The sequence below is a fragment of the Marmota monax genome, unplaced genomic scaffold (genome assembly GCF_021218885.2).
Source record: "Marmota monax isolate L192 unplaced genomic scaffold, Marmota_monax_Labrador192_F-V1.1 WCK01_AAM20220418_F8-fsc00028, whole genome shotgun sequence".
In the NCBI taxonomy this organism is placed as follows: domain Eukaryota; kingdom Metazoa; phylum Chordata; class Mammalia; order Rodentia; family Sciuridae; genus Marmota; species Marmota monax.
In genome coordinates, this window is record NW_026694779.1 from 1183075 (window position 1) to 1304970 (window position 121896).

Here is a 121896-nt window from a genome sequence, read left to right on the forward strand (position 1 = left end):
GGGAGGCCATTCAAGGCAGTAAGATATTGGGCTGGGGATGCAGCTTAGTGGGAGAGCACTTGCCTAGCATCGTGAGGCCCTGAGTTGCACCCCAGCTCTGCAAAACCCCCAAACATTCCACCATAACCAAACAACAACAACAAAAAAAACTAAATGTAGAACTTTCTCCATTCTTCCATGATCTCTCTCTCTCTCAACCTGTAATTTGTGCTCGCTATTTTTTAATAATCAATCAATTTATTTATTTTAATTAGGTATATATGACAGCAGAATGCATTTCGATTCGTTGTGCACAATTGCAGCACAACTTTTCGTTTCTCTGGTTGTACACGATATAGTGTCACACCATATGTACAGTCATACATGTACCTAGGGTAATGATGTCCATCTCATTCCACCATCTTTCCTGGCCCCATGCACTCTCCCCTCAATAGCTCCCCTCTGCCCAGTCAAAATTCCTCCATTTTACCCAATGCTCCCCCAGTTATGGATCAGCATCCACTCATCAGAGAGAACATTTGGCCTTTGGTTTTTGGGGATTGGCTTACTTTGCTTAGCACAATATTCTCCAACTCCATCCATTTATCTGCAAACGCCATGATTTTGTTCTTTTTTTATCGCTGAGTAATATTCCATTGTGTATATATACCACAGTTTCTTGATCCATTCATCCACTGAAGGGCATCTAGATTGGCTCCACAGTTTAGCTATTGAATTGAACTGCTATAAACATGGATGTGGCTGTGTCTCTGTAGTATGCTGATTTTAAGTCCTTTGGGTATAGACTAAGGAGTGGGATAGCTGGGTCAAATGGTGGTTCCATTCCTAGCTTTCCAAGGAATCTCCATACTGCTTTCCAGATTGGCTGCACCAATTTGCAGTCCCACCAGCAATGTATGAGTGTGCCTTTTCCCCCACGTCCTCGCCAACACTTATTATTGTCTGTATTCTTGATAACTGCCATTCTGACTGGAGTGAGATGAAATCTTAGAGTAGTTTTGTCCTCCCCCCAGCAAGGGGGTACTCTCAGGCAGAGGGTAGACCCTGATGGGGGGTCTGTGTGCACCCAGCAGCTGGTTTCCCGTTTCCTCTCCCGACGGGAACACTATTCCAACTCACGGAGGAGAGTGACACTTGAGGAATTATGACCGTTAAGCAGGACTGCACCCTGTACCTGAGGTGGGGGAGAGCCAGGTAGGTGGGGTGAGGGTAGGGAAAAGTCTCAGAAAGAGGATTGGCAGCCACAGACTCCGGGGAGGTGAGGAAGAGGCTCATCAAGAATTTCAGGACAGAGGCAGGGAGCATTAAGTCTCAAAGGTGAGAGCCTTCAGGGGTGGGGGTGGGGAAGGTCCTGTGTGGCTAGCTGACCTCAGGCCCCTGAGACCACCCTGCCCCCCAGCAGCATATGATAAGATGCTTTCAATGGGAATTGAGGCCTCCCTGAGGCCCTGGGCATGGGCCTGTCCCCTGTCTCAGGAAACCTTCTCTGGCAGATGGATTCGCTGGTTGGCCTGGCCCAAGCACACAGAGAACCACATAAGGAGATGGAAATTCAAAGTCTGACTCCAAAGCTTTGTGATGTTTCTGCGACTTAAAGCGATGACAGGCCAGGAAAAAGCAGCGAACACAGAGTAGGTGCCAAGGAGAAGTTGTCCATAACCAGATTTAAAGGAGGGAAAAGCATTTCCTTCCGAGGGAACAGCACGAACGAAGTCACCGAGCAGCTCTGGGTTCCACTCTCTGTGAAGGCTTGATGGGAGGATTGCGAGATGGGAGAGAAGCACAGAGGCGGATTTCAACAGGAAGGGCCAAGTGCTGCCAAGGGCTTGGGAAACCCTCCTGGGGTGTGTCTGGGGACCACCAAGAGCAGTGTCCATTCTGGGAATGGCTGTGCAAGGCAGACGGTTGGGGGCTTTGAGGGGTTGGGGAAGAAGTTGATTCCAAGTCTGGATAATTTTTGGATGAATTTTGGCCCCAAAAGGCAAGAACCAGGGTAGAAAATGGAAAGGATTAAAGGTCACTTGAAAGTGCCCACATTTTTCTTCTTCTGATGTATTAGTCCATTTTCTGCTGCTACAACAAAATACCCGAAGCTGGATACTTTATAAAGAAAAGAGGTTCATTTTGATTACGGTTGTCAGCTTCTGCTCAGCTCTGGTGAGGGCCTTTAGGCAGGTGTCACATGAGTGATCAACGTGGCCAGACAAGAAATCAGAGAGATTCAGGGATCAGTTTAGTTCTTTTAATAACTTTTTTTTTTTTTTTCAGTACTGAGGATTGAACTCAGGAGTATTTTACCCCTGAGCTCTATCCCCAGCCCTTTTAACTGTATTTTGAGAGAAGTTCTCTCTAAATTGCTCAGGCTGGCCTTGAACTTGTGATCCTCCTGCCTCAGCCTCCCTAGTGATGGAGATTACAGGTGGGCGCCCCTACTCCTCACACAACCTGTTCTTGAAGGAACTAACCAGGGTCCCATGAGACCTAGATGAATCCCTTCTGAGGGTGTCACCTCCAGTGGCCTCATGACCTTTCACAAGGCCCCACATCTCGAGATTCCACCCCCACACCAGGGACCAAGTTTCAAACTCATGGGCCTGGAACCCTGGGCGGTGGGGGGGGGACACATTCAAAGAATATCCAGACCACAGCACCTGGTGATTTGTCCCTGTAAGGCGGAAAGCAGCAGGTGTGTGTGGGGGGGACATTATCCTGGGCACACTGTGGCCAGGGTCTGTGCTCTTCTGTTCCCAGTGGGGACAGAAGGCAACTGTCCCTCCTCCTGCTTCACCTGAGGGACAGGCTGAGAGTCATAAGGGTGAGGGGGGACTGGGATTTGGTCTCAAATCTGTCTGACTCCAGAGCTCAAGTTGGCTCCCCTGCACAAAGGAGAGGTTCATTAAATAAGAGCTGGTGACAGAGGACTGTGGTGGAGAGGGGACCCTGGGCCCCTTGATGAAGGTCTTTAGCCCTGAGGTGTTTGTATGTGGTGCTGAGGATCGAACCCGGGCTGCAAGCATGCCAGGCCAGCGCGCTACCGCTTGAGCCACATCCCCAGCCCCTAGCCCTGAGGTGTGTTGGATTGAACCCAGCCAGGCCCTTTTGGTTATTTTTCTAAAAAACTTTGAGATGGGATCTCACTATTGCCCGAGGCTGGCTTTGAACTTGTGATCCTCCTGCCTCAGCCTCCCAAGCTTCTGGGCTCACAGGCCACGGAGCCTGGCACGTTTCAAAGCTTTGGGTGGGTAATTCACTCACTCGCGTAGTTCAGAAATTAAAAATGACGGAGAGCTAGCTGGTGAAAACTGCCTTTTTCCCCTCTTGTACCTCATCTACCCAGTTCCCAGCCTCCCCCAGCCTGTGATCATTGTCTGTAGCATTTTAGGTGACCTCCAGACGTACTTGGGAAGCCTCTGCAAGCAAATGCTGTCCTCCCTTTTCGCAGAAAGGAGCACACTGTCTACATTTTTTTTTTTTTCATTCAACAGTATTTCTTGGACGTCTCTCCACTCCACGTCAGGACACAGTTCATTGTTCTAATTGTTTAGATCACAGGCAACGTGACAAGGAATAACCTGTTTATACATCATCTCCTTCACGTCCAAGTGCGTCTGTACGATAAATTCCCAGAGACAGAAATTTTTTGGACCAAAGAGAGGCATTTATCTCTTTAAAATTTTTCATTTATTTTTTGTTACCGGGGATTGAATCCAGGGGGGTGCTTTACCCCTGAGCCGTAACCTAAGGCTTTTTATTTTGGATTTTGAGACAGGGTCCTGCTAAATTGCTGAGGTTGGTCTTGAACTTGAGATCCTCCTGTCTCAGCCTCCCAAGCTGCTGGGATTACAGGTGTGTGATGACGCCTGGCTCCATGTGGTAATTTTTAACTGCTTCCCAAGAGGACTGATCCAGGCTGTCCTGCAGATGACATCACAGCTTGGGGGTGGCCAGCCCCTTACCCCATTGGGACATCATAAAGTGCCCCTTAGGGGGGTTGACCCTGGGCAAGAGACCTGCTCTTGCAGACCTGTCCTCCATTCCCTCTACACCCGCCTGTTCCAGGGACACAAACTCCAACCCCGCAGAACTGCCTGCTGTCCCACAAACATCTCTCTTCTGGTGCCGCCTCTGTCCTTGGCCCATCCAGACTCTTCCTGCCTCCTGCTCTGAGCTCCTCCTTCTCAAACAGGAAAATTCCGACTGATCCTTCAGCACTTGGCTTAAGACTGGTCTCTGCGGAGGCTTTCTGCTCAGCCATGCCAGGGCCGGTCACTCTCTTCCTCCGCTGGGTGCCCTCCCAGTCACCTGGAGGGCTGTTTATTTACATTTCTCTCTTTCCTAGCACCCATCCAGGGCCAGACCCACACTTCAAACTCATCTGTGACAAATTAAACTCACCAGAGAGGCAGGATGGCACGGAAAGGTCACAGGCAGGAGTGTCAGCCTGGCTATGACTCTAGCCTCTGTCCTTTTCTTACTCATCTCTTCCTGGCTCCCTAACTCCTTCCACACTGGTCTCCTGTCCCCCTTCATGGCCCTTGGCTCTAACTGCTTAGAACCACGCTCTCTTTTGTGTGCCTGGTCCTGGGGATTGGAACTCAGGATTCCATCACTGAGCTACGTCCCCAGTCCTTTTTATTTATTTTTTAAAATAGTTTTTTAGTTGTTGATCGATGTTTATTTATATGTGATGGTGAGAATTGAACCCAGTGCCTCACACATGCTAGGCAAGTGCTCTACCACTGAGCTTCAGCCCCAGCCCTTTATTTTTATTTTTATTTTTTTTTAAATTTTGAGACAGCATCTCAAAAGTTGCTGAGGCTGGCCTTGAACTTGAGATCCTCCTGCCTCAGCCTCCCAAGTTCAGTCACTGGGATTACAGGCCTGTAACCACCGTGCCTGTCTTTCTCATCCTTCGGTGTCCAGTTTAACCATCACATCACAGGGGGGGCTTCCTTGACTCCTGAAATCTAAAAGGCAACACCCTTTGCCCAATAATTCTGTCGTCACCCTCTTCAGTGATTTAGCACAGTCTTGATTGACTGTCATGGCGCTCTGTGTCTGTGTCTGCTGCTGATCTCCACTGCTAGACTTTAAAGCCCTGACGTGTTCACTGTCACACAGGGCCAGCGCTAACACACAGGGCCTGACATACAGGCTAGGCATTACCCGAATCTTATATTTTTTATTTTAATTTTATTTTTTTTTGCAGCCAGGGGGATTAAACCGGGAGCCTCGTGCATGCTAGGTAGGCGCTCTTTCACTGAGCTACGTGCCCAGCCCTTATTCGTTTACTACAAATTCTGAGACAGGGCCCCACATCTCGAGATTCCCGTGGATTCGCATTGCCCCCGCGTTTCTCAGATGAAAAGCACCTGGTGCTCAACACCTGGGACAGGCCTTTCTGCGCATGTGCGGACCTATTTCTCCAGCGCGGAGCCGCGGGCAGGGAGGGTACCGGCTCCCAAAATGTGCACCGAGGATGCCACATTGCCCCCCGGGTGTCCATTCCGGCCCGCGCAGGCTCCACGGTCCCCGAGACCACACTGGACGATCAGTTTTTAATTCTTTCCCCCCATGTGATGCGGGGGTCCTCTCCTTGATTGGCAGGTGAGGCAACTTTCCCACACAGCCCGCCCGAGGCGGAGCCGCGATCGGCCCGGAGAGGACGCGCCAAAGCTGGACACTGTGCTGTGTCCAGGGCAGGTGTGGCCACCCACCCGAGGGCCTTGAGATGCTGGCCGACGGGCCGTCCTCTTCCCCCTCTAGGCCTCAGGCCCCCTCCACCTGCTCTTGGCGATTACCGATCGCTTCTCCCGAGAGTCAGCCCCTCGGCACCGCCTCTCGGCCTCTTTAGTTTTGAAATGGCGGCCGCGAGGCCACGCCCCGGAGGCGGGGCCTGAGTTCAGGCCCGACCGGTGGATCCCCGAGCGAAGAGTGAAATCGACGGCCCGCCGGGGAGAGCTCGCGCAGAAGCGGAGAGCCGGTGGGCGCCGCAGGTCGGGAAGAAGAGCACCGAGCAGAGGGCTCGCTTGCCGGGGCCGCCCGAGAGTGTCTTCATCGCGGGCGTTCGGGCCGCCATCTTAGATGGCGGGAGTCAGAGAAGAACGAGCGTGAGGCGGGAAGGCCTTCTCGGTCGCTCTCTTTTGGGCCTCCAAAAAGGCCAGCTGACCGGGCTTTGGGGCGTGTGCCCTGAGGCCGCGGAGCGCAAGTGGGACGATGCGGGGTCTTCCCGGGGCCCCGTCCCCTGGGCTGGGGACGCGTCGAATGTGACCGCCTCCCGTTCCCTCAGCCGCCGCGGGGAGGAGGAGGAGCGGACCAGACGCCGCCGTCGCCGCCGCCCGGACGGCAGGTCGCCGGGGCGGCCTGGCTCCCTCAGGTGGGCTCCGAGGCTGGGTGGTGGGTGCGGCGGGAGGCCGGCGGCGGGCCCGGGGGGACGGGCCTGGGGCGGCGCTGACGGAGCGGCCCCCCGCGGCTGCCGGGCGGAGGGCCCGGGCCAGGCCGCTGTCACCCCGGGTGGCCCTGGGCGGGCGGGCGGGGGCCCCGGGGCCGGGTATCATGGCCGGCCAGCCTAGCCCCCACATCCCTCCTCAGGTTTCCTTGGGCGGGCGGAGACGTGCCAGCGCCGCCCCGGTGCCCAGTGCGCATTCCTCCTATTTTGGCAGCGGGAGACTCCGCCCGGAGCTGCCCCGTATCTTTGTTGTCACTCGGATGGGCTCAGGGAGCGGGGGGGACCTCGGCTGGCGCCTCCTCCCTGGGTTCCTGACCCGAGTGACACCTTTCGGGGGCGGACGCGAGGAGTCGGGGAAGGGAGGACGAAATGGGTCAGTGTCCCGCCACAAAGGCATCCGCGCCGCGCCCTGGGCTTCTGGGCTCTGCGGGTTTTGCTAATGAGAGGTTCGGGCCGCTTCCACCGGGGCCTGGCCTCGGGGTGCCCCGGCTCGGAGCGCCCGGGCTGCCCTTTGTGGGCCGCGAGAGCCGCCCCGGACGCCTCAGTCCCGCGGCCGCCCCGGGGCTCTGCAGAGCGCGTCGCGCTCGGACCCGGGGAGTCTGGGCACCGGGCGAGGCGGGGCGGCCGCGTTCATTCATTGTTCTCGGTCCAGGGCCTGGGTGCGCCTCTGGGACTGCTGAGGAATGGCGGGGACCTCGTCTGGCTCCATGATGAGCCGTGTCCGGGCGCTAGGGGGGTCACTGGGTGGAAGTGCGGGGGGATCGCCGCGCACGTCGGTTGAGCGGTGCTGTCCGCGGGGCCCTCGGGGGGCCGAGTCCACCCGCCCGCCCTGCGCTCCCAGGGCGTGGGAACAATGCGGCGCGATAAGGCTCGGTGGACCGAGTGTCCTGGGAACTCGGAGCAGCCAGTTTTGCTTGGGGGAGTTGAAAATCGGACAGCGGAGGAGGCTCGGGCGCCGGGAGGTTTTGTGCGGAGTTTGCAAGGACGGGCCGGTGCTGCCCAGGTGAGGCCGAGGGGGCGCCGCGTAAGCTGAAGGCTCGGCTGCCACCCAGGCAGAGCTTGCAGGAGTTGGGGATGAGTTCGGGGGGCGGCAGACAATCTGGGGTGCCAGAAGGAAATGGCGAGGCGTGAGGGTCTCAAAGTTGAGCGTGATGGTCGCTGTTGTAGATAGTGGTGACCTGGTTGATTGACTTCATGCTGTTCCAAAGGTATGTTCTCTTTTTTTTTTTTTGGGGGGGGGGCGGGCGGTGGGGTGCAGGGCCTCTCACCTTGGGCCTCTGGCATGCTAGGCTTTGTACCAATGAGCTTCCACCCCAGCCCGGTGTTGCTGATTCTTGACTCAGATGATAGCTACCCCCTACCGCCCCCGTGATGTTAAAGCTGATAGCTGTTGAAATGATTTACTTTGTTAAACTCAGTCAAGAACATTATGGGTTTTGTGCTGATAAAATGGAGAGTGGACTGAAATTGGCTGATAAAATGGAGAGTGGACTGAAATTCCTATTTCTAGAGATTCTTGCGAAAGATTCTTATAAAATTATACCTGGCTCCGAAAAATGTTGTTTTATAAACGTGGTACCCTCTGCTGATTCTGAACTTTGAATGACTGTTGACAGTATAAACTGTTTCTCACCCATAAGAAATTGGCAGATTATGTAAAACCTACATCTGAAAAAGTGTAGGAGGCAAGTTATTTTATTTTTTTAAATTAGTTGTAGATGGACACAATACCTTTATTTATTTATCTTTATGTGGTGCTGAGGATCTAAATCAGTGCCTTATGTATGCTAAGTAAGACTCTACCGCTGAGCCACAATCCTAACCTCTGGTATTTTGTATTGTAGACTGTTTCTTTGGATTGATTCTTCGGTTTTCAGGCCTGTTATAAAGTTAGCTCTATTAACAAGTCTTTATCTTTCTTAAACAGCTATTGTGATTAATGCTCATGCTAAAATAATTATTATGGAGTTAAAAGACTTCAGCTGGCAATTCCTAAATGTCTTTTGGGTTCTGTTGCTAGTGTATCACTGAAGAACATTAAGATTCTTTCCATTTGTTTTTACCCTTATCATTTCAAGGGATAAGCTGTTTAAATTCCAACAGAAACATTTGACCCAGTTGAACACTGGATACTTGGAAAAATAAACCTGTTACTGTTTTGTTCTAAAAGCTTATCTTTTAGGTATGTGGTGTTTGCAATGATAGGTTGTAGCAGGATTGCTTAGTTTTTGTTGTAGTCAGTAGTTGAAAAAACTTGTGCCTTTGAAGTGGAAGGCTTGAGTGAAATACATTTGAACATACTTTAAGGGATTTGGTTTAGTAGGAAAAAGAAGCATTAAGCTGGTCATTATCGACAAAAAGTGAAAACTGAAGAGTGTTTAAACATCTAGTATTATATTATAGTTGCTCTGCCACAAGTTGCTTTTAGCTTGAAGTATGATGATTGTTGACTATGAAGATTAAACAACATAACTTTTTGAAAGTTAAATTTGACATTTGTAGGAGCACTAGATTTATTTTTGAGTTGGGAAGTCTAATAACTTCAAATTCCTATTTCAAAAATTCTGTTAGCAAATTGTGATTCCTCTGTATTTAAATCTCAGATGAACAGTTTGTTAGTAACCCACTGCCTAAAAATAGAGAAATGTTACATGAGCCAGCACTTTTGTTTGCATGTTAGGAACATAATAGGCCATACCTAATAATCCGGGTCTTGGGAGGCGCTTGTTAACGTAACAGCAGGCCTTAATGTTGACTTGCAGGAGAGAATCTTAAATATTGCCTTTGAAAGGCAGTGAACTAATGTGACAGTTGAGGGGGTTTATGAAACCACAAACTCAAGATTCGACTTGCAAAGTTGTTGTTTTGTTTTCTAAGTTGTGCAGATCCTGGAAGTCATTTTTTTCAAAAACACATGACTGTAGTTGGAAAATTGCTCACCTTGACCAAATTAATTGGAAAATCAGGAACACCGGGCTCTTTTAAAATGTGGTTGTTTAGGTCTCTTATTTTTGGCATGTGCATTGAGGGGCAAATTTCCTGATTGCTCATCTAACTAGGTTCAAAATATAACACTAGATATGAGGATCATAGTTTAGTTGATACTTATGGCATAGGGTTGTCCTATTTTATCTGTCATCCTCCTGACAGGGGGTTTTGTTCTTGCCTGCAAAGTTGTGAGTTAAAAACTCCTTAATTACATATTAAAGTTTTCACCTTTAATTTTACAGTGTTTGAGTCATTCTCTTTCTCCTTTTATTCCCAAATTACTTGTAGCTCTCAGTGATTTTAGTAGTTAACTTCAGATCTGTTTGCCTTCTAAAATTACTCCTAGAATCTCCCTTTAACCAAGGAAAATGTCAAGTGGGTGTTGTTTCTTTGTTATTGGTTTTGGCTCAGGCTAGCTAAGTTTCTTTGGCAAATTACTCATGAAGTGTGTTAATTGGCATCACATTCCAATCAGTGTACATAGTATTTTTTTTTTTTTTTTTTTTTTTTTTTAGGAACACTTGACACATAGTTTTATTTTTAGACTAGATTCTAAAGGATTTTACTGGGTGGGGATTAACAATTCTAAAACTACTTTAGAATGTAAAAAGTCTTTGTGATTTAGAAATTGTTTACATTTTTGGTTACTGAATGGGAAAGAGCAGGCCCTGATAATATTTTAAGAAAACCCTTGTGGTCTGTGCAGTGGTATCTCCTCCTCTTTCTTCTACATATTGGATTTAATTTGCTATCATCCAGTAGCAGGAGTAAATATATCCTTACTGTTTTAGTCAAGATGTTCTATTTTTTACCAGCCTGCTGTGAAAGTAAACATTCTTTTTTTTTTTTTTTCCCCTGGTGATACTGGGGATTGGACTCCGGGGCACTCAACCACTGAGCAACATCCCCAGCCCTATTTTGTATTTTATTTAGAGACAGGGTCTCACTGAGTTGCTTAGTGCCTCACTTTTGCTGAGGCTGGCTTTGAACTCATGATCCTCCTGCCTCAGCCTCCAGAGCTGCTGGGATTACAGGCAGGGGGCCACTGCACCCAGCTCTCTCTTTTTTTTTATAAGCTCCATGACTAGGCATCATATTTAGACAGTGTTTTCCTTCATTCCTAGTTAGATTTCTGATGGAAGAGTAAGGGTAGTTGATAGTTAATTTGTATTTATAATTATGAGTGTTCTGCATAGTTTGGAGACTATTTAAATTTGAGGTTTTGCCTAAATTTGAGATAGGTGAAATCCTAGTTTTTTCCTGGAAGAATACAACTATTGACCTCCATGGCTTATCTAATTAGGAAGCTTAAAAGTTTCTGGGAGAGACATTTTCCTGGCTCCAAATGGATCATTAAAAAAAGAGCACCCACCACATTTAAGAAAGTTGATTAGCAATAAAAAAGACTGGAAATCATTCACATCTCCAAAAAGAAATGACTAAACTAAGGTATAGCCACCTGATATGGGACACTATTCTTTCCCTTAACATTTTATATGAAGCATTTATGACATGAAAAAATGCTGAAGGCAACATTATGTATCTGGAATGATTACAATTGGATTTAAAAAGTCAAAACAATGAAATGAAACATTTTTCAGTAATAAAAAAGTAATGTACTGATACATATATACAATGTGTATGGACTTTGAAAACATGCTAAGTGAAAGAAGCCAGACACAAAAGACCTCGTGTTATATGATTTTATTTCTGTGACATGTTCAGAATAAAATCTGTAGAGATAACAATTGGGGGTTAAGGGAAGTGGGACTAGACAGTGACTGACTATAATAGGAGGTTTCTTTTTGGGTGATGAAAATATTCTAAATTGATTATGGAGATGGAAGCACAACTCTGAATATAATAAAAGTCACTGAAATATATGCCTTAAATGAGTTGTAAAGAATGTAAATTACATCTTCAGCTAAAACAAACCAAGAACATACACATAGAAATACATGTAGATGTTACCAGTGGTTGTTAAGTGACAGACATAAGGATAATTTTCCTCTTAATATATTCTTCTGTACTTCCAAATTCTCTGAATACATTGCAGTGGTGGTGGGGCAGTTCTGGGAATTGAACCTAGGGCCTGGGCACCGAGCTATATTCCTTTTTAAATACTCTTTTTATTTTGAGGCCTGGTCTTGCTGTTAGTTGCCTAGATTGGTCCTGAATTTGTGATCCTCATGCCTCAGCCTCAGCAGTTGCTGGAATTACAGGCATGTGCCACCACGCCTGCCTCTTACATTGTTTTTATAATCAAAAAAAATTTATTAAAAAGTTAAATGAATTGGGCTGGGGTTGTGGCTCAGTGGTAGAGCGCTTGCTGAGTGTGTGTGTAAGGCACTGGGTTTGATCCCGATACCACATTTAAAAAAAATTAAGTTATTGTGTCCATCTACAACTAAATTTTTTTTTTTTTAAAGTAAAATGAATTAATTTTGTTCATTGCGTGGGTCCTTAACACCAGCCATTCAGTCACTTGTCAGATTGCGTTGACAGATGTGTTTTTGAGCTGCTTTCAGGTATACACCTGCCTCCAGATTAGTTCACACCTTTATTACTATTTGTTAGACCTTTGATCTAAACTCTATTTCTTCCCTTACCAGAGCCCTCTCCAAATTACTGCCAGATTCATTTTGTTAATGTGCAGACTCTTGCTGGGTGGGGTGGTGCAGGCCTTTAATCCCAGTGATTCTGGAGGCTAAGGCAGAAGGATACCAAGTTCAAGGCCAGCCTCAGCAATTTAGCCAGACCCTGTCTTGAAAGGAGTGGGAATGTAGTTCAGTGGTAAAGTGCCCCTGGGTTCAATCCCTAGAACACATTCCTATTCTCTAAAATAGTGCAGATTCTTACAAATTAAATTTTGTTTTTTGGAACATGCCACAAATTTCAAAGCGCACAGAAAATTATGTTGTGCAAAGTATTTCTGCCTTCTTTTTTGTTTTGCAGCTACTCGGCTTTCTTTGATGAAGAGAAATACATTATGGGGTTCCTATGCATTCTATTTCTGATGACCCAAGAAAAATAAGTGTTGGTGTGCTCACCTTACTTTCTTTCTGAAATCCTCAAGTCTTTATTGCCTACCAGACCAAGTATACATTTCTTTCTGGGTGTCTTGCTTACATGACTTCCTCATTTACTATGTTTTGTGCAATTCAAAAGCTTGGGGTTTTTATCTTTTTTTTTTTTTTTTGTGGGGGTAGGGGATTGAACCGTGGGACCCTTTACCACTGAGCTTTACCTTGAGACGGAGTCTTTCACCTTGCTGAGTTGCTGACGCTGGCTTCAAACTTGGATTCCTCCTGCATCAGTCTTCTGAAATGCTGGGATTTCAGGCACGTGCAACCCAATCTTGCTCAAAAGCTATTTTCAATTTTTTTCAGTACTGGGGATTGAACCCAGGGATACTTTACCACAGACCCACATCCCCAGCTCTTTTTCTTTTTTCTTTGAGACAGGATCTTCCTAAATTGCCCAGGGCCTCACTAAATTCCGGAGGCTGCCCTGGAACTTGAATTCCTCCTGCCTCAGCCTCCCAAGCCGCTAGAATTGTAGGCGTGCGATGCTGTGCCTACAGTTTTTTAAAGCACTTGGTAGGTGCAGGCTACTGTGCTTGGTGCAGGTAGAATAAGGCAAGTTCCTGCCTTCAAGGACCTTATCTAATGGAGAGAGCCTTACAGATTTCCTCACTTTTATCTGTTCCTCTTTTAAAAGCCATTTCAAACCCCATCTAAAAATCATTTCCTGGTCTTTTGCTCTCCTTTCCACTCTTTCCTGTCATTTTCTGTACTTAAACTTCTCCCGAAAACCCTTGCATTTGTTTTTCTTTTGCATTTGATTTTCTTATGGCCTTTATCATATAGTTGTTTGTGAACTTATCATCCCATTAGATTATAAATTCAAATTAATGCTTTTTACTAGATGTTTGTTTATTAATATTTTGTGGGAAAATTTCCACTCGAGAGGCAGAGACGAGGCCCCTGTTCTTGGTGTAAATGCTGAGTCTTAACTTCCAACACTTCATACTAAGTTTTACAAGTCCTCTTATTTAACCTTAAATAATTTTGTGCAAATGCTTTTTAGTACCCTGTACTTGTAGACTTGTATTTATTGTGAGGCCTATTAACTTCTTTACATTTTCTTCCTCTTTTTTTTTTTTTTTGGTAACTGGACTGAACTCGGGGACACTGGACCACTGAGCCATATCCCCAGCCCTATTTTGTACTTTATATTTAGAGACAGGGTCTCATTGAGTTGCTTAAAATCTCATAGTGGCTGAGGCTGGCTTTGAACTCGAAATCCTCCTGTCTCAACTGCTGGAGCTGCTGGGATTACAGGTGTGCACTGTGCCCAGCTATCTTTTTCCTCTTAGAGGACTTGAGTTTTAATCACTTTGTAATAATACTCAGGTTAACACAGTGCCTGGACCCCAGTTGCAGTGGAATTTGTTGGATATAAGCTGCTAAATAATGTTTGTTGTGTTGAATTTTGTCTTAAGTCTGACTAGGCTTAGCCTCCTTAAAGGTGGGGCATATTTTACTCTTCTTTATATATCTCTGGTTCTTTTTTTTTATGTTTTAGTTTTTTTTAGGTGGATACAATATATATATATATTTTTATTTCTATGTGGTGTTGAGGATCAAACCCAGCATCCTGCACATGCCAGGCGAGCGCGCCACCGTTTGAGCCATGTCCCCAGCCCTCTCTGGTTCTTAAAACCTTATTTTGCTTGTACAACATTAGTTGAAGGAGAGAGGTTCAGAGATTGATGACCTGTGGATTTCGTGTCTTACCCCTGCCACCACCACACCTGCACACTGCCCTCTCCCACTCCCCACACCCCTCACAATACAGAGAGTGCATACTTGATCTGTTTGCTGGGTGCTGTGACATGAGTGTGTGTTCCCTGCAATTTGGGAGACCCGAGGCAGGAGGATTGCAAGTTCGAGGCTAACCTGGGCAATTTATTGAGACCCTCAGCAACTTGGACTCTGTCTGAAAATAAAATATAAATTGGGCGCTGGAGTGCCTGTAATCCCAGCGGTTTGGAGGCAGAGACGGGAGGATTTCAAGGTCAAAGCCAGCCTCGGCAATTTCGGGAGACCCTGTTTCTAAATAAAATATAAGAAAGGGCTGGGAAGGTGACTCAGTGGTTAAGCACCCCTGGGGTTCAATCTCTAGTACATATAAATAAGACTAGGGGTGTACCTTAGTGGTGGAGCACCCTTGAGTTCAATCTCCAGTACCAAAAAAAAAAAAAAAAAAAAAGACGGGTGTGGTGGCATATGCCAGTATTTCCAGTGACTGGGCGGCTGAGGCAGGAGAATCTTTAAGTTCCAGGCCAGCCTCAGCAACTTGGTGAGGCCTTGTCTCAAAAGTTTAAGAGGGTGGGGGATGTAGCTCAGGGGTAAAGTGTCCCTGGGTTTAATCCTCAGTATCCCCCCAAACAAACATTTTCTCAGAATTTTGTAGTTGAGGAACTGTGATTGGTACCAGCTTGCTGACGCTCCTTCCTCTGTTGGGCACTGTCTGTCGTGTTCTGGGTTCTTCCTGTTGGTTCCTTGAGGACATTTGGCAGCTTTAGCAGCCCTCACCATGCTGGCTTCTCCAGCCTTGGTTTTTAGACTTCAAGAAAATTTTAACCAGAGGCAATGAAGAGAGAACTGATACTCTCCTGCCTGCCTTGACCTTAGTTTGGACTGGGATTACAGTATGATTGTGAGAGTAGACATAGTGACCTTTCTGACCAGTTCTAACTAGCTGTCTGACATTGCAAAATGGTCCCTTAAGCTGTGTGTGGATATGTGTGTTAAAATATAACATAAAATTTGCCATTTAAACCATTTTGGCGAGCAGTTCATTGACAGTGGTCTTTGTTTGTTTTGAACTGGGGCTGAACCCAGGGGCAGTTGACTGCTAAGCTACATCTTCAGCCCTTCAAATTGGCAGGGTCTTGCTGATTTGCTGTCTGGCCTCCAACTTTTGATCCTCCTATCTCAGTCTCTGCAGTAGCTGAAATTACAGCATTGCGTCACCACACCGGCCTACATTCACAGTGTCTTGTAATCATCACCACTATCCATTTCCAGAGCTTTTTCATCACCCTAAACAGAAACTCTACCCATTAAATAACAATTCCCTGCCCTCAGCAACTCGATTCTACTTTCTCTCTATGAATTTTCCTGTTCCTGATTCTAAATCTAAGGGGGACCATATAATATCTATCCTTTGGTGCCTGGCTGATTTCACCCAACATGTTTTCAAGGTATGTCCACTGGCAGCATGTATCAGTACTTCACTCTTTAGAGCTGAATAATATTTAATTATCTCAGGGGTGCTTTACCACAGAACTGCATCCTTAGTCCATTTTATTTTTTATTTTGCAACAGGGTCTCACTAGTTGCCCAGGTTGGCCTCCAACTTGTGATCCTTCTGCCTTTGCCTCCAGAGTTGCTGGGATGATGGGCAGTGCGTCACTGTGCCCAGCCTGTGTTTAAGTTTTTGAGGAACTGCCACACTGTTTTGCACAGTGACTCTGTCATTTTACGTTCCCCACTAGCAAAGTGCAAGGGTTCCAGTATCTTCACATCTTGGCCAACTCTTGTTATTTCCCTTTTTTTGTTTGTTTGTTTATTTTTTAAATAACAATAATTCTAACAAGTGTGAAGTAGCCCTTGGCTGCTTTCTTTTTTTCTTCTTGCTAAGTAGAGCTAATGGGTAAACCAGAACCATAGAAGTTGGCTATATTTCAACCTGATAGATTTCCCCCTCCCTTACAAATGCATTTGTATATAATACTCTTCAAACAGATAAATTTGATACACAATTAATGGCTTCTCTTTTTTTTCTGAAGAGTAAAGTTTACCTGTAAGCTGGTAAATGCAGTTGTTCTAGGTAACCTTCTTTATATGCTCAGACACTTTCTTTTAATTTTTTTTATTATTTAGAGAATACTTTTAGTTTCTGTAATCAAACCCACATAGATAAGACCTTACATGTTTAATACAGTGCGTTACCCCTGTACAAATGGGAAAAAAATTAAGTTTGACGTTTCTAGACCAATGTGGCTGTTAATTTCTGTACAATGCCAACTCAACACGGTAAACTGGGATACTTTTTCCAAAGTTGGCGGCACAGCTAAAGTTTCCAAAAATTCAGATTATCTTTAGATATGTGTGTGTGTGTGTGTGTATGGATCAATAATAGCAGTATGTTCTGCAGCAGCAACAGCGTTTCCAGGTCATCTGAACACGCAGTCATCTGAACAGAATCAGACACACCTAACACACTCCATTTTTAAAAAGGGGGGAAAGTAAAAAAACAAGACCTGAGTCAGACGCTTTCTTTTAAAATATTTTTTTTTTTCAGTTGTCAATGGATCTTTATTTTATTTATTTTTATGTGGTACTGAGAATCGAACCCAGGGCCTCACACATGCTTGGCAAGCACTGTCCTGAGCCACAGTTCCAGCCCCTCCTGGTAGGCTTTTAATCTAAATGTATTCAGGCTGGTTGGGGTGGTGTATGCAGGAGAATCACAAGTTCAAGGCCAGTTTCAGCAACTTAGGTCTTAACCAAATTAATGAGACCTTTAAGATAAAGGACTGGGACTCAGTGGGTGAGCACCCCCCCCACCACCACCAGTTAATCCCCAGTACTAAAATAGAAAAAAAAAAGTATTTAAAGGTAGCTCAGTGATAGAGCACTTGTCTACTATGTATGAAGCCCCTGATTCAATCCCTAGTACTGCTCAAAAATGAAAAAAAAAAAAAAAATTCGTTAACCAGTGAAGAATGATTTCAGCTGATAGTGGATGATAAGAGAGATTAACTGAAAAAAATCAATGCACTAAGATATTTGTAATATCCCATTTTTACAAATAAAAATATAAGTACATATATATCTATGATTAGAAAAGAGTGGATACTCACATGTCCATATACTTTAGAAGCTGCTGCAAGATGTTGGCATCTACTAAAATAAACATCTGTGGGTTAAAATTTTTATATACTATTTTTAGAATTTAATTTTTTAAAAAATATTTTCAGATTTTCCCCTTCTGTGAATGTGTATTCTGTAATCAGTGTACCTTTTTAAAAGTTGTACTGGGAAATATAAATTCTTGCAAAAGGGAAAGCAGGGAAGGGGTTAAAACAAAACAAAACAAAAAAACTCCTGCTAATTTATCTGTTAAGTGCAACAGAAAAGTACCAAGGAAGGCTTAAGCAACTTTGAGACTGTCTCACAATGACAAATTATAAAGGGCTGGGATGTGGTCACTGATTAAGTGCCTCTGGTTCAAACCCTGGCAAAATGAAAAAAGGTTGTAGAGGGGAGGAAATTTGGTGTTAATAATGCTCATAAAGACATTGAGTATGGGGGGCTGGGGTTGTGGCTCAGCGGTAGAGCACTGGGTTCAATTCTCAGCACCACATACAAATAAATAAAATAATGGTCTAGTAACAACTAAAAAATATATATTATATATATATATATATATATACATACACACACACACACACACACACAAACAAAAGAAAAGACATTGAGTATGAAGATTTACAATAAGAGAAAGCCAGGCCCGGTGGCTTATGCCTGCAATCCCAGCTATTCAGGAGACTTGAGATGGGAGGAACCAGAGTTCAAGGCCAGTTTGGACAATATGGCCAGACCCCATGTCCAAAAAATGAATGAATGAATACATAAAGGGAAACAAAGTTATAATTTATTTGTGTGTATGTATGAATTTAAAAGGCTGTATCTTCTTCAGACCCATTTCTTTCCCAATTCTCCCCCTCTGTTCACATTCTCTGGACCTGCTTTGAGTTTCATTTTACCTTTGCATTTTTTTTTTTTTTTTTTGGAAAGACTGCCTTTTCATATTCAAATAGCACAGGGAAACCATCCTTTATTGTCTCCCACTTTCTCCTCTCCAACTAGAAGAGATCTTTCTATAATTCAAATTCTCATAGTCTTTATAAGAACCCCACCCCCACAAAGGTATCATATCTGTCCTGAAAGTTCTTACTCTGCCTAGTAAGTGGTGGCCATTTGAACACACACTTTCAAAGCTACCGCAAGGGGGCTAGGGTTGGGGCTCAGCGGTAGAGCACTTCTCACACCTAGCATGTGTGAGGCACTGGATCCGATCCTCAGCACCACATAAAAATAAAGATATTGTGTCCATCTATGACTAAAAAAAATATTTAACAACAACAGCAAAAAAAAAAACAAAAGCTATTGCAAGGCCAGGGCTATGACTTTCTGAACTTCATAGTCTTCAAAGCCGCTAGAAGTCGAGAGTAGATTCTTAGAAATTGTTGAATGAATGGTGCTTATTCTTTTCCTTGCAGTTCTTTGCCAATTTGCAGTATAGAGAGGCATTCTGGTTTCTTAGGTTATACATTAATATTTTATGTGGCAGATAAGTATTCAGTATCTATGAAAAAAATTGCTAGGATAAATATTTTAATTTAATCTTCATTAGTATTTCTTTCTTAAAAATATTTTTAGGGCTGAGGTTGTGGCTCAGTGGTAGAGCGCCTGCCTGGCACGTGTGAGGCCCTGGGTTCGATCCTCAGCACCATATGTAAATAAAAAATATATATTTTAAAAAATTCTTAAAGTAATTCTTAAAATCTGGTATGCCACTGAAGATAGGGAATCTTTTTCCTTGAAAGTGGTTGTCTCCAAAAGGACGTGTTTGAGAACTAGCTGAATCAGATGGTTACTTCTTGAAATTGCATTAGCAGGTGGAACCACGGGGAAAGACCTCTTATTTTGAGGACAGGTCCCAATGTCTGACCAAATAGATGATGCCAGTGTGTAAGATGGTAGATTCATTGATTTTATGTATGTTTTTATTTGTTTTGAGATAAGCAGTTTTTTTTTTTTGTTGTTGTTGTTGTTGGGGGGTGTACTGGGGAATGAACCCACAGGCTCTTTTAAATTTTGAGACAGGGTCTTGCTAAGTTGCTGAAGGCTCCCAAATTGCTGGGATTATAGGCAGGTGCCACCATGCCTGGTATGACAAAGGCAGTTTTTTTTTTTTTTTTTTTTGGTGGGGGGTGGTGGTGGTGGTACTGGGGATTGAACTCCGGGGCACTTGACCACTGAGTCCCATCCCCAGCCCTATTTTGTATTTTATTTAGAGACAGGGTCTCACTGAGTTGCTTAGCGCCTCGCTGTTGCTGAGGCTGGCTTAGAACTGGCGATCCTCCTGCCTCACCCTCCCAAGCTGCTAGGATTACAGGCGTGCAGGGGTAAGTGCCTAGCTTAAAACTACTACTTTTTTTTTTTTTTTTTTTAATTTTTATTGTTGGTTGTTCAAAACATTACATAGTTCTTGACATATCATATTTCACACTTTGATTCAAGTGGGTTATGAACTCCCATTTTTACCCCGTATACAGATTGCAGAATCACATCGGTTACACATCCACTTTTTTACACACTGCCATACTAGTGTCTGTTGTATTCTGCTGCCTTTCCTCTCCTCTACTATCCCCCCTTCCCTCCCCTCCCCTCCCCTCTTCTCTCTACCCCATCTACTGTAATTCATTTCTCCCCCTTGTAAAACTACTTCTTGAATGTGCACGTTTTGCCACTAAAATTCATGCCTTCTAAGTGGAAAAGGAATTAATGATGCAAGATTAAATTAATATTTCTTGGCAATTAATTGAATGAGATTTAATAACTGGGTGATTTTTGCTTCCCCTCTCTCCTTTCGTATGTAGCTATATTTTAATCCTGTTGTTTCCTGGCCACCAGAAAAATCATCTCTAAACCATATTTATTTGTCTGTTGTAAATTTTGGTACTTGTGTTAACGGGGTACTTTGTAAATGGATGATTCATTTTAAAATGAGCAGTTGTTGCCTAAATGAAGAAACAATGACTGATTTAGAGATAAAAAGAAAAACTTGGGTTACAAACAATTCCAAGAGATTTAAAATGAAAGTAATGAAAAACTCATTTTGTGGTGAGAGTTAAAAATGGAATTGGCTCCAGACATCTTTCACTATGGAACTGATTGTTTTTACATAATTGTTTTTGAATTAGCTCATTTTTAACTTGCATTTTTAAGTTAATTGTAATTTTACCACACTAGAATCTGGGACGGGGGTGTAGCACACTGGCCAGGTGCTTGCCTACCATGCACAAAGTCTTGGGGTTCAGTCCCCAGCTCAAAAAACAAAACCCCAAACACTAGAATCTGTTCTCTAAACTTGGGCGGCTCCTGCTGACTTGCTTTTAGAAGGGTAGAGTGGGGCAGCTCTTCATGTGAGTGTTTGCTGGTCAGTCATCTGATGAAGTTACCAGCTTATGGTCAGAAATTGAGAAAGAGGAGTGAGGAAACTCGAGACATTGACACACACACCACCTTGAAGTGCATGAAAGTGCCCTTTTGGACGGATTGGGAAACTAGCTTAAGGCTTTTGCAGACTAGACATATTGTTTCTTAGCTTGGAGGAGATGAATATTTGAGCATGTTTGTTTGTTCAGCAGAAACTTTATGTATGAGGGTGATTTTTCCCCCCTAGTATTGTTTGTATAGCCAGGCGAATTTTTAAAAAACCTCAAACACAGAAAGTAAGCTTGAGATAGTCTTGAAACTGAGCAGTCTGTCAGATGAAGCAAGGCTGAATCAAAGAAAGGAATGCGTATAAAAGAGGAATGAATTTGGTGAAGTCACGTTGTAAGGACATTAACATACAGTTCATCGAAGAAGTTTCTGCTGTGTTTCCCCCAGATGTTCCCTCCCTCCCTCCCTCCCTCAGACTGGGCACGGAATCCAGGGCCCTGCACATGCTAGGCAAGAGCTCTGCCACTGAGCTACTTTTCCAGTCCTTTATTTTGAGACAGGGTCTTGTAGGTTACCCAGGCTGACCTTGAACTGATCTTCCTACCTCCTTAGTCACTGGAGTAGCTGGAATTACAGGCTATGCCTGGCTTTTGGATTTTTTTTTTTTTTTTAAATGGGAATAGAATCCAGGAACATCCTATTACTAAGCTATATCCCCAGTCCCTTCTCTTAATTTTGAGATAGGGTCTTGCTGAGACGCCGAGGCTGACCTCAAACTTGGGATTCTCCTGCTTCAACTTTGGAGCTGCTGGAATTATAGGCTTGTGACACCACACCCTGCTAACTTTTGGAATCTTAAAGGTTCCTTGTATAATTAGGTAATCAACACTGAGTAGATATGTCTTTAGAACAGTGTTCTGATTAGAATGGCTATTAGAGTTGTTAAATATATAATTTCATATTTCATTGCCACCATTTTCCTGTACTCTCAATCTATTTTCCAATCTTTTGATACAGCAAATACTTTATTTCAATTAGTTACTGATTAAAACAAATGCCTACTCTGAATAAAATGTGTTTATTACTTAGACTGGATAGAGCTACTTTTACCTGCATTTACTTTGAGGAACAGTAAAATAGGATATATTTTTTAAACATGAAATTTTTTTTAGTTGATGATGGACCTTTATTTTATTTATTTATATGTGTTGCTGAGAATTGAACCCAGTGCCTCACACATGTGAGGCAAGCACTTGACCACAGTGAGCCACACCCCAAGCCCTTAAAATAGGATACTCTGTTTCTCTCAAGTATTACATAGCTTTAAGTTGTTCATAGCATTTGGTTTATTTTCTCCTGTATTATTTTCTTTTCATATTAAATCTTTTTCTCCTTTCCTCGGAAATAAGATTTTATGAGGAAATGATAAACTCGGTCAGAGAGGGAGATTTTTTTCAAAAAGTTGCATTGGTTAATTGTAGGTGATTTAGAGAGTGTGGGTGTTATTCACAGGTTCCAAGTTACAGACTAATGGGAAAAGCATTTAGAATTGTCCCAGAGAATCTTTGAAGAATCTGGAAGCCAGGCATGGTGACACATGCCAGTAATATCAGCTATTCCTGAAACTAGGCAGGGGGATCACAAGTTCTGTGTCAACCTAGGCAACTTAAGTTACAAGACTGAGTCTTAATTTAAAGGGCTGAGGATTGAACCCAGTGCATTAGGCCCTGTGTTCAGTCCCTTATATTGGAAAAACAAAAAAGGATTTGGATGGAAATAATTTCCAAAAAGCAAACAAATGAACAGTGTATAGTCAATATGGGGAAATACAGACTTCTGTAAGTAATGTCAGAGTACAGTTGACCTGTACTTTGGAACCTGGGACTTACTATTCCAAATACAGTAACTGTGTTTAAGAGCTTTAGGTAACAAACTGGAAAATCCCAGGCCAGAGGTTTAAGAGCTTTCTAGAAAGTGGCAGATTATTGTAACCAACAGAATATAATTTCCAGTTAATGGAAACATCATTGCCTGTATAATAATAAAAAAAAAAAGTTGTGGGCCTGGGGTTGTGGCTCAGTGGTACAGCGCTTGCCTAGCATGCGTGAGACACTGGGTTCGATCCTCAGCACCACATAAAAATAAAATAAAGATATTGTGTCCACTTACAACTAAAAAATAAATATTAAAAAATGGTTATAGCATTTATTATTTCACGCTAACACTGTGTGCTTTCCATATACTGTTTAATCTTCACGTTTTAAGAAACCTGCTGCCGAACATGCATGCCTGTAATCCCAGCTATTCGGTAGGCAGAGTCAGGATGATTGCAAGTTCAAGGCCAGCATCAGCAACTTAGTGAGGCCCTAAACAACTTAGAGAGACCTGTCTCAAAAAGGGCTGAGAGTGTGGCTTGGTTAAGTACCCCTGGGTTCTAGCCCTAGAACCAAAAAAATAATAAATTAAAGAAACCTACCAAGTAAGAGAAAGTGACTTAAATGAATCTTTTTTTTTTTTTTTTTTTTAAAATATTTATTTATTTAGTTAGTTATTGGCAGACACAACATCTTTGTTTGTATGTGGTGCTGAGGATCGAACCCGGGCCGCACGCATGACAGGCGAGCGCGCTACCACTTGAGCCACATCCCCAGCCCCCGACTTAAATGAATCTTAAGTTTAGCTATAACTAAGGAAAATGGAGTTTAAAAATGTTAAAGACTCCAGTGTATTTAGATCTTTATGTCAGAGGTGGACTTCTAGCTCTTATTACCAGTTCTTCCTCCTCCTACTTTCAAACCAAGGAGAAACTCCAGCCAGATAATATTACAACAGAATTCTAACTCTAGGGTAGTGCTCAGGTTATTTTGATATATAGGAATTCTTTTGTATTGACTAACATTCACAATTAATGAGTCACACTTTGTAATTCTGCTGTCTTCAGATTACACCGAAGTTTCTATTCTCAGTACTGGGGCTAGAACCCAGATCCTCCCCCGGGGCTAGGTGAGTGCTCTACCACTGAGCTTCATCTCTAGCCCAGGCTGGCCTCAAACTTGCAATCCTGGTGCCCCAAACTCCTGAATAGCTGGCATTACAGGCATGTGCCACCCCAACAAAACCCTCTCAGGTTTTCTTAAAGTTTTTTTTTTTTTCTAACTTTATTAATCTAGCACTGTTTATTCATTTTATGTATTCATTTGTCCTGGGGATTGAACTCAAACCTGAGCTACCTCCCAGCTCTTTTTATTTTGGGGGATACCAGAGATTGAGCTCAGAGGTACTCAACCAGTCAGCCGCATCCCCAGCCCTATTTTGTATTTTATTTAGAGACAGGGTTTCACTGAGTTGCTTAGTGCCCCCCCTATTGCTGAGGCTGTCTTGGAACTGGCGATCCTCCTGCCTCAGCCTCCCAAACTGCTGGGATTAGGCTTGAGCCACTGCGCCCGGCTCTTTATTTTTTTTAAGACAGGGTCTCATTAAGTTGCCTAGGCTTGAATTTGAGATCCTTCTGCCTCAGCATGGTTAGCTATGGTTATAGGCCTGTGCTGTGTTACCCAGCAAGCCTGCTTGCTTTTTAATTTTAAACAAGTCAGATTTTCACAAACCAACTGTCCCCTATATTTACTACCCTCTTAGTTGATCTTAACATGTTTGAGAACCTAACATTGTTCCTACCTGTTCTGACCTGTTTCTTCACCGTGTGGTGCTTTGTGTGGATCGAGGCCTGAGGATTGTGGGAACTGCTCAAAGGGCTACAGGCTCTCTGGAAGTAGAGGACAGAGGAAGTAGAGCCAGGAGGATGTTTGGGACTCTGTGCTGATGTCCAGGGGTTGAGAGGCTCTCTTACCTGCCATTTGATTTATTGCCTCAGGACAGAAGTACTGTATTATAGGTTGGACCTGTGTCTTGCCTTGCCAGTGTTTAGGCTTCTTTTTTCTTGAAAGTGTGAGAGGTGAAAAGTCAGTGGGCTTTTGTTTCTGTTACCCTCTGTCTTCATAGCTGGCTTTCTTTCATAGTTTTTTTTCTGCAATACTTTTTGTTTAGCAGAAAACTAATTCATTGTATTGGTGCATTTTGTTCATAGAAACACTCAAGAGTGCATTCCTGAATTTTAAGAAATATGAATATACCATGAAACTTGAGTTTTTCTGAGAGTTTCAAATTATTCAAGTTGGGGCTGACAAATTCATTTTGAACCATGGAAGTCAACTAATTTAGCTGTGACCTATAAAACTTATTTACATTTGGCCTGGGCATGTCACTCAGTGGTCAGAGCATGTGCTTAGCCTGTGTGAGGCCTTGAGTTCTGCTTCCAGCACCACCAAAAAGAGAAAAAAAAAAAATTGGCACTCAGTGGTCAATTGTTTGTCTTTATGGTGCTGGGGATTGAGCGCAGGGCTTTGAACATGCTGGGCGAGTGATCTACCATTGGACTGCACCCCAGCCCCTTCGTTTTTATTGAGAAATTGGCTTCATCTTTTTACTAAAATGAGGAAGTGTTCTTAGGGCTTGCAGCCGGGTCGCCAATAATATCTGCCCCGTTGTAAATCCAAAGACAGTAGAAAGCAGTGACTGCTATATTATTATGGAATCTTTTACAGACGTAATGTGAATTTATCAGTTTCCCCACATTTTAGCATTGCAAGAAAAATGACAGAATTTTAAGTTTATATTCATCTCCTTAATTTTGCTGAATGGTTGCTTTCATGGTTGACAACTTGTACATATTGAGTATTTTCAATTGACATTTCAGAGTCTAAACTACAGCTAGTACCACGTGTTAGATCCTTAAAGAATTTTTGTTTTGGGACATGTCTCTGAAACGTTTGGAAATTTTGTATTTCCTTGAAGCTAAACTATTTTTTTCTCGTGTCAAATCCTTTTGTTCCTGAATATCCTTTTGCACGTTCTGTGATTCCGTGACAGGGGCGCTGCTGTTTGAAGCTCAGCAGTGTGTGTTTAGGACAAGTTGAATATGTGACGAAACAGGTGAGCAACAAAATGGTACTTGGTTTTATGTCTGATATGAAATAACTGTGAAAGACAGTGCCAAACAACAGCAGTAAGTCACTTGGGGATATCATCAGCATAATAGAATTTCATAATGGCGTCAATTGGGTATTGTTAAATAAAATTTATAGGCAGCCATTGTTTTGGACTAGCCTTTTGTATGAGGACACAGCAGAGCAAGCCAGAATGGAGTGACTCATGCTGAGTGCCACTTAATCAAACTGAATTCTGAAATGAGCCAGTTCAAACAGCCCTAGCCTCCTGGAGGCAGTGGCACATACCTCTGTAACTTTAGCAACTTAGGAGGATGGCCAGTTCAAGCCCAGCCTTGGCCACTTAGCAACACCCTGTCTCAAAATAAAAAATGAAGAAAGGTCCTGGGGATGTAGCTCAGTGGTGGAGCACTTGCCTAGCATGTGGGAGGCGCTGGGCTCAACCCCCAGCCCTGCGAAAACAGAAAACAAAAAACCAAACCACGAGACTCACAGCAATCAATCAAAAGGGGCCCAGCATGATAAGGAAGTCTCCTGTGTGTTAACTTTATAAGGAAAGCAAACTTGAAACGACCAATAACACTTTTGTTCTCTATTTCTGCTTTTCTCAGCTTTTTATGTCTATAAAACCAACTTCCTCTGCTCAGTTGATTGGAACACTCTGTTTTATAGAATGAGGTGTTGCCTGATTTTAGAATCTCAGTTAAGAGCCCATTAAGATGTCTTTGACAGTATTATCAGCTGGTTTCTATCTGTCTGGGCTTTGATGAATTGTTGTTTGACTTTAGCTGATTGCCAGTCAGCAGTTATTCTATGTTGATTTTATAGTTTTCCCATAATTGTCGGCATCCTAGGTCCAAGTGTGGCTGCTGCTTTTTTTTTAATCCCCCTGCCTCAGCCCTCCAAGTAAGTGGGATTACAGGCCCAGGCCACCAGGCCTAGCCTGAGAATAGCTTTTGAACATTGTCTAGTTCATAAATCATGGCACTCAGGATTTTTGTTAAAACTTGTAGAAATGCTTTTGTGCCAGCCTGTTGCTTATTCAGGAAGTACATCTTAAGGATCTATAATGTGCTGGACACTCTTAAAGGCAGTATGACAAGCAAATCAGAATGATTGGGTAGGCAAATACATAATGTAATTTTTTGGGGGGGTGGTGGTGCTGGAGATTGAACCCAGGGCCTTGTGCATGCAAGGCAAACACTCTACCAACTGAGCTCTATCCTCAGCCCGCTAATATAATTTGAAATGGTGAAAAATAATGGAAACTATAAAGCTGAGTCGAGAGGCGACGGGGCAGGGTATTCTGGAACACAGTGCTTGGGTGAGGTGACATTTGAGTGGAAACATGCTTGCCAAGTGAACCAGCAGCAAGAAGGGCCCGGCATGGTGTCACATGCCTATGATCCCCGCTTTCTGGGAGGCTGAGGTAGGAGGATGGCAAATTTGAAATGAAGTTGACGACTTAGCAAGACCCTGTCTCAAAATGAAATAAAAAGAGGGCTGGGGGTGTAGTTCGCAGTGGAGCACGGGCCAACGTGCGTGAGAACCTGCGTCCATCCTCAGGATCTCAGTTGGAAAGAAAACAAAGCTGGATGATAGAAGAAAGTGAGCGAGAGAGAAGTGGGTAGCAATCGGGCAAAGGAGAAAGGAGGCCAGGGTTTGTCATAGTTAAAGAATTTGAGCTCTATTTTGAATGTAAGGGGGCAGGGTCTCTGGAGGATTTTAGCAGAGGAATAATGTGACCAAGTTTGTGTTGTATGATCCCAAGGACTGCTCTGTAGAGAATTGAGAGAGGGACTGGGAGTGGACATAGTGACTCTTGAAGTATTCTAGGCCGGAGAGAATGGTGGTTTAGATTAGACAGGTTGAGATTAGATTGATGTGGTTGGTTGGTTTTTTCTTATGTTTTTTTTTTTAAGGTACTGCCAATGGAACCCAAAGCTTCCCTCATATTGGCAAGTGCTTTACCAACTGAGCTACACCCACAGTCCACTTTTCTTATTTTGAGATATGATCTTGTTTAATTGTCCAGGTTGGGCCTTAACTTGCAATCCTTCTGTCTCAGCCATACAAGTACTACACGTGGTTGGTTTGGGGGGTGGAGACTGGGAATTGAACACTGAGCTACATCCTTAGCTCCTCTTAAATGAAAACAAACAAACAAACAAAAATTTTGGTTGTAGATGGACACAACACCTTCATTCCATTTATCTCTCTATATGTGGTGCTGAGGATCAAACCCAGTGCCTCACACATGTTGGGCAAGTGCTCTGTCACTGAGCTACAGCCCCAGCCCAGACCTTTTAAAATTTTATTTTGAGACAGTTTCAGTAGGCTGCTTAGGGCCTCATTAAGTTGCTGAGGCTGGCCTCAAACTTGTGATCCTCCCTAGTCGCTAGAATCACAGGCATATGTATTAACTGCACTGTGGGGTTGGATTTTTGAGGAGGACCTGGTGGGACATGATGGATAACTGAATGTGGTGCATAAGGAAAATAATCAAGGACGATGTCTAGGTCGCTGTGTTGCAGGGATAAGCATTGTTACACTATCAGTGATAATACCTATCAAATGTTAAGGGCCCACCATGTACCAGGCCTTGAGTTTCCATTTACTTTTCATTACATTCTCTTAAAATAATAGTTTGACACATTTTACAAAAGATGAAGAAATTAAGGGTTTGTGTGACTCTGGGGACCAAACCTAGGGTATCATGTGTGATAGGCAAACTGTGTACCACTGAGCTACATCCCTGGCTTGAGATTGTGGCTTGGATGTGTGGTCATTTGCCCAGGTTCACATTGCTGAGGTCATCCACCTGTAGGGTCTCCTTGACTTCAGAGGACACACTCAAATCATTTTTTAAAAAAATATTTATTTAGTTGGACACAATGCCTCTATTCACTACGGACTTCCCTCGTATTCTTCAAGGGTTAACTATACAGAGGATAGCAAAATTGAGTCACTTTTGTCATGAAATTTCAAAAATTTGTTTGTCTTTAAAAACAACAACAACAACAACAAAAAAAAAAACCTTACCAAAGCACTGTATGCAGTTTCATGGTCTCAAGTGTGTAGAGAACCTTGCTCACTTTAATGTCCTATTTTTGGTAGCCTTAATCTTCTGGAACATAGCTTTAACCTGAAGTAGCTTTCAGTATTCAGTGGGCTAGGGCTGGGGCTCTTTTTCTTCTTGTGCTCTTTTTTTTTAATTTTTTGTAGTTGGACGCAATGCCTTTATTTTATTCATTTTTATTTGGTGCTGAGGATCAAACCCAGGGCCTTGAACGTGCGAGGCCAGCGCTCTACCGCTGAGCCCCAGCCCCTCCTCTTGTGCTCTTACACGTATTTTGTTAACTAAATTCCTCAAACAGGTTATCAATGACTACACAGGGTGAGGAATCCGGAGAGTTAATAGAGGTAAATACCAGGATAGTACATAGCAGGGACAATCAGAGTGGAAAACAGTGAATACAAAGGACACACAGAAATGTGTTTCGTGTTATTGATTCATCATTACATTTTTTGGAAACTGTTTTCCAGCATACTACCTCCAGTTATTAGAGAAGATTAAATGCCTACCCGTTAAGACTGAAGTTCTTTACAGTCATGTTTTATCTTAAAAAATCTTTGGTTCTTGGAGTTAAGAGTATAAGTTTGTGCTTAGCATGCACAAGGTCCTGGGTTTAATTCATTTGTAGCACTCAAACAACACCCCCCCCCCCCAGCAAACAAAACCCCACCATCTATCCTTATATTTTACTTTATAATAGATGTAACAATATTTGAAGATGGTAATAATTACCGGCTGGGCAGGGGTGGTGGATACTTGTAATCTCAACAATTTAGGCTGCTAAGGAAGGAGAATCCTAAGTTTAAGGCCAGCCTGTCTCAAAATAAAAAAGACCTGGGGATGAGGCTGCGTGGTAGAGTGCCTCTATATTCAAGCCTCAGTTCCACCACACACACATACACACACACACGCACGCACGCGCGCGCGCGCGCACACACACACACAATTACCTTATTGCCTTCCCTTACTCAGTCTGAATAAAACTGATACTTCAGAAAAATTTGGTGTACTTGCATTCATCCCCTCAATAACTAGAGGCTATTCATTACAGTAGTTTATAAGTCTCTAAGAAAAGGTTGCTTGGTAATTTCAAAAGCTAGGAAGCCTTTTTTTTTTTTTTTTAAGTACCAGGAATTGAACCTAGGGACACTTAACCGCCAAGTTACATCTCCAGAACCCACCCCTTTTTTTTTTCTTTGAGAGAGAGAATTTTTTAATATTTATTTTAGTTTTCGGTGGACACAACATCTTTATTTTTTTATTTTTATGTGGTGCTGAGGATCGAACCCAGTGCCCTGCACATGCCAGGCAAGCACGCTACCACTTGAGCCACATCCCCACCCCTCTCCAGCCCTTTTGATGCTTTATTTTGAGACAGGGTCTCACTAAGTTGCTTTGGGCCTCACTAAATTTGCTGAGGCTGGATTTGAACTGGTGATCCTCCTGCCTCAGCCTCCCCAGCCACTGGGGTTACTGGTGTGTATCTGTGCGTCTGGATGGAAGCCATATTCTTTATTGGAAATTTTTAATATGTACTAGATTTTGAAGGCACTAGAATCATTCATGAGAAGAATCATTCACTACAAATCATCCTATCAAATATGATATTTTTCAGAGGAAGTAACTTAAGGTCCAAAGCCTGAATTTAAACTCGAGTAAGGCAAATTCCATGATTATTTTAGTTTTATCCCTGTCAGTCATTAAACATCTTCCTCATGTTGTGTGGATTGAGATAGCATATAAACACCTAGCTTAGGGCCTGGCTCAAGGTAGATGCTTAAAAGATGCTAAGTTTTGTTTTTCTTTATCTGTCATGTCTGCCCCTTTTCAATTATGTCTCCTATTTCACTTCCTGGAAATGGTAGCCTTCCTGATCCTAGTGACAAGCGGGTTCATTCCAGGGAAGCATTTGAACAAGAAATTGATGGTGTCTTGTCCCCTCCCTACTTAGGGGCTGTGGTTTTGCAAAAAGATCTGGAAGAACTGAGATTTGCTGAAGAACAGAGCCACAGGGACGGAGAAGACCCGTGCTGCTCGTGTAATTTTTGTCTGGGTGGCTGCTGTAGGAGCAGTGGCAGTGGGTCAGCAGCTGGGACGGAGTTAAATGCTTATCCTGAATTTTGATGACATTATTTGAGAGAGTGCATTGGAGACCATTTAAAGATCTTGATCCAAACTCCCTCCTTTCCCTGACCTTGGCAATTTTCACCTGTTATTTCCATTTCCTTCGTTTTGTGGTCTCTGTATCCCATATTTTTCTCTGAGGAACAATTGACACTTATTCCCTGTTGCATTGCCTTTCAGACTGAATGAGATTGACACATCTTGAGTTCATGGGATGGGATGGATTAGTTTAATCAATGTACAGAGTGATTTGTTGAAGGTGACCCATGAAACCCAGTGAAATGTGATGTTTGGGCCCTTTCTCCAGAGGGCTTCCCTGAGCAGTGCTGTTACCTGGGTAATTTACTGAAGGTGCGCATGACCCTCGGGATCTGCTTACAGACTCCTGTCTTGTAGTGGAAAATTGCCAACCTTAGACTACAGCAAGTACCAAGAAAGGCAAAGAGAAGAAAACAAAAGAAGCCAGATCTTTAGTGACTTTATGAGTCACTGAAGGAAGCCTCTCTGAAGCCATTCTGTCTTTGGCCTTTTCAGTTCAGTGAATTGGTAAATCTTTTCTTTATGCCAGTTTGATTTGGGTTTTCTATTACTTACAAAATCCTAAAACTTTCCAGTGATAGCCCCTACCTCACCCTTATGCCACCTATATTCATTTCAGGTACCCAGGAGCATAGACTTAGGAAAATCGGTTCATAGAGCATGCTGCCACGTGAATCAGATCTGTCAGCATTGGCTGAACTGCTAATTCATTCATTTGTTGAGCGCATATTTGAGTACTTGCTGTGTGCCAGGTTCTGTGCAAGGTGAGCAATTGAACCTTTAAGAAACTACACTTTAGTTGAGTGTTGTGGCACCCGCCTGTAATACCAGTAGCTGGGGAGGCTGAGGCAGGAGGAGCGCAAGTTCAAAGCCAGGCTCAGCAATTGAGTGAAGCCCTGTCTCAAAACACAAAAAGGGCTGGCCGAGTGACTTGGTGGTTAAGTGCCCCTGGGTTCAATCTTTGTTTCTTTTTGTTGTTGTTTTTTATACCAAACATAAAGAAACCAAAAAACCCTACAGTTTAGAAGAGGCAAGGTATATAGTATATTTAAGTAATAATTGTGGTATTCTTAAAATAATTATCTTCCACTCACCACCGCAGATTGCTTTAATATTTGTGTTAGAATGGACTATTTTGTTTGTGTCCCATTATTGTAATTTTTCTACTTCATAGTGCAGTATTGGATAGTGTGGTTTTACTGTAGTTAATGTAATATGCATGTATTCCCTGCCCCATTTGTTACAGTATCCATAAAGGCCTAAACAGTAAATATGCTTGGGCTCTTTAAAGATTAAAATGTGTTCATGGGGCTGGGTTGTGGTTTGGTGGTAGAGCCACTTGCCTTGTATGTGGGAGGCACCAAGTTCAATTCTCAGCACTGCATGTAAATGAACAAAGAAAATAAAGGTCCATCAACATCTAAAAATATTTTCTTAAATGTATTAATGGCATATAAACCACCAAATCAGAAATGAATGAGGAAAGAGCTGATCAAAGCTTTCTAATTGCCAATCACTCTTATCCTTGCATATTTGCTTCTTTTTGGATTGTAATTGCTTTCAAATAGGTAGAAATAAGGTATACGAGTAGGTGTGCACATACACACGATTGTATATTGTTTCTGGAAGTTTTTGAATTTCCTGAAGCTCTCAGAAATTGAAGGACTCAGTTAATCCCCATACTTCCCCTAAATGACATTCTGGTTGCTAAGCTTAGTAGTGAAAATAATATACTTAAATGGGCAAAACAAAAAACTACATGTTTCCACTAGAAATATTTGTAATAGCAGAGTGAGTCAACTTTCATTATCTTTTAGAACGCTTCTTATGTAATAGAATTGATCTAGATGTTTTATATACGGTGTCCTACATATTCTTCACTGCAGTTCAGTTACTTTCTTTCAGTCAAGTTTGTACTTTTCTTAATTTTGTACCTGAAAAACCTGATATCCATGGGGTTGTCCAAGTTTAGAAGTCTCAGTAAGTAGTGAAGCTAGATGGCAAACCTAGTACCTGTTTAAACAGTACCTACTAAAGCATTATTTGTGGAGATCACTTTGTGTAGACCCCAGGAAGGAAGTAAGCAAGCTGTTGCTGCTGCTAATGTTCATTTATGTGGCAGCTGTGTATTTGAGCAGCCACCCTTCATACCTTTAGTTGTGTGTGTATGGGTGTATGGGAATTGAATCCAGGGGTGCTCTATGACACCGAGTTTACACCCCCAGGCCCTTCCCCTTTATACTTTTTTATGATATATATATTTTTATTATTTAAATTCATAATTTATTTTTTTTATATATATTTAAATTATTTCCTGGCCCCCCTTTTTTTAAATAAAGTTTTGAGACAGGTCTCCCTAAGTTGCCCAGACTGGCCTAAAACTTAGGTACTCCTGCCTCAGCCTCCCAGGTAGTTGGGCGTACAGGTTTGTCACTGATGCCCAGCATGCCTTTAGTTCTTACTAACAGTATTTTTTCTTAGGACCTTTAGATTGGAAGGAACAGATTTCACTTCAATCAATATGATAGTGAACCACAAGGTCCATAGATGTATTTGGTTTGATTGAGGGTTTCGGGTAGGAAGTTGAAGATTTATGGGGGTGTAGGACTGGAAACTAGAAAGTTCAGAAACAGATATTCCATACCCAATTACTTTAGATCTGACCTCCCCCCACTTTTGTAACAGTTTTATTGAAATGTAATTCACATACCATATAATTCACCCATCAAAAGTACATAATTCATGGTGTTTAGTATATTCAGAATCGTGCACCCACCACCACAATCAATTTTATTTATTTTGCAGAATCCGGGCATTCTGTCACTGAGCTACATCCCCAGCCCTTTTTCAGTTTTTTTATTTTGAGTCAGGGTCTCACTAAATTTCCTGGACAAGACCTTGAACTTGAGGTCCTGGTCCTCTTGCCTCAGCCTCTCCAGTGTATGGGATTACAGGCAGGCACCCGGCCTGGGAGTGGATTGTTGGAATGCAAGGGAGCCCCTGTGTTTTCTCTTTTCCACGTGCCTGCTTCCTCTCCGCTTTCTGCCATGAGCTACTGCAGTTCAAGGCCTTTAGCAGAGGCTGAGCAGATCCCATCATGCTGTTGGACTAAGCAGCCTGCAGAACTGTGAGTTGAAACAAACTCCTGTACTTTATAAATTAAATTACCCAGTCTCAGGTGTTCTGTTGCAACATCAGAATATGAACTCATATACTCCTTATCCTCAGTTTTCCTTTCCCCAACTTTTTGCATATAGTCAGTTGCAGTCTTAAAATATTACATAGAAAATTCCAGAATTAAAAATTTACAAGTTTTAAATTGCATGCTGTTATGAGTAGCATGATGAAATATCACACCAGACTGTTATGTCCTGCCCAGGATATGAACCGTCACTCTGTCCAGCATATCCGTGTTATATATGCTCCCCTCTGCTGACTTACACAGCTGTCTTGGTTATCAGATCCTCCGTCATTCTGTTGCAGTGCTTGTGTTCAAGTGACCCTTATTTTACTTGATGGCCCCAAAGTGTAAGATTTGGCTATTTGGGTATGCCGGAGAGAGGTCATGAAAGACTTCTTTAAGCGAAAGGTTTTAGCTTAAGGAGAGGGAAAAAACCACATGCTGAGTTGCAAAATTCTACTGTAAGAAAGAATCTTCTGAGAAATTGTGAAGGAGTGAGAAATTTCTGCTCGTTTTTCTCCCCTACCTTGCACTGCAAAAGTTATGGCCGTAGTGTGTGATAGGTCTTAGTGAAGGTGGCAAAGGCTTAAGTTGTAGGGTTCAGCACCATGTGCGATTCCAGACATCCACGACCGGTCCTGCGATGTCTTCTGAGGACCAGAGGGGCTTCTGTATTAGACTGTCATTCCCTTTTATGTTGAGTCACTATTCTGTTGTTTGAGTACACTCATCTGTTGATGGACATTTGGTCGGTTTCTGCCTTTTGGCTATTCAGAATAATGCTGCTTGAACATTATAATGTTCTAAGGTTTTAATAACCTATAATTTCAGGTGATTTTTAAAAATTGCTCTGGGCAGGCCTTTGGAAAGCCAGAGAATATTTTCATTAGGTTTCCTATGGAATATTGGAAGCAATCAGAGCATCCTTTTTATTAGGTCTGAAGTCTCAGGGTTCCCGCGACACCAGGCTGGGTGTAGGATTTGAACTCGTCCTACCCACCCTCCTCTCACATTGAATCTACTGAGGTACGGCAGGCACAGGTCTCCAAGAGACCTCTTAAAATTTAGTACCAGCACATTTAATGTTTAGACCTTTAATGATCCACCTGCCTTTTGGGGGGAAGGGGCATAAGATGACTGGGGATTGAACGCAGAGGTGCTTTATGACTCAGCCACATACCTGGCACTTTTTTTTTTTTTTCAGTTTTTAAGAAAGGGTCTCATTTAGTTGCTTAAGGCGTCACTTTTTTCTTTTCTTTCTTCCTTCTTCCCCCAATTATGTGGTAGGTAGGCTTTTGGCCAACCACAGTCTTTTTTTTTTTTCCCCTAATTCTTGGTGTGGTAAAATATACATAATATAAAATTTATCATTATAACCAAATTAGGTGTGTGTCCAGCGGCGTTAAGCACATTCACCTTATTGTGTAGCCAGCACTTCATCCCTCCCCAGAACTCCTCCTGTCCAGCTGGTCTCAGTGCCCATTAACTCCTACCCCCCAGTGCCTTTCCTCCTCCCAGTCCCTGACAACTACTGGTCTACTTCCTGTTACTTGAGTTTGCTATTCCAGGTATCTCTGTAACTAAAACTGTCCAGTGTCTTCCTTTTATGAATGGCTTATTTTGCTTAGCATGCTGTCCTCATGGTTCATCCATATGATCGAATATGTCAGAATCTCACCTTACTTTTGAAGGATGAATAATATTCCATTGTATCTGCATATCACCATTTGCTTATCCCTTGATCTGTTGCTTGTTTCTGCCTTTGACTATTCGCTATTGTGAATACTTCTGCCATGAGCATGGGTGTGCAAGTACAAGTACCTGTTTGAGTCTGCTTTCAGTTCTCTTGACTGTAAACGTAGGAGTGGAATTGCTGGATCACGTGGCAATTCTGTTTTAATATTTGAGGAACTTCCTTGTCATTTTACCTTCCCACCATCCATTTTCAAGAATTCTTCACATCCTTGCCAACATTTCCCTTCCCAGTGGGCATGGTGTGGTATTTCATTATCGCTTTGATTTGCATTTCCCTAAGGATTAGTGATGTTGCTCATATTTTAAGGGCTGGGCACAGTGGTGCATGCCTATAATACCAAAGGCTCAGGCAGGAGGATTGTCAGCCTCAGCAAGTTACATAGGCCCTGAGCAACTTAGCTTTAAAAAAAAAAAAAAAAAAAAAGTCTGTTCAAATCCTTTGCCTATTTTTCATCTGGCTTTTATTATTCATAAGTGTTGGGGGCTGGGGTTGTGGCCCAGTGGTAGAGCACTTCTCATTCCCAGCATGTGTGACAAACGGGGTCCCATCCTCAGCACCACATAAAAATAAGTAAATAAAATAAAGGTATTGTGTCCAACTACAAACAAATAAAAATAAGTATCGGTGAGTTCTATATCATATAGAAAAATATTTTCTAGAAGCAAATCCCTTACAGATGTGTGATTTATAAATGTTTTCTGCCATTTCTTGGATTGTTGCTTATTTAATATTTTCTCTTAAATAGATCACTGTAAAAAGGTAGCCCACCCTCCACTACCACCAGGGATTGAGCCCAGGAGCACTTAACCACTGAGCCACATCCCCCGTGTCCCCCCACTACCTTTTTTTTTTTTTAATTTATTTAAATTTTTGAGGTAGGGTCTTACCAAGTTGCTTAGGGCCTTGATAAGTTGCTGAGGCTGGCTTTGAACTCGTATTCTCCTGCCTTAGCCTCCTGAGTCGCTAGGGTTACAGGTGTGTGCCATTGTGCCCAGCCCCTAAATACATTAATTTTTAAAAGGAATATTTTAAAATTTAAAACACTATTAAATACAGTCACATATTGCTTAATGAAAAGGATATGAAAATTGAATGTGCTAGGCATCTGATGGACTCTTCATATCTGATTGATAGCTCAAGTCCTGATGGTTAAGTCCTGTATCTGCACAGACACTCCCCTTCTACCAATCAGTCTAGAGACTTTCTAGTTTGTCTTCTTAAAGAATAAGGGCCTGGGCCGCCTTAATAGAAGGGTTCAGAGCTCTCTTTGTGAATTAGGGTGTTGAGCAGTTCTTTTCTTCAGAGGAGTAGATAAACAGAGGCAGCTTAAGTTGCTGCTGGAAAGCTGACTAATATGGAATTGTCAGAAAAGTTACAGGGCCAGGGATGTGGGCTTAGTATGCTCTAGGCCCTGGGTGTGATCCCAGGACTGAGAGGGGAAAAGAGGCGGGGAGGAGGGCTGTACCCTGGTGTTAGTTGCCTTTATCAATCTGTATCTTAACCCTCTTGAAACTTTTGAAGACTTTGTCACTTCTAAGAAAGATGAAGTAACGGCACAACCCATTTCCGGGTTAACCCCCCCCCCAAAAAAAAAAAAATAGATAAGCTCATTTCCTGAAGTGGTCACTAGTTATCTTAAAAAATTCGCCCAAATCCAGTCTTAAAATACAAAAACATGACACTGGTAACATTCATACATACATGTCTTTCTGTCTCATGGAGTCAGCTCCAGCTAAGGTGTTAAGCAAAACACTCATATGCTTGGAGGGGTTTATTTTAGGTTTCCTGTTAGGCACACCATTGTTTGTAAGATGCATTCTGGTTTCAGAGATCTTAAAATTTGAAAAAATGTGTAATTTATATCTAGAACAGTGGAATATTGAAGGGATAAATTATCAAACTTTTAAAAATTAAACCAGAAGAATATTATAACAGGATTTGGACTGGGAACGCAGTTATAGAAAAGTGCATTTGTATGTAGACAGGTACTGGGGCCACAACTAACACAATGGCACTGCCACTGTATAGAAAGTCCCCTCTGGATGGACGTAGCTTTGTGGAGCCTTAGCAGGACTGGCCTTCGTGGGAATTAGGAGGTCCCCTTCTCCGGGTTTATGCTGTTCACCCCGCTCCCATGGCTTAGCAAGTGCAGCATGAGCTGGAAAAGCTGCCACTTTCTCCTCTCCTGTGCTAGGTGTGCGCACAGAGGGCAGAAGCTGCACTGATAGCACTGAGTCTAACACATAGTAAATGCTAAGTGCTTCCCAGACGCTTTTGAATCATTTTCATAAGAAACTAAATGAGTAAAGTATTATGGTCCTCATTTTACTGTTAGTTCTTCAGCCCAGACATCTCTTGAACTCCACAATTGTGTATCTAATTGCCTGGGTAGTTTATTTTCATGATAGCAGCTGGAGCTGTGTGTGTGTGTGTGTGTGTGTGTGTGTGTAATTGTCAATGGGCCTTTATTTTATTCATTTATTTATTTATATGTGGTGCTGAGGATCGCACCCGTTGCCTCTCCCTCGAGCCCCAGCCCCAGCCCTGGAGCAGTGTTAAGATCTAAGGCAACTTGTGTGTAGGCTCCTGCAGTCTCCCCGCCCTCTGTGCACTGGCCTGCTGTTCTTTGTAGGTAGGGTTTTTCTTGGCCTTTCCTTCTGCCTGGAATACTCTTCCTCCAAAGGTCTGCAAGTCAGACTCTGGTCACTTCCAAATCTTGGTGAACTTGATGCCTCCTTGAGGTTGTGGCCTGCTCTGACCTCACTGTGTGAGCTGCATCCTGTCTCCTCCCCAGCGCTGGGTGCCCACTCACAGTGTTGACTTTATTGTGTGTGGTTCCATTAGGAGATAGGTGTCCCAAGCATAGATCAGTGCCTGGTACATAGCAGGCACTCAGTAATGTTTATTTCATGCATAAATGAGAAAATTGGTATGTGGGGCACTTTATCAAGTTGTCAAAAAAAAAAAAAAAACAAAACAAAAAAACCCCATACAGCTGATAAAAGGTCGAGATAGATTTTGAGCTAATACCCATGTATTTTGCCTCTAATATTAGAAAATGATACCCCAAAAATGTTAGGATGTATTGAGTTCATAGGTAACTTTTTCCCCTTATCTATCCAGATTTTAATTATTGTTTGCTCTCATAATTAAAAACAAACTAAATTACCAAAGTAGAAGGAAAGAGCCAGATAGCTATCAGGAAGCTAGAATAAGCCGCCACAAGGTTGCAATCTGCTCCTCATCTGTTTAGTCCCACAAATGGCGCTGATCTTATCAGCCTTGACAATACACAAAGATGGTGTGATAAAGCCCTGGGAACACCTGTGCATGCTTCTGACCTCACATCTTCTGTCAGTGTCTCAATCCTGTATCCTGCTGTTTGACCCTAGACAGTTGTACTTAAACTTGATTGTCCTCAATTTGAAGGGATTGTTGGGAGGATTAAATGAGCATTTTTTTAAATAAAGACTTTTTTAAATATATTTTTTAGTTGTTGATGGACCTTTATTTATTTATATGTGGTGCTGAAAATTGAACCCAGTGTCTCACACATGCTAGGCAAGTGCTCTACCACTGAGCCACCACCCCAGCCCATAATGAGCTATTTGATATTAAAAACTGGCAGATAATAAACAATGCGGTTAGCTGATGTTATTGTTGTGAAGTTTTGTTGCTACAGAATTTTTAAAAAATATATTTTCTGGTGGATACAGCTTGCTAAAACTAGGGATCATGGAAAGTGAACAAATATTGTTATTGTTCAGGTAGCCTAATAATAGTTTTTAAATATTTGTGTTTTTCATGGCCACTTGCTTGAGTTTATAATTTTTATTACACCTTAAAAATAGCCATATTTCCTTAAGTCATATAAATTTTAATATTTAATGTTGTGGATTTTATGGCTACCATTGTTGTTTTTGCAGTTTGGGTTTACTTCTGTCAATTGTTTGATTTAAAATGATCACCAGAGATTATAATTACCTTGGTTGATGAATAGATGTCTTCTAATTTTGAATGATAAATAAGGTCACATAGTAACCATTGGTTATGAAGAGAATGAAAATTTTTCGTTTGTTTGGCTTAGTTCCTCCCTAAGTTGCTGAGGCTGGCCTTGTTTTGTGATCCTCCTGTCTCGGCCTACCTAATCACTGGGATCACAGGTGTGCCTGGGCAGGAAAGTACTGTAAGACTAGAAGAATCCTTTAAAAAATTGGTCATTCAAGCAGGGAGTGGGACACAGTGGTACATGCATGTAGTCACAGTGATTTGGGAGGCTGAGGCAGGATAATTTCAAGGCTAGTCCTGACAATTAAGCAAGACCCTATCTCAAAATGAAGGGGAGGGAAGGGGAGGGAAGTGGGGATGCAGCTCAGTGGTAACCTGCCCCTGGGTTCAATCACCAGTACCAAAAAGAAAGTGGGGAGGAACACCACTCAAGTGCAAGGAAATGTATTTGTGTGAGTAAATGCATTTGGAGAAATTGATGCAAACTGTCCTGGGGATTTGGGCTTTAGAATCACTCTAGTAGCTTTCAGCTTAGCAGTGATCCACACTAAGTATATTTTTATGTTTGTTAACCTGAATCAAAGATTTCTCAAAATAGCACTTACCTTGAGCCAGATAGGGTCGTGCTCATCTATAATCCCAGGTATTCAAAAGACTGAGGCAGGAGGATTTCAAGTTCCAGACCAGCCTGGGCAATTTAGTGAGATCCTGTCTCAAAGTAATAAGTAGAGCTGGGGATGTAGCTCAGTGGTAAAGCACACCCCTAAGCTCAACCCTTAGTAAAAAATAAAAATAATAAAAAAGCACTACCTGTATTATGTGTAAGATCTTATTTTTTAAGAAAGCTATTCATGATTCCCCAAAATAATTTCCTGATTTTTTTTTTTTTTAAAGAGAATTTTTTAATATTTTAGTTTTCGGCGGACACAACATCTTTGTTTGTGCTGCTGAGGATCGAACCCGGGCCTCACGCGTGCCAGGCGAGCGTGCTGCGCTTGAGCTACATCCCCAGCCCAATTTCCTGAATTTTAATGAACTTGCCTCACAGTTTGAAACAGTGTTGACTTATGCTTTAGGAGAGAAGAAATTTGAATTTTAATGTCTTTTCTCTGAAGATGTTGGCTATTATGAAGAAGGTACCTATCCTGGCTATTGACACCTTACTGGTTACAAAAAGGGTCCCAAAAAGCCATTGAAATGAACAAGAGAATGTCGGGATATTCAAGCACCTGGTCTTGGGTTTATACATATTCCCCTTTATAATTCAGGCTGTATCTTTATACACTAGTCATTTGCACTTAAATTTACTGCTATTGAGGTGTTTGTTTGTTTGTTTTGCTACTGGGGATTGAACCACTGAGCTATATCCCCAGCCCTTTTTTATTTTATATTTTGAGACAGGGTCTCTCTGCTGCCCAGGGTAACCTTGAACTTGAGGTCCTTCTTAGCCTCCCAGGAAACTGGGATTCTAGGTATGTGCCATCATGTCTAGCTCTATAGAATTATAAATCCATCTTTTAACTTGACTCTCTTTCTAAAAGGGAATATGCACATAAGGAATAAATGCAGTTGAGAGATTATGACAAGTAATAAAGGCATTTTGGTATAAAAAGAATGGAGTGTGAGAAGAATGTATTCTATAAAAATCATGAACTACATGATTAAAACAAGCCCACCCTCACACTCCACTGCAGAGTACAGCATGAAACCAAGAAAGGGCATACTCTTTGGACCTGTGGAATCTACCACCTCAGAAATAGTGTGCACTAGAAAACAGAGAAATTTATAGTAACTCGTGATTGACAGATGCAGTGTGGGTGGGTGCAGAACGCTAAGATGCTTGGTGGTTATGAGTCACTGTCTTTTTCTATCATAAAATATCCCCTGAGGTTTTTCAGAGACGAATTTTAGGATCAGGTTAATCTGCAATTCTTTAATGAGATAGAAGTCAGTAGAGTGAGGCAGAGTAGGGTGGGGTTAAGCTTATTTATTTATTTATTTGGTGTGGGGGGGTTACCAGGGATTGAACCCAGGGGTGCTTAACCAGTGATCCACATCCCCAGCCTGTTTTAGTTTTTATTTTGAGACAGGGTCCCTCTAAGTTGCTGAAGCTGGCTTTGAATTTATAATCCTCCTGCCTCAGCCTCCCAAACTGCTGGAATTACAGCTGTGCACCACCACACCCAGTGGCTTTTTTTTGAAGTTGGGAGGTGGGGGAGAAGGTTCTGGAATGCAGGTGGAAGCAGCTTAGAACCCATTGTACCTGAATTCTAGAATAGACTGAATGAGTTCAATATAAGTTCATATTAAGACCTTTTTTTAAAAGACTTCGTAGAATTTAGCTATCACAGTTAGTGAAATAACAAGCACACATCTTTGCTGGCATGTAAAAAGTAAATGTTTAGTCTGTGAAGTGCAGATTCTCAGACATAAATAAGTGTTTAAGGTCTGGGATCTTTGGTGATAATGAAAAACTACCTTATGTGTGAAGAGGTATCTAAAAATTATTTTTTAATATTGGACAGAAATGAAGCTTTAAAATTAGTTTCTATATAAGCCTATGTTGCCAAAATTATCTTCAAATAATTTTTTGTGGGGGAGGTAGATAGAGGACATTGAACTGGGGGGGCACTTGGCCACTCAGCCCCCTCCCCAGCCCTATTTTGTATTTTATTTAGAGACAGAGTCTCACTGAGTTGCTTAGTGCCTCGCTAAATTGCTGAGGCTGGTTTTGAACTTGTGATCCTCCTGCCTCAGCTTCTGGAGCTGCTGGGATGACGGGCGTGCACCACCTGCCCGGCTTTATTGTGAGTTATTTAATGAGGTGTGTCACTAGGAGCTGACATTGTGCTGGCAGTTGTAGAGCTTAGCATGACTGCATTTGAGTTGCTCAGATGGGGCTTCCCTCTGTCTATTTTCCCATCTGGTCCTAAGCGCCTTCATCTCTCCTTCCATAGTGGAGGGAAAACATCTAGGGAAAAGAAGTGCTGTAGTGATCTCCTGGTATCCTGGGTATGGAGTTAGGAGTGAGTGGAGTCAGGTTTAGGTGCCAGAGGTGGGAGACAGTGTCTTAGCCTTGTCAGTTGAAGGCTGTAGGATTATTTTTCCCCCTTACAGAAATAAAATGGGTTGGTAAAAGTTTAAAATGTAGCTGTGTGAGGAGTTCTGCGCAGGAGCACTTACTACCATCCTCTGTGGTCAGAGTGTGGGTGAGTGGGAGAGGCCCCGGGTTGATCCCAGCATTGCCCCCTGCCCTGAAGAAAGTAGTTTCTAATGGAATAGTAAAATATAAAAACAAAAGGGAAATAGGTAGTATATATAATAAAAATTCCTTATCGTTCTGCTGAAATAATCCCTGTTAATGCTTGGTTGATAATTCTAGATCTGCCACCCCCTCTTAGATTTCCTTCCTCTTTTGGGTTTAAGCTACATTTTTTTTTTCCCCTGTTTTTATTTTGTCTTGCTGATCTTTTTCCATTTGCACACATGTGGATCAACCTCAGTTTATCATACACATGTCAACATTGTCTGGTTCCCTGTGGCTGGGTATTTGTTCTTTTCCCCAGTTTATCAAGAGTATGGACCACGCTGCGGTGCCTGTGCTTGTGCATGTTGTTTAAGGACTTTAGTTTTTATAGGTTAAATTCCTAGAGTAGAATCACTGGATTAGTCTTTAAGATCATTTCAGTATTTTAGTGGTTATTACCATGATCTCTTCCAGAAAAGGTGGTACCAAGACTGCACATGGTGGCACATGCCTGCAGTTCCAGCGACTCAGAGGCTGAGGCAGGAGGATTGCCAGCCTCAGCAACTTAGTGAAACCCTGCCTTAAAATAAAAAGAGCCGGGGATGTGGTCCAGTGGATAACTGTCCCTGAGTTCAGTTAGTCCCCGGTACCAAAAAAAGAAAGGGTTGTTTTGAGATATGTCATGATTCTGAATAAATTTGAACCTCTTTGGTTTCCTCAACTGTCAGTTCAGGATACAGTGGTCCCTAAGTGTCTGCTGAGGATTAATTCTAGGACCTTCGCCCTCCCATACCAAAATCTGTGTGTGCTCAAGTCCCTTAGTCCCTTATATAAAATGGAGTAGTAGCTGCATAGAAACTATGTCTGTATAATTTATGTTGTCTCTAGCAAATCGTTGTTACACACTGTATTGTTTAGGGAATAATGAAAAGAAAAAAGTCTGCTATGTTCAGTACAGTTGCAACTTTTTAAAATATTGATATACATGATATTGATTTTTTTGTACTTATTTTTGATATTGATTGAATCCACAAATGTGGAAGCCTGTAGATATTGAAAGCTGATTAGTTAATATGTAACCTCCCTTTTGATAGGAGAGAGTGTAGCACATAGTGGGTATTCAGACAGAAACTTCTGGTTGAAAACAAGAGGTGTGGATTATATAGTCTTTAATTCTAGGCTCTTTCAGCTCTGAAATGATTTCGTAGTCACCTGTACCTGGGCAGGTGAGGGCCAGGTGAGGGGGTTGGAGTTAGGGCTGCCAGGTTCTGAATCCCACCCAGCTCAACTGTGTGAGGACTCCATCAGCTGAAAATGTGGCCCTAGTTCCTACCTAGAGTGTCACTGCTCAGGGGTCAAGGTGATTAGGAGAGATAGAGTGTGCCCTGTCTAGTAAGTGGCAGCAGCTGTTAGTAAGACAAAACAGGTTTCTGAAAGAAGCCTTGAAGGATGGGATTCTCCATCCGCCTTGCAGTTTTCTAAAAGAGGAAACCAATCTGCTGCTCCTATGTGGCTGCTGACTTCTAAGCCACTGTCAGGGCCTCCCGAGGCCTGATATTTGAGAGTGCCTGACGTGCTGTCATTGTGCCCTAGCTGTGATTTCCAGATCAGTTATCTTTTTGTCTGGTTAATGCATTTGATTGTTCTGGGTTGGATGGCTGTCCCCGTTTGGTTCTATGTATAAGCTTGTTTTTGCCCCAAAAGTGAACTCTGACAGTTAATAGTGGAAAATTCGTGGACTTGAAATCTAGACAGATGTGGAATCTGGTTATTTGGCCTATCCCCTGGATGTTCCTTGGCAGGTAGCATGCATCCTTTGGTTTAAAAAAGGAGTCAGTGAGGTGCAGTGACACATGTCTGTAATCCCAGCTGCTTGGCAGACGGAAGCAGGAGGTTCACAAGTTCTAGGCCAACCTGGGCAATTTAGCGAGACCCTGTTTAAAAATGAGAGCCAGCTGGGGACAGAGCTTCCCTGGGTTCAGTCTCCAGTACTGGACTAGGGTTGGGGAAGGGGATTCAGGAAGTAATTTAAAATCTCTGGGCTTCTTACACAAATTAAATGCAATGTTACCTGGAGACAGTGGTGCACACCTGTAATGTCAGTGGCTTAGGAGGCTGAGGCAGGAGGATGGCAAGTTCAAAGCCAGCCATAGCAATTTAGCAAAGTCCTACGCAACTCAGTGGGACCCTGTCTCTAAATGAAATGTTACTAAAAAGGGGCTGGGGATGGGGCTCAGTGTTTAAGCATCTCTGGGTTCAATCCCTAGTACCCTCCCCCCCAAAAAAAAAAGAAAGAAAGAAAGAAAGAGGGAGAGAGAGAGAGAGAGAGAGAGAGAGAGAGAGAGAGAGAGAGAGAGAGAGAGAAGGTTTGCAGCACACATCTTAGAAATATGTTTCTTTTTCTTTCTTGGAGGCAGAACAACAGCAGCAAGAAAAAACCCACTTTCGTCCTCATATTCTGATGCTCGCGCTTTGTGTGTGTGTGTGTGTGTGTGTGTGTGTGTGTGTGTGTGTGGTGCTGGTATTGAACCCAGGGCCTGGTGCCTGGCAGCCAAACCCTCTACCTACCGAGCTGTGTCCCCAGCCCCTCCTCCGCAGTCGTCATAGTAATGTGTTGGTCAGATTCAGGGGCAGTGACTCATACTCAGTAATCCCTAAAGGAGAGAAACGCGATTGACAAAGTGTTCCGCTAGGAGCCAGGAGGTCTGGGCCTGCGCCCCAGGTTGGCAGAGTGTAACCCCAGCTCCTGTCCCCATTGCCCTTGTTTTGTCTGGAATATTTGTGGAAACAGACTATTATAGGAATTTTTCTGTATGATTTGTAGATTCTAAAAAAGGCTCACCCCTGCTCTGTACATGGTGCTCCTTGAAGCGCTTTTGTTCTAGAATCATAATCACTGGTTTTGCTCGCCCAGGTTCAAGTGTCGTCTACGCTGCATCAATGGAGCACATTCAGGGGGCCTGGAGGACGATCAGCAATGGCTTTGGACTCAAAGACGCCGTGTTCGACGGCTCCAGCTGCATCTCCCCCACCATAGGCCAGCAGTTCGGCTACCAGCGCCGGGCGTCGGACGACGGCAAGCTCACAGACTCTTCCAAGGCCAGCAGCACTATCCGGGTCTTCTTGCCGAACAAGCAGAGAACAGTGGTATGTGCGCGCTCCTCCCGGGACCCCAGGCTGCCTGTCTGCAGTAAAGGACAGTGTGGCGCGTGCTGTCCCGCTCAGAGGCGGGAACCTCATCACGGGTCTTTATCAACTCGTTTTTCCAGTGGTGGACTCTGTCTTGTCGCATTGCTGTTCTCCCTTCCTCCCTCCTCTCCGCCCCTGGGCCTTCCTCCCATTGTCGCTGTCCACCACTGTGGCCTCCTGTCTACTACTTAGCCAGGCAAATTGTCCATTCTACTGAAGGGGGTATTTCTGAGACTTTTCTTTGAAAAGTTTCTTTAGTTCTTTCAGCTAAATTAGTTTTTAAAAAGTGTGGAGAAAATAAGAAAATCATTCGGGAATGTTTCACAGGCTCAGGACGAATCCAGAGGCAGCTTAGATCACAGTTTTCAGAAGTAAGGAGCAGTCGATGGTCAGTGTCTCCTGTCCCTTTGCCAGGACACTTGTCATTTCTGCGAAGTGCATTCTTCTAGAACCAGTGACAGGTTCACGTTGGTATCATGTTAGGACACTGCCGCTGAGTGTTCCTACATAAGATGTCCAGTTTTTCTAACACTTTATGACTCAAAGTTTACTATTCTCCAATAAAAAATAGAAATATGAAATAGAAAGTGTCTTAAATAGAAAAATCAAGTTGTATTATGCTTGGGGACATTCGAGAAAACCTTAGTGCAAAACTTGCCTGTCTCTTCCTTTCCACCCTTGGCTCTCTGTGTGAACACCCCCCACCCCCCCACCCCCCGTGGGCCCTGTAGATGAAGAAGAAGCCAGGTGCCGAGGTGGGACCGGCTGGACCAGCCAGTGTCGTCAGTGTGCTAATAGATTGCAAGAGAGCGGGGCTGGAACCCCGGGCTTCCCAAACGCTAGGCAAGTGCTCTGCCACAGAGCCACCCCACCCCCAGCCTCTTCATAAATTCGTTTATACTTCATTTGGGAACCACCGGATCCCCCCATTTGCAGTGGTGGGCACTTTTAGGTGCATTTTGTCCTGAAACCACAAAAGGCCAACTAAATTTATGTTTGTCCCCTTCCTAAAATGAAAAGTTTCCTTTCTGACCTTAAATTGAGAGGTCATGTAGCAATTGGGAATGTCAGGGGAATGTGAGGACCATGTGGCCCCTCTTCTGGGCATTACTGTCCCTCCGTTGCCATCTCTACCAGTTTGCCTAGAGGCCGGGCAGCAGTTTGGCCAGTGCTGGTGTACGGAGCCTGAGCGGCCGACCCAAAGGACAGCCCCCGTTGTCTTTGAGCTGTGTCTTCCATACATGGTGCATGATGGTTTGAACCTCTGCTCCCTGACCTTGACGGACTGAGCTCCTCCTTAGTCCTGTGCCTGGTTCCTGAGCCCACTGGGCTGTGGTCATTCCTCAGTGTGGGATGCGTCGTCTTCCGCGTGGTCTTTCTTTTGAACACAGCGGGGTCATGGAGCCAGTAACTTTATAAGCTCCACCTCTGCAACCTGGGAGAAAGTTTTAGCAGAGATTAGTTTATTCTATTTCTTTGGCTAAAGATGGATCATATCTGCCTCTGGGAGAACCAGCTTCCTTTGCCCGGGCATCCAGCTCTGGGGGAGCAGCAGGCGAGGAATGAGTGACTTGCAGAATTTTAGAAGCAAGGAGCAGATGGTCAGTGTCTCCTGTCGTGAGTCTTCTGTCCTTACATGCCACCTTGTCCTGCCACTCTGCTGCTTCTCAGTGTCACCACATGAGCGAGTGACCTGAGCTGAGAACCGTGGCATCTAGAATCTGCTAACAAGTTCAGGTGCAGCCTCCTGAGCATGGGGGAGGGAGGAGCTGCACATCTGCGCTTTCACAGCTCCTGGGGCGAGGCTCGCACCAGCCACCAGGGGGACCTTGCTAGGTTAGAGAGCGCTTCAAGAACTGTCCTGCTCTAGGACCCCGTGACTTAATGAGGATGGATGCTGTAGCCAGGGGCTGCCTCCCGGCTCTGCAGGCCTGGCCTCGTGGGGTTGAGGGAGGGAGGTCCTGGTGCTGCGCGGATCCGGGTTCACCTTCATTGTCCTCATTCTTGGTGTCTTCGTGGTGTAGGTCAGCATAGCTCATTGCTTTCCTGGAATGCATGGGGTCTCTCTGACATTAACACTGCCTCCGGAAGCCTCTAGAATCAACCTGTGGAGCATTTAAAATACACATGGAAGTGGAGAGTTCGGGGGTTGTGATGCCCATCCTCCCAGGTCACACTGAGCGAAGGGTGGCTGTTCTGTTCAATCTCTTTCCATCTCTTCTTTCTCAATTATTTTGATACAAGCTTTAGTTAACATTGATCTGAACTATGTTGGTGTGTACAAGGAAGTTTTAGAATGTTAATTTCATGTATTTATTTGTAAATAAAACATTTATATGGGCCAAAGGTATTAGGTGACCCAGCGTTTTTCCTCAGAGAATTCATGGGATGAAGGTGTCTTTGCTGGGTGCGCATTCTGGGCAGCTGAGGCAGGAGAATTGCAAGTTTGAGCCCAGGCTGGGCAATTTAATGAGACCGCATCTCAAAGTGTAAAAAGGATTGGGGGTGTGACACAGTGATACACCACCCCTGGGCTCAATCCCCAGAACTGAGCTGCAGGGAGGATGGGTGGGTAGAGAGATTTTTTGGGGGGCGGGGGGAGTACCAAGGATCGAACCCAGGGGTGCTTAACCACTGAGTCCCATCCCCAGCCCTTTTTTATATTTTATTTAGAGACAGAGTCTCGCTGAGTTGCTGAGGGCCTAAATTGCTGAGGCTGGCTTTGAATTTGTGATCCTCCTGCCTCAGCCTCCCAAGTCGCCAAATTACAGGTGTGCGCCACCGCGGTCGGCCAAGAGACGTCTTCATCTACTTGAAGAATCACTTGGTCCCCCTCTTAGCCTGTTGGTAGCATGTTCCCTCTCTTCCACACATCTGAAGGAGAGAAGGAAACCATCAGACCAAAGAGGCTATAAAAATCTCTGTTGGACCTTCAGTAGTTTGAAAAAACCTTTTCCTTCCTCCCCAATTTGATCCTTTGGGAAAGTGTTCTCTCCCCCCCCCCCCCCCATTATCTCCGGGATTGATGGCTGTGCAGGTTCACATTCTTCTAGGCTGTGCCCTCTTAGTGCAGAGCCCATCTTTATGCTTCAAAGACTGACGACTGGGCAGATGCGATCCCATCAAAGCTGTGGAAACCTCTGACATGGCCCTCACTGAGGCCGTCACGATCCTTAAGCTGACTTTCCCTCCTTTCCTCCCAGATTGTTTGGTTAGCTCTGCCTGCATCCAGGTCTGTGGCCTGGTGTGGAGCCTGTCAGCTGGCAGGCGCAGACCTCTCTGCCCTCAACTGGCCAGGGAAGGGTTGGCTGGAAAGGACTGGGATGGCCTCTGTGAGCTGCTGCACTTTGAGCTTCAGGAGGAGGAAGCCCGCTGTGGGCGGTTCCCAGGTGTCTCCTAGCTGTGTTCTGTCCTCCTCGCTGGCTCTGCCCACTTCAGTGGCCTGACATTTTTTTTGCATTGGAGCTAGAACCCAGCGGTGCTCTACCACTGAGCTATTCTGCCAGCACTTTTTATTTTGAGACGGGGTCTTGCTAAGTTGAGACTGGACTCCAACTTGGGATCTTACTGCCTCAGCCTTCTGAATTGGGTCAGAATAATACAAAGAGTAAGAGTAGGAAGTGGGGACACCCATGTGCCACCATGCCCACCCTCTAACTAGGCTTTGAAGATTGGGTACGAGTGATAGTGGAGGGACTGGATGCTACTAAGGCTGTGTGGTGTGGTGTGGTGTGGTATGAATGTAAATTCGGGATAACACTGGCCTGGTCCCTCCAGCAGGACAGCAGCTGTATTTCGTGCACTTCCTGTTTCCCCTTTAACGGTATAATGGTAGAAAGCACATATGAGATAGAATTTTTGTTAGGAAAACCCTAACATTTTGTTGAGCCATTTTGTTGAGATGGGCAATTTTTTTTGGGTGGGGGTGGAGGATATCAGGGATTGAACTCAGGGGCACTTGACCACCAAGCCCCATCTCCAGTCCTATTTTGTGTTTTATTTAGAGACAGGGGCTCACTGAGTTGCTCAGGGCCTTACCATTGCTGAGGCTGGCTTTGATCTCGAGATCTTCCTGCCTTAGCCTCCCAAGCCACTGGGATGACAGGTGTGGGCCACCACACTGGGCAAGAAGAGGCAATTTTTTAAAATCCCATAAACTCATCTCATTTTGTCTATGGCTCATATTGGCTCATGTTCCTTTCTGGGGGGTGTTCATGTTTGTGTGTACATAAGTGAGATGTGTAAAGGGAAATTAGAGATGTGTAAAGGGAAAGTGTCCTTTATTCTTAACTGCAATCTCTGATTGTAACTGCTAAGAGTATTTCCACACTTGTACAAATGTGTGTCCCCATTTCCTACTCTTACTCTTTGTATTATCCTGAAAATATTTTCCCCTAGTCAATACATCATGGGTTCCCCTCTACATTATTATAAGCAGTGTAACACAATGGATGCGTTTAGTGTGTGACAGTCTGGGTGCTGCGCGCTTGATTCAAGCACTCACCTGCGGCTGGGCACTCAGGTTGCTTCCTGTGTGTGTGCATGTGTGTTTGACATTGCAATCAGTGCTTTGTAAGTCTTCAGCGCCCCCTTGACAGATTCGTTGATTGATACCTGTGCTCTTCTTCCGAGGGCTGCTGCAGCGCTGTGGTTCCTAAGGGCGTCTTTTGTTCGCAGGTCAATGTGCGGAATGGCATGAGCTTGCACGACTGCCTCATGAAGGCCCTCAAGGTCAGAGGCCTGCAGCCCGAGTGCTGCGCCGTGTTCCGACTTCTCCATGAACACAAAGGGTAAGAGCTCCAGCCGCCAGCTCCTCTTCCAGAATAGTTACTCAAATAACTAGTTTCATAAAAAATATTTGTGCTAGCTTTCTATAAAGTAGCATGTGGTCACCTACCTTTGTTTATGAAGAGATAATTCAGAGAAATAAGGCACTAAGAACTTGACGTCCTTGCTGGATATTCTGTTGAGAAATAGATACACGGTGGGTGCTGTTGGTGTTCCTGAGGACGGGGCCGGGTATGCTCTGCCACCTCCAGGTCAGGTCTAGTGATTCACTCATTCGTTTGTATTTTTTGTTGGGGGGTACTGGGAGTTGAACCCAGGGGTGCTGAACCACTGAGTTCCACCTCTAACCTTTAAAATTTTGAGAAGGGGGCGGGTGGCTGGGGTTGGGGCCCAGTGGTACGGCACTTTCCTAGCGCACGTGAGGCACTGGGTTCAATCCTCAGCACCACATAAAAAAAAAGTAAATAAAATCCATTGACAACCAAAAAATATTTTAAAGAATAAATAAATAACAGTGTTGTGTCCATCTACAACTAAAAAAGTATTTAAAAATTTTTGGAGATGGTCTCACCAGGTTTCTGGGGCTGTCCTGACAGGATCCTTCTGCTGCAGGGAAAACTTACTCTGTTTGTTATGGTGGTGGCAAGCTGGAGGCGTGTCCCCAAGGACTTCGACTAAAACCTGTAGCAACCGAGCATCCATGATCATCCATTATCTGTTATTTCTACCCCCAAAATGGGGAAAGCTTTGGAAGGGTCTTTGAGCTTGGCTTTGTTTTTGGAAAGCTAGAACTTCTGCTACTCATCTTCACACCTCTTCATGTTCCGAGGAGATCCCAGTTCCAGAGAGGAGTCCACACTCTGCACCGAGGAACAAACTCAAATGCATCTCTTCCTTTCTGTTCAGGACGCTCAGATCCTCACAGCAGACCTCAGTTTTAGCTGGATGTAGCCCTGGGTGGCTCCACCAGGCAGGCAGGCCACAGTGCTCCTGAGTTACCAGAAAGATTGAGACCGGGAGGGGCTTGGTCTGCTTTTCCCCAGAGCTGCACAGAGCAGCTGAGGGCTGAGCGGAGGCGGGGTCCCCTCCCTCTTCACTAGGACGCACAGGACTGGAAAGTGCTGTGGAGTGTCCTGGGCCCTGTCCTGGGTATTTACTGGGGATAACCAGGAAGAGGGCTTGGAGAGGTCTCTGGTAGGTGGGGCCAGGGTTTGAAAGGTGCAGTGTGTGTGACGTTCTCTGCTCACTGAGATTCACCCTTCAGGAAATGGGGCAGAGCGGAGCTGGGCATGCTGTTTTACTTAAATGGATACATTTGGTGTTGTCTACAACACAGTGGTCTCAGTCTTTATGACAGTTGAGTCTCCCAAAGACTTATTTTTACAGACTGTAAACAGCTCTGCAGAAACAAGTCTTTTATTAATGGTCCCGTGCATTTTGTAGTCCCTTTCTATTTATGAATCTTCTAGATTGAAGTAGGCAGACACACACGAAAATCCTGGCACTGTGGTCATATTTATACACATTTGGCAAGATTTTAGGGTTTTTTAAAATAGAATGTTAACGTCACAGACCCTACGTTAAGATAGTTACAAGTTGGACTTGGTGGAACACACCTGTGATCCCAGCTGCTGGGGAGACCGAGGTGGGAGGACCCACCCATCACCCCGCTCACCCCCACTCACCCCCGCACCCTTCCCAAGACAGTGCTACATGTCACTGTTCGAAGGAGACTAACACCACCAGCTCAGGAGTCCGTAGACCTGGATTCTTCCCATTTTTAACACGAGGACAAGGACACTGGCTCTTGGTGTTGTGTGGATCGAATGCGCCATGTCTAAGTGGCAGGGAGAGAATGGGAGCTGCCATCCCCCGTCCGTTCCCCACCCCCAACTCGTCCCAACATTTCCTTTTCACTCTTTTTCAAATTTTTAGTAAAAAAGCACGTTTAGATTGGAATACGGACGCCGCCTCCTTGATCGGAGAGGAGCTGCAGGTGGACTTCCTGGACCACGTGCCCCTCACCACACACAACTTTGTAAGTCGCAGTGTCGTGTCTCTGGGGCATGTTGGTGACGTGCGTTGCCCACTAGGAGTTTCTGAGCATAAATTCTTTATATTGCTGAAAACTTGGGCTAAGCCTTTGTTCACAACAGGCTGTTTAGACTCGGTTAGCCAGAGGGGTGCTTAATTTCTGCATCAACATCTTCATCTGCATAGATGTTTGGGAGCTTGGGTGGAAATGCCTTTGGACGGGTTTCATTTACTAAGTGTAATCCACACCTGTGTTCTTTTGTCACAGGCTCGGAAGACGTTCCTGAAGCTTGCCTTCTGTGACATCTGTCAGAAGTTCCTATTAAACGGATTTCGGTGTCAGACTTGTGGCTACAAATTCCACGAGCACTGTAGCACCAAAGTCCCCACCATGTGTGTGGACTGGAGCAACATCCGGCAGCTCCTGTAAGGCACCATCTTTTTTCCTCCCCGAAAGTTTGTGGGTGCCGGGGGTGTGCATTCTGTCTGCGTGACTCGGGCACACTTGCTGGGTGAATTGTTTTGATCTCGGAACCTGCTTTAGAAACGTGGGGGTTGTGAGACTAGTTTTAGTGTGTGGTCAGATTCTCCAAAATAAGCAGGCAGAACCTGTCACCTGTCAAATAGATGGTGACATTCAATGAGGAAAAGGACAGATGGATACCAAAACCCAAAAGATTCTTGAATTTCCTGTCCTAGCACTGATTTCTCCAAGGCCGCCAGCGACACTGCTCTGTTTTGTTTAGTAAGGTGACGAGGCCATGGCACGGAAGGGCAGGAGGGCACAGTGGTGCTGTTTATTTACCTCAGACACAGGGTTTGGGCTTAAAACGGTTTGAAAGATACTTATTTCCTTCAGGAGACAAACCAGGTATCAAAATGTATTTGACAACGTTTTATTAAATAATTGAAATTTTTCAATTAAAACTGCTCATCCCAGCGTGCCTTTCAAAAACTTGTGTTTACCGGGATGTGAAAAGCCAAAGTTTTATCCTTTCCTGAGGGTAGAAGGCAGCAGAAAATCAAGGGATTGTCATTAAACCACAGTGGGGCTAAGGGACTGTCACTCCACAGACCCTGAGTTAATTTTCCAACACACACACACACACACACACACACACACACACACACACCAACCAATCATAGTGAGAATGTCGTCTTTGCTCTCTTGCTAGTCACATGTTGACTTTTGCAGACAGCTTGAGTAACATAAATGGTGCAAACTTTGGAACCCAGCAGATGTCAGATTCTCAGTCCTGTCACTAACGGATACCTCTGAGCCTCAGTTCATTTCTCAAAAAAGGAACGTGGCCTTCCCTGCAGTACCCCCTCCCAGGAGGCCGAGCTGAGCTAACGGGAGATTGCTGAGCACAGGCTCAGGGAGGGCGGGCGCCTCCTGGGGGCAGGACCCCTCTGCTCTCACTGATGACTTCTGGTGCTGATCACGCTTTGCTTATCTCTGTCTCCGAGACATGGTTTCCAGAGAGCGCTAAGTGCGCTAGGTGGTGCAGCGCCCTCCTGGAGCTTCACAAAGCATTTTGAGGGAGCTGAACATGGGAACCACTTCCTAGATGACATTCTGCAGTCATTCAGTCCCAGTTGTTTGGTTGCTGTCCCCTTACTCCAGGTGGCCTGGAACAGTGGCGGAGAACGTGGCGGGGCAGATTTCTGTTTGGCAGCTGTGGGTTTGCGAGGCGGGCAGCTGGTTTTCTCCGAGATGTCTGCACATCTATAAACGAGTCTGTCGCTGATGTCATTTAGGTTGTTTCCAAATTCCACCATTGGCGAGAGCGGGGCCCCGGCGCTGCCCTCCTTGACGATGCGTCGGATGCGAGAGTCTGTTTCCCGGATCCCTGTCAGGTACGGGGACGCCTGGAGCTGTCCTCTTGGGGAATCATGTCGGGGTTGGGGGTGCGGTGCTGCCACAGACAGTGGGAGTCCTCGCCGCGTGGCGTGTGGAGCCCTGGCCGCTCCTCCAGGCCTCACTACTGCTGTCCCTCTGTGGCCCTGTAGTTCTGACATCCCAGAAAGTGACTGTGTATACAGTTCCTTCTGGTATCATAACACCTCCTTGAATACCATATGTTAAAGCTTGCCATTCTGCCTTCCTTGGTATACAGTAAGATGAGCCCCAATGGGACTGGTCCCCAAACTGAAATAGTGATTTATCAGTAATAAGACCCTCATCTCCGAAATGCCTCACATTGCCAAGACTATGATATTCTTGCTGACTTAAAAAAATATAATTTTTTTCAGTATAAATATCCTTCCTAATATGCCTTGCTTATATTTTGTTTCCCAGCTTTAAGAATCGGGACTTATTTGAGTTTGTGTTGCTAAGTGTTTCACATAATATAGAACCTAAAATAAAATCTACATCTTTGTCTAAGAATATTTTTCATATACATGTAATTAGTTAACATTGCTTTCAATTATTATGCCCTTATAAAGTGATATATACTTATGTATGATTTTTTTGATAATTTGCAAACCACATTGGGCCATAAAGTTGTACTTGCCTCTGAAAATTGGAACAGACTAGGTTTCTGAAGGCATAAAAAGACAAGTACCTGCGAAGGTGATTTTTTTTTTTTTTTTAACATTTTTTATTTTTTGGAATTAGTTGGAAACAATACTTTATTTATTTTTATGTGGTGCTGAGGATCGAACCCAGGGCCTCGCATGTGCTATACGGGCGCTCCACCACTGAGCCAAAACCCCAGCCCCTGATTTTTTTTTTTTACTTAGAAAAACGTGCCTTCAGTCCCTTGAGTTCCTAAGTGGGTGTCCCTGAATCAGAACAAAGCTTGAACTCATCATCTTTACAGCAAATAATGACAGTGTTTGACGTTATTCTCTGAGGGGGGTGTCAGTATTGCACCCAGGGGGACCTTGCGAGTACTAGGCAGGTACTCAACCAAAGAGCTACGCCCCAGCTGCCCCACCCTGACGGCTGGGTCATTGTTTTGGGGAGGGGGCGCAGAGCTGGGAATGGAACCCAGGGCCTGATGTACCAGGGCAGGCGCTATGTGATGCCAAGGCTGGGTCTCCAGACACCCGCCTTCCCCAGGGTTCTGCTTCCCAGAGCTCTTCCCGGTTTGGGTGGGAAGGTGGGCTGTTGGCCCAAAGAAGCCAGTGGTTCACTGCACAGTTAGGACTGCAGATCTAACATCTGAATTGGCAGGAATTGCCTTTGTGTGCTGGTCTTGGAGACGGGGCGGAGCGTGGCCTCGGCCTCGGCCTCGGCCAGCCCGGCTGGCAGCTCTCAGCTCTGTTTTAAATCTTGTGTGAAGTTTTCTAAATTAAACTGGGCAGATTCCAACTAGCTTAGTAGGTGTTGGTGTTTGGCAAATGTTAATAATCTGTTCTTTCTTCTAGATTCTATAACAATTTGAGGTGTTCTGTAGGGGTGAAGGAGAAATTTTATAATGTATTGATCTCCTATTTATGTGAATTACAATTCCAAGATTATTTTGCTTCTCAAAAACAAAACAAACAAAAAAAAAAACCACCCAAACAGAAGAGCGTTTTAAAATTCTGCATGTCAAAAGAATAACATGTTTAAAAAGATTTTTTTTTTTAGTTGTAGGTGGGCGCACCCTTTGTTTTATTGATTGTTATGCAGTGCTGAGCACTGAACCCAGGGCCTCACCCATCTAGCCAGCGCTCTCCCATGGAGCCCGCCCCAGCCCCAGAATGAAACATTTTGTCAACGGTTGTACAGATCAAGTTGTTCCCTAATTTCTTTTCTCCTTCCTTCAATGTTTTGTTACTGAGGATTGAACCTAGAGGCACTTTACCACTGAGCTACACTCACAGCCCTTTTAATTTTGAGACAGGGTCTTGATACATAGCCCAAGCTGGCCTTGAACTTGAAGTCCTCCTGCCTCGGCCTCTCGGGTCCCTGGGGTAAAGAGGCCCGTGCCACCTTGCCCAGTCAGTACCCCTCGATATCTCAGTGAAGGTACTTGGTTAAAGGACTCGGTGGGGAAGTCCGATGGCCACTGATGGAATTTTCCTTCTCCTCCTCTAGTTCCCAGCACAGATACTCCACGCCCCACGCCTTCACCTTCAACACCGCCAGCCCTGCCTCTGAGGGCTCCCTGTCCCAGAGGCAGAGATCAACGTCCACACCGAATGTCCACATGGTCAGCACCACCCTGCCCGTGGACAGCAGGATGATTGAGGTAACAGGGCCCCTGGGGGACAGTGATGAGATCAGTCAGTTCATATGGGTGGGGTTCAGGGTTATGGCAGAGAATTTTGGGGTGCAACCCGGTCAGGGCTGTTGCAGCACTTTTTCTGGGGCCCCTGGAGTTTTAAGATTCCTTCCTGTCCCGCATGTCCGCAGCTGGGCTGAGTGGGTTGGTGCATCCTTCAAGTGAGGACGGGAATCGCATGAAGAGATGCTGACAGCTGGATGCCTTCTTCCCACTGTGTGGGGAGCCCGGGCAGGAGGCAGTGTGGGAAAGAAAGTAATGGTGTTGGGGCACCCCAGCCCCTGGAGTAATTTTAAGTGATTGGATTTAGAAATAAAAGGGTGGGGCATGGGAGCTCGTGAGCAGTCCTTCAGGCAGAGGGAAAAGTGCCCCCAGCTAGTGTTTTCAGTCTGCCTTTCCTCTGCTTTGCTTTTTGGCGTGTTGTGTGTTTGGTTTGCTTTCTAGTCATCTTTAATAACAACTGAATACACTTAAAATACTTCCTTTGTTCTTTATTCTTCTTTATTTCTTTCTCATTGCTTTGGACTAGAATAACAGCCTGAATGCTTCTCCCAGGGCGTGGTCCAGACGATTTTGTGTGAGGGGAAGAGTAGGTATTCTTCTTCATGCCTTTGCCTTCTTGTCATTAACAGTCAATCCTATCTAATGGGAAGCCATTGTCAAGTCAGTTCACATGTCTAGTCGGACTTGTTTCCGTGTTTTCTTTTTAAGTCAGTAAAAACACACTCTATGTCGTATTTCTCAAGTTAATAGTTTTTTTTTTTTTGTTTGTTTTTTGTTTTTCTGGTACTGGGGATTGAAGCCGGGGATGCTCTACCCCTGAACTACATCCTCTGCCCTTTTATTTTGTGGGAGGTCCTCACTAAGTTGCCCAGGCTAGCCTCAAACTTGCAATCCTCCTGCGTCAGTCTCCCAACTAGCTGGGATGACAGGCGTGCCCACCACACCTGGCTCAAAATAGATTGTGCAAAATATTCTAATGTCCTTGGCTTCACAGAGTCAATTTTAACCAACAAGTAGTTGCTAGACTTAGACTTAGTTGGCACTTACAACACCAGTGTTTTGTTTGTACATTGGAAAGCAATGTTTTGATTAGAAATCAAAAGCTTTGGTTGACATGGACTGGGAGGTCCTTTATTAAATGCTCATCAGAGATGACTGCTCTCTGAGCATCCTGCTTGTTCCCGGGGCTGGGCACAATGGCGCGTACCTGTGGTCCCAGTACTTGGGAGTCCAGGACAGGATCACGTCTGAGGCCAGCCTGGGCGACTTATAAGAGCCTGTCTCCACAGGGCTGGGTGTGGCTCAGGGTCAGTGCTGGCCTAGCATGCCCAGGTCCTGGTTCCGTCCCCAGTATCACAAAACAAAAACTTAAGGACACCTGCCACTTCGGGTGTGGGTTACCTCACTCAGACCACAGGTCACTTTTTATTTTGGTAATGAACCCAGGGCACTGTGACACCGAGCTATGTCCCCAGCCTTTTTACTTTTTATTTGGAGACGGTCTTGCTAAGCTGTTGGAGATCCTCCTGACTCAGCCTCCTACATTGCTAGGACTTATGGTTGTGCGTCCCCGTGCCCGGCTGAAAGTGTCACTTGGATAGTTGTCAGTGTTGTCAGGAGGCTGTGCATAAGCTGTGGGTGCTGTTGTCATTATGGTTTGTTCTGATATTAATATAACAACAAACCAGCTACTTTTCTTACATGATTTTTTTTGCCAGTATAAGCACTTTAATACTTAAATGTTAAAAGCGAAAAATTCTTCACTCTTATTATAAAGTAACTAGCACAACTATTGTGCTTTAACCTTTTCTATACTTTTTTAGAAACATTTTAATTCTTGGGTTCTTTTGTATGATTGAGCATTTTAACTGGACATTTTTGTTCTACATAAGCCTTATTTAGTTCTCCTAAACGAAAAGATTCCAAGGCCAGAGAAATACCCCTCCTGACTGTAGAAATGACCAGCAGAGCAAAGGGTGACATACACAGTGGACACAGGGAAGCAAATCAAGTGACATTAAGAAAAAGATCCTTGTATGTGTGGGAGTAGTTGTGTTATTAAAGGTGTACTGCGCCATGCTCTGACTGAATCACAGAGCAGTTCCTAAATATTTTCCTGAATTCAGGTTGGTTTTGGCCAGTGGATTCCCCTCGCCGGAGCTGGCCTCTCGCAGACATGCTGCATGGATCCCGGCTGGGGCGCGTAGGGAGGGTCGCTGTGTCCCTGAGCAGCTCTGCAGGTTGGGGAATGAGGACGAGGCTTTATTGATAACCCCTGGGGGTGGAGAAGCAGCCTGACTCATCATCCTTTTTCTCTTTGCAAGACGTCATTGCGTGGGAACATTCTAGTAATAGTCGTGTTGAACAAGCATCTTGTCTACACTGTGGTCACAAAAAGAAAACCCTGAATGTAGGGCCTCGGGGACAACACCATTTTTAAGGGGGCCGAGGGGTTTCATGTTACTCTGTTAAACATTCCACTTGAAGTGAAGACTTTTAAAGTTGGGATTTGGGGCTCATGGAGGCCCCTGTGATTCAAGCAGTCTTTGGTTTCTGATAAATTCAGAAGGCTGCCTTGGACCTGTCACCTGAGCAGAGCGTGACTACCTTCAGGGCTTGCTCCCAGGGGACAGGCAGCCTTGGGTTTCTCTGCCAGCTACGGCTCGGTGGCCTGGCAGGTCTCTTGACTGCTCCCATGACTTTTCATATACGTGAAGTATTGCCCAAGCCCTTGGGGATTCCTGGTCTCTCCAGCTCTCTGTGACTTGGGGCTGGATAGACCATGTCAAGTCCACCTCTGGCCCGGGGACTCCAGCCCCTAGCCGGGTAAGCTCGCCAGGGAGTCCCAGTGCCCCCACCTCCTGTAACCCCAGAGGACCAATAGAGCAAGGTCCCAAGGCCTGGGAAGGGTCTCAGCTGACGGTGACTTTGCTCACCCTCCTCTCTCGTGTGCTGTTTCTTCTGAAGATGATTCAAAACTCGCGTCTGGTTACCGACTGCTCGTGGGAGACTGGCCTCCAGCCTCGGGTGGATAGAGTCGGGGGAGCGTGGTTAGGATAGGAGTCAGACTGTCTGAGGCCTCAGAGTCCACTCTGTTCTGCACATCCTCCCCCCTCCCCCCCTGGGAAGCTCTTCCTTCCTAGGGCACCGCCTGACCCGCTCTCCTCTTCTGTTTCAGGATGCCATTCGAAGTCACAGCGAATCAGGTACTTTCCCTAGTCACTTACAGACAGTAATGGCTTCTTCTCTCTATGCTGTGTATCTCTGTGGCTGACCCCATGTGGACTCTGTTTGTCTTGTCTATTAAGCCTCGCCCTCAGCCCCGTCCAGCAGCCCCAACAACCTGAGCCCCACAGGCTGGTCCCAGCCCAAGACCCCGGTGCCGGCACAGAGAGAGCGGGCTCCAGGATCTGGGACCCAGGAGAAAAACAAGATTGTGAGTATGGCGGCGGCTCCTCCTGGCGCTGAGGGTTCCACAGTGGAAACGGCTGAATGTCAGATGCGCTTGGCCTGGCTTTGGGGTGGGACCCTGGGGAAGCCTCGTTAAGGACAGCATGGGTGGGTGTGACGTGCTGGGCACACTTGCCTCAGACTGCTTCCCGGTCTGCTTCCACTCAAGTGGCCTTTTCCCTTATGGAGTTGTGTGTCTTTAAAACACAGCGACGGGCCAGGGGTGCTGGCACCTGCAATCCCAGCCGCTCTGGAGGCTGAGGCAGGAGGATGGCGGCCTGTCAAGTTAGCAAGGCCCTGTCTTAAAATAAAAACGCGCTGCAGAGGCCACTGGGTTCCCTCCCAGCAGCACCAGAAAAAGGAGGCGGGAGGAGGGCCGCTCCTTTGTTTGGTTTTGTCATTGTCAACAGAATTGTCATTCCGTGGAGTGACTGACGGTCTCCACTTGTTGCAGAGGCCACGGGGACAGAGAGATTCAAGCTATTACTGGGAAATCGAAGCCAGCGAGGTCATGCTCTCTACCCGCATTGGGTCGGGCTCCTTTGGAACCGTTTATAAGGGCAAGTGGCACGGTGAGTCTGGGGCCTCCTTGTCAGGGGGAGTCGAGTTTCATTCTGAGCGCGGAGGGCACTGGGGTCCCCTCGCCGAGCAGCGCCCTGCACGGGTACTCAGTCACACCTGCAGGTGGAACATGGTATCAGCTGTGGGATCTCAGGCCGAGCTGGTGGACGCGTGCTCTTCAGTTGCTGTGCTCGGGATCATTAGGGGCCGAGCCCTGGGGTCCAAAGCCAGGGGCTTCTCCGCTGAGCAGGCACCTGCCCCCGTGGGGGATGTGGCTTCTAGAAACTTGAAGCTGGAGCGGACCCGAGGGGTCTCGCCTGCAAGAAAACTGAGGCGCAGGGAGGGGGTCAAACAGTTGGGCGGAGGACCTCCCTGGTAGCTTCCTGTCAGCTATGGAGAGCACAGACACGGGTCTTGACTCTGAGTGGGAGTCTTAGAGTGTGTCACTTGGAAGAAAGGGACTCTGTTAGTTTCTGTAGCTACGGCGTGACCCACTTTACATGTCTGTTAGGATGGGAGCAGTGTTTTCATGAAAATGTTACGTGGCCCCCCAAAACACAACATCACCCCTCGAACGCAGCATCACCCCCAGTGCCTGGCTGTCTCTGTACTTTTTGGTAGAGAGGTGGCAAGAACCATCTCTGGTTCTCTGAAGCCTTGTGCTCACTAATATGGGGGTTTCTGGCTCCTCGGGGGCACAGAAGTAAACACTGGTAAGCTGCATGCAAGGTGTTTCCTTGGAAAACTGTCTCTAATACGCCGGTGGCTGCCCCCAGGGCCACAGACTTTGGGACTCTTAGGAAGGAAGTTTCGATTCATGAGTAAATGCTAGTGAGTTTTAAACTAGAGAGACAGACTCTCGTTACCGTTAATATCAGCTCCGGGACGGCTTCTCCTAGCTCCCGCCACCTAATGCGGTGGCGAGGTTTACAGAAGAGACTAGCGCGAGAGGGACAGCACGCCAGGGAGTGAGCTTTTATTAGGGAACAAAAAGTTCCAGGGAAAATCCCATCCAATGAAGGTTAAGGGGGGCAGCATCCCAAGGCCAAGGACGACGATTGGGTCCTCAGGGCAGTGGCCAGGCACACCTCTGCATGGACAAGCTCTCGTCCTGGGAAAGGGTGGGGGAGGCTCAGACCCAGCTGTGTTAAAGCCCCTCTCACCCAGCCAGGGAGGGGACTCAAATCACATTCGAGGGCGGCCTCCCACAGGCTTATAAGCTTTTTTTGTCTTGGTACCTGGGATTGAACCCGGGGCACTCGACCACTGAGCCCCCTCCTGATTTTATTTAGAGACAGGGCCTCACCACTGCTGAGGCTGGCTGTGTACTCTCGATCCTTCCTGTCTTGGCCACCCCTCCCATCAGAGAGAGTGATTTGCATGAGTGTCAGAGCGGTAGGCCACCATCAATGAAGACTAAAGAATGAGCTGTTAGGGAAACCTCAATTTCTAGACTGGGGGCTCTGTGTGTGTCCATCCCAATATTAGTGTATAGTGATGTCTTATTGAGTGTCATGAGGATAGCAGCTGTTCCGATGATTTTCAATCCAAAAGTTTGGCGCTCAGTGTGGCAGCTAGATAGACGGGGAGCTGCCTGTCTGTGGAAGGGACAGGCCCAGGCTTGGAGCCCCGGGGTGAGCCAGGATCTGCCTGGGCAGCTTCTGAGGCTGTCAACTAGGACAGCAGGGAATAACGGGAGCCCCTGGGGGGACATCGATAGAGCTGGTCTCACACACCCGAGGTGAGCATCCGCTCCAGGGCTGCTTAACGTGCGCAGAGCCTGGGGTTTGTGATCAAGTCACTAACAAAAGGATGATGACACCCTTTTTTTCAAGAGCGAGACGTGTCTGTGGTAAGAGCAGACAGTGGCCGGGTATTTAAACCGTGTAGATCCAGCAGGGATAAGACTCTTCCTCGTGCGGCTGATGACCGTGGGGTCAGTATCTGATGTGAAGTGGTACAACACCCAGAAAGCTGTCTTGTTCGTCCAGATGCTCCTCAGTTTAGGACGGAGTCCTTCCTGTAGCCATTGCAGGTTGACAATATCAAAGGCCAGAAACAGTGGAATGCACCCTGGTAGCCGGGACTGTGGCACATCGGTCCCCTCGTCTGTGGCTGATGGTGCCTGTGTCACCTGAGGACCGTGCTGTTGGCCCAGGAAGGAAAGTCTAGGGGCAGTTTCTGCTAAATCTGTGTTGCCTTTGCACATTCCCAGTACAAAAATCCCAAGTGGAACATTCTCAGGCCACCTGCATGTCACTCACTCGCCTTTGCTGTTAAGGCACAAAAAGAATTTGTGGCATGTGCTCAGTGCTTCCTGGCCTGGCAGGACACAAGCCATCTACCTTGAGCTATGTGAGACTCACGACAGTTAATGAGTACTGGGTTTTATTTTATTATTTTTTTCTGTTTACATTTTTTTATTAGTTGCTGAAGACAACATCCATTTGATTCATATAGGGTATATAGGGTATGAATTCTCATTTTTCCACATGTACAGACTGCAGGATCACATTGTGTATACATACAGCAATCCTAGTGTATTCTGCTGCCCTCCCTATTGTCTACCCATTCTACTGTGACACTTATCTTTTTTTTTTTTTCTTCCCTTCCCCCTGACACCATCGTATATGTATTTTGTGAACCCATGAGGGTCTCCTTCTGTCTTCCGTGCAACTCCCCTTCTCCCTTCCTTTCCCTCCCTCCTCTTTTCCTTGTTTCGTGGTAGTCTTCTTCCTACTCTGTTTTGAGTCACCTCCCTTATATCAGAGAAGACATTCGGCATTTGTTTTTTAGGGATTAGCTAACTTTGCTTAGCACAAGAGTTTAAATACGTCCCATTTGTTGATTCTTGATTTTAACTAAGAAGTTTTTTCTCAGCAAGAGAAATAAGTGAGGTAAATAGGGAGCCTACATCCTGGGAACGAATTTTCACCCCTCACGCTTCAGGTAGAGTGCTAATCTCCAGAGTATACAAAGAACTCAAAAAGTTAAAAAAACAAGTAACCCAATCAACAAATGGGCCAAAGATCTGAACAGACACTTCACAGAGGGGATATACAATCAGTCAACTAGTACACAAAAAAAATGCTCACCATCTCTAGCAGTCAGAGAAATGCAAATTAAAACCACTCTCACTCCAGTAAGAAAGGCAGCCATTATGAAGTCCATAACAAGTGCTGGCGAGGATGTGGGGGAAAGGTACACTTGTACATTGCTGGTGGGACTGGAAACTGGGGCAGCCAATTTGGAGGGCGGTATGGAGATTCCTTGGAAAGCTGGGAATGGAGCCACCATTTGACCCAGCTATTCCCCTTCTCGAACTATCCCCCAAAGTACTGTGTTTTAAATGTGGCAAAACTGCCAGCCAGGAGGGCAGGGATGGCACACTGCTGATGTCCAGGAACCCTAGGCTGATTTGGGAGGCCACCTGGTGGTTTTTATGTGCTGCTGAGGATCGAACCCAGGTCCTGCCTGTGCTGAGCCCTAGTTCTATTCAGGGGTCTCAGGCTGTGTCCTGAATTCCATGCTAGAAACTGAAGTCCCATGGGCAGCTGTTAGCTTATCACGTGCCTGGGCACTTACAGTTCCATTTTAGAATTTCTTTACAGTTCCATTTTAGAATTTCTTTTTAAAAATGAATAGATCCTAACCAACACCTAAAAACAAATTTTGCATCTTAATACAGTACTATGTACACATGTGTCCTCAAACTTGTACCCTTCCCTTTCTTCATATGGGGAAGCCCCAGCCCTGTAAGTGGGAAGGAGTGGAGGGAGGCAGCGGCTGCAGCAGGTGCAAAGCCAGCTGCTCAGTCCCCGAGGAGACCCGGAGGCTCCCTACTGAGCGAAGGTGAGACGATAGGAGTGGGTCCTGCAGGTGTTGAGGCCTGCACATGCTGCCCCATCTTCCTCCCTACTCTCTGGTGCCTCCATTCTCTGAGCTTCTACCTGTTCCTTTGTTCATGCACTGAGCCATGGCCCTGGCCCAAGACTTCAGATACTGTTTGGGTGGAATGGAGTCTGGGGTTGCAGCAGCTCTGACCGCCTTTGCCTGAAGAACCTGCGGGGAGCTCACGACCGGAGCACCCATGCCAGCTCCTGGCAGTCCCTACGTGAACCAAGTCCTGTGCTCTGGGGTGGTGCCCTCCAGCGGCAGTGCTCGGATTATTCACACTTAAATGGGGTGGGGGGTGGCTCTGCCCCACGTACATAGGGATTGTGATTAAAGTGATGGGACAAAGGAAAGAGGCGCTTGGAAGGAATAAGTCCCGTTCATTTTCCCAAAGCAGTCGAGAGCGGGCGCCACTGGACGGAGCTCCGGAAGACTGGGGCAGGGCCTGCAGCCATCCCCTCCTGCACTGCCAAACCACAGGGTCTCTGCAGGCTCTGCTCTGAGGAGCCTGAGCCACCTGGGCTCAGTTCCCCTCTCCCCATCTTGCCTCCCCTCCTCTGTCCGGCCAAGTCCTCTGCCACTTACCTGGGTCATCGCAGCCGACTGTCCCTTGCACATGCCCAGCACCGTCGTGAGGACCTCGCCCATGAGGCTTCCCGACCCACGTATTTCCTGGGTAGAAGGCGGCCCCTGAGTCTGTCTCCACCCAAGGGCAGCAGCGCCTTCCCAGGCTGCCCCGGACAGCGAGGCCCAGGAACCAGGTCACCTGGGGCTCCCAGGGATGGTCTGGCATCTGTTGTAAACCCCCTGTTCAGCGGAGGCTGCAGGGATGGTCCTTGCCCTTCGAAGGAACCAGGTTGTCCTCCTGGCTGACTCTTCAAATTATATCTACAGAAATTACTTTATAGTGGGCACTAGCCCCGTGGTTGCTGACCACTGAGCTACATCCCCAGCCCTTTTACTTTCAAGACAGGGTCTTGCTGAGGTGGCGCCCTTATGCTCCTCTCCCTCAGCTGCCTGTGCTGCTCGAGGGCTGGCTGTGCCTCCCCCCTGGCCCAAGAGCACGGGCAGAGCGGCTCCCAGAGCTGGAGCGCAGAGAAAGCAGGACTGACATCTGCAGCCGTCGGGACACTGGCTTCAGTCAGCGTCACCCATAGTCAGGGCAGCATGAGCAGGAAGGGACTTTCCTGGTGCCTAGACCGCTGCTGGTCTGCAAATGCAGAAAGTATTCACGGAGGATTGAAGGGGACCTGGGCGCTAAGTGCCAGGGTGTGGGAGGCACGCAGTGTTGAGGAGGGTCAGTTTTTTTTTTTTTTTTTAGAGAGAAAGAATGTGTGAGGAATGAGAATGAGTAAGAAGAGAATGTGTGAGAAAGTGAATGAGAGAGATCGAGCCAGAGTGTGAGAAGGAAGAGAAAGTGTGTGTGTGTGCGAGAGGACGAGCGCACGTGAGTGAGCGCGTGCAAACATGAGAGAACGAACGAGAGTGAAGAGACAGTGTATGAGTCAGAGTGTGTGTGTGACGGTGAGAATGGGAGAGTAAGAGTATGACAGAACGAGACAGAGTACTCGAGTGTAAGAGAGCGAGAGACAGAGCGAGAGTGAGAAGGCGACAGAATGAGAATTTTTACTATTTACTTCTCGGCGGACACATCTTTGTGATGCTGAGGATCGAACCCAGGCCCCACCATGCCATGCGCTTGAGCCACACCCCCAGCCCCTTTAACACCTTCTTTCAGGGACTGTGTCTAGAGGTGTGCAGGCGTGTCCCACCTCTGTAGAGGGGATTCTTTCAGGGACTATCTTCCTCAACCTAAAGTGACCCCACTGAACCGGGTGCTGACTCTCCACTGACTTGCAGGAGACGTTGCAGTGAAGATCCTGAAGGTTGTGGACCCAACCCCAGAGCAGTTCCAGGCCTTCAGAAACGAGGTGGCTGTCCTGCGGTGAGTCTGGCCCTGCACCTCCTCCTTCTGGAAGGTGGACGCTTGTCGAGGCCCACTGTCCTTGGTGGCCCAGCTGTTTCTGGGTTTCTGTTTGAGGTGGGGAGAACCCTGTTTGTTGCCAAGTTGCTTTACCATGGGTTTTGAAGACAAGGGGGTCCTCCCCTCCCCCCTGGAAAGTTGGGAGTGCGCTGGGCACAAGGTCCTGTTGACGGGGCCAGCTCTGAGCTCACCAGGGCTCCTGCTGGGTTGCTGGCCCGAGGCCTTGTGAGAAAGCAGAGCTCTCCTCCCCCCAGCAAAACGCGACACGTCAACATCCTACTCTTCATGGGATACATGACAAAGGACAACCTGGCCATCGTGACCCAGTGGTGTGAGGGCAGCAGCCTCTACAAACATCTGCATGTCCAGGAGACCAAGTTCCAAATGTTCCAGCTGATCGACATCGCCCGGCAGACGGCGCAGGGGATGGAGTGAGTAGCTAGGCCCTGTCGCTTGGCACCATGAGAAGACAAGTCGAGGGGTGCGCAGGGCCAGGGAGAGGGGGTGGAGCTCCTCGCCAGGCCTGGCTGGCTCCGGTGCTGGCCCATGCTCTTGTGCAGGTCCACAAAATCACCCTCTGCAGTGTCGCCAGCAGGGGTACAGTGTGGTCTCCGGTGTGTGCAGGACTCCAGTTCTGCTTTAGTCCCACCACCGACGCTCACATCAGAAGGGCTGAAGCTTAGGGCAGCAACAGCATGTTTGTGTTGTGGTCCCCCCTCCTGGTGACACAGACCCGGTGAAGAGGGCTAGTCCCACGGGTAAGGGGTGGCTTTTCTTCGAGGCAGGAGTTGAGGACGGCGTTCTCCCGCACTCCAGAAGCTGCTTTTTAACACTTCCTCTCCCCTCACAGCTACTTGCACGCCAAGAACATCATCCACAGAGACATGAAGTCCAACAGTATCCTTTGGGGGCTGAAGCTAGCGAACAGAACCAAGGGGGCTCTGTCACGATAGCTTTTTGGAGGGAGGGCAGGTGGTTGATAAGGAAAGTTATAAGGCACACAGTGGGACTAGCAGGTCCTCATTATACCGTGCGGTGCTGAGAAGACGCCTTGTTCCCCTTAAACTTCCACTTGGAGAACACTCGGGCTTTGGTCTTATTTCTAGGTTGTAGCTGTTTGGATCCAGATCCAAAGTTGCCAAATTCCCAAAATTACTAAGTCATAATTATTAATAAGTCATCTCTTTGGAGCTCACTGTTGGAAACAGCCCCTTCTCTTAAGACTTGTGTGTAATAAGGCTCTGCCCCTCTAGCTTCTTGGCCAGTAGAAGGGTCCTGGAGATGTATCAGGGGACGTGCTCCCATAGGGCGGCTAAGAGGCTGATGGCTTCTCAGTCAATGAATGGTGGGTGTTTGTAGCCATCATGGGACACCAAGGCTTTGGCTCTGGATCCTGAGCACCAGCAGCTCCCTAGGCCAGCTGCGGCTGCCCGGTGGCTGTTCTGCTGTGAGAGCATTTAAGCCTCAGGAAGGGATCTGCTAGCCACGCCCACTCAGACATAATTCAGAGTCACCAGGCCATGTCCAGCCCCCAGAGGGCAGCCTTGGTCTCGGGTCGCAAGGTGCCTACCTTACACAGAAGGCTCACAAGGCCAGGGAGCCAGCACCTCAGTGTGAAAATGAGGACGAGCAGGAGACACACTTGAGGATCTGGCACATTTGTTGCACGGGTGGCTTTGGCCAGAGAGGTGGCGAGGTGACCCTGTTACAAGGAACTCTGGGGAGAATTAACTTGACCGCCCTTTGGGAGCTAGCGTCCTTAACAAGCATTGAGACATATTTCTCCACGAAGGCTTAACAGTGAAAATTGGAGATTTTGGTTTGGCGACAGTGAAGTCCCGCTGGAGTGGCTCTCAGCAGGTGGAGCAGCCCACGGGCTCCGTGCTGTGGATGGTGAGGAACCTGGGGGGCACGGGATCGGCAAGCTGCGTCCCCTGCGGGTTTCTGTGTTGGCCAGTCCCTGGGGGAAGGGCCCCTAGAAGCTGAGGGAGGGACAGCCAGGCCCCATGATGACCGCCGACCCGCCCTCACAGGCCCCGGAGGTGATCCGGATGCAGGACAACAACCCCTTCAGCTTCCAGTCCGACGTCTACTCCTACGGCATCGTCCTGTACGAGCTGATGACCGGGGAGCTGCCCTACTCCCACATCAACAACCGGGATCAGGTGACGTCCGCGGGCACTTGGTGGGAGCCCGGGCCCAGTGGCGGTGGTCTGGCCACTCACTCCTGTCTTCCCTCCTCAGATCATCTTCATGGTGGGCCGAGGCTATGCCTCCCCCGACCTCAGCAAGCTCTACAAGAACTGCCCCAAGGCCATGAAGAGGCTGGTGGCCGACTGCGTGAAGAAAGTGAAGGAGGAGAGGCCTCTCTTTCCCCAGGTGAGACCACCCCGGGTGGGGGAAGGGACTAGAGGTGCGGAAAGGCAGTGTTTGGAACCCCACCTGAGGACCCGCCTTGACCTCGTTTCAGATCCTGTCTTCCATCGAGCTGCTCCAACACTCCCTCCCCAAAATCAACCGGAGTGCTTCTGAGCCATCCCTGCACCGGGCAGCACATACCGAGGATATCAACGCCTGCACGCTGACCACGTCCCCCAGGCTGCCTGTCTTCTAGTGGACTTTGCACCTGCGCTCGGCCCCGGGAGGAAGGGAAGGCAGCGGCAGCACCTTCCTGGCCCTTGCTCCTGGGGCAGAGCGTTGTTTTCTGAGAAGCTGCTGCTAAGGACCTCCTAAGACGCACAGGCCTTAACTTCACGTTGCCTTCTTTTCTACCCTTTCTGGCCCGTCCTCCTCCGTCTCCAGCATGCACAGGGGATGCTGACGGCCCTGCAAGAGCCGAGTACCTTTAGGGCAAAAAAGAAGTGGATGTCAAGGTCGTGAGCGGACTGGCCCCCACGGTGGGGACATGGGGTTTGGAAACCAGCTTCTTTTGAGAGACAGCGGTGCAGCGCCAACAGTTTTGCACATAACTCACCGAACAACCCAGGACTGCGGAGATGCGCCTGCTCTATCTAGTACCACGGGACTTGCCTGTCACAGCCCGAGATGTCCAGTGCACAGGGTGGCTTTCCAGGCATGGTGCTCCGCCCTCCTGTCCTGGTCCTTGGGAGCAGCCTCCCGTCATGCTGAATTCGTCTTCCAGGGGCGGCCCCTATGGGGCGGGCCGCAGGGCCAGCCCCGTCTCTAGTCACATAATTGTGGATGCAAGGAAGCCAGGAATACAGGTTTTCTTGATTTGGGTTTTAATTTTGTTTTTATTGCGCCTGACAAGATACAGTTATGATGATTCCTCGATTATGTTATTTTAATAAAATAAATTAAATTTAGGTTTAATGGCTGTTAACCCTTTCCTTCTAAAGCTGGGAATGGAACTCTGCTCCTCAGGCCCTTGACTGAGAGCTGACTATGAAAATCAAGCATTCTCAACTCGGGTAACTACCCATACTGTAGGGACACATTTTATAAAATATCTCTACAGCATTTTACAAAAATAGATTAAAAAAAAATTCAGGTTTAGGTTTAGAACAAGCTTGTTCTAACTTGCGAGGTCACACGCATTCTTGAGTTAAAAAGAAACTGAGCAGGAACTCTGGCCTCCTTCTCTAAAGCGCTACTGGGCCAGAAACTAGCTCCCGGGTGGACAAGCAGCCCTTTCAGGCAGGACAGGGCGGCCCAACACCTCACCTGTCAGCTGCACGAGTGGGACACTGAGGAGACTCACGAGGACTGATGGCCCCTCAACAGCAGCTCGCTGTTTACACACACTGGGGACCCCGCGGAGGAAGCCTTTGGTAAGAAAATTCCATGTGCTCCCGGGGCCAGCGGCGAGTTTACTGTTTCTAAGGAGAACAATCGGGAGCAGAGCCAGGTTTCCTCTAAAGCAAACCGCCCAGCAGCCAGCTGGTCCCGAGGGGCTGGAGGTGCAGCTCAGATACCAGCTATAGAAACAGTGATGGCGTGTACTTATTCGGTTACTTTATATGCTCCACTCGTCCCAGGGCATTCATAGGGAGAGTGGAGGAGACCAAGGGTGAGCACAGCCTGGCTCACGCCCTGGCTCAGCAACGCCCAAGATGCAGGGACAACCACTGAGCCTAGGGTTCTGAGGATTCCACTCCAGAAAGGTGCATGAAGAGGTCCCCAAGCTCTGTCATGTCAACATCTTCAGTGCTGGGGACCTGCCGGGTTTCTCGGTTTTCGATGAAATCCCACAGCCGCACCGAGTTAAAGAACTGCAAGAGACCAACGGGCGCCTGGTTACGCTAGGGCCACAGGAAGGCCGCGAGCCCCCGCCTCCTCTTCATGGCTGCCAAAGCTGATCGATTTTGGGGGTGGGGACAGCCACCGGGGCCGGCCCAGTCCTTACCCTCACTGTGCCTTCAGAGCTGAGCTGTTTCCGGGGTTTCTCTGGCTCTGCCAGCCGCCCGTCTGGGTACGCGTGGCGGTAAAGGCATTTGCTTCCAAACGGGCAGGTCCCCTTGCCTTGCTCGAAGTATTTACAAGCTTTTTTCCTGAAAAACAGAAAACTGAATGAATCAAGAGGAAGAATGACCAAGCAGGAGAATGCACGGCGCAGGTGGGCTGACCTCTACCGAATAAGTACCGAATAAGAGGTCATTTCACATTTTATAGGTGGGGACACTGAGGCTGGAGAGGTTCAGTGACTTGCTAAAGGTCATAAGGAGCCAGGATTCCACGTTCCCAGCTGGACAACAGCCCACTGTCGCAGGGCCTTTGAGAACTTACACATGCCAGGGGGATGGCGGGAGGGGTGCTGCTATTGGGCAAGTCACCTGCAGGTGCCCTGAACGCACCTCAAGTGCCAAGGGCTAAAGCTGGGGCACGTCCATCTGCTCAAATCTTCGAAGCACGTTTCCCTCCCTCCCGCAGCACCGTGTTGAGGTGACCACGGGTCAGGGCCAGGGAAAGCAGTGCATTTTAGCAGTGCATTTTAGCAGACGCCTAAATCACAGGCCTCCCTCCTTCCCGCTCTCCTCAGCAGCTCCCGCAGGTGTGAAGCTCATGGGCCGTGGGGGGCAGCCGAGGCACAGCGTCCTTCTCTGAATTCTGTGCACAGCCCCTGTGTTAAGAACCCTGCTCCTGAGGACACTCGCTCTAATGAAATTGGGCACCTCCAATCACAAATGACCCTAGAATGCTGAGGAAGGAGGAGGTGCAGAGACAGCCCAGGGTGACACAGGGCAGGTGACAGGAGGGACCTCGTGGATCGGACATCAGAGGTGAAGTCCAGACTTTTCAGCAGCTCCCCGAGAGCAGGTGGGGCCCTCTAGGTCACTAGAGGCTCCGTCTGGGCTGCCAGGCAGCAAAGCTGAGGTGTCCCAGGACGCTGGCTCCAGTAAGCTCACCTACACTGTCCCCTCTGTGTCCCGCTGCCTCCCACACAGCACTATTTTTCTTGGTCATCAAGACCCAAAACTTAAGAGTCCACTTATTGTCAGCTCTCACGTCCAGCTGCACTTATGTTCACAAAGCACCCCCCAAACACTAGCCGTGCCAGTCCCCACAATGTCCAGGGCGGGGGGCCCCACTTTTGCCGTGTGCCTGCCAATCCTGTCTCTCCCCACCCCCCCACTGTCCACCCCTTTACAGAACCTCAGAGGAGCTTCCTCCAACAGCAAGGGCCCTCCCACCACCACCACCTAGAACACTAGGGGCACGCTGGACTCTCTAGACGTCAGTCCATCTTTGTCCCTGCAGGTCCCACCACATCTGTCTACACATCTACTCCAACTCCAGGGACAATTCCCACTGCCCCCAGGTGCAAACTCTGTAGCTTTATCCCGCCCCCCCCCAATCCAGGCTCGGGGTTCCTGGGTAGCCTCCCTTGCACCTCACATAGACCCGTTTGGGCCTGGGCCACTCATGAAGAATCTGTCACCAGAAAACCTGTATCATAATTGTGCTTTTGCGGTTTGCCGTGACATTATCTTGCCCATATTCTACACTCCCCCAGAGGTGCTTGGCTGGACAGCCCCGGGGGGTAAATGTTGTGAAATGTCTCACACCTGGGAACAATCCCAGGTCCCAACAGCAACAATTTTCAGATGACTCCAGCAGAGCTCCGCTGCCCCCTTGTGGACACACAATGGGGCGACAAGAGGAAAATGTGGGAAGGGAAAACCAGGGAAAAAACCACTTTTAAATGTAAACCATTCAACCTTTGGTGTGGCCAAGTAAACTGCTTCCTGCTGGCGACTATAAACAAGCACCTCAGAAAGATGAAGAAACACAGGAAGGCTCTCCGGGGAGCGGAATGGCCATGGGGAGGCCCGGGACAGTGCCACTCAGGCAGCTAGAACTCTGGGAAACCCAGTTTGTCTGGCTTCAAGAACCAAAAGTCCAGGGCTGGATGGAAGACACCAGCCACTGGACGGGAGGACGTGATCCCACAGAAGGGCCTCAGGAGAAGCACGAACCGGCTGGGGGTCAACTGCTCAAAGCTGGCTTATCAGCACTTGGACCCTGCAAACAGAGGCTCAAGGCAGATGACGATGCAGATGGAACTGAGATCTCCATGGCTGCTGTTTCCCAGACGAGCCCAACAGATCCAAGCTGTGACATAACATGTACAACACCAAGGACCTAAGAACCACCAGAGAGCAACCTCCAAATGACAACGATTTCAAAGCAGCCATAACGTCTAAAAAGAACAGAGCCTACAGCACAACATCCAAAGGGCAGTCACATGGGATTAGAGCACCAGAAGGAAAACAGCGTAGGACCCAGGCACCAGGGCGCACGCCTGTCATCCCATCTCAGGAAGCGGAGGCAGGAGGATCGCGAGTTCAAAGACAGCCTCAACAATTTAGGCTGTAAGCCAATCAGCAGGACCCCAGACCCCATCTCTAAACAAAATACATAACAGGGCTGGGGATGTGGCTGGTGCTTCAGTGCCCCTTGGTTCACTCCCTGTACAAGGGAAGGTATGGGGTGGGGGAGTGGGAAGAAATGGTCAAAATTTCCCCACTTTGGTGAATGACAAACAGAGCTTCAAAAATACCAACCAGCACAGCAGGAAGAAAACCACTCTTGATAAAGTGAAACCCTTGAAAGCAACTGAGGACCAGGAGAGGGACAGTAACTTGAGAAAGTGACAAGGGTATCCCCAACTTCTCAGAAACCAGAGGTGCTGCAATACATCTACAATGCACTGAGAAAATTCAACCTACTGTGTGAGGAGACAAAGGCAGAGAGACCAATTAGACCAACATATTGCATAAAAATATCCTTGAAGAATGGAGGAGAAAAAAGCCAGGCATTTGGCCAACACCTGTAATGTCAGTGACTCAAGGCCAGCCTCATCAACACCATCCCCAAAATAAAAGGGGGCTGAGGATGTAGCTCAGTGGTAGTGCGCCCCTGGGTTTAGCCCCCAGTACCAAAAAAAAAAAAAAAGCCATTTATTATTATTATTTTTTAAGTATTTATCATCAACAGCAACAAAATGTTAGAAGCGATTCTTGAGGCTAAAGGAAAACAGAAGGAACTCGGTCACCCCTCAGTGGCCACAGAACAGGTTCCAGGATTTCCCTTACCTCTGCACAACCTGCGACACATATTAAGTCATCCAGGTTATTTAAAATGTAAATGCTATGCAAACTGCTGACACACTGAATGACAATGACAGGGAGGGTGGGGAAGCCCCTCGTATTCACTGCAGATGAAACTGTGCTGTGTGTGCTGCTGGGGTGGGACCCGGGGCGGCATGGAGCAAGGCAAGGGGCTTTCCCCTGAGCCACCTCCAAGACAGTTTCTTTTTCCTGAATATTTCCAATCCAGTTGAATCTACAGGCGGACTCAGAGGGCTGACTGTGCGTGTCAAAGGAAAGAGCTTCAGGATGGCAGAAATACAAAGACATCTCCTTTCAAAAAGCAGTTTTTTTAAAGTACACCCATGAACAGAATGCACGGCGTTTTGCATTTTACCTAGAGTTCAAAGGCAGTGACGAGGCGCATGGGGCTGTGGGAATGTTAATTCTGACTGAAAAGAGTCACCACAATCCCTAGAAGAAAACATTTCAAAAAACAGGCGGAGCTGGCTCAGCGTGCGTTAGAGCTCGCATTAGGGGCACCCGGCCATGGGTTCCATGCCCAGCTGAAAAAAAAGGGCTGGTGGGTATGAGCTTGGAGACCATGTTCAGGGGCTGGGGACAGAGCTCAGGTGGCACAGCACTTTCTCACGTGCACAAGGCCCTGGGTTCACTGCCCAGCAGCAGCACAAAAACAACAAAAAACAATATTTAAATGTGATCCTAAAAACTATTCAGAACTGTCAAAATTGGTAAAGGGCACATGTGTCCATCAACAGGAGAATGGGTGAGCCGTGGTGGACAGCTGCTTTCTGTGTCTCTGACAGGTGCCATGGTAGTAGCTGAAGGGTGGCCCCCAAAAGATAGTCCAAAGGCTAAGCCCTGGGACCCAAGTGTGACCTGCTTTGGACAATGGTCTTTGCAGATGTAACCAATGAGCCCAGAATACCAGGTGGGCCCTAAACCGACCTGCTATCCTTGCAGGAGGCAGAGGGTGAAGACAGAGGAAGACACTCAGACAAGGTGGTGCTTCACAGCCAAGGGACACCAGGGACTGCGAGTACTCACCAGCAGCCAGGGCAGGTGCAGACTCTCCCCAGGGGCTCCAGAAAGTAGCCAGCCCTGCCCACACCTGGGTTTCAGGTTCCCAGGCTCCAGAATTGTGAGAAAATATGTGTCTGTGGTTTCGAGACACCTGGTGTGTGGACAATGGCTACAGCAGCCCTGGGAATTCATGTGCACAGTTCAGCTAAACAACACTCTTCCTAACAGAGGGCCCAATGCTCAGTCATCCTAACCAAAGCACAGATGTCACTGTGACCTGTGTGGCCCACACACACACAGCAAGCCTGTGGTGACAGGGCACCAAGCGGCAGGCAGCAGCGCCTTTCTGGGTGGCAAACCCACATCATCATCAGAGACAGGGACAGGGCACACTGGTGAGCAAGGATGGAAGCGCAGGAGCAAATGAAAAGCGCTCGTGCTGGAACTCACTCTCCCCCCCCCGCACTCCAACCCACAAGTCCCCAGAAAACCCCAGTCTGGGCCTCCTTGCCACGTCCACTCCTCTGCCCAGGTGCGGGCTGCAGCCATCGCCCCCTGGGTTATGCGCACTAAGCTGTCCTGCTCTCCCCATTTCCACCTCTGCCTCCTCGTATGATATATTCTCTGATCAGCCACAGGTATCACTCCAGGGTATGACCAGACGTCACTCTTGTGATCAGACCCCAGGGGCTTTCCGCCTGCTCAGGGACCTATAAAGCCCTATCATCTGGGCCCTACTTATCTACCAGCCAGCCAGGCTCCTGCCTCAGGGCCTGCAGGGACCATTCCCTCCATCCAGAAGTTTCCTCTCATGGGCTCCGAGTGCTCCAAGGGTCTCCTGCCCTGAGACCAGGCCCTCCGCACTTCCCACCCCTGACTACCCGCCTCGTTTGCTCCTGATTATATTATGCACGAGGCTGGGCTTTCTGTCTACTGTCTCTGGTGCTCATCCAGCCTGTGACACGACCCAACGACAGCTCTTTGTTGAATAAACAGTCGACCTCAGCTCCAGAGACTAGGGTTCTTAGTGTGTGTTGCTCAGCTTCAAAACTAAGACCTCCCCATACCTCACTCCTCTCTGCACCCCATAACTTTAGGAAGGCCTGAAAGCCAGGCCAGAGGTCAACACTGCGGCTGGGCAGCACCAGGTCCCATCTCCACTAGAAGCACTTACCCCATTCCCTGTTTGAAAGCTTCAATTAACTCGTTCTTTTTATTCTGATCTTCTACCCAATACACGCTTGGAATCACGAACTCTGATATCACACGGCACTCCGGACAAGACCTGAAATAAAAATCAGGTTAGGGCCACACTGTCCACGCTCCAGCTCCACTTGCTTAGACTCGTGCCCCAGAGGCTCCCTTCCTCACCAAAACTCCCAACAGGGGCACCGACAGTTACCTACAAACTTACTGTAAGAAACAGGTTCCTCTCACCCATAAAAAGACAACCCAATTTTGAAATGAGCAAAGGATCTGAGTATTAATCTAAAATAACTATTAACTACATTAGAAGATGCTCATTATCATTAGTTATGTGGAAATGCAAATCAAGACCACACGAAGATACCGCTTTTGTCCCTCTAGGATGGCTCCAATCAGAAATAAAGACAAAACGCCAATTTGGAAAGCAGTATGGAGATTTCTTGGAAAGCTGGGAATGGAACCACCATTTGACCCAGCTATTCCCCTTCTAGGCCTATTCCCTAAAGACCTAAAAAGAGCATGCTACAGGGACACTGCTACATCGATGTTCATAGCAGCACAATTCACAATAGCAAGACTGTGGAACCAACCTAGATGCCCTTCAATAGACAAATGGATTAAAAAAATGTGGCATTTATACACAATGGAGTATTACTCTGCATTAAAAAATGACAAAATCATAGAATTTGCAGGGAAATGGATGGCACTAGAGCAGATTATGCTAAGTGAAGCTAGCCAATCCCTAAAAAACAAATGCCAAATGTCTTCTTTGATATAAGGAGAGTAAGTAAGAACAGAGTAGGGACGAAGAGCATGAGAAGAAGATTAACATTAAACTGGGATGAGAGGTGGGAGGGAAAGGGAGAGAGAAGGGAAATTGCATGGAAATGGAAGGAGACCTTCAGGGTTATACAAAATTTCATACAAGAGGAAGTGAGGGGAAAGGGGAAAATAATACAAAGGGGAGAAATGAATGACAGTAGAGGGGGTAGAGAGAGAAGAGAAGAGGGGAGGGGAGGGGAGGGGGGATAGTAGAGGATAGGAAAGGCAGCAGAACACAACAGACACTAGTATGGCAATATGTAAATCAATGGATGTGTAACTGATGTGATTCTGCAATCTGTATATGGGGTAAAAATGGGAGTTCATAACCCACTTGAATCAAAGTGTGAAATATGGTATATCAAGAAATTTGTAATGTTTTGAACAACCAACAATAAAAAAAATTAAAAAAAAAAAAGAAAAAGACAAAACAAAGTGTTGGTGAGGGTATGAGGCCATCAGAACCCTCTACACGGCAGCAGGCAGGCAGGTAAAATGAACAAGCAGCCATTTGGGGAAATAACCTGTGGGTTCCTTAGTTAAACGCAGAGTTTCCCTAAGACCCAGCAGCAATTCTAGGCCTGGAACACACCTAGAGAAACGAAGGCTTGTGTCCACATAAGGTTGAGAGTAACCTGTTTCTTACAGTAAATAGGTTCTTCAGTGACCGTAGGTGCACCTGTTGGGAGTCCTGTCCACACCACACACAGCTGTCACAGGAGCACCATCCCCAACAGCTGGGGAGTGGAAAGAACCCGAATGGCCACCAGCTGATGGGACCAACAATGTGCCCAGCGTTCGATGGCCTACGATTCACCCACAGAAATGCAGTGCTGATCTACACTACCACGGGGACGAGCGCTGAAGCTATGCCAAGCTAGAGAACCTATGGTTCTGTCAGAGGAAACATCCAGAATACAAACATCTGTCGAGACAGAAGCAAGGTCAGTGGCTGCCTAGGCCTGGAAGGAGAGAGGAAGGGGCGGTGGCCGCAAATGGATGTGCCCGAGAAGGTGACCCGTTCTGCAGTTAGACTGTGGGGACAGCTGCACACAGCAGACCCTTTCCTCCTCCACAAAGGGGCCGAGCCACTGCGGAGTGAGACTCCAGGAAATTGCTGACCTCACCACACCTCAAGGTCCTGTCTGTGCAATGCAGATGGCACTGAGGGCATGCACGGCTGCTGCAGAGGAGCCCCCACCAGTGCCAGGCACGCACCCGCCCCCCCCACTGCTGGCTAGAGCACCACCGGTGCCAGGCAGCAGGAAACGCTCACACACGTTCCACGCAGGTCCTGGGGCTCCTTTTTTTGAAGGTTAAAAAAAAGAAAAGAGGGGCTCTGGGGCTCAGGGGCAGAGCGCTGGCCTCGCATGTGTGAGGCACTAGGTCGGATCCTCAGCACCACATAAAGACAAAGAAATAAAGTCCACCTAAAACTAAAAAATAAATATTAAAAAAATAAAAAATAAAGCTCAAATAGGATACTAGGCGACTGGCTTAAAGGCAATGAGTACTGCGGTACTGGGCCCAAAAGCAGGACCAGGAGGTAGAAAGGGGCCCACGACGTTCAACCCCTCCTCACATAGATCATCTCTGCTGTCTCCACCCCTGGTCCCCAGGGCTTGGCAGGAACTGTCACCCATCTTTTTTTTTTTTGGTACCTCAGGGGCCCCTGACCACTGAGCCCCTTCCCCAGCCCTGTTTTGTATTTTACTGAGAGACAGGGTCCCACTGAGCTGCTTAGTACTTCACGTTTGCCTAGTTTGGTTTTGAACCTGTGATTCTTCTTTTTCAACCTCCAGAGCCACTGGGATGACAGGCGTGCTCCACTGTGCCTGTCACCCACCTTTTAGAAGAAAAGGGGCTTGAACTCAGGAAGGGGAGGTGACAGCACCCAAGTGCACACAGGACCCTAGGTTACTTTGCACTAAGACACCTCCAGAGGGCAAGGGCGGGTTCAACTGGATTAGGAAGCCCAGCGGTGGGAGCGAAGGCGCACTAGTGGGGGCGGGTGGACAGGGATGGACAGTCGGACTTACTTAATGATCGGGTTTTCAAACTGCTTGGCACACCTCCACTGCCGGATGCAGGACAGGCAGTAGGTGTGGTTGCAGTTGGAGAGAATCCCAAACCTCCTCTCCGAGGCCGACGCCTTCTCCAGGATCACCTCCATGCAGATGCTGCACACCTTGTCCTGACTGGCCTGGAAGGCAAAGGCCTTCTCCATCTCGTGTTCGAATGTCGACATGCAGATCTGCAGCAAGAGGAGGGAAACCTTCGTCTGCACCCTGGAGAGCACCAAGAGCCCAGGGGTCGCTGCAGCAACACCACCACAGCCCAAACAGGAAGGGCACAGAAAGTGGCTGCTGCACAGGGCCCAGCAGCCCCCGGATTCAGGACACAAAGCTGTCACTCAGACCACAAAGAAGACCTCCAGCCACACTACTCCTGCCTCTAGATTCCCAGGGGACCCGTAAGATATGGTCAACACGAGACCACAGAGACCTGGAGGTTGACAGCACCGCTGTGAGTGGCAGAACGTCTAAGGAATGGGCCTTGTCTCCCGGCTCCTCTGGACACTGCCTCCTCCACGTTGAGCCATGCCAGTACCAGGAATGCCAAGCAATGAGCTCAAGGTGTGACAACACAAAGCCCACACACAGTAAGCAGCGCAGCCTTCCCCAAGAGAGCGAAGAGAGGAACTGCTCAGCTCACCAAGCGCTCTGAACGCCTCCTCTGTGCTGGACTCAGAGGGCCAAGAGCAGGCCCAGGTGCAGCCCAGCCCAGCCCCACCGGGCCCCCCAGGGCTCACAGCACAGAGGCTCCCCACCCTGCAGAGGGGAGAGCCCATCTAGAGCGCTCCCTCCAGGATCAAGGCCGCCCACTGCCCCTGAGGTACACTATCAGGACACACAGCCCGAGCTCAGTAGCCACAGAGGGCGCCTGTCTCCATCATGTGCGCCAGCACCATCTGGTCCTCGGCAGGCTTTAGTTCACTTGAAGTGGCCTGGTGCCCCCCCCCCCCCGTCTCTGCGATCTACCCACACACAGCCAAAGACACAGTCCACCATAGGGCTCCTCAAGGCTTCCCAACAGCACTGGGTCCCAGCCAGTGATGTGCAACCTGGGGAGGGAGGATGTCGTGCGCCCTGCCCGTGTGAGGGTGCAGAAGGCACGGTGCCTTGCTCCTGAGCCAGCTCTCCCTAAACTCTGCACTGCTTTACTTTTCTGATGCCCCTGCATTTTCTCTTAATCCTAAATAATCAAAAGTGAACAAAATGACAACAGTAAGAAGAATCTGAAAACAGATGCAGACATACCAGGGACACAGTGCAGGCATTAATCTGGCAGAAAGACTGATACAGACACCAATGATCCTGTCACCTGGCTCATTTCAGATTGCTTAGCTGAGTCCAGCCGAGGGTGTGACCTTACCTTCTCATGGGCTTTCCTTTGCTCAGGGTCGAAGGGGTGCAGGACTCGCAGCCTGCAGATCTCACACACGTCCCCGTGCAGGTAGACACAGGAATCCCCAAACCGGCACTCCCCGGCAGCAGCGTAGGGACACAGCAGCTCGCTGTTGTAGGAGCTGCTGGCCTCCAAGTCATCCAGGCCGCTCCTGATGGCATCGAGGTAGGAATGGGGCTTCACCTCCAGGCTCGTCTGGGGGTCACTGCAGCTGCTTAGACTACTCACCATGCTTGGGCGAGTCTTTTCTTCAGCCAGGCCAGAGAGATCTTAACACAAAAGACACAGGACACACGGGTGAAAACTGGCTGCATCTTTCAGATACGCTGCTAGCCAAATCAAACAGATCAGTGACTCCAACCTAAGGAATCCACACCTGGGAACAGACAGCAAGAAAGTAGGCCAAAAGGGAAAAATAAAGGGAATAGATTTATAATTTAAAAAAGAAAACAAAAAACCCAACCAGCCAGGCAAGGTGGCGCACCTATAATCCCAGTGACTCAGGAGGCTGAGGCAGGAAGGTAGCAAGTTTGAAGCCAGCATCAGCAACTTAGTGAGGCCGTCTTAAAAAAAAAAAAGCAGGGCCGGGAATGTGGCTCAGTGGTAGAGCCCCTCATACCAAAAAGGGGGTGGAAAAAAAAAGGGAAAGGAACATGAATGGCCAGACCAGACAGGAAAAGCAGCAAAACACAACATGTTATATTTACACTAAAGAGCACTAAAGGGCCAGGGTGGGGACTCAGTGGTAAAGCACGTGCCTAGCGTATGAGAGGCACTGGGTTCAATTCTCAGCACCACAAATAAATGTCCATCAACAACAACAACAAAAAAGAACACTGAAGTGACTGTTAGAAAGTGGCATGGGTCAGTTAACATGGATCAGTTAACACTCAAATAACCCAGAATATAAAGGTCATTTAGACTGAGGTTGACAGAACACACAGGTTCCTTCACACCCAAGTCCAGCGACACCTCGGGTCCAGAAGCCAGGGTGCAGCTGGCTCTGCTCCGCCACCTCTTCTCCTGGGAGCTTCCCAGACAACCTGCTGCCTGAGGATGGAGACCCCACCGGGGCACAATGCCAGCCCTAGAGCCCCCTCGCCTGGGCAGCACCAACCCCTAAAGACAACTTTTAGCATCTGGAACCTTCTCCCTCCCCAAGCCCGTTCCAGGGCACAGTCCACCTCCCAGACTGACACTCCACGGTTTCCAAAGGCGCGGCCCAAAGCACCACCTCTGGGTCAGGGCAGCACCCAGACCGCGCAGACCCACGTGGCAAACAGTGATCGTGTCTCCACCAGATTCACAACAAACGACTCAACTCGTCCTCACCAACCAGACCACCACCCAGGAAGACGGCAGCTACAGTGACAAAAGATCACGTTTGGTTTTGCCAGGCCAAATATGGAACTCAGCCCGGCTGTGGGCATGAGACCAAATGTGAGATGAGATGCCAGGGCTCTGCAGCCACGTGGAGTCCATCCTCAGGACAGCTCTGGGGTCTCCCTGTGGGGACCACCTGCAGGGTATGAGGTTAGGACCGAGCCCCAAGGACCAGAGAGGCAGTTTTTTTGAGAGGTAACAATTCTGCTCACTCACTTCGGTCTCTGAGCACCAGCGTTCTCTTCTCCCGCTTCCCAGGATCCTGGGACTGGGTTTTCACGACAGATGTGGTGAGGTCGGCAGAAGGGCGAGGACTGTGGAAGCCTGGGGAGGGCCCAGCATGGGGGAGGGGGCCCACAGCCCCAGCAGCTGCAGCCGAGGGCCTCGTGTGATCGTATCTAAACAAAACACAGGCATGTCACAGACCCGCTGCACACACGTCCCCCGTGCTCCTGGCCCTCAACAGCTGCCTCTGCTCCACTAGCTGAAGTGGGCAATGAGACGACCTGTCCCCATGAGCCATTCTGTTTGAGTTAGAACAGACTGAGCATTTAGTAAGGACCGCCTGGCCAGAGGCTACTTATCAACCACATGGAGAGGCCCCATGGGACCAAAACAGGGCTGCAGACCACCTACAGAGCCTGAGAGTTCCAAAGATCTACTCCATTCTCCCGCCACCTGCTCCATCAGTGTCCCTTGGAAGGAGTCTCCTAGGCCATTTGTCTGAGGCAGATGCTGGCAGGGGAGACAGGGCAGCTCCACCACCACCCACCACAGGCAGGAGCACGGAAGCTCTGCCGCAGAAGACCTGAGGAGCTCTGCAGCGCAAAACCACAGCAAAGGCGGCGCAGAGCCCCTCCCTGCCTGTGACCCCGGCGACTGGGAGGCTGAGGCAGGAGGATGGCAAGCTCAAGGCCAGCCTGGGCAACTTTTAATGTTTAGAGCCTTCTCCCTCCCCAAGCCCTGTCCCAGAGCACAGTCCAAAAGACCTGTCTTACAATAAAATTTTAAAAGGGCTGGGGCTGTAGCCCAGCAGCAGAGCATCCCTGGATTCAATCCCTAGTAACATTAAAAAACATCAGGTTTTTAAAGCTTTCCATCCATCTATAAGCTACAAAACTTGCCCAAGGAAGACTGAGCATAAATGCTTACTGCAGGGACAAGGGTACCAAGAAAACCAGAGGCCACTTAAATATCTAACAGAAATATTTCCAATGATGGTAAATTAACATTATGAAACATAAAACTACAGTGAGGAGATAAAGCAGCAACATAGGAAAAAACTGGGGGGACATGCCTAATGGGGCAAAAAGATAGAATCTTATTTATACTGTGACAATAACTGACTAACACTATAGTCATAAGAATTACGCCTAATTCTTTGAAAAATTAAAAGTAGTTTTAGAGTACCAAAAAGTGAGATCTTAATTATTTGCCATTCATTCTTTTTATAGTATTGTCAAATTAATTTTAAATTTAAAATTTCCTCAACACCTATCCTCCAAATGCAGAACTGGACTCCCTGATGGGTTCCAGTCAGAGTGGCTGCGGGGTCCTTGCCTGCACCGCGGTCCGTAGGCGCAGTAGCCCTTCTGGTAGTACTTGCAGATGGTGGATGGCTTGCTGTTCGCCAAGTCATGTGAGAACAGGCACTGGCTGCCTTCCCGACACACACCGTGCATAAAGTACCTGAGGAGACAAGCACAGGACACTTTTAGAAGCACACTCTGCTGTGGGGGAGGGGTGCTGGGCCTTGTGCATGCTCCACAAGCTCCTGAGCCCAGTGCCCACTTTGTTCTGCAAGATCAGCATATTCTGTTTTGTTTGTTTTTTTTTTTTTTAAATATTGTGGGGTTTTTTAAAACTTTTTTTTTTTTTTTTTTTTAACGTGCTGAGGATCAAACCCAGTGCCTCACGCATGCCAGGCGAGCGGCGCTACCTCTTGAGCCACATCCCCAGCCCAGAGATCAGCATATTCTTAAACCTAGCACACAGACATCCACTGAGCCTATGCCGTGTATCAAGGCTGTCTTAGGCACTGGAGATACATATATTTTCTTGGTTCTAAGACAAAATGATTTCAGACCCACCAGAATGACTGACGCTTTTCTGAAAGAAAAATAAATCATCCCAAAAGTTCCTCTCTCAAGATACTCCAATTTAAGCATATTACACACGCAAAATTAAGACCCAACTAAGAAATTTCTTTATGAAAAACTGCTCCCCTGCTCTTATGCATTTTTAAAGGATACAGGTAACGGAATCGGGAACCTGGGCTCAGGATCCAGCTCTGCCACCTACAGTCAAGTTATGAACACCTTTCCTGGTCCTTGCTACCTTTATCTATAAAATGAAGATTACACTGACTCCTTCGATGGGTTGTAGTGAGGATCAAATAAGATGGTGTGACAACAAAAGATGTATTTGAGCTGGGAACAGTGGTAATCCCAGTGACTAGGGAGACCGAGGCAAGAGGATCACAAGTTCAAAGCCAGCCTCAGCAACTTAGTGAAACCCTGTCTTAAATAAATAAAAAATGGGCTGGGGATGTGGCTCAGTGGTTAAGTGCCCTGGTACCACAAAAGAAAAAGAAGTGTATCTGAGAACATTTCACTGATAAATCAAATTCCCACTTTGAAGTGATAACTGATATAGAAGTAAGAGGTGTTCTAAGTCTGCCCAGCTGTAGCAGAAGCTGAACACCCAGAGCAAACTAGAGACCCCAGAGGAACATGCCTTAGCATCAAGGACTAAGCTAGTCCTGAGTGCAAGTGCTGCACACTCCCTGCCAATTAAGCTTAAAAACAAGCTTTAACATGATCAAACTGATAGCACGTAAATTACTGCCCATCTTTTTAAAGGAGGACTATAAAATCCAAATGCAAAAAAAAAAAAATGCTTAGCACCCAATACAACATTACTAGGTAATATTCAAACACAGGCATATGTGACACATAACCAGGAGAAAGAGATGATGAAATCAACATTTAAGAACCTAAAACAGTTATTATAGTCTCAACATGCTGAAGGATTAAAAGGAAAACATTATTATAAGGTGAAGAGAATGAAAAAATATACAAAAGAGCTGTTCCAGAAATGAAACACGTTATCTGAAATGAAAATTACATTGGATAAGCTTAGATTAGATACCACAAAAAAAAAAAAAAAAAAAAACACATCAGAAAGCTTAAAGACACAGCAATAGAAACACCCAAACTGAAGAGGAGAGAAGGCTGGGGAAGGCAGACTGTTGCTTCTGGCGGCAAGGGAGCAAGCCGCTTGCCCTCACTGCAGGAAATAAGATGGAGAACATATGGGAAACATCTGCTTTCAGACAATGGACAAAGGCAACCCAAGACTGATTCCTGAGGGATGTGCAGCAGGTCAGCCCACATTCCCTGACCTCCCACCTGGCGTCTTCTGGACTTTACGGCATGGCACAGCAGTCCTGCCCAGTCTAAGAGATTGGAGATAAGGACTTAGGGAGTTGGGGCAGCTCTCCACAACCACAACTGTATCCTCAATTGACCTTTCTTTCTTTCTTTCTGTTTTAAGAAAAGGTCTAAGGTGCCCAGGCTGGCCTCAAACTTGCTATCCTTCCATCTCAGCCTCCCCAGTGGCCGAGACTGGCTTTCAACAGACAAAAGCATAGTCCAGGCAGCAAACAGTGCTGGACCCAATATGTGTGGATAAGCTTTGACTCAAATACTGTTTGCTGATGCGACTCCATACGAAGCACCCAACATAAACACAACACATGTTAAAACAAACACATCTACCATACGATCCAACAATTCCACTCCTAGGCATTTCCCCAAGAACATAAAAACATGTCCACATGCAAAAATATCTGTTATGTGAATGTTCACAGCAGTATTGTTCATAACGAAAAAAATGAAAATACCCAAATAACCATCAGCTGGTGACTGGGGAAACAAAAGTCACACACCCATACAAGGGGCTGCTATTCAGCCATAAAAGGCAATGAAGTACTGAAGTACTGGCGGACTGAGCACAACACAAACTTTGAAAACATCATGCTGCGTGAAAGGGGCAGACACAAAAGGCCACGTGCTTCTGATTCTATTTATATGAAACAGCAACAATCAAAAAAGACAAATCTAGGGCTAGGGATGCAGCTAGGTGGTAAAGTGCTTGCCTAGCAAGTACAAGGCCCTGGGGTTAATCCCCAGTACTCCCCCAACCCACTCCCAAGAAAGGAAAAAGCAAATCTAAAGGAGCGAAAGTATATTAAGTGCTGGAAGAGGGTAAGTGTGGAATGAGTGCTAATGGGTTCAAGGGATTTGTGGGGAGGGAGATGGAAATATACTAAAATTTAACTGTGGTGATAGTACTAAAAGTCTTAGAATTGAGTATTCCCAACAGGCAAATTCTTTGCATGTGTTTAAACTTTAATAAAGCTGTTAATAGCAGGGGAAAAGGGGGACTATGATAGGTTAGTAGACAGGACACAAGGAACAGAATAACCAAGTGCAATATTTAGTCCTGGATTACATTCTGGTTTAGGCAAACCAGATTAGATACAATGCAAATGTACTGACATGAAAAGCTGAAGACTGTTAAAGGAGCAGCAGATCATAAGATAGCAAATACAATAAAGCAGTATAGCTGCTATGGAAGTATGGTGGTTTCTACAAAATTAAAAATATGATCTAGCAATGCCACTTCTGGGTATATATACAGAGGAATGAAAAGCAGGGTCTCAAATATATCTGTACACTCATGTTCACTGCACCATTACAAAAAATGGAAGCAACCCATGTTTACGCACAGAAAAGGAATAAATTAGTAGTGGTGTACATATGATGGATTATTATTCAGCTTTAAAAAGGAAGGAAATTCTGACACCATCACATGGATAAACCTTACGGACATCATGCTCACTGAAATAAGCCAGACACAAGACCAACATGACATGCCACCAGTTATACGAGGTTCCCAGAGTAGTTCAATTCATAGAGACAAAGTAGAAAGGGGGCTGAGGGAGGGTGGGGGGATTGTTGTTTAATGGGTACAAAATTCCACTTTTACTAGACAGAAAGCTCTCAAGATTCAGTTACACAACAATGTGACTATTTAATAGTAGGGACTTACATAAATAGTTAAGATGGCAAAATTTATGCTATTATGTTATTTTACAATAAACAATTTTAAACCAGCATATATGGGATGATTTCATGTTGGCAAAAAAAATCATAAATGTATATATGCAAGCATTTAAAAAATCTGAAAAGTTGGGCAAGGTGGTCCATGCCTACAATTGAGGTGGTCCATGCCTACAATCCCAACAATTAGGGGGACTGAAGCCAGAGGACTGCAAGTTCAAGGACAGCCTCAGCAAATTCAGTAAGACTCTGTCTCAAAATAAAAAATAAATGGGCTGTGGATGTAGTTCAGTGGTAAAGCACCCATGGGTTTAATCCCCAGTACCAAAAAGCAAAAATAAAAAACCCTGAAAAGATGTATACAAGAGTAGTGTGTTAAGAGCAGTGGTCCTGCTGGGCACAGTGGCTCAGCAGCTCAGGAAGGTGAGGCAGGTGGATCAGGGGTTCAAACCAGCCTCAGCAAGTTACCAAGGCCCTAAGCAGCTTAGCCTAACCCCTACTGCAAAAAAAAAAAAAAAAAAGTGGTGATCCCTGGGTGAGGTTGTACCAGTAGTGGAGAGTGTGCCCAGGGCTCTGGGTTCCACCCCAGCACCGAAAGGGGAAAAAACGAGTCGGGATCCTTGAGGTTAAGGTATATATGAATTCTTCTGTTTTTGTTTTTGCAATGCTAGGCATTACCAAGGAGCAACGTTCCCTGCCTGTTACGTAGTATTTTTCTTACCTTTGCTGAGCTATACATTCTGACATTTTTACCATGAACATACACTGCTTTTGTAATAAAGGTTGAGTTTCAAAAATTATCAAGACAATCCAATACTGGCAAGGGTGTGGTTTCTGAAACGTATGTAAAATGCTCACTACGGTACCCATCCCACTTTAGTTATCCAAAAGAGTGCAGGTCTTCCGGCTGGGGTTGCAGCCCAGCAGTAGAGCGCTTGCCTAGTATGTGCAAGGCTCTGGGTTCGATCCTCAGCACCATATAAAAAAAATAAAGGTATTTTGTCCAACTACAACTAAAAAAAAAATATTAAAAACATACATTAAAAAGAGTGCAGCTCTTACCAGTCTAGTAAGACAGTGATAAACTGCACCAGTGACAGTGATGTGTGCTCTCCTACAGCACAGGTCAGCTACTGCGGAAGACAGGAAACACAGCAAGAGCAGCCCCCAGGGGCAGACAGAGTCCTAAAGAGGGAAGTGTGTAATGGGGGAGGAGCACGGCCTGAGAGGGCAGAGGAGCGGCATGGCCAGGGGGAGGGCAGCCCTGCAAGACTTGGCTGGGGCATGACTGTGCTGAACTGGCTGAGAGCCAAGAGGCCCTGTCATTAGCTGCAGTGCTCTTGGTGTGTGCCCCTTAAAACAAAGCCCTGAGTAAGTCCTGGAACCTGCAGGAGCTGGTCTTTCAGCGACCACATCAAGTAGCAGAGCAGGGAAGGGTCAGAGTCCCCAGGCTCTCACTAAACACACCGTTTCCAGGGGGCCTCTTTGAGCTGGGGAGTGAAAGTCTGGACAGGTGGAAACTGCTCAGGCTTCCACACTGGGAGGTCTTGAGGAGACAGAAGAACAGCCTGTTTATTAAAGGCTAAGGAAATCTGGCCATGAAATTCTTTTCTGGAAAGCAGTTTTATCTGTGAACTCATGTTTTAACTTATTTAAAAAAAAAAAATCATGGAAAATTTCAAACATCTATAAAAAACAGAGCAGCAGATGAAGTCCTAAGAGGGACCAGGCACTGGGCCTGCCTGGTTTCACCTCCTCTTCCATGTGAATTGCCAATTCTTCTTTTGTAAGGAGGGGTAACTCATGCTCCCAGAAAAAGACACTTGTTGGGGCTGGGATTGTGGCTCAGCGGTAGAGCGCTCGCCTAGCATGGGTGGGACCCGGGTTCGATCCTCAGCACCATATAAAAAAATAAAGGCATTGTGTTGTGTCCATCTACACCTACAAAATATTAAAAAAAAAAAAACTATTTAAAAAGAAAAAGACTTGTGAGCAAAGACAGTCCTCCCCCCCCCCCAATAAGGGCATTATGAGGAACGTATGAGATAAGAAAAACAAAGACAAGATGAGCAGTAACTATCCTGTTTAGCAGTTTCATGCCACTAACTCAGGAGGATTATTATTAAACCCCATGAGCTTCAGGACTTCCTACTAGTTTCAGAGACTACAACCCTGGTCTCTCCAGACAGGCCCAACAGTGGCCCACCACCCTGCCTTTGTGCACGAGATGGCTCCTGTCTAAAACGCTGCACTCTTGCTGCTGAAAAGTTTTCTCTCAGCAAGAGAAACAATAAAAGAGGTAAATAGGGAGCCTACATCATGGGAACAAATTTTTACTCCTCACACTTCAGATAGAGCCCTAATATCCAGAGTATACAAAGAACGCAAAAAATTAAACAATAAGAAAACAAATAACGCAATCAACAAATGGGCCAAAGACCTGAACAGACACTTCTCAGAGGAGGACATACAATCAATCAACAAGTACATGAAAAAATGCTCACCATCTCTAGCAGTCAGAGAAATGCAAATCAAAACCACCCTAAGATACCATCTCACTCCAGTAAGATTGGCAGCCATTATGAAGTCAAACAACAACAAGTGCTGGAGAGGATGTGGGGAAAAGGGTACTCTTGTACATTGCTGGTGGGACTGCAAACTGGTGCGGCCAATCTGGAAAACAGTATGGAGACTCCTGGGAAAGCTGGGAATGGAACCACCATTTGACCCAGCTATTGCCCTTCTTGGACTTTTCCCTGAAGACCTTAAAAGAGCGTACTACAGGGATACTGCTACATCGATGTTCATAGCAGCACAATTCACAATTGCTAGACTGTGGAACCAACCCAGATGCCCTTCAATAGATGAATGGATAAAAAAAATGTGGCATTTATACACCATGGAGTATTACGCAGCACTAAAAAATGACAAAATCATAGAATTTGCAGGGAAATGGATGGCACTAGAGCAGATTATGCTTAGTGAAGCTAGCCAATCCCTAAAAAACAAATACCAAATGTCTTCTTTGATATAATGAGAGCAACTAAGAACAGAGCAGGGAGGAAGAGCAGGAAGAAAAGATTAACATTAAACAGATACATGAGGTGGGATGGAAAGGGAGAGAAAAGGGAAATTGCATGGTAATGGAGGGAGACCCTCATTGTTATACAAAATTACATATAAGAGGTTGTGAGGGGAATGGGAAAATAAACAAGGAGAGATATGAATTACAGTGGATGGGGTAGAGAGAGAAGATGGGAGGGGAGGGAGGGGGGATGGTAGAGGATAGGAAAGGTAGCAGAATACAACAGTTACTAATAGGGCATTATGTAAAAATGTGGATGTGTAACCGATGTGATTCTGCAATCTGTATTTGGGGTAAAATTGGGAGTTCATAACCAACTGGAATCTAATGTATGAAATATGATATGTCAAGAGCTTTATAATGTTTTGAACAACCAATAAAAAAAATTAAATAAAAAATAAAAAAAAAATAAAACGCTGCACTCCATTCCCACACCACTCAATTATCATAGCCCATTTGCGACCCCCCATGCCAGCATGAGTCCTGGCTGATCAAAGAAGCCTTTGAGAGACCCCAGCCCAATAACTTTAGGCCCAGTAACAAATCACCAGGGCTTGCTTCCGCACCTGCACAGACGTCAGATGTATTTTTCAGAAAATCAGTTAAGTGTAACCGATTAAGAAAGGACAGGATGGTTGGGAAAGGAGCCGGCACGGTTGGGCAAACGGGATCAGACAATGAAAAACCATACAATGAATAACAAATGGTTTTTATGTGGTTTTTCCAGGAACCTATAGTGAAAAACAAGTTTACCCTTTAAGTGACCTATATGCTGGATTCAAAAGAGCCAATGAGATACCTGTTACTGTGCTAGGAGGGAAACTGACCACTGTACCCTGTAAAAGATCTGTACCCCAAAGCCCGGTGTGCCAGTTCACCGAAGCTCCGGCTGAGGTTTCGCTGAGCACCCGCAGGCGCCTGTGTATCAATAAATCGCCTCTTGCTTTTGCAGCCAGTGCCTCGTGCGTCTTTCTTGGACAGGGAATCGGCGGGTCTTTCACCTTCTCATCCCCCCGGGCCCACAGATCCACTCACTGGGTGTGCCCAATCACTACAGTGCTGTCACACTGAAGGCCCCAGATCCCAGAGCGGGAGCTCTTGAGCAAGCATTTGGGAACATGGATCTCTAGTGAAGAACCCTGGGGATAAATCAGAAAGGCACAGCTGGAACACGATATATCCAAGTGAAAACAGAAACCCCAACTAACATCTGACCTCCTCAATGTTCTGTCCATAACTAGAAAATGCAAGGGCACTGGACCACAGAAGGAAGGGCACACCAGCAAGACTGGTGAGGTGCAGATCACCAATGTGCCAGAGAAAGGGGTCCAGTGAAGGCAAGTGGCCAATGCATACTGCACACGGGCCCTTGGGTGGGCCTGGAGGCTGACTCAACTGAACCCCAAGTGAGCTAAAGCTCTTCCATCCTTCCCTGCTCACCATGCAGACTGCTAACTCCCTTCCCCTGCCGACTGCACCAGAGCACGGCCAGTGCTGATCAGGCACACCTCTTTTTATTAAACTGGGATTGGACTCAGGGGTGCTCTATCTCTGAGCTATACCCCCAGTCCCTTTATATTTTGAGATAGGGGGCTGACGATGTGGCTCAAGCGGTAGCGTGCTCGCCTGGCATGCGTGCGGACCGGGTTCGATCCTCAGCACCACGTACAAACATGTTGTGTTCGCCAAGAATTAAAAAATATTAAAAAACTCTCTAAAACAAAAAATATTTTGAGATAGGGTCTAAGTTGCTTAGGTTGCCTTAAACTTGAGATCCTCCTGCCTTGGCCTCCCAAACTGCTAAGTTTCTGGAAATATAGGTGGACATCATCACCCCTCACTGATACTTTTTCTTTCTTCCCCAGGGAAATGATAAAAGAACTTCTATGGCCACTAACAGAATCAAGTTTCTGAGCCTACAAAGATGAAAAACTGACCTGTGACTTAAGGACTGTACCATGGTACCATCATTTGGGGTTTTTCTAGGAATGTAGCCAGGTTCTGCCCAGGAAATAGCCCCTTAAGAACTGACCACTAGTGGGCTGGGGCTGGGGCTCAGTGGTAGAGCACTCACTAACATGGTCAAGGCCCTGGGTTCAATCCTCAGCACCACATAAAAAATAAATAATAAAGGTATTGTGTCCGACTACAACTTTAAAAAAAAAAAAAAAGAATTGACCACTAGCCAAGCGTGATGGTGCACGCCTATAATCTCAGTGACTCAGGAGGCTGAGGCAGGAAGATCTGTTTTAGTTCAGGTACAGCGAGCCAATTCAGTCATTTAAGGAAATTCTTGTTTTTTTGACAAGAGGCACCATGGTAAGTCCTAAAGTCACAGGTCCTTTTTCATCTTTGAAGGTTCACAAGTTCAAGGCCAGTCTCAGCAACTAAGCAAGGCTCTTAACGTGAGACCCTGACTCAAAATAAATAAAAAGGGCTAGGGATATCCTATCTCTGACCCTGCACAGAACTCAATTCAAAGTGGACCAAGGGCCCAAGTATTAGACCAGAGACACTGCACCCAAAAGAAGAAAATGTAGGTCTAACTCTCCATCATGTCTGCTTAGGAACCAACTTCCTCAACAAAACTCCTAAAGCACAAGAAATCAAATTTTGTAGCTGGGTACAGTGGTGCATGCCTGTAATCCCAGAGGCTCAGGAGCCTGAGGCAGGAGGATTATGAGTTCAAAGCCAGCCTCAGCAAAAGCGAGGTGCTAAGCCACTCAGTGAGACTGTCTCTAAATATAAAATAGGGCTGAGGATGTGGCTCAGTACTTGGGCGCTCTTGACTTCAATCCCTGTTTACCCCACCACCACCAAAAAAAAAGAAATCAAAATATGTTATGGTATCAAACTAAAAAGCTTCACAGCAAAGGAAACAATCAAAAACAGAGAGCATCTTCAGAATAGGAGAAAATCTTTGCCACTTGCCACTTCAGATACAGCATTCATCTCCAAGATATATAAAGAAATCAAAAAACACCCAACCCCCCCCCAAAAATAAATAATCCAATAAACAAATGGGCAAAGAAATTGAACAAGCATTTCACAAAAGAAAAATGATGATCCATAAATATATTAAAAACATTTTTAATGTTCAACATCTTTCAATTAGAGAAATGCAAATTAAAACTACACTGAGATTTCATCTCCGGGCAGAATGGCAAATATCAAGAATACAAGCAACAATAAATATTAGCGAGGATGTGGGGAAAAAGGTACACTCATATACTGCTGGTGGGACTGCAAACTGGTGCAACTATTCTGGGAAGTAGTATGGAGATTCCTCAGAAAACTTGGAATTTGGTCCAGTTATCCCATTCTTCAGTATATACCCAAAGGACTTCAAATCAGCATACTACAGTGACACAGCCACATCAATGTTTACAGCAGCTCCATTCACAGTAGCTGAGCTGGGGTTGTAGCTCAGCAGTAGAGCACTTGCCCAGCATGTATGAGGCACTGGGTTCAATCCTCAGCACCACATGTAAATCAATAAAGGTACAGAACCCCTCAACAAAAATGAAAGAATAGAAGTGCGGTATATACACAGCGGTATTACTCAGACATAAAAATGAATGACTTTGATTTTTGATGGTAAATGGATGGAGCTGGAGACTCCCATGCTAAGTGAAATAAGCCAATCCCAAAAAAACAAAGGCCAAAATATTCTGATACAACATGCATTAAGGAGGGGCTAGAAGCTCATTGGATTAGACAAAGGGGAATCAGGGAAAGGAGTGGGAATAGAACAGTAGAATGAATGGGACACGACTTTCCTACGTTCGTATATGAGTACACACCAGTGTAACTCCACATCATGTACAACCACAGGAATGGGATCCCAATTAGAGTAAGTTACACTCAATGTATGTATGTCAAAATACACACCGCTGTCATGTATATGTAAAAAGACCAAATGAAATGAAAATATTTTTTTTTAAATGACAATGCCTTATTTAAAAACGAGGTGGGGCACTGGGATGTGGCTCAGTGGTAAAGCGCTCTGGGTTCAAATCCCTAACCCATGACCACTAGATCAACAATGTTCAGCATAAGGCTGGTACTGTCTACTTTAACTAGGGGACAGACTAGCTTAATGATAGGGTACTTGCCTAGTATGCATGAAGCCCTGGGTTCCATCCCCAGCACCCCAAGTCTATAACAACAACAAAAAGCCAACAACAACAAAACCCCCACAAGCACAGGAAGGAGTTACCATACACAGATATAAAAATTTCCCTACACTGGGCTGGGGTGTCACTCAATGGCAAAGTAATTGGCTAGTATGTGTGAAGCAAAAAAAAAATTTCTGGGCTGTGGCTCAGTGGTGGAGTACTTCCAAGAACATGTGAGACACTGGTTCAATCCTTAGCACCACATAAAAAAAAGTATTTTTTTAAAAATGCCGGGTGTGGTGGCACACGCCTATAATCCCAGCGGCTCTGGAGGATCATGGGTTCAAAGCCAGCCTCAGCAACTGCAAGGCACTAAGCAACTCAGTGAGACCCTGTCTCTAAATAAAATTCAAAACAGGACTGGGGATGTAGCTCAGTGGTCAAGTGCCTCTGAGTTCAATCCCCAGTACACCGTCCCCCGAAAAAAGTCAGGTCTTAACAAAACACCCCAAGAATTTCCTTAAATGATCGAAGTGGCTCACTGCACCTAAACTAGAAAACAATGTGGTTTATGCCAAACATCTGCCTTCTTCCTGGGAGACTGGAATTCTGTCACATACTAGGCAAAAGGTGCCCAACTTGGGCACTGCATCTCTGCAGGTACCAATTCCTTCAGGCACATGTGACATTTTCATTGCTGGGGGTAGTATGTGCCTGTGCCCCTCTTGCACAGACTCCTCCAGACTCCACTGTACCTCCTTGCTACATCACAGTAATGATCTTGAACTTGAGGACAACTACGTGAATGTGGGGGTGGTCTTGGGACCCTAACACTAAAGAATACTACACATCTAAACAGTTTGACAGTTCTCTTCGTTTTCAGAGATGGGGTTTCTCTATGTTGCCCTGGCTGACCTCGAACTACTGGGCTCAAACAATCCTCCTGCCTCAGCCTCTCAAATGGCTGGAACTACAGGTCTCCACCAATACCCCACTTAGTAATTATTTTTGATAAGTGCTACTAAAGACAGTAATGTTATTTCAATTACCCTCAAACATGATAATCTTTGATCTCAGGAGGTATAACAGTTAAAAATGAATAAATAAAATCAGTATCAACAGTCAGCAAGCAGAACAAAGAGTTATCTGGATCAATAAACTTGGGAGAGAACAAAGTCATAGTGGCTAAGTAAAAAAAGTTCCACATAAATGAGAACTTCAGATTCTCTTCGAAACAGCAGACCAGATTTCCTGAAAGAACCAGAGCAAGCAGGGTGAAGAGGTACACCCCTTTAGTACCAGAGTTTTAGGAGACTGAAGCAGGAGGATCACAAATTCAAAATCAGCCTCAACAATTTATAATAAAACCCTGTCTCAAAATAATAAAAAGGGCTAAGGATGTAGCTCAGTGGTTAAGCACTCTTGGGTTCAATTCCCAGTACCAGGGAAAAAAAATAAAAAGAACCAGAGTAGACTATCAGAGGTCCTCTACCAGAAGGAATCTGTTAACCAGGGGAACAACAGGAAAGATTGTTTTAGATACAGAATCCTATATGGATGCCTTTTAGAATTATACCAACCACCTTCCATAAGTCATACTCAAAAATTAGACTTCTAAACTACTAATCATCTTTTTCATTAGAAGACCAAATATAATTAACTGTCAACCAGAGCATCTAGTTAGATTTGCCATTTCCACACTGGTGACTTCATGCAAGTAACCAGGCTGAGAGTTTTTAAAAGTTCAAAAATAACTTCTAGACCACTATCATTGCTTTCAAGAAAGGTAAGTGTAAGACAGGTGTTATATAAGAGATAAAGCCAGCCCATTCCTATTTTTGTAGTGTAAGTCACTATTTCCATTTCCCAGTGACAAAGCAAACCTTGAGCACATCCTGCATATCTTCTGGGGCGTCTCTGTCATCTGCTTAAAGCCATTCCTCTTCATCTATGCTGAACTTCACCTAGGCCTCCTCCATGTTGTACTGTGAGATGCATTTCCCTCCTGATGGACAAATCACCCCTCATACTGAGAGGACTGAGGTGTACATTTGGACAGTGGGGCGAGGGGGCAATGACAGGAGGGGAGAAGTACAGAAGTGGAGACTCAACAGTAGGAAAGTTCTTAATGGGAGACAACTCTAAAGGGCTTTCTTACCCTGAGTGACTCCAAAACACAGTATAGCTATTATATATTGCAAAAGGTATCAGGTTCATGACTGCCAAACACTGCTGGCAGCAGTAGCCAAAGGCAGAGCCAAACCATCAGACTGATTTCTGGAAGGTCTTTCAGTGGCACCTCTAGCAAACTACTTTTACAACTCATTTCCAAATATATGAGTAATTTGCATTTTCAGTGTCACTTTTCTTTACAGGTAGCTTTCCACATGCTCTCACAGGCTGAAATGTTATGACTGTAATGCTTATGACCCCAGATGCCTTGAAGGGGAAGGAAGCAAACACTAGGCTTGGTGGTAGGCTTCAAACAAACATACAGATGAGAGGTGGGGCTAAATACAGTGAAGACACTGAAGCCGCACTGCTTGCTATGTGATCTTCAGTGATTTACTTAAAATTTCCAAGCTTCAGTCTCCCCATCTGTAACATGATTAAAATAGCTAGTTACTTCATGGACTCTGACAGATTCCTAGTTTAACCGAGACGATGCACGGAAGTGCTCAGTCTAACACACAGTCAATGCTTTTAAGGGTTGTTAGAGTCTGTAAACAAGTCAAAATAACACCTGGCATTTTGCCAGGGGAATGTTAGAGTTTGTAAACAAGTCTGGATGGTGCCTGGCAAAATGCCAGAGGGAGTGGTTTAAGAAGTAACAAAAGTGAGCCATTAAGTGTGGAGATTCCTTATTGGTTGACTGATGTATCTAGTTTATGCTAATTAGATAAGCTGTGTGGAATGTATAAATACTGCTCCTGTCCCCCGTTATTTTGCTGCAGCCGGACTGTGACAAAGGGTTAGGGATGTAATGGAGTTAGCTCAGTGGTAGAGTGCCTAGCATAGCAAAGCCCTGGGTTCCAACCCCCCCCCCACACACACACACACACAGTAAATGCTGCCAGGCACAATGCTGCATGCATGTAACCAATCCCAGGGACTCGGGAGGCTAATGCAGGAGAGTCACAGGTTCAAGGGCTAGCCTCGGCAACTTACTCTGTCTCAAAATACAAAACAAAAAAGGATGGGAGGGCTGGGGTTGGGGCTCAGCAGCAGAGGACTCGCCTAGCACTTATGAGGTGCTGGGTTTGATCCTCAGCACCACACAGAAATTAATAAAGGTATTTAAAAAAAAAAAAAGGATGGGGATGTAGCTCAGTGATCAAATGCACCTGGGTTCAATCCCAGGTTTTTTTTTTTGGGGGGGGGGGTTGTTCTAACATGGTTTGTTACTATTTTTTAATCTACCCTGAGGATTTGGCATTAGCATCCCCATTTTACAAAGAAACCATGGCATAGGTGGTCCCAGGATCAGAATCCTGCATTGCCCACCTCTGGAGCTCAAGTTCTCCTACCACTTCTCAGCCAACAGGATCAACACTAGGCTTGGTGAATCAAAAGTTCTAGGTCTATCTCAAGAAACAAAAATTCTAGATCTTCAAATAGCACATCTGAGATGAAGGGAACCTCTGTCATACAACAAGAGGAAAAAAAATGATTTTGAAACTATAGTAAGGGCCTGCACCAGGGCTTTGTAAACAGACCAGAAGAGTTAAGGAGATGGTTAGAGGACAAAATCAGCAAAAATGACCCCCCAGTTTGAGATTCTGGATAGAATAGCAAGTTAAAGAATTGGAGGATTGACAACATGGCCACATGAACAGCTATTCTCAAGATTCCAGGCAATATATAGACAGAGTGTCTTTGTCACTTTAAGTCTGGGCATCCTGGCATCTGACAACCATCTCTTGGGGAGAGACATTATATGTATTAGAATGCAAGCAAAACTGACACTTTGTTCTCCTGGCCATTCACAATAATCAAACACACAGCATTTCAGAGGCAGGAAGACAAACCTCAAAGACACCCAGCAACCTGAGAAAAACTAAACAAACAGATGAGCACCCTGTTTCATTCCAGACCCACAAATAAATCACAACTTGAATATTTTATCTAAGTTATAAAGGTTTGCGGACAAGGCTTTTGTGAATAAGACAAACTGAGAAAAGCTTTTCTACCACAAACATACTAATACAAGCTTGGTACTCTAGGTAACATTGCACTTTCCCCCCCCCACACACACACTTGAATATCAATTCTGCTTTTTATTTGGCAAGACCTGACTCCTTCCAACCATTTTATAAGTACATTTATTTTCCTTTCTACATGCTCTTGTGTGAGCTGTCTTTTCATAGGCGCATACTGAAAGCTGAAAAGAACTGCAATAACTTTCATTTTGCATGCCCACACTTATCTGGAGGCCATACATGTGCTGAGAGCAGGCTGTGTCCTGCTCTCAGCTACTCCATGATGAGAACAGCAGTTTTCAGACTGTGCCTAACCCTGAGTGATTCCATTTTATTAAGCAGTAGTTTGCCAGAGCTACTCCATTTTGAGTATAAGCGCTGAGATATAGAATGACTCTATACCTTGTTTGTACAAGAAACCACCACCATCTGCCTAGCACAACCATAGGTACAAACTGATGATAAATTGTGCCTTAAAATTGACCACCTGTGAACTTATCAAATTAAATCAGAAACACATGGATGCTAGGCACTTCAAACTCTCATCAGAAAAACCCAGGCCCATGAAGTTAACAAACATACCAGAATAATGAATGAAGCAACCTTCTCACCAGAGACCCATAAAGGGAGAAGCATTCCAGACCTGGACACAGCAACACCCTGACCCCAACACCTGGTCACTTGCTTCAAGCTTTGCCTAGGAAAATCACCACAGTGACCAACCTTCAGTTAACATGGTTTCTCCTGCCCCTGATAATGACCCAACGTCCACTTCAAGCTGACATTCTGCAAATGTCATTCCAGACCCTCCACCTTGATAACTAAGAAAGTGGCTGTTAGAAAACCTCATCTGGGGCTGGGGATGTGGTTCAGTGGTACAACAATGCCTACATTGCATGCACAAGACCCTGGGCTGATCCCCAGCACCATACATACACAACAAAAACTTTAATCCGAGTGGCTCAAAAGGATAAGACAGGAGGATCCCAAGCTCAAAGCCAGTGCAGCAACTTAGTGGGGCCCTAAGCAACTTAGCAAGACCCTGTAATCCCTTGTGCCAAAATAACAATAAAAAAACCTTTATGTGACCACCTACGACTGACTCCCCTGCCTTTGTATCCAGGTCTTTGCCTTTGCTCTCATTTCAGATTCCTAAACCCGTGTGGTCACCTTAACCTTTCTGTATTAAAAAAAAAAGTACATATATATGACAATTATATACACACGTGTGTATATATTAGTAATTAAGATTGGAATAAAAACATGAGACTGCCTGGCTCATGGTTATCAGGTGACCCGGGTACACTCAGTGAATTGCAGCTACTGAAAGTGGCATAACTTGTGAATTGTTATTCAATAAATTGTGACACTGTGGAAAGACAAACATGTTTGGCCTATGTTAACGGCATAGCTTGCTCAGGACAGAGTATGAACCCCGATGTCACACCTCTGCCACTTAGAAGATGAAGACTTTTCAACATTGAACTCACTTTCATAAACTGTGGAATACATCTAGCTGGTTAATGGATTACATACTACTCCACTAACAAGGCACTTAAAAGAAGCCCGAGCACATGTGAGCCCCACAAAAAACATGAATCGGTGACTAGCAGGAGTGATAGCTTTCCAACATTCCAACACACTTTTATTTACGTAGCAATATCCTGCAGGACACCCTTGTTTGAGAAACAGAATTAAAGTTTAAGCCTAGCCTATCTCCAGTTGCAAAAGGTTAAAAAATTTTTTTTATTAATTTCTTGTTCTTGCACTAAGATGTGAAATTCTGAACAAGTCTCAAGTCATGCTCAGCATGTTTCCTCATTTGTACACTCTGCAGTAGTTCAATAACAAAGTAGTACATAACAGTGTATGTTTAAGTGGACAAATCTAAGACGCAGGCATGAGAATACTTGAATTAAACCAAAAGTGAGTGGAGAATAGAGAGATTTTTCTAGGTAGCTATACTTTGCTTTGCAGTATAAAATGACCTAGGAACACTTCCTCCAACAGGAAACAGTTATACAAGAAAAAAATAAGTAAATTCACTTGTACAGTTGTCACAGACCTTCTAGTACAAATAACCTAGCAAAGTACTTTTTCAGACTAACTGCAATTTGATAACTGCTTAACATAAGCCACCTGGGTAAATTAGTTAATATCTAACACTAGCATAACTCTACTCCTCAAACTAATGGAGTGACAACACAGATTATTACACAAACTGTACAATTAGCTTTTTTAGACATGCTTTCCACATAGGTCTTACTGAAACCAAATAAAACATGTACAGGATAAGTATCCTTTATCCAAAATATTTGAGACCCAAAGTGCTTTGAATTTCACATGCTTTAGAATTTTAGAGTATTTGCTGCTACATAATGACATATCCTGAGGATGGTACCAAATCTGAACATGAAATTCACTGTTTCATATAGATTTTATGTGCACACCCTCTAAAGGTAATTTTATATCATATTTTTAATAATCTGGCACAAGAAATAAAATTTCCATGGTGTGGAATTTTCCAACTGTGGCATCAGGTCCAAACTTTTAGACTTGGGAACACTTTGAAAATTGGATTTTCAGATTAAGGATGCTCAATCTGTACTTTCCAAGCTTTCAATTCGATAGGACTATATCAATACCAGTAAGCCACAGAGCTTACCATAAAATGAGGGTGTTACACAAGCAATTTTTATTTCAAAGTAACAGTCACAGCACAGCTATCATGTTTTCTGTTTTCTATGACAAATCACCCAATACCATTTAATTTCTGCTCCTCAATGGGTCTCTAAGCAAGATAAAGGAAAGCACTTAACCTCTTTCAGTCTCCATTTCCTGCCCTGTCAAACGGGAACAATATCTGCTCACAGGTGTTACTGTGAAACTAGCAATAACACAGAACCTGGAATGAAGGCAACCCGCCTAGAATCAGGTACTCGGGAAGCAGAGGCAGGAGGATCCCCGTTTGAGGAACAAGACCCCGTCTCACGACGAATCAAAACTAAGAGGACTGGGGTGCAGCTCAACAGTAAAGCTACACCTGGATCCAATCCCCAGCACCAAAAATAAATAGGTAATAAAATATAAAGGGGGTGGGGATGTAGCTCGGTGGTAGAGCCCTTGCTCAGCATGTGCAAGGCCCTTGGGTCCATTCTCGGTTCCGAAAAGCAAAACAACAACAACAAAATTGGGAATAGGCGCCTCGTTATTTTCCACACGATTCTCGTTTTTCCACAAGGAGGGCTGGAACGCCCTTCTCGTTCTCCACACGATTCTCACTCGCTAACTCTCTGCAAGCGGTTGCAGCTGCAGTCTTCAAACTTGCGAAGGGAAGGCGGCTTCCAAAGCCCCAGCTTCCCGAGGCCCGAGAATCCATTAACGAGCTACCCCTGCGTGGCACCGGCGCCCGTAGCGTCCTTCACTCAACACCGAATTCCCCCCCACACCCAGCCGAACTGCAAGCTCCACGAGCTCCCGTGGCCGGGCCGGGTTAGCACGTCCGTCCTCCCAGCCCACAGGGACCCGGCTTCCCACTCGCACAGCGGCGCCTCAGCCACGCACTCCCCGGACCCGGCTGGGGCTTCAGCGCCCGCCCCGCCCTCGAAAGCCTCAGAGCGAACAGCTGAGGAACTTTCCCCGAGTCCCAGCCTCAGTTCCCCTGGCGTCACGACCGGGGTCCTCCGGCTCCCAAGGATTCGCGAGAGCGGCCCGAAGTGGCGTGGCGCTCTCGGACGTCGCTCACTCACCTGCAAGTGACCTGCTTGGTGCTCATGGTGGCTGGGCTGGGGGGCCGTCGTCGCGCCGCTGCCTCCCGCTGCCGCCTCGGCCTCGGCCCGGCACATCCTGCGCAGCCGCGTCACGTCGGCGCACTCCGCCCCCGCACGTGCTGCACCTTTGTAGCGCCGGCCGGAAACCTAGCCGCCGTCACAATTGGTTCCGCAACGGGTGTGAAGCCCGGCGGTCCCCCACACCTCGCGGCGCTCGGTGGCCGCTCTTCCAAGCCTCCCGGGCGGATCCTGAAGGCGTCCTAGATCTGCCAGTCGCTTCCAGGACAGGTAGTTCCTAGGATTCTGCTCCTGTCGCCAAGAATACTCCTTAGTGGCCTCTTGCATCCCCTAAGTCACCTCATCCCCCGCCCCCGCCAGCTCGTGCCTGAGCACTGTATCCCCAAGTGCTGCAGCTGCACCTCATTGGGGCTCCTTAGAAGCCTGGAGCCCGCGTCCACGGGCCCCGCCCGATCTCACCTGCGCCGACGAACACCCCTCGCCCCTCTCCCCTCTCCCGACAGCCCTTTGTCAATCTCTCTACTCCCCCCGAGTTTCAGTGCCCGATTTCTTTGCTGGAACCCCACTGCACTGCGTCTTCCATTTCCTCTTAGGGGAACCCCCAGAGTTAGCCTCGACCCAGCTCCTGCAGATCCCGCTTCTGCGCCCAGTGCATCCCCGTCTCCCCCAAACCCGCTGTCAGGGTCCCAGGAGAAGCCACCTCCGCCCCATCCTGGGCCCGGGCAACCGCCTCACCACGGGTCTCCGAGTCTGTTGTCCAAAATAATCTATTGTATTATCACTATTAATTATTTTGGATTGATTGATTGAACCCAAGGGTGCTTAACCATTGGACCACGTCCTCAGCCCTTTTTTATTATTTATTTATTTGTTTACTTAGAGACTGGGTTTCGATAAATTGCTGATGGCATTAGGGCATCATGGAAAACAAAGCACCAGAAACACTGAATTAACTTAAATTTTAGCATGGAGCTGCCTGCCTCAGCCTCCAGAGTCGCTGGGATTACAGGCCTTGGCCACGGCGCCAAATCTATTTTTAAAACCTATATGACATCATGTCCTTTGCCTTCCATCTTTCAGTGATTTCCTGTCGCTTTGTATTTTTTTTTTTTTTTTTTAACTTTTAAGAAAAACTGGGCTCAAGTGGTTGCGGTGGTGCACGCCTGTAATCCTAGCTACTAGGGAGACTTCAGCAGGAGGACCCCAAATTTGAGGCCAATCTGAGCAATTTAGACCTTGTCTCAAAATAAAAAAAATAAAAAGGGCTGGGCTGGAGGTGTGGCTCAACGTGGGAGGCAGTGTGTTTGATCCTCAGCACTGCATAAAAATAAAGGTATTGTGTATAGACACATTAAAAAAATTTTTTTAGCTAAGTAAATAAATAAGAAGGGCTGGTAGCTCAGAAATAGAATGCCCTGGGTTCAAATCACTAGTACCAAAAAATATATTGAGCTATCAGCAAACAATGACAGTTTTACTTCATTATAATTCAGTATAGTGGGAAAAAAAAAAGTGGAAATAGTGTATGTTTTGTTTTGTTCCTGAATTTAAGCAAAGTATATAATATTTTACCAATATAAAAGCCTCAGACTTTCTTAAGTATTCATTATCAAATTAAGGAAATGTCTCTCATCCTAGTTTTCTTAGTATTTTTATCATTAAAATGGACTTATTTCTATCAAATGCTTTTTCTTTTGCATTAAAAAAAAAAAATTGTGCCAGGCACTGAGGAGGCTGAGGCAGGAGGATCTAAGTTGGATGTCAGCCTAGGCAACATAGTGAGACCCTGTCTCAAAATAAAAAGGGCAAGGGACATAGCCCCCAGTGGTAGAGCACTCAGGTGTTGGGGGTGTTCAATCCCTAGTACTGCCAAAAAAATAATAACCCAATTATAAAATGTGTGAAAGATTTGAATAGACATTTCCCTAACAAAGACATATGAACTGGCAATAAACATATGAAAAGATGTTCATTAGGGAAATGCAATAAGATAGGACTTTACAGCCACTCAGATGGCTAAAGTAAATCCAGGCCAGCGTAGGCAATGTGGAGGAGCTGGAACGCTCATAAATTATGGAAATGATGTGGGCACTTGGGGAAAGGGTCTAGCAGTTTCTCAAAGTATTTAAAGGTTACCATGTAACTCAGAAATTCCCCTGGGTACTGGTGTAACCAAGAGATACAGCTGTGGGAGATTGTGTTTGGGATTGGGGTCTCTGACAAACTTGGTGATTGTGACATGCGTGGTAACTAGAAAGTTTCTATGCAAAACACAGAATACCTGGCTATTGGGAGACTCCTGTGTAAAAGCACGGGATGCCCGGATGCTATAGCAATGTTCTTAACGAGTTACCCAGGCTTGGAATGCCCAGCAGTTTCCCCTTGAAGGATAGGGGATAGGATAGGGATAGGATAGGATAACTATGCAGGTGCACTATCTGGTTTCCACGGAAACGTCCTTGGAGGCAAGGGGCTCTGTGTTGGTATGAACCTGGACCTCCTCTCAGCTAGCCAGCACTCGGGGTTAAAGGAATACTGGTTAGAATGCAGTCATGGTGATGGGTAGTATGTAGCCTTTCTTGGGTTAATAAACACGGCAGCAGAGAGGAACAGCCACCTGTGTGCCTTCTACACTGTGCGCGTGTGTCTGTCCTTTACTCACCTCTTCCCAGGTTCTCTCTACAGGTATTCTTAACACCCCGCCACATAAAAATCTGCACATGAGACAGGTGCAATGGCACATGCCTGGAATCCCCTCAACTCAAGAGGCCGAGACAGAAGGACTGTAAGTTCAAGGCCAGCCTGGGCAGCTTAGTGAGATCCTGTCTCAAGATAAAAAGGGCTAAGGTTGTGGCTCAGTGGTAGAGCAACCCTGGATTTAGTCCCCAGTACCGCAAAAACAAAAATAACCAGCTTTCACATGAAAATGGTGAAACTTATTCATAGCAGAATTACTCATAATAGCCCAAAGTTGAAACAACCCAAACATCCATATTCAAAGTATGCCCATACAATGGAATATTATTTAACCATAAAACTGAACAAATAACGAAGACATACTATGACCTAGGTGAACTTTGATAACTTAGGCTAAGCAGAAGCAGCCAGATGCAGAAGATCCTATACCGTATGATTCCCTTTATATGAAAATCATAAAGAAAAATTAGTGGTGCGGGGGCTGGTAGGAAGGGAAATGGGTCAGGACTGTGAATAGTTTGGGGTTTGGGGTTTCTTATTTGGGGTAATGAAAATGTTTTAAACTTAGTGGTGATGGTTGCATAGCCTTGTGAATATGCTCAAAACCACTGGATTGTACACTAAATGGGTGAATTTCATAGTATATAAATTTGATCTCAATTTAAAACACAGCAGGTAAGTAATGGTGAAGATAGACCAAAAAAAAAAAAATGCAATATACAGAAAACAGAATTTCCTGAAGAAAAAAATACTCAAATTTATAACTTATTAAAAATTCCCTGAAATAATAAAGACACGAAGCTACATGTTGAAAAAGCACATCACTGCCAGGTGTGGGGGTGCACACCTGAAATCCCAATGACTCCGGAGGCTGAGGCAGGAGGATCACAAGGTCAAGATTACAGCCTCAACAACTTGGTGAGACCCAATCACCAAGAAAAAGAAATAAAAAGGGCTGGGGATGTTGTTCTGTGGTAGAAGACCCCTGGATTTGATCCCCAGTGATGCAAAAAATAAAATAAAAATTTAAAAAAGTAGAATTTTTTTTTTAAATTAAAAGAAATATAGAGAGGTGAGTCTCTAAACCCAAGCAGCTCTTAGACTAATGGGAATAATAAAACTCAATGACTGATTTTTTTTTTTTCCTTTTCTTTCCTTTTTCTTTTTGTACTGGAAATTGAACCTGGGGTGCTCTACTACTGAGCTATAATCCCCAGTCCTTTTTTATTTTGAGACAGGGTCTCCCTAAGTTGCTGAAGGCCTACTAAATTGCTAAGTCTGGCCTTGACCTTGTGATCTTCTTGCCTCAGCCTCCAGAGTTGCTGGGATTGCAATGAGCACTTGAATAAATGACTAATTAAATAATAGAGTTCTGGTAGGAATATGAGTCCAGTGCTTGCAGTTCAACATAATACTGAAGAAAGCTGAGAAATTCAGCACCAAAAAATAGGGCTTTGAAGGATGAATAGGAGCTGGCTGTCATTCGTTGCAAACTGCACGGAGCCTGTAAGTGAGCACAAATGGAAACTAGCTCTTTAAGAAGCCAGCCCATGGGGCGGTCTGGTTACTGGTTAATCCTACCTGGCTCATGGTGGATCAGGTTACTGTTGTGGAAAAGAAGTCTCCAGAGACCTCGCCTGCTAGCCCAGAAGGTGAAAGCTATGTACTGCCCAGAAGCCGGGAAGCCTTTAATTAAATTCACCCACTGTAAGAAATCCATCTACAGCTTCAGTGTGCCCCGACACTGTCCTCTCTGTCAGCAGGAAGTGGGCTCCGGGAAACTGGAGGAAGCACCTGTTAGCATCTCTAATCCATTCACTGATGGGCATCAAGAAAAATGCTCCTTCCTGCTGCGACCAACTCAGGGGACATTTCTCAGGTATGGTGTTTTTTTTTTTTTTTTTTTTTTAAACACGTTGAATTGTGCAAAGTTTTCCTTCTGTTTGTGTCACTAAAATTTTTCTGTTACCAATATGCACTATACAGTGGGAAGTGTCAGTTTCGTGAGTGATCTTACCTGTGTTTTGACCTTAAATCCTGATATGTAGACCTACTTGTTTTGTGGCTCAGTGGTAGAGCGCTTGCCTAGCATGGGTGAGGCACTGGATTCGATCCTCAGCACCACATATAAATAAATAAGCAAACCAAAGGTCCATCAACAACTAAAATAAATAAATATATATTTTTTAAATGTCAGCTGGGTGGAGTGGCACACACCTGTAATTCCAGTGGTTTGGGAGGCTGAGGCAGGAGGATCACAATTTCAAAGCCAGCCTCAGCAAAAAGCAAGGTGCTAAGCAACTCAGTGAAACCCTGTCTCTAAATAAAATACCAAAAAAAAAAAAAAATAGGGTTGGGGATGTGGCTCAGTGGTCAAGTGCCCCCCGAAGTCAATCCCTGGTACCAAAAAAAGAAAGTCAAAAAATAAAAATCCGATTGGTGTGCGGGGGTCGTTGGGGGTATGGCTTTGTGTTGGAGCATTTGCCTTTTATGTGTGAGGCACTAGTAGGTTCAACTCTCAGCACTGCATATAAATAAACAAATAAAATAAAGGTCCAACAACAACTAAAATTAAAAAAAAAATTTAATGTGCACATATTTTTTAAGAATATGTGCACAATATAGGAAGGACACACCTGCTCAAACAATTTTAGGAGAGAAAAGTATCTGCTAAGAGGCTAACTGGGAAAATAACCAGCTGCCAATCCTATCAAAATAGTACCTTTTAATCCCAGCGACTTGGGAGGCTGACGCAGGATTGCAAGTTCAAGGCCAGCTTCAACAATTTAGAGAGCCTGTCTCAAGGAAAAAAAAAAAAAAAAAAGAGACTGAGGATGGAGCTGGGATTGTGGCTCACAGGCAGAGCACTCGCCTAGCATTCATAAGGCAGTGGGTTCGATCCTCAGCATCACATAAAGATATTGTGCTCACCTCTAACCAAAAAATAAATATTAAAAAACCCACCCAGTCTGTGGTATTAAAAAAAAAAAAAAGGCTGAGGATGTAGCTCAGTGGTAAACTTTCCCTGTACTTCTTCCCCAGTACCCCCTTCCCCCCAAAAAATTTCACTGTGGCTGCTCCCTGGCTTTAAGAATGAATGCAATCCCAGCAGCTAGAGAGGCTGAGTCAGGAGGGATCGCAAGTTCAAAGCCAGCCTCAGCAATGGCGAGGTGCTGAACAACTCAGTGAGATCCTGTCTCTAAATAAAATACAAAATAGGGCTGGGAAGGTGGCTCAGTGGTTGAGTGCCCCCCCACCCCCAAAAAAAGAATGAATGCAGAAATCAAAAAGAAAACATTATGTCTCAACTGTTCCTGTGGAGTTTACAAATAGAATTGAAAATGACCCTGTATAAACCAGGTTTTTAAAGTGGCGTGCATGTTATTGAATGATGGCATGCACTTTATTTAGGAAGTATGTTCAGGCTCTGGGGTGAGGAAGACTCATCTCTTATCCTGGTTCTTTTACTAACCAGCTCTGAGAACCCTCTCCAAGTCTCTAATCCCTCAGCTGTCAAAGGTGGATGGCTCCAACTTTGCAGGTGGTGAGGTCCAGGGATCAGGCACATAAGCCTGGCCCAAGTGTCAATCATGAGGCTTCAACCCTGTGCTCCTTCTATTCCAAAATTCACATTCAGCTCAGACTGTGGCTCCCCAGCCTAGCAGGACCTTCGCTTCCACCTTAAACAGAACCACAGAGGCCCAGCTCTTTCATAAGAGCCGCCTCTGAGTCATTAACTGGTGGGATTTCAAAAGCTTTTGAATCAAGTGGCCAGAATTCAGGATTTCCTTCTCATAACATTGGCCGGGAAAACAAATCCTTACTGAAGAGCTCTCCTAGGGATGCCATAGACCCGCTTTCCTGAAATGACACGATGCATGATCGAATTTCAGACTGGCCCTAAGCTCGCCCCTTGGTGCTGAGGATTGAATTTAGCATCCCATGTATGCTAAGCACCTGCTAAGCACCGCTATACCCCCCCAACCCCATGCATTTTTTTAATATTTATTTTTTAGTTGTAGTTGACAAAATATCTTTATATGTGGTGCTGAGGATCGAACCCTGGGCCTCGCATGTGCTAGAGGAGCACTTTACCTCTGATCTACAACCCCAGCCCAACCCCATGCATTTTTATGTTTGTTTATATACTTTTTTTTTTTGGGGGGGGACAGGGAATTGAATCCAAGGGTGCTTTACCACTGAGCTACTGCCCGAGCTCTTTTTCAAATTTTATTGACCAGGGCCTTGCTAACTTGCTGAGGCTGGCCTCACACTTGCAATCCTCCTGCCTCAGGATTGTGTGCTACAGTCCCTAGCCCTTTATCTTAAGGTGCCACACGAGAGGGGGAGGACCTCTATCATAGGCTGCTGCTGCTTTTCCTCCTCTTTCTTCCTTTTTAATCTACCAAATGCTTTATTTACTGCCTCTACTTTTAATATACTTTGTGAGTCTCTAAAGAGCTAGAAAGACTAGAAGTTTCCAATAAGGACTTAAGTGTGTCCACAATGTCCACAGTAGAGCCCAATAAACTACTCACACGTGAAGATGGTTCTATCTGAAAGCATCTTGTAAGCTAGGCATTCCATCTTGTAGGCATTCCAGCCTAGAATCCTCCATTTCTTCCAATTCCTCCTCTCCTGTCTCAGGTGTCTCTCGGAGGTCCTGTTACCATTTCCTTTCAAGAGTCCTTTTCTGAAGACTGCCTTTCTATGAATTTTAACACAAAGTGTACAGAATGTGTTAGTTTACCAACTACTAATGTCATACACTGGCAACCGTTTTAATATCTGGAGATTAGGTATTATAGAATTAAGTCTCCTTCCTCCAGTAGATGCATAATGTATACAGTGCAGCAAAGTTGGACAAAATGCACAGAACATACACGGCAATGAGTAAGCTAGAATTTTCTAGTATTTCCTAACAAAATACCTGTGTAACGTCTTTCCTTCTGCCACCCTCAGCCCAGTGAGCAAGTGCCTACAGTATACCATTCAGAGGTGGGTTAACGATTCCAAATGCTATTTCCCATCAGTTTTAAAAAGATATTTACAAAAAAGTTTTTTCTTCCTACCACTTCTACTTTAAGTATATAGAGGGACTAGATATTTCATATGAGAACTTGCCAGGCATGGTGGTGCATGCTTGTCATCCAAGTAACTTGGGAGGCTGAGGCAGGAGGATCCCAGGTTTGAGGCCAGCTGTAGCAACTTAGCGAAACCCTGTCTCAAAGTAAAAAAAAAAATAAAATAAAAGTAAGATGGGCTGGGGGGGCTGGAGATGTGGCTCAAGCGGTAGCGCGCTCACCTGGCATGCGTGCAGCCCGGGTTCGATCCTCAGCACCACATACAAACAAAGATGTTATGTCCGCCAAGAACTAAAAAATAAATATTAATAAATTAAAAAAAAAAGATGGGCTGGGGATGCAGCTCAGTGGTACAGCCACTGGGTTCAATACTCATCATTAAAAGAAGTAAATAAATAATTATAATAATAAGTGTTTCTTTCAGGGAGTATGATGGCAAGTCTGATCTCCATGTTGGAATCACTAACACAAATGGTGAGTGTATTTGCGTACTTTTTTTAGTTAAAAAAAAATCATGCCACCACACCCAGTTTGAGGAGACTGGTATTTCTAGAAAAGATGTAATTATAGCAACATTTAACTAGTGATCCTGCTGTTCCACCATGAGGTAGGAACAGCTACCCCCGGCCCCTGCAAAAAAAAAAAAAAAATAGAAACACTTGACTCTAGGCAAGTTATTACTACTCACATACTAAATATTTGGAAGCTTCCCCCCGCCCACAGTGCCAGATATGGAACCCAGGGCATTGCACGTATTAGATGAGCGCTCTATGGTGATGGCAAAACCAGACCTGGTTGTGAAAAGAAATTATAAGTGTTATGGTGAGGGCTGAGGTTGGGGATTGGCAGTAGAGCACCTGCCTAGCATATGTGAGGCCCTGGGTTTGATTCTCAGCACCGCATAAATAAATAAATAAATTAATTAATTAATTAATTAAAGGTCCATCAACGACGACTAAAAAATATTAAGCAAACAAAGCCTTATGGTAAGAAACGTGGGGAAAGTCAATTTTTCTCTCTTCTCTCAGCCTTTCTTCAGGAAGCCTAATTAACTATGGTCCCTACCTTTTGGACAGTAAAACACTGCACTGGGAATATGACTCTTCCCTCTTGATAGGTAAACACCCCTGTGCCAGGCTTTCAAGGCTAGAGATTTAACAGATGCCTGTAAAAAGAGCCATTTCTTCTTATCCATTTCTGTGAGCATGCTTTATTAAGAGACCTTGCACAGGCCTTCAGCCACGTAGATTAAGAATTGTTTTTTTTGGGGGGGGGTGCTGAGGATTGAACTCAGGTGCACTCAATAACAGCCACATCCCCAGCCCTTTTTTATATTTTATTTAGAGACACGGTCTCACTGCGTTGCTAAGTGCCTTGCTAAATTGCTGAGGTTGGCTTTCAACTCGAGATCCTCCTGCCTCAGCCTCCTGAGCTGCTGGGATTACAGGCGTGCACCACCACGCCGGCTAGGAATTCTTTTTAAAAGAGTGGAAAAAAGGGTCCAGTGATAGAATGTAGACCCATTCTAAGATGACGCCAAATAATCTATAAATGCTGTGAAAACTGTGGATCAGGGCTCAGAATTTGGAGTTTGTTCTTCTCTGGGCCCACCAGGGTGAAATGATGCTTGGCGTTCTCCTCCTCCTCCTCTCCAGTCTGCCTCTCAGCCAGTCTGTTTCCCACAACATGACCACGGAGCCACATCTTCAGCCCCTTCAAAGCTCTTCAGTGTTTTTCTCAGTGAAGACCCCTGCAAACCTGCACAGTTTTTCATTGACTTTTAGAGAGGAAAAAACAGACTTCCTGAGAGGTTGAGTTGCCCAAGACCTCCACATGTTGAGTCTGAACCTCTGGACCCATATCCCTTGATTTCCCAATCCTATATTCAACCTACTGCCACTGGGTCCCAGCACCATGAGGGATTCAGGAATCAAGCTGAAGGTTAGAACACCTGAGGGTGTGGGAGGACCTGAAGTACTTTGCTTAATTTTTTTTTTAAGGTAAGCTGTGGGGGTAGCTCCCTGGTACAGTGCTTGCCTAGCATGCAGGAGGCCCTAGGTTCCATCCCCAGCACTGCAAAAATTTTTTAAAAAGTATATGGCGATTACACAGAATGCTCCTTTGGCTGGATTGAGTTCTGAGGTGCAGAGTTTGTAACCAGAAACCAGAATCATTTTCCTCTGCAGGAGAAGGGCCTGGACCCTGGGAGCAGGTGGGGCTCTTAGTTCTGGCCTCTCTGGTTGTTTTTCCTGTTGGAGGAAGAGGAAATTAACAACATGAGGGGCTGGGGATGTGGCTCAAGCAGTAGCGCGCTCGCCTGGCATGCGTGTGGCCGGGGTTCGATCCTCAGCACCACATACAAAACAAAGATGTTGTATCCGCCGATAACTAAAAAATAAATATTAAAAAAAAAAAGAAACTAACAACATGAACACAAACTAGAACTGGTTTTTGTTTGTTTGCAGAACTGGGGACTGAACCCCAACTCTTGCATGCTAGGCAAACACCATACCACTCTTTTAAGTCAACTTTTCTCACTGCTGTGACTAAAAGGACCCGACCAGGACAACTGTAGAGGAGGAAAGGTTTATCTGAGGGCTCACGATTTCAGAGGTTTTAGTTCATAGAAGGCAGGCTCCATTCCTCAGGGCTCCAGTGAGGCAGGATATCATGGCAGAAGAGTGTGGCAGAGGGAAGCAGCTCACGTGTGGATCAGAAAACAGAGAGAGTGAGACTCCACGCTCCAGATACAAAATATATACCCCATAGCCACGCCCTGAGCAAACCCCTTCCTCCAGCCTCCCCCCACCTGCCTCCAGTTACCACTCAGTTCACCCCACCAGGGATCAATTCACTGATTAGGGTCAGGCTATAACCCAATAATCTCTCCTCTAAACCTTCTTGCATTGTCTCACACGTGCGTGGGCTTTTGGGGGACACCTCACATCCAAACCAGAACAATCACTGATCTACACCCCGCAGAGCCCGTTTTAAAATTTTTATTTTTAGCCAGGCATGGTGGTAATTACTGGTAATCCCAGCCACTTGGGAGGCTGAGGCAGGAGGATGGGAAGTTGGATACTAGCCTCAGCAACTTAGCGAGGCCCTCAGCAACTTATGAGAACTTGTCTCATTAAAAAAAAAAAGACTTGGGGGGTGTAGCTTAGTGGTAGAGCATCCCTAGGTTTGATCCCAAGTACTAAAAAAACCAACAAATAATTTTAGACAATAAAACATCTAAATTTCATATCTAAATCTCACTCGATGGATTGCTGCTTCCCATACTTATTCTAGAGTCTCTCTCTTGCTCTCTGACAGTAGCAGGAAAGCGGAGCCTGCATTCACCATAGGGCAAGTTCCTGAGGTGGCTGCTGCTCTTGTCTGAGGTGCCTTTTAACAGACATGAGTTTTTCCCTGGGCTCTGTGTGACTTTGGTTTGCAGGGGTCGTGTATAATTACAACCAACGCGGTGTCCGGCGAGACCAGGCGGGATGGGAGCAGAGTCTAAGTGTCCCGTTAGTGCAGCCCAACATGTTTGGACTGAGAGACCAGTGGAACAGGTACTTGGAAGACTTCTCAGCCATGGGAGCCTGGCTGCCACACAGGTGGGTGGCTACGAAGACCACATTCTGCATGCAGGTGTGATCCCTGTGGGGGATCTTTTTTTTTTTTTTTAATTTTAGCAATTTTGAAATTGATTTCTCAATTCCTTTCTCCCTCACCCTTTTAGAAGATGGATAGTATACTTGTGAATTTCAATGTTTCTGCAGTTTCCCTTGCAATGAGTTTTGATCCTGTGGGCTATCATAAAACTTAGGTATGGAATTTCACTTCTAAAATGTAGACTCTCATTCAAATTAAGTTCTCCAGGTTGGCAGTTTATAGGCACCTAAGTCCTAAATGCTTGGGTGAGCCTACTCCTACCTGTCTTTTGGTTAATAAGCAGATATAGCCCAAGATGCCATTGTCCCCCAGAATTGTACCTCTGGAGGCTTCATAAGTAAGTGGGTCAGCACATAAAGGGGCCCTATCCCCTGAGGAAACAGATTTCAATTATGAAAGTCCTTCCATAGCTTCACAACCTGTTCCTTAGAAGCTTTTAAAGTTCAGCCTCTCAGGGGCTGGTGCTGTGGGGTGCACCAATAGTCCCAGCTTCTGGGGAGGCTGTAGCAGGAGGATCTCTTGAGCTCAGTTCAATGCCAGCCTGGGCAGCACAGAGAGACTCTGTCTCTCTCTCTTTTTGGTACTGGGGATTGAACTCAGAGGTGCTTTACCACTAAGCCACATCCTTTTTATTTTTTATTCTGAGACAGGGTCTAGCTAAGTTGCTGAGGCTAGCCTTGAACTTCTGATCCTCCTGCTCCAGCCTCCCAAGTCACTGGGATGGCGGGTATGCACCGCCATGCTGGGTCATACCTTAAATAAATAAATGCATGCATACAAACACACAGCTCAGCTTTTCTTCTCTGTATCCCTCTCCTGAAAGGTATGACGAAGACCACCACAACTGCTACAGCTACACCCTCTCATTCATCAACTGCATTCTGACCACAGAAGGCAAAGAGCAACTGGACAAGAATGAATTCACGGAGAAATATGTGATCCCAAGGACACGGTTGGCCTCCAAGTACATCACCCTCTACCGGGCAATAGAAAAGCATGGTTTCTACGCAGTTGACCATCCTGACCAAGGAACAAGCCCTCCTTCTGAGGTGGTTTGTGCTGAGGGCTATGTGTGAGGGTGGAGGGGACAGGACATTCAGGGGTCACTGTCTTTAATTGGTCCTGAGGATTTCCAAATGCATCTAATTAGAGTTAATAAAAAGATGTGTGGTTTTCTTTAAGTCTATTTCAGCTTACTGTAGTCGAGGGGATCCTCCAGCCTCAGCCTCCCGGAGGCTGGGATTACAGGTGTGCATCTCCTTACCTGGCTATGGTGGGTTTAGAGGTATAATCCCATCTTAAGTGGAGGAGCATTTGTATTCCAACTTCCCCTCCTTCACACTCTGTTTTAGGTGTCAGTTTCTCTAGTCTAATTTCCCATCTTCAAGGAACCAACATTATGTCTCTTTTGCATATGAAAATACTTTCCCAATGTCATATAACGACAGAACTGGGGTTCATACCCAGGTTTGTCTGCAAAGCCGTGCATTCAACGCCTGGGTCACTGCAGGGGTTAAGACCCACCATACCCAGGGTATGCCAGCATCTGGGTTAGCCATTCACCATCATTAGAGACAAAAGGAGAAAATAAGGATTGTTTACCTCAATATGCAAAATGGGAAGGAGGTAAAAATTATGTCATTACAAAATCAGCTAAAATAAAAACTGATAATAGTAGAATGTTTTCATAATACTTCATGCTAATTTCTCTTAGGGCTTCACTGCTGAATTTTCAAGGCTTCAGAAGGTCCCCATTCCCTCTTTTAGGGGTCACTCTCTGGTCTGGAGGTGGTTTGCTTTATATATTTTTTTCCCTTTCATGTTACGAGGCTACAAATTCCCCACTCCTACAAAACCAAAGTCCCATATCTATAGGTTTTACGTGTAATGAAGGAAATTAGTCACTGAAATAACACCAATAGATGGCAATGTTGCTCAGCTTTGTAGAATTCTGAACTGAGAATCCTTTGATTTCTCACACCAGCTACCTGCTAACCACAGTGATAAGGAGGCTCTGGCTGGGCACCGTGTACTCCCGTAATCCTAGCCACTTGGGAGGCTGAGGCAGGAGGATCGTAAGGTCAAGGCGAGCCTCAGCAGTTTAGCAAGTTGCTCAAATAAAAATAATAAAATTAATAATAAAAAATAATTAACAAAATGAAATAGATAATAAAAATAGAGGGTGGTGGCTCAGTGGTAAAGCATCCCTAGTTTCAATCCCCAGTACCAAAAAAAAGGAGGCTCAACACTGAAACCAAACTCTGTTCTCCAGATGAGGTCTCAGGGTTCTCTCTGGTGACAGTGCTTCTTCATGTCATTGTTCAGCACTGCCTGGGGCACACATTGGGGACTGACCACTGGGCACACCAAGTACCTCAGTGTCATAGAATGGAGAGACCAGGACTCACACAGTGAATTTTTTTTCCAAAGCTTCAGCTTGTGCAAAACACTCCAAGAGCTAAGAAACCCCAAGAAACATTATTAAAGGGGGGAAGAAAAAAGAAGAAGACCCAACAGCTGCATCTAGTTCAGGAGGGGCTGAATGTTGAGCTGTCCTTGGCTACCATACCTCAGACTATTTTTTTGGTCACCTCCTTCTCCTTCTGTGTTACCTTCCAGGGCGTGATCGAGATTTTTCACTTTCTAGAGAAAGTAATAAAAGCAATGGTAATTTTATCTGAAAGGTGAAACAATACATCAATTACCTGCCAGACCCTTTTCCTATGTTATCTCATTTTTACTTAATTGCATTCTCTATGGATTTACCTATTTTAGATATTTCATATATATGGAATCATACAGTACAGAACCTTTTCTGTCTGTCTGTTCCTCCTCCTTCTTCTTCTTCTTTTTTTTTTTTTTTGGTATTGGAGAGTGAACTCAGGGGCCCTCAACCACCGAGCCCCATCCTCAGTCCTGTTTTGCATTTTATTTAGAGACAGGGTCTCACTGAGTTGCTTAGGGCCTCGCTTTTGCTGAGGCTGGCTTTGAACTTGCAATCCTCCTGCCTCAGCCTCCCAAGCTGCTGGGATTACAGGCGTGGGACCCCATATATATATTTATTTTAGTTGTAGTTGGACACAATACCTTTATTTTATTTTTATGTGGTGCTGAGGATCAAACCCAGTGCCTCACACGTGCCAGGCAAGCACTCTACCACTGAGCCACAGCCACAGGTCCCACCCCCCAGCCCTTTTTATTTTTTTATTTTTAATTATGAGACAGGATCTTGGTAACTTTCCTAGGCTGTCCTTGAACTTGTGAACCTCCTGCCTCAGTCTCCTTAGTCACTGGGATCATAGGCATAAGCCACTGTGTTCAGTTAGTATCTCTTTTTTGGCTGTGCAGGGGTGTACCAGGAATTGAACTCACTGAGCCCCATCCCCAGCCCTATTTTGCATTTTATTTAGAGACAGGGTCTCATGAATTGCTTAGGGCTTCGCTTTTGCTGAATCTGACTTTGAACTCCTGATCCTCCTGCCTCAGCCTCCTGAGCCACTGGGATTACCGTGCACCACTGTGCCTGGCCAGTTTCATTTCTTTTGGTGGCTGAGTGACATTCCACTGTGTGGGCGTATCAGTAACATTAACTTCATTTTAGAGTTGAGAACATTTGACGTCAGGCTCACACAACTAACGTAGGATGAAGTGGGACACAAACCTGAGTCTCACTATCAACCCTCCGGCCTCTCATAAGGAATTGCTGAAACCTAGAACCCAAACTTGTCTTTTTTTTTAAGAGAGAGAGAGAGAGAGAGAGAGAGAGAGAGAGAGAGAATTTTTTAATATTTATTTTTTAGTTTTCGGTGGGCACAACATCTTTGTTTGTGGTGCTGAGGATCGAACTCGGGCTGCACACATGCCAGGGGAGCTTGAGCCACACCCCCAGCCCCCAAACCCCTCTTAAAGCTTTTAAGCCCTGTGAACTGTCAAGTGCTAACCCTCACCCAAGAAGGCGGTTCCCTAAAAGGAAGGCAGGTTTGCTGCCCCTGAACCACTTTATTTATTTACTTAAATATTTGTTTTTTTAGTTGTAGTTGGACACAATACCTCTATTTTATTTATTTATTTTTATATTATGCAGAGGATCAAGCCCAGGGTCTCGCCTGTGCGAGGTGGGTGCTCTGCTGCTGAGCCACAACCCCAGCCACCCCTGAACCACTTTAATCCCTGTGTCACTGCCTGGCAGAGCCGGGTCAGGGCCTTCCCAGGGTGACCACCCTAGTGGAGCCCCAGGCTTCATAGGGCAGGACAGAGATAAGTCAGTTTGCTCCCATGATGGAGTGGCCCCTCTGGCACCATCCCAACATGGAATTTGCTCTGAATACAAATAGACAGATGTTGTGTCTTTTTGGCCTCTTGTCAATTGGGCGGATCTGAGTCACTCCTGCCAGGAAGGAAGGAAGACTCCCTGTTGTGCCAGGTGCCTTTTGGGTCCTCCTTCTTTGTCCCTGTCACCACACAATGAGAAAAACATTCACAGGGGCCCATTTTAGAATTAAGATCACTGAGGCTGATAAAAGGCAGCAAGGAAGTTGCTCAAGGGCACAACCCAGCCGGGGTTCCTTTCTAGAAGGTTCACTGCCCTCCTCAGCCTTCAAGGGAGTTATCTGGGGAAACCCGTATGCTGAGGTTGCTGAGTTTGGATCCACAGATGGACCTGGTGGGATCCGCCACTCTTCTGATGCCATCTGCAAGATCATTACGCACGAGGCCTGGGGTGTAGCTCAGTGGCGGAGTGCTTGCCTGGCATAGCGTGAGGCCCTGGGTTCCATCTCTCCAGAACTGCAAATAAAATCAAATAAATAAAATCTCAGCTACAGGAGTGCATTCCTGGGAGAGGGGCCTGGCTGCACCCCAACCTTGTGGAGCAGGACCATCGTGCATTTGCAGAAGCACACACCCAACCGCAGGGGGACACTTCTGACCTCACCTGGCTAAGAGGGTGCTCCTTGAGTTCGGTTTCTGAATGCCACTTGAATGATTTTGCAGCCAACCCTGCCCTGGTGGTTATATTTGATTTGGACATCCAATGTGGGGGCACAATTTTTTTTTTTTTTGGAAGTTATGATAGCACATGTTCAGAGCAAGAACTGAGGTGGTACAGACACCCGTGTGTCATTTATGCACACAGCAGCCCTGTGGGTTGGGGTTGACGGTCTCACGAGAACAGTGGCTAAGGCTCAGAGATGGTCACTTCTGTGCATCACCAATGACTATGCAAGTGGAGACCTTGGCATTAGATTGGATGGAGGAGGTGGCACAAGCTGCCATCTTTGCAGGTCACCTACTGCTTCTACTGTTTGGGCTTGTGGTGTGCCGTCCGTCACCCCATCTCCCGACCTTGGTATCTGAAAACATCGAAGGATAGGGAGAAGCATCATAAAATAAGTAGGTAAGTTTTGGAGGCCAAGGAGAAGTTGGAAGTGATAAAATGTCCTGAGAAAGTAAACATAAAAGGCATAATCTTGCCGTGCAGCAACTTGGGTGGCTGAGGCAGGAAGGTCACAAGTTCAAGGCCAACCTTAGCAATTTAGCAACACCTTGTTTCAAAAAAAAAAAAAAAAAAAAAACCAAAGGACCAGGGATGTGGCTCAGTGAAAGCATCCCTAGGTAAATTCCTAGTACCAAAAAAAAAAAAAAAAAAGAAAAAAAAAAAAAACAACCAAAACAGAACAAAAACCCAACAAAAAACGTGGTCAAGTATGTATATAATGTTGTGTACAATATTTTGCACTAAGTGACAAAATTTGTGAAAATAGTCGGTTCCAGAAAGCTTCATGGTGTTCCCAAGTATGGTGTGCTCAAGCCAGTGACATCCCTGTGCTAAGTGTACATGGTGAGCCTGTGAGGCCACTGAGACTAGCCTCATACAGTGGAAAGCTCTTCTTTTTTTTGGGGGGGGGGTACCAGAGATTGAACTCAGGGGCACTAGACCACTGAGCCACACCCCAGCCCTATTTTGTATTTTATTTAGAGACAGGGTCTCACTGAGTTGCTCAGCACCTCGCTGTTGCTGAGGCTGACTTTGAACTTGCGATCCTCCTGCCTCAGCCTCCTGAGTAGCTGGAACTACATAACCAAACCACACCTGGCTCTAGCAGGAAACTGAACACCTCGAGAGCCCAGTGATGGAGAAAGATGACTTTGTGAAGGCTTTGTTTTGTTTGTTTCTTGACGCTAGGGATTAAATCCTGGGCTTTGTACATACTAGGCAAGCTATACTGAGCTACATGACCTACCACGTGAGGATTTCAGGTCCTAGTATGGAGGGACCTCTACCTCTAAGGTTTATCTCCAGCTCTTCTTTTTGGTTGGGGATTGAACCCAGGGTGCTTTACCACTGGGCCACATTCCCATCCCTTGTTTTTTTTTTTTTTTTTTTTTTGAGGTAGGGTCTTGCTGAATTGCTTAGAGCCTTGCTAAGTTGCTGAGGCTGGTCTGGAACTCAAGCTCTTCCTATCTTTGCCTCCCAAGTTTCTGGGACTATAGGCATGTGCCATTGCACCCAGCTTCTAGCCCTTTTTGAGAGAGGGTCTTGCAAGGAATGCTGAGGCTGGCCTCAAACCTGTGATCCTCCTGCCTTAGCTGAGTTGCTGGGATCACAGGTGTGATACACAGACTACCTGGCTCTGTATTTCAGTTTTGAAGCCTCTCAGGAAGGGTCGCAAGATTGAGTACCACCTAAGCCTGAGGCTTTGAAGTTACAGATGAGGCAATCACTGTTGTAAGCGAAGCTGCAGCATCATCCCCAGTGAACTGTGGAAAACTCCTGAAGGTATTTTTTTAAAAAAAAAAAAAAAAAAGAAAACACATACCACCAAAGTGTCAGGACATAAATCCTCCAAAGAGCAGCTACTACTGCTGTTAGCTAGAAACTGTGAGAGCAATGTTAGACCCAAACCCCATTCTAGAGCCCAAGGGCCCTGTGGTAATGCTGAAGAGCACCTGGCCTGCCATGCGGAGTCCAAATCATATTCACAAAGGAACACCTTCCATACAGGATTGGAGAGCGCTATTGTTTCTGGGCTGGGGATGCAGCTCAGTGGTAGAGTGCTTGCCTAATATATACAAAGCCCTGGGTCCCCAGCAGCCACGGGGACAGGGGGTGAAGATGCTGCTTCTAGAGCTTGCCGTCATCAATACCTACTGTGTGGTCTCTGGCTTTTTCATACCACACCATTACTGGAGTCACAAGCTTCAAGGTGTACAAGCTAGGGATCCAGTGCCCTGAGCTACGTCTCTATATCCCCAGTCATTTTTTAAACTTTGAGACAGGATCTTGCTAAATTGCCCAGGCTGACCTCCAACTTGCGATCTGCCTGTCTCAGGCACTCCCTCCCTGCCCCATTACAGGTGCC

General features: G+C 45.9%; 3 protein-coding genes across 10 annotated transcripts; 2 read left to right on the forward strand and 1 right to left on the reverse strand.

Annotated features, from left to right (window-relative positions):
* The first annotated feature begins 5964 nt into the window (after positions 1–5964).
* Raf1 (Raf-1 proto-oncogene, serine/threonine kinase) lies at positions 5965–70635 on the forward strand. Of its 3 annotated transcripts, XM_058572941.1 has the most exons (18): positions 6673–6821; positions 46094–46326; positions 51046–51158; positions 53092–53194; positions 53459–53616; positions 54952–55050; positions 57224–57377; positions 57940–57999; positions 60592–60619; positions 60722–60849; positions 61318–61435; positions 67179–67263; positions 67557–67733; positions 68153–68199; positions 69077–69195; positions 69336–69467; positions 69547–69681; positions 69773–70635. In XM_058572941.1, exons 1-18 carry the CDS (start codon positions 6818–6820, stop codon positions 69914–69916), a joined length of 2037 nt encoding a protein of 678 aa, XP_058428924.1. In that variant the 5' UTR covers positions 6673–6817; the 3' UTR covers positions 69917–70635. The 3 variants fall into 3 exon arrangements, with proteins under 3 accessions (XP_046281486.1, XP_058428924.1, XP_058428923.1); XM_046425530.2 differs by lacking the exons at positions 6673–6821; positions 57940–57999 and adding an exon at positions 5965–6376; XM_058572940.1 differs by lacking the exon at positions 57940–57999 and having other exon boundaries at positions 6678–6821.
* Positions 70528–103182, reverse strand: Mkrn2 (makorin ring finger protein 2). Its single transcript, XM_046425532.2, has 8 exons — positions 103053–103182; positions 84336–84464; positions 82992–83173; positions 81360–81661; positions 79964–80178; positions 77071–77181; positions 71669–71813; positions 70528–71534 (listed from the first exon to the last, which is right to left on the reverse strand). The coding sequence occupies exons 1-8, from the start codon at positions 103076–103078 to the stop codon at positions 71397–71399; spliced, it is 1248 nt and encodes a 415-aa protein (XP_046281488.1). The 5' UTR covers positions 103079–103182; the 3' UTR covers positions 70528–71396.
* A 36-nt stretch (positions 103183–103218) lies between these two features.
* On the forward strand, positions 103219–115716 carry Mkrn2os (MKRN2 opposite strand). 6 transcript variants are annotated; one of them, XM_046425534.2, is made up of 6 exons: positions 103219–103361; positions 105777–105876; positions 107549–107667; positions 111297–111346; positions 114315–114477; positions 115359–115716. In XM_046425534.2, exons 2-6 carry the CDS (start codon positions 105826–105828, stop codon positions 115609–115611), a joined length of 636 nt encoding a protein of 211 aa, XP_046281490.1. In that variant the 5' UTR covers positions 103219–103361; positions 105777–105825; the 3' UTR covers positions 115612–115716. The 6 variants fall into 6 exon arrangements, with proteins under 6 accessions (XP_046281490.1, XP_046281492.1, XP_046281493.1 ...); XM_046425536.2 differs by having other exon boundaries at positions 107552–107667; XM_046425535.2 differs by having other exon boundaries at positions 103233–103361; positions 105764–105876.
* The last annotated feature ends 6180 nt before the right edge of the window (positions 115717–121896 follow it).

Bases quoted from the DNA above. Each gene is read 5' to 3' on its own strand.
- Raf1 (XM_058572941.1), top strand. The intron at 46,327-51,045 runs GTATGTGCGCGC...TTTTGTTCGCAG, and splicing joins CGAACAAGCAGAGAACAGTG to GTCAATGTGCGGAATGGCAT. The intron at 51,159-53,091 runs GTAAGAGCTCCA...TCAAATTTTTAG, and splicing joins CTTCTCCATGAACACAAAGG to TAAAAAAGCACGTTTAGATT.
- Mkrn2 (XM_046425532.2), bottom strand. From the start codon at position 103,078: ATGAGCACCAAGCAGGTCACTTGCAG. The intron at 80,179-81,359 runs GTAAGGTCACAC...CTCTTGCTGCAG, and splicing joins AAAGGAAAGCCCATGAGAAG to ATCTGCATGTCGACATTCGA. The intron at 71,535-71,668 runs GTAAGGACTGGG...GGTCTCTTGCAG, and splicing joins GCTCTGAAGGCACAGTGAGG to TTCTTTAACTCGGTGCGGCT.
- Mkrn2os (XM_046425533.2), top strand. From the start codon at position 107,309: ATGGAAACTAGCTCTTTAAGAAGCCAGCCCATGGGGCGGTCTGGTTAC. The intron at 111,347-114,314 runs GTGAGTGTATTT...TTTGGTTTGCAG, and splicing joins TGGAATCACTAACACAAATG to GGGTCGTGTATAATTACAAC. The intron at 114,478-115,358 runs GTGGGTGGCTAC...CTCTCCTGAAAG, and splicing joins GGAGCCTGGCTGCCACACAG to GTATGACGAAGACCACCACA.